At 36.0% G+C, this 144179-nt stretch overlaps 2 protein-coding genes across 3 annotated transcripts; one reads left to right on the top strand and one right to left on the bottom strand.

Annotated features, from left to right (window-relative positions):
• Positions 1–9778: 9778 nt before the first annotated feature.
• On the bottom strand, positions 9779–60142 carry IL23R (interleukin 23 receptor). Its single transcript, XM_037024392.2, has 11 exons — positions 60052–60142; positions 58782–58883; positions 55967–56263; positions 49604–49727; positions 39773–39933; positions 34419–34567; positions 28720–28876; positions 18936–19025; positions 17383–17485; positions 14974–15064; positions 9779–10757 (listed from the first exon to the last, which is right to left on the bottom strand). The coding sequence occupies exons 2-11, from the start codon at positions 58849–58851 to the stop codon at positions 10107–10109; spliced, it is 1893 nt and encodes a 630-aa protein (XP_036880287.1). The 5' UTR covers positions 58852–58883; positions 60052–60142; the 3' UTR covers positions 9779–10106.
• A 29068-nt stretch (positions 60143–89210) lies between these two features.
• Positions 89211–132792, top strand: C4H1orf141 (chromosome 4 C1orf141 homolog). 2 transcript variants are annotated; one of them, XM_037024394.2, is made up of 10 exons: positions 89211–89517; positions 89970–90066; positions 94138–94229; positions 94534–94691; positions 109223–109335; positions 115188–115255; positions 124835–124979; positions 128999–129068; positions 130276–130465; positions 131744–132792. In XM_037024394.2, the coding sequence occupies exons 3-10, from the start codon at positions 94155–94157 to the stop codon at positions 132341–132343; spliced, it is 1419 nt and encodes a 472-aa protein (XP_036880289.1). In that variant the 5' UTR covers positions 89211–89517; positions 89970–90066; positions 94138–94154; the 3' UTR covers positions 132344–132792. The 2 variants fall into 2 exon arrangements, with proteins under 2 accessions (XP_036880289.1, XP_073089028.1); XM_073232927.1 differs by lacking the exon at positions 94138–94229.
• The last annotated feature ends 11387 nt before the right edge of the window (positions 132793–144179 follow it).

Here is a 144179-nt window from a genome sequence, read left to right as displayed (position 1 = left end):
TTAAAACGTCATTCCTATTTTGGTCTTCCAAATAGAATACACAATGAGTGGATAATGCAACCCAGTGTTCTCTCACAGGCTTTAAAAATGTATGGTGTTTTCTTCAGGCTGAATTTCATTTATTGTCAATTCTTCTGTCTGTAATTGCAAAGCTGTTGATGCAGGGAGAAGTTGTCAGGATGGCTTGAGGTTAATGTCAGTAAGTTTACTGAAAACAATATCAAGTTTATCCTTGTGCAGTAGTCCTGTTCAACTTCAGATAAATTATTCAAGATAAAACAAACAGCAAGATAAATAAAACAGACAGCTTCATTGCTAATCATTGTTAAAAGAAAATCATATAGATTCTGGGAGCAAAATGTGAAGATTTTTTCTTTTTCTTTTAAATTCTAAGAGGTTGTATAATTAGGGTTCTCAATTATAAATAATAGAAATATATTTCTAAGTAGCTTATACAAAAAAAGAGTATAACAAAGGTTGTATATACTGTAGTCATTAATGTGGTTGAACCTTATTAACAATTAAAACCAGGGACTCAGAGGCACTTAGGGTTCTTATCCATCTCTCCTCTCTGACCTTTGCTGTTCATCTGTTTATTCTTCTTGCTGTCTGCAGACCACCCTCTTTCTATTTGCCACATGGAGAAAAACATGACTGACAACAACTTCTGAAGTTTATATCTAAAAATTCTGTCCCTGATGAGTCTCTCTTTCTCCAGAACTCCTAGGGAAAACCTTCAACTGGTCCAGCTTATGTCAGGTGTAAACCTATGGCCCAAGTGCTATAACCAGAGGCAAGTCCTGGGGAAGGCCTTTGATTGGTCCAGCTTGGATTTGTATACCTCCCACCGGTCAGCTGCAGCCAGCTGACCAGGATGACACTGAAGAAGCATGTGGATAGGAGGGGAGGGGCACTTCCCAGAAAAGGGGAGTTGGAGAGACAACAGATGACCACTGTACGGTTTACTCCACTCTTTGAAAAATAATTTCCAATTACCTTTTGCATCCAGTAGGATTAATTCAGATACAAATAGCAGGGCCATCAGTAAGAGTGCTTTAAAACATCAATTTCATCTAAAAATAGAGGTAAATGCTCCAGGGCAGCTCCTCAAAATCATCAGAGACATGGGCTCCTTCTATCTGTCTGCCCCACTATCCTCAGTGCATGGCTTCTATCCTACAGGTCACTTTATGTCCCGGATGGCTGCAGGAGCTCTGGCTATCATGATCACTTTCCAGTCCTCAGGAAAGAGGAAGGGAGAAGATGAAGGGAAATGATTTCTCCATTTGCCTGTCTCCCCTTTTAAAAACACTTCCTGGAAATCCCCCTAACAGCTTCTACGTATATCTCATTGGATAGAACTCAGTCACACCTAGTGGCAAGAGAGGCTGGAAATGCATCTTATTAGGGGGGTGTATTGCTGCTTCAATATTACAGGAGTTCTGTTAGTCAGGAATGTGATAATAGATGTTGAATAGACAATTAGAAATCTCTACCACATTTACTATGAGCCAGATGTAAAGTTATTCATTTACAATGAGGCAGAGATAAATGCAAACAAGATGGAATGATATATGAACAGATAACTATAGCCAGTCCCTAAGGAGGCACAAGATGAGGGGGAGAGTCCAGTGCCAAGTAGAGATTTGTGTGACAGGGGAAAGTGTACCTCTTTTGTTCTGTAGAAGTAAGGAGAGGGGATGTGCAAGCAGGTTTGTAGATGGGGGTGGTAGTGAGGTAAAGGAGCTCCTATTGATTGGCATCTGTTGTCTCTGAGAAAAAGAGGTGATGAAGAATTGAGGGGTGCTAAACAGTAATGGAAAAAGACAAAAAGTACCTTTTCACAAAGAGGAACAACTAAGTTGATGGTTCTGAACCCTGGCAGTGAATAAAGTAACCCTGATGAACCTTTAAAGAAGTATCGATGGGGCTGGTGATAGCAATCAGACGTCAGTGGTTCGAGTTTTTCTTTCTTTTTTATTTTTTTAAAGTTCTCTAGGTGATCCTAATGTTGAGGCAAGTGAGAACTACTGGTCCATTTCTAAACAGTTAACTTGGTGTAGATTGTAAAAAAAGCCCTCAACTAGAAGTTAGGAAAGTGGAATCTGTCCCCAGCTCTGCCACTCTGCACAAATCACCAAGCCAACCGCAGCTTCATTTAGAAAGTTAACAGATTAGATTGAAACAAAACAAAATTTGATGGCATTTAAAATAACAATTAAAAAAATCAGCCCATTATATAGATTATCTGTACTTGACTGTTTCAGGTAGAATTTAATGACATTTCTTTATGCCAAAGTTCTTACCAACTACAAGAATGCCTGATCTTTTAGAATTTAGCTGTTGTTTTTTTATTAGTCAGCTACTGGTGTTCTGTAAGATGAGTTCACCTGTTTGCTCATTTTCTTTCACACATCGGACCATTTGTCTGTCCCTGATTACTAGCCAGAGAGCTGTCTAATTAATGTAGGGGCTAAAAATATTTCCTCCTGAAGAAATTAAAGACACATTTGCTCACTAACGTGTTATTAACTCTGCCTATATGAGTCTTTTTAAAGAAAAGGTTTCAGTCAAAAGTTAAAAAAGGTGGCTGAAAAAAATAACTGTTATATTGAAGAGATCCAAGGAAATAAAACTTCACAGTTGAAAAGAAAAATGCATATTTTTGCATTTTATCATTGCTCTCAATTATAGAGAGGCAGTTTAGAGAGAAACAATGGTGATAATAAAGTAATAGAGTGTTATAGAAAAGCTCAGAAAACACACTGAGGTCTGAAAATTCTTTAATGCCTTCATGTAATATTGTTTTCCTTCTCAAGGGAAGCAGATGGAATTAACAGACTGGGTCATTGCTTATTATTCATTCATTCTTTTTAACACATATTTATTGAACATCTACTCTATGCCTCACAATATTCTAAACATTAAAGATTTATGGGGAAAAAAAGCAGACAAAATTCCTGCCCTCCTGGATTTTATATTGTAGTGTTGACAGAGAACAAGATTAATGTATAAAATATGTAGTATGCTTGATTTTAGATGGTGGTTAGTTCTATGAAGAAAGGAAGAACAGAGGAGGAGAGAAGGAAGTATGGAGGAAGGGTTGCAATTTTTAGATAGAATGACCTGGGAATGCCTAAAGGTAGTGTCTAGTGAGCAATGCAACGGTCTTGGGGAGGAGCATTCCAGGAAGAGGGAAAAGCAAGAACAAAAGCCCTGAGGTACTTACTCACAGGCCAGTGGCACAGAGAACCGTTAACCAGGCAGGGCCTCAGAGGTTGTTGCACTGGCTTGGACTGCCATTGTTTGTGGGATGGGAAGCCATTGGCACATTTTGAACAGATGAGTGTTGTTTAGTGGATCATTTAGTTACATCTAGTTACTCTATTGAAGACGGACCTTAGGAGACTTCTGCAATAACCCAGGCAAGGATGATGGCAGGTTGAACTAGGGTGGTCTCTGTGAGGTGGTAAGAAATGATTTCATTTCTGGATATATTTTGATGGGGAGGTGGATAGGATTTCCTGATAGAGTAGAAGTGAAGAATAAGAGAAAGAAAAAAAAAAGCCAAGAATGACACCTAAATTTGTGAGCAATTGTTAAAATGGCAATACTACTTGCTGAGATGGGGATGTCTCTGAGAAGAGGAGCCTTTCAAAATCATCTAATATTGGGTCTTACAGTCCATGAGAATGTGCAAATGGATATGTCAGATAGTTGAATGTATGAGTCTGGAGTTCAGGATAGATGTTGGGCTAATGTGTTTTCATGATAAGTGGATTGTGCTTAAAGTTATAAGAATGGATGAATCACCAAAAGAGAAAGTAAGGCCTGAGCTGTGGGGCTTCCAATGTTTATGTGACAGAGAGGCTAGGAAAAACTAGAAAAGGAGGAAATCAAGAAACGCTGATTGTTAATCCAAGCTCTTAGAGGGAAAATAAAGAAGAAAGTAATTTAGTCCACCTATTTGCAACAGCCATTCTATTTGTAATTCTACATGTTTTTCTGAACATTTTTGCTAAATGAGGATTTCTATTACTTAGTAAAACAAGAGAAACAAAATGGAAAACAACATAAGAATTTGTTCTTTTAAAAATCATTACTTCATGAAGTGATGAGGTTAGTTTGAATTTATCATCTATCATGTTTCCAAAGTGTTTCTGAGTTCAGTTATTTTTTGCACTAAAATTGCCTTTCTGCATTACTCTAGGCTTTAACAAGCTCCATCCCATCCCTTACAACATTTTGCATATGCTGTCTCTATTCAATCAAATGGAATCTCCAAAGTAGAACATTGAAAGGAACGTGCAATGAATGCTAAAATAGGAAAAATGAACCTGTGAATACTTGGCAGCTGGCAGCTTCTTAAAATCCAGATCACATTTAATCAGACGCAAGTGATTTTCAATTTCAGCAACTAAGATAAAATAAATCTACATTGAATACTGAAGTAAAATGAATGCTGAACTTTGCTTTAAGGCAGATAAGAAGAGGCTTGGAGTAAGTATCACATTAACCAATATCCAGTGAATATCAGATTTTGCACATTTACTATGAAATCCTGAACACAAAAACACAGGAACAGAAAGAAGTATGATTGGAATTTAGGGTTGGTGCTGTTTACTAGGTGGACAAGAATAGTCCTGCACTGCCTAAAAGTACGTGCTTTTCAACTTTTCCAGTCCTGTTTCCTCACCTCTTCACTCCACAAGTCTGTTGACATTCCCTGCCTCTCCTTCCAGGTACTTCATATTCCCATTCTCACTATGTGAATTTAGGCATCTATTCCATCCCCCAAATTCTCATATGTATGTAAAGATGTGCATAAAAGGATTTGTTACAGGAATGGGTATAAGAGTGAAAAATTGTAAATAACCTGTCCATTAATGGTAGAATATATAAAAATATTAAAACACACTTACTCTATGGAATACGATGTGATTGTTTAAAAGAGTACAATAAAGCCATAAAAAAATGACATGTGCAGATTTCCAAAATATAGTGATAGGTGGAAACAGCAAGTCACAGCAAAACTGTCCTAAATCTCTGATAAGGAGTATTTCTTCCTATATAAACAGGGAGATCTGCCTAGTGGACACCATTAAAAGTCATTTTTAAAAAATCTTTACTGAAAAAAAAAATCTTTACTATTATATGTTTTTCCTCTCTCACTCACTTTTAATCAAATTATCAGGCAGGATGTGAACAGAAAGAAAACAGTCAGGTTTTATTGACTTCCTTATCTCACACTTGGGTTCTAGTGTTTGACTCTTTATGATTTCCTTCCTGTGCTCTGACAGAGTCACTAATTTTAGGTGTACCTTTCTGGTTAGAAACAGCATTTTGTATTGCTTGATTTTTTGAACCAATGATCTCAGGAAAAACTGTTTCTACAATACTTTCTTAGTACAGTATTTTCTTTCTTTTCATAAAGCTAGGTTAAATTGTCTTGCTACCCCAAATAAAGATGGACCATTTAAAAATAAGTTCTTAATTTGTAGCTAGATGCTAATTATAAGAATTAGATAATGAGCTGCTTTCCTGAACATAAACATAAAGGAAATACATCTTCAGAAAATTGATGGAAATTTGGGATATAAACAATGTAGAGTATTTATCCTAAATTAAGTTGAAAAGTGAAATCTGCAAAATGGCTAAGAGACTCCTAACATGAAACCATTAACTGGGATTTAATGGTGTAATCCTAGCAGTAGGAAAGAGACCTAATAACATTCTATCATACCTTCGTTAAGAGTTCTTTGTAATATTGCCTTAACTGTAGCATCAATGGAAGTTGAACACAATCTACTCCATGAATCAGAATCCAATTATTTTATAATAGCTTCATGCTTTTACCCAAGAAAGATCCATAAATTGTTTTTAATCACTTCTTTTATTTTAAATCAATAGTGTCTGCCAAGTGGGTAACATTTCCTATTAAAACATTACCTCGTATAATTGGTATAATTACTTTATAAGGAGATAAACTTCAGCACAATTGGACAATCTTTGGGTTTATAAATCTAATTATGTTCACAACACAATATTTTATTCTTAGTGATTGCAAGAACATAAACTTGGAGAAAACCCAGACATTTATAATGAAGTAACTGGGAAAAAAACCAAGTTAATTATTATGTATAGTACTGCCTCTATTAAATCTCTGAGAGAAAAATCCTTTTTATAAAGTCATTCAGAGTGTAGGGAGTTTTTTGGGGAGTTCTGGTCCCCTTCACTTGGGCTGGCAGCCTTGTGGCTGAGATGGAGTTGAGGTATAGGTTTCTCAAGCTGGGCCAGGACATAGCTCACCCAGATGTGGAAGACAGAACCCCCCACCCCCAGCCTTTGATTTTCATATTGCACGTCTAGGCTGCTTCAGTGACAGCTGCACAGGATGGTGGTAGATGGACAGGCATGCCCTTCAACCTTTGTTTCAAAAGGAGATTTGCTTTCACCTTATGCATTTTGGGCATCTGCAACAGATTTCATTTGGAGAAAGGGGATCCATTGCTAAAATTTATTTTCAAAAACCTCTTCCCTATTCCATAGCTCTGTGTCACCTTTACATGCTGAAACTCATAAGCCTTATATTTACATGATCAGTACTTTCCAACTCTGGTAAAAACAAATTCCCAATTTAAAAAGGGATAGCACACACACACACACACACACACACATGTAAATCAAGAAAACACTCCCAAACTGTACTTCAGTTGTGTCTCCCCCTATTGCTTCTATGTAAGAAGAGGGAAGTAGGGAACGAAGAAGATACCGGCTTAGGTATTGTCCATTGTCCAGAACTGCTGCGTTCCAGTTTGCTTCAGCATTACTATTAATCTGCTGTTCTTTGTATTTCTCACCTCTTCTGCCCTCTCAGGGGTATCTTAAGGGCTTTTCCTCCCTCCCTTTCCTTTATGCATATCCACTTAGGAAGCAACAACTCACAAAGATTTTGAGACTCAGAGAAAAAAAGTTAATTCTAAGCCCAAGGGCAGGATGAAAAGATGAAAAGATTTGCCCTTGTCCCCCAAATCTACAGAAGATTCTGGCTGAGGAAGGGAGAAATGGTAAGGGAGTAGTGTTAGGGACAACTTGTATAGGAGGGTAAGAAGCAGAAACATTAGGAACCAGAGTTTCTCTCTAGAAGGGACTGATCAGTGGCAAACTGATTCTTACATGCTGTTTCCTATCTGTGATTCTGACCACATCCATGTCCCCTCCTGGGAGAGGTCTTCCCTGTCCACCTAGTGTAAAGTGGCCACCTAGTCACTTTCCACCACATTATCCCATTTTACCTCTCTCCATAGCACTTACTATTATCTGGCACTTTTTCTCTTTCCATTCCCTATCCTTACCCTCTTCTCCATTAAAATGTAAGTTCCATGGAGAGCAATAGTATTGTCTTGGCCCCATGAATTGTCTGTTTCTTGTCACTAGAATATAAGCCCCAGTGCTGCAGGAACTTGCCTGGTTTTGTTAACATCTGTATCACTCAAAGAGCCACTTCCATGAGTACTTACTGAATAAAAGAATTAAAGAAAGAAAACCCTTGCCTGTTTGCCAAGGTTGCATTACGATGAAGCAATCAAAATTTTCCCTGAGTTGGGGCAATGGTAGGCACATTGCCTCCATATTACATAGCCTCAATTTTTAGTCTATTGAGACCAAAAAAGGCTGACAGCAAAGATGGAACTAGAAGTGTCTCTTCTGTGCTGAAGAGTGATGTGTGTGTCTAGAAGACGCCATAAGAAAAGAAAGCAGCCTCCTGCCCACTCCAGGGGTCAAGAAAGAGAAGTCCTAAAGGAAGTGCTCACTGCAGTGGAAGTGTATATAGAGGATCAAATAATGCTGCAATCCTTTTAGCTTGACAAAAGGTTTGGTAGATGTGCAGCAGATAACAATTATACTGAAATACACTATGAAAACATTTTTCACATGTTAACAGATGTCTTCATCAGGGTGGTAAACATCAAAGATTTATCTCAGTCTTCTGTTATTTCTATCTCAAATACCACATGCCTCTTTGCTTTATTGTATTCTCCCTCTGGAGAAAAATAAAGCAAAGGTGTACAATCACTTACAAGTCAAGACATTTAATATTAGCATTTCATTAGTGATTTAAATATACTCCTTTCAGAATATGTACAGTATAGCAAATATATACATATTTTAGGATAAAGAGAATAGAATTTCACTGGACACAATATTTCTTTTTTACACTGTGAATAGTAATATTCCATTTTGGAGCAAAATGGCTTTAGTAAATATAAAATAAAGTGAAAAGGATTGCCAATGCAAAAAATAGAGATGAATTGTGATAAATTACTTACATGCTAGATACAAAACGCTTCATAAAGAGAGTGACCATAAGATTTGCCATCCAGTGGGAGTTTCTGAGAGTGAAAGGACAGACTGGTCATAATTATCACTGGGGCAACAAACAAACAAACAAAAAATAGGATAAACTAGGATGTATGGTCATCCTCTTCATGGGGACACCTAATGACAATAAATCTGCTTTTAACTTGTTTTTTTCTAATTTTAGAAAAAAGCCAAAACAAACAATAGCTTGCTCATGTACTAAACACATGGTAGACAACTGGTCCTTTTTGATTAAGAAGTATAGTAAAATTAAACTTCTTAATTTGAACATAGATTATTATTGTTGACAAGTGTTAGGAGAGAAAGGGAAACTTAGGCAACCTACTCTATTTTCAGAATGTTCTGATTATCAAAAAATGTTTCCCCTTGATAATATAAGTTAATCAGAATATAGAGGTCTGATGAGTATCATTTCTCAGCCTAAAATATGTGTTTCATATTTTTAAGATCACCCACCTTTCAATGCAGACCTGATTGACAGATAGAGTTCATCTCTGGTCCCAGCCTACATTCACTGTGGCCATGAGGAGCACTATGCTGGGAGAACTCTGAGGCTACCTTACAGCTCAGCAGAAAGGCAGGTGGTGAATCAGTTACTGCGGGACATGGGACATGGGGCAATGGCAGGTGTGGCCAGTATTGCCAATATGGCTTTGGACAAATATCTGTTGTAATAATATTTTTCTGACATATATATAATACATAGTTGATTACAAAAGAAATAATTTTATACCTTGCTGACCCTGCACCCATTACCTCATTAATTCTACTATAGTGTAACTAATACATGAACTACACTACTGGAGAATAATGCCATCAGTCTTAACTTGAATGAAGACAGCAATCTCATGATTTCCACACATCACTGTTTTATAACTTAGTCCAAAATTGAAATAAGGAAAGATCGAATTCTTAAGACTTGAATAGAAAATAATAGGAAAAAAAATACAACAAACATACTAATTAATTGCTTCTCTGTTTCTATCCTGTACTTATTTGTGATTGGGGCCTGTATTTTTATATATTCAAGAGAATTTTAAGTAACAAAATGAAAATTAAACTTGCTGTGGGGAAAATGGAAGTTCCTTTGGCCAGGAGCCTCAGCTGACCCTAAACTACTTGATGACATAATCATCCTACTGCTAGGCTACTGCTTCCACACCTGTAGGCAATAAGCTATTATTGACTGAGTCTCTGGATGGAGGCAGAGATGGAGGAGGATTGTGGATCTGCTGAATGCAAACATGATTCCAGTGCTTGACCTACTGCTGGGAGAATAAAGCCAGGTTTAAACCCTTTTACCCCAAGAACATTCCATTGTCATTTTTGGTCTCACTGAATCCACAGTGAACTTGCCTGGTGCTGAAACCCTCAGGTGAGACACTTGCCTTTCCCCTTGCAAGCATATATTGATGTCTTGACTTTAAAGACTACTTTCAGCATTTATTTCACTGCAACATATTTTGCATTATTTATCCTTCATACAACAGAGAGATCTGTTCTGTGCCTGGCAATGAGGAAAAATAAAAAGAATATAGTTGACACTTCTAAAAAATAAAGGTGTCCCTAGTATTGATGCTTCTTTTGTAATGATGAAGTAGGTTCCATCTTTGGATCTTAATTATCTGATTTAAAAAACAGGACAGAATCAAATTTATGTTGAGGGGGAGATCCAACTTGAGCTTTCAAGGCAGATTTCCCATATTAATTTTGACTACACAGCTTTACTTTTCCAAGAGAGAAATTCTACTAAAGTGGCTTTCCAAAATATTTTGTGGAAAATAAGAATTAATAGATGGCAACTCCTCATTAATGATTCCCAAACAGGAGACGAATTCATCAGGTAGCAGGGTCTGTTCTGGCGTAGTTTCTTTGGGTGAAGTATTTTCCAAAGGCATGGTGGTTTCCCTCTCTCTTGAGTTTGGCATGTCTGGGGGACTGCATTCTCCTTGATTTAAAATGTGGCTTAATTCTTCAAGGAATAATGTGTTGCTTAGCGAATTCATACTTGAGACAGAAAAAGCAAAATTAGGATATTTTTTAAACATAGTATTCTTTCCTAGGTCTAAGGAATCAATTGGTGGCTTAAGAGTTAAGGAATCTGTTTCCTCATTACCAAGATGGTTTCCACTAATGAGAAAATTTGAAATCTGTGGTTTATACCCAGTGTTGAGATCAGGAATATACACAACTGTAGTACTGGTGAGTAGTGACTTCTGCAGGCAGTCTCTTGTCTCCAGGGGTCCTGTATTCCTTTCCTTTTTGTAGTCTGTGCACTTGTGTTCTTCTGGGAGAAAGATTTCTACCTCTGTAATCACTGGATCAACATATAGGACCTGTTTGCTGGAATTATTATTCAAAAGTTCACTTTTTTCCTAGGAAGAAAAGACATTGTTTTATTTTACAAAAAAAATTTAAAGACACCAACTGGATAGTTGAATAAGGACTGAAATTTTGCCTTCCTTCCTTTCCTTTCCTCCCTCACTTTTCTCAGATTGTGTCTCTTCCCATACAAGTTCCTCCTTTTGTCTTTTGTTATGCTGCTCAATTCAAGATCTTTATTAGATTCTCCCATGAAGAGATGGAATGAAAAGAATAATGAAAATAATCCATGTTTTGAGCACATGATTTGGTTTAAAAATTCTAAAGAGAAAGAAGCATCTTGCATATTTCAGCATCTTTTAAAATCTGGATTTTAGAATATGTTGGGGGTGTTTCTTAATATTATGGACACTTACTACAGGAAAATATTTTGTTCTCAACATCATTTATCATCAAGGAAATGCAAAAGAAAACCACAATGAGAGGTCATCTCACACCAGCCAGGTTGGCTAATATCAACAAGACAAGAAGTAATAAGTATTGGTGAAGATGTGGAGAAAGGGGAACCCTTGTATATAGTTGTGGGATTGAAAATTGGTGCAGCCACTATGGAAAACAGTATGGAGGTTTCTCAAAAAACTAAAAATAGAAATGCCACATTACCCAAAAATTCCACTTCTGGGAATTTAGCAGAAGAAAACAAAATCACTAATCTGAAAAGATTTATGCACCCTTATGTTTATCACAGTATTATTTACAATAACCAAACTATGGGAAAAAACTAAATGTCCATTGATAGATGAATAGGTAAAAAAACAATGGAATATATTCATAAAAAAGAATGAAATTCTGCTGTCTGTGACATGGATGGATGTAGAGGTTATTATACTTAGTGAAACAAGTCAGAGAAAGACAAATACCATATGATTCACATATGTAGAATTTAAAAAACAAAACAAATGAACAAACAAATGAAAGTGAAAAAGACTAGTAAACAGAGAGAACAGACTGGAAGTTGACATAGGGAAGGAGAGTTGGGAATAGGATGGGTGAAAGAAAATTAGAGTATTTGATACCTTAGAAAAGAAAAAAGCATTTTGTTGCTTAAATGAAAGAGAATGTGAGAATCCTATTTTGCCTTCATTTGAGAATAAGATTATAACAAGTGCTTTGTGCTTAAATTTTTTAAGGAGTGCAGCTACTTACAATTCAGATATGTCAGTGATGAGCAGGAAGGTGTGTGAAGAAGATATTTATTTGCATAAAAGCCTGATGACTCTTCTGGGTTAGAAAAGGTCTCAAGGCCTTCCAGCTGATGGCTGGCTTCCCAGAGCAGGTAACTCCCACCCAACCCAGTTATAACATTATAGATCCCTGCTATGGACTGAATGTTTGTGTCCCTCCAAATTCATATGTTGAGGCCCTAATCCCCAGTGTGATGATATTAGGAGGTAGGGACTTCAGGAGTAATTAGGTTATAAGGATAGAGCCCTCATGAATGGGATTAGTGCCCTTAGAAGAGGAGACATAAGAGAGATGATCTTTCCCTTTGCCATGTGAGGATACAGCAAGAGGGAAACTATCTGTTGGAGAGCTTGTCACTAGGAACCAAGTCTGCCAGTGTCTTAATTTTGGACTTCCCAGACTCCAGGACTGTGAGAAATAAATATTTGTTGTTTAAACAACCCAGTCTGTGGTCACACCTTAGTCCTTGAGCAGAAAACAAAACACCATCTGAAGGAAACTCTTAAGGTCCAGGAGCCCAGAATGGGAAGGAAGTTTGGCAAAAAGAAATACCTTGAATAAAACAAGATGAAGTGTCCTTTAAATCTGCTTCAGGCTTAGCCTTCCCAGGAACTTGCCAGATTTGGGCTGGGATGGGCAGACATATAGCCAAAGGTCAGATGAAGTCAGAGGAGCTGGACATGCTCTAGGGAACTAAGAACCCAAGGTAGCTATGGTCTGAGGAAGGAGGCGTTTTCCCCACATCAGGCTGGCAACTGAGTGGAGGAGTAGGTGGGAGTCAAACCACAGTGAAGGACACAGAGGAGAAACAGGGACAATTCCTAAGTGAGGATAATAAAGGAAAAGAGGATCTGATCAAAGAGATATCAAGGACAATTCTCTGAGTCATAGAAAGTCCCTAGTTCCCTTGGGTAATTAGTGGGGAAGCAAGATAGAACTATTAAATAGAAAGAATGTCAAAACTGCAGTATTTTTTATCTGTAGTCTGTGATTATCTGCTTGTCCTTCCATTGTGAACTATGCACTCCCTTACATATATGAGTTCAGTTGTTCTAGATCATCCTTCCACTGTTAGTAGGCAACATTGCCTCCTTTAAAATCAGCCACCTACAAACCCTATCTCTCCTTCAAGCATCCGGAGACAAGGATCCCTCCTTCTCCTCAAGGTGAAGCTTTCTACCTCATCACTTTAGACCATCCCCTCCCCTATTCTTCACAGTCTTGTTCGATCGATTTTCCCTTTCTCTGTAATAGTCCTTTGATTTTCCCTTTCTCTGTAATAGTCCTTCTCAAGCCTGCCCAATTAGCATGAACACACTTCTGACCTCATATCCTCTGGAGCTACTATTGTTCATTCACCTCATGAGACTTTGATTGCTGGCCACATGTCAGTATAGACCCTTTATTCACTTCCCTTCTAAACTTCACTCATCAAAAGATGCTTCCACTCAGTCTCTACTTCCTCACTTTCCATTCACTTCCCAACTGAACCTCTGGGCCAGGGTTACCAATGACTTCCCCTTGTCATAGTCCCACAAGCTCACTTCACTCCTTGTGTTATAATTCCTCTGCAAAGTGGTCAGCTCCATGGATCCTTGCTTCTTGATACTTTCCCCACACCTCACCACATTCCCTGACCTTCCTTTTCTGCATCTTTCCTAGAACCATGTCAGTTCCACTGAAAACTGCTCAAAGACTCTTCATTGTCTTTAGTAGTAGTTTTCAACCCATTAACAGAGTCCTCAACCTCAGCTGCACTCTGGAACCACTTGGGAAGCTTTGGACAATACTGATGCCTGGTCTCCCCACGCCCTCCCTCCCCCAGAGATCCTGGGGTGTGGCCTGGGCATTGGGCTTGGCTTATGCAACCAAGGTTGAAAACTGTTGCCTCTGAGTTTGGGAAAGCAGTTGACTAATGGGCTCACTGGAACTCCAAAGAGAGTCACTTTTATTTGTTTTACAAATATTTGTCTTCCTCTCATCAGTTGAATAAAGAGTTTCTAGGCTAAAAAAAACCTTTTTTTCTTTTAAAGGTTAAACACTATTGGTCAACATAACAAAGTCTTGAGTTCCTTGATGCCATGACAACAAGACCTGTAATCTGATCCCACTCGCCATTCCAGCAATATTCCAGCTACTCCTCATGTCAAATTTTTTAGTAAAGCAAAACCCAACACTCTCTTCTCAGCTCTGTGCCTTTGCTCATGTTGTCCTCTCTTTTTTTGAATGTCCTGTGTTTCTCCTGAGCAACTCCTTCTCATCTGTCAGTATGTTTACTCTGTACTCCCATCCTATCTGGTCTCATTTCTGTCTCTGCACTTATATTGCTGCAATGCTTTGATGATATGTCTGTCTCATTGACCGGGTTTTGAGCCCCTTGACATCAGAGCCAGAGTGCCATAAAGTGAGAGAGCACACATAGCAGATTCCTTCTCCTCCATAATCAGTAGCAGTTCCTCCATAACTGGCTTAGTTCCCTATATCCTCAGGGTTTTCCTGGTGAACCCTTCTCTCCTTTGTTGAAATGGAAACCTGGCCCACCCCTGATGACACCATCTTCCACAGTCCTCTCCCATTTATTTTCTCACATCCATTGGGTCTCAGAAGTGAAGTGGTATCCTCCTTGGGCATCACCTGCTTCTTCAATCTCATGTAAGGCAGAAGCTCTTCTCTGTCTTTGAGGCTCATTCTATCGAGGTTTTCTGCTCTCCTCCTTTTGTCCCTGAAGCCACCAACAATTGCTTGGCCACTAGGTAACTCTGGCACAAAGTCCACAATCCTCCACTTCACATTTCTCTTTTGAATAGCATTGTTTCTTCCTTCCTTCTCTTTTTCCTTGCCCTAACTCTGTTCTCTCGTTGCTCCTAAGTATTATTTGAAGTATGTATAATTTTGTTTCTAAATCTGTTTATAAAATTATTCTAATGTTACACACATTTATTGAGCAGAAATTCTACCCTAATTATTGAATTGTACTTTTGGTCTCAGCTGCCAATTAGTTTTTATTTGATTGTGTTTGGTTACCTGCAGCATTTTTACAACATTGCTGTTTTCTATATTAGGAATATCTTCATGAAGCCACTTTGGTATTAGCAATAAGATTCTTCTTTTAATTCTAGAAAACAAAAGTGACACATTAGAAGGAGCATTTTACCTTAGGATTAGTGCAGACCATCATACAGGAGATTAGGAAATGAACTAGAATGGATAGAATAATAAAAATCAAACTTCCTGAAGTAGGACCTAAGATTTCTATTTTGTATTTTAAAAAGGTCAGTGGGAAGTTGGTTCAATATCTTTTCAGATTCTCCTATTCTATTGCTCTGCTTCTCTCTAATGAGCAGGAACATTTCAAAACGCACACACTAAATTCAGGATAAGTGGGAGAACCACCCTGGAAGTGAAACTGTCCACATGTTAATTTAAGTACGGCAAACCATTTTAAGCAGATGTCAGTGTGAAAAAATTTGGAACACGTAAGAGAGATTTTGTAGAACTTTCCAAGGTGACCATAGCCACAGAAAAATATTTTAAAAGAGAATGTTAGAAAATAAAAGCATGTAATTTGAGCTCCTTTAATTCTGAATTTGTAATGATTCCAAATAGGATTGAGAAGATAGTGGTGGCGCCAAACTTTGTTTATGTGGATGGAGTGGGAAGCTGAAGTTGTCTTGCAGTTGTGGACGCAGTGAGAATAGAGGTTTTTACTTAGACTGTGTGCTTATTAAGGATCACTGCAGTGGGGTGATGGAAAGAAAGGGGAAAGTTGCAAACGCCCACTTCTTTCTCAAGGCTACCCCTTGGCATGGCCACTGTGTCAAAAACACTTCCTGAATTTACAGTACAAATTGATTTGAGCAAAGACTGTTGTACCAGGAATTTAGAAGAGACTAAACTGATCTTTGGCACATTTTTACCTGTAAACAATACATCTGTTAACAACAGATCAAACTGGTTTATCTGTTTAAATAAGTTTTCTAAGGACTTTTATTAAGTAACAAGCAAAATGGCTGAATGAACTTTGCTAGCCAACTTTGACTATGTACTCTTGAGTAAACATAATTTCTTTACACATATGTATACAATGTTTCTTGGTTTCATTTTAAAATGTTTTGCATGGAAAACACCCCCATTTTCCAGTTTTGTTTCTGAAGTAAGGCTTTTATAAATTATGTATAGTTATAACAAAACAATATCTGCTCATAGGTGAAATAGTTATATTGGAATTATCTCATTTCATTCATCTTTTTAAAAAGAATATTTATTTAAATAATCAAATTAGCAAAGAATTCTCCTATTTTCTTATTGGTCTTTACCAAGTGGAAGTTAATTTTGGGGTTATTAACTTTGGGGTTATTCTTATTAACAAACTTAATGTTATTTAAAATTTCAAACTAATTAGGACATCTTTGGACAGTATCATAAATATTAGTATTTTTATGTAGTACAAGTTTGAACATTAAGATATGTCAAGGGGTTTTAAAATAAAGTATATTTGTAAAACAACCTAAAGTAAAATTCCATGTTAGTTCCCCCACCTCACAAGAGTATCAGGGATATGTTTATTAATGTACAATTTAAATTTTGACATTATTTTCTGAGGAAAAAACCTACATAAAAAAAATTACTAATAAACCACATTTAGAATAAATAGTTCATTTTAAATCTTTCTAATGCATTTGGTTATATATTTGCAAAAAAGAAAGATTATCTCACAAAGCAAGTAGTGGCAAGAAAGAGAAACTCTGCCAATATGAGCTAAAATCTGTGAGTCATTAGATATACCGGGAGACCGCCACATCAAACAACTTTAGTCTCTTAACAGATTAGAAATAGCGCAGCTAGCAAAATTTGGGAAATCAAAGACCTTGCTTTCATTAGAGTCTCATTTTTCAACAACCAGGCATAGATCTTTACTAATACCATTCTGGGAAAAAAAAGAAAATGGGCTGAAGGAGGCCAAGGAGAATGGACATTGGGACTTGAAACTAAAACACCAGCACAGTTGGTATCGAAGTGATTAATTCAGATGATGCCACATATCTCTTCACACCATTCCAAGGGATTTGCTTGTATACAATTTGTGGCAGGTTCAGACTTACCCACTCTAAAGAATTCAGGCACTGTAGATAAACTTGAGGGTTGTGAACATGGGCTGCGGTATCAGTTGGGGCTGGACTTCTGACTTAAAGCTTAGTTAAGCTTGGGCTGGTCACTTAACCTCTAAGCCTCAAGTAAGCCATCAGTAAAAGAGGCCTTTGAGCTTTTTCTGGCAGGGTTATTTTGAGGATTAAGTGAATGACATTTATGAAGAGTTTGGTATTTTCTTTCTCTGAGTAAAAATGCTGATAGATTTTTCTAGTAAATAACTTAATTGAATGAGCTTTGATAATATGGTCAAAATCAGAAAACAGGTATTTCACCAAAACCTACCCAGTTCGGAGCGATCTGTTAAATATCCCAATCAAAGAAAGAATTGACAGCGTAACAGCAAAGGAGACCATTCCCAATAAAAGTCCAATGTCTTGTTGGTTGTCTGAAAGGGAAAAAAAATTAGCTAAGCACTAGTGTGCATGGGATGCCAGAATCATTCTCCCTACTCTGCTCAAAGCTAAAGTCATTAATAGTAAAAGAAAAGAGGAAGGGGAGAATAAAATTAATCTTTACTTTGGGTTGTATATAAAGAGACTGCCTTTCAAAACTGTACAGTTATACCTTTTGTTTGAGAAACTTTGGCACATGTATCTGATCTCAGTGGTCTTCTAAAAGTGCATCTCTGGTAAATGTGATCAGCATTTGACATTTTTCTGAGTTTGTGTATGCATATTTTATATAAAAATGTTTATTGATGAACAATATTTGGTTTGTCTGACATAGGTGAGAATTCCCAATGGCCTGTAACACAATTTAAAGTTGGCCATGATAAAAACTGAGGTGTTATTTTAAACCTTTTGTGCAAGACAGAAGTTATATACAGCTTGTCATCATTCTTCAAAATTGATTGTTCATAAATTTTTTCCTGCTTAGAAAGGACATCTACTCTATTAGAACAATATGTTATAAGAAATAAATACAAATTACTATCTCTCTTTCACTCACATTTTACTTTAAAAACAATGCTTTTGTTGAATTTTGAAGTTGAATGAATCACCTGACATCTTTAAATAATTAATATATTCAACATGTAGTACCTACCAGGCTCATCACATTTTCTCCCTAGTACATAAAAAACTCTATTTTCTATTTTCATATATAAACTATAATTGAAACATGACTTATCACACTGCAATTTTTCTGAGCCATGCTGGCTACCCGTGGTCAGTGATGAAATAGTCATGTCTAAAGTTTTTCAATTTGAAATTTCTATTTAGAGTTGTATTTGCCCATTATACCACCTGATCTAATATCTTTTTATGCCTAAGACATTTAAGTATGTTCATCAGTAGAAAACACTGACTCATACTAACACAAATAAAATGGGATCTGGTTTGTCTAAGACAAAGAACACAGACTTCAGAATTTGAAAAATAGGGTTTGAGTTTTAGTCTGAGACTTAGTGTGACCTTGGACAAGTTCATTAGCCTTTCTAAGCTCCAGTTTTCGCCTCTATAAAATAGATACATGATACTTATCTCACTGGATTATTTTGAAGATTGAAAAAGATGATCTTTATAAAGCTCCCAGTACATGGTAGACACTCAAATAATGTTTATTTTAATTTTTTTAGAAAGCAGTAGTTCTGGGGTCTTGAGCCGCAGCATCTATTGAAATGAGAATGTATCTAACCCATAGCAAAATCTGGCAAAGTCCACCTAATCAACTTGTAAATTCAGTTTTAAGCAGACCTTTGTTGATTATTGTTCTATAGAAAACACATGGCATGTTTAATGACCAAGAAATTTATGCCTGACACATTATTTTTCAGTTGGAGGCTTCAAATAGGTTAATAAAGACTTCTCAAAAAAACCCAAGTAGGATTTTCTTACCAGAAATAAGGTGTCCTTTATGGATGGAAGCAATTAGAAGCCCAGAATTCTGAGTATCATGTTGGAATGATTTCAGTCTGACCAGGGGAACTTCAACAAAAAGAAAATAGGGTGAACTTCCTATATTTTGTATGCAAGTTATCCAGTTTCTTACAAGAGTTTCTTCAGTTTTGGGAGATAATTAAAGTAAAGCAGTAGCTTTAAAAGGCTTGAAAGATAGGATAACGGCAAAGGCCTTTGAGTATGTGTGTCTTCTCCTCCTATTTTTTTTTATTTAGCTGGGTAAACTTCAAAGGAAGAAACACTGAAAGGACAATAAAAACTACTTAGCATTTGTAAACCTTGAAGGTGTGTCCACTAATTTCGTGAGGCTTTTAGGTAACAAATACCACGAAGCCTTGTTTCATTCACTGAGCCAGAAAAATGCACCATAATTGGTCTCTATTTGATTCCTTCCAATAGATGATGCAATAGGTTTACATGTCCTTAAAAGCCTCTAAGATGTGTCACTTTTACTTTTCCACACAATCTTTGAGATGCTGTTCATGAACAGCATCTTGGCTCCATATAAGAAGTCCAAATCTGATTAGCAGGCACTTTGAGTTGTAACAGGGGTGGAATGCCATTAATGACTTTCCTCTGTTCCTTTCCCAATGGCAAGAATCCTGGCCAGTGGCCAGCCCTGTCTAGTCATAAAGGCTGTCAGGACACTGCTAATGAAAGCTTCTGACCAGGCTGGGATGAGCAGCCATGGCAGCTAACTCACTTTAAGTCTGAACTCAAAGGTGTCCTGGAACTTCCTTACCCATCTCTTCTCTCCTGATAATTAAAAGCTGCCAGAGGTGATTTCAAGGACATGATTCTTCCAGCTGACAGAAGACATTCTAAGCTCTAGATCACCAAGAGTGCCTCAAGCCCTATTTATTCAGTCATTCTGACTTAAGTGTTCAAATTCTTCTTGTTAAAGAATTACTTTTGGGGCCAGGGAGAAATCAGAACTTGACATGTCCTTAACAGCCACCAAAATATCACAGGATTGTATAACAAGCTGTGTGGCCCAGGCAACTCTCTTTGAGAAAAATATAGAATTTCAATAAAAAGGTTCCTATGGGTCTTTGGAAATTTTTGTAAAAGGCTGATCTTGGTGCAGGCACAAGCTTAACCGAACAGTAGTTTTCTAAGAATAATGGGTAGGGGATTTTAGAAGATGAAAACATCAGAAAAGCCACAAGTTCTGTCCTGTGTTTTTATTCTGTCTTCTCTACAGCAAGAGAAAAATGTTCCACTGTGAATTGTGACAGATCAGAAGTTTTTTTTGGCTTCTCAGTGCTTCACTAAGTCTTCTTTTGTTCCCAAGTATGTGGTTCCACCAAACTTTGAGGGAACAAGGTCATACCCCAGAGGCTGATAGCTGGGTTTATTCATCTAAACTAGTAGTTCATAAACTTATGTTCATTCTTAGGGAGCCCCAGCAGAAGTCTCCATCTGCATTATTTTGAAATTTAAAAAATAGAAATAGTACATTAAAATGTAACACAATTTTCAATTTGGCAAAATCAAGGTTTATAGCATATATTTCTGGGTTATTTTTGTTTTCATTTTCATTGTTTTAAAGTTAATGCTTTTATTTATAAGTAATATATGGTGTTGTTGGCTTTTAATACAAGTTAATGTAATTCTATCATATAAATTACAGGTGGTTATTCAGTAGTGAAACTTGTTATTAATTTGCATCATATAAAAATAATTTTCATATCTAATCAGGGCTTTATTAACCCTAATAGAGAATAAACACCATTTACCTTTAGGGTTTTTTGGTATCATAGTTACAAATCAACCAGGTGTATTAATTTTAATTAGATTAAAATTATTTACAAGACATGCTTAATTACCTACCAGAGGGCAATTTCACAAAGAATTGTGTACTTCAAGTAAGATAATTTATAAACAATGTTATGAGAAGAAATCAAGCCAAACCAAATTTTTAAGCATGGGACTGAGATGAAGCCATCTAATTATATTCTTCATGGCATACTGCCACCACGTGGCTAGGTCATTTTTTAAAAATCATACTTAACTTTTTAATTATAAAAGCAGTAATTACAATAAAGAAAGTAATTTTAACAGGAAAAATAAATGAGAAAAAGAATTATCCCTAATCCCATCCTCTTAATCCACTTGCTAATACTATTTTATGGTATTTCCAAGTATTTTAATGCACAAAAGTATTCACAAGCACAGAATGATGGGCAGAACCTTTATATTTGAAAAAGATTATTTATATCCACTCTAATCATCAGTGTAGAGCCTAATGTACTAGGAAAATCTCAAAATATTGTCATTATTTGGTGTCTTTGGTGTTATTATGTCCATAATGAGGCAATTCTGTCCTTCCAACAGAATATTAAATTATGTTTAATACTCTTACAGCACATACATGAGTATACTCAGAAAACACAAATCATCTCTAATTAGGTAGAATTTTTATATAACTTATACACACTGACAGCGGGCCTTAGAGTTAGTTTTATAGAAGATAGTGTGTTAATAGGAAATTTAGAGTAGTTTCAAACAAAAAATAATGTTCTGAAAATCATTTTCCTCAATTATACAACCACTACATGCTAATTGTAGGATGCTTGAAAAGTATAGATGAATATGAAGAAGAAAGTACAATTTTATACCTCTAGTTCACAAACTAGAAGCAATCATTTAAAAATATTTATTAATAGCCTTTTGTGTATGTCTGTACCCTGGTAGAAATCTTGCTCTTCAGTAAGTGTGCTGTGTTTTTTGCTTTCTTTCAGTATTATATCATGAACATTCCATTTTATTAAACATTATTCAAAACCATTATACTACTGGGAATTAAATATTTCATTATACTTGTACTGTATTTATTCAATCATCTCCTTTTAAGAAACTCTATAGCTTGGTGGTTTCAAATCAGCTTTGGACTCAGATAAAACTCAGTTTAAGTCCTGGCTTCACCACTTCACTTCACCATGGAGTTATACAGCTGGGGTAAGTTGCTTAACCTCTTTGTGACTCAGTTTCTTCATTTATAAAATTCAGTAATTACAGCAGTTTACTCCTGAGTTCTAATGGGATAGTTCATAGCAGGTACTTCATACCATGCCATACACAAATTAAAAGCTGAATAAGCATTAGCTCTTGCTATTATTGGACTTTTAGATTGTTTCCAAATTCTTACTGTTATAATTAACTTTTGAATAAATGTCATTATAGATAAAAATCTCCTTTCCATATCTCTGCTTATTTCCTAAGGCTAGATTTCTATAAGTGGAATTATTGGGCCAAAGTGTATAGACAGTTATAAGGCTTCTTTATTTATGTTTTCCTTTGCCTATCTTGGTGTCAAAGCCACACTGACCAAGGTCTGCATCTTAAAGGCTTTGACCAGAGCTGCCACAGGGACCTTTCTAGATCTTTCTCTTAGAGGGTTCTAGATATTCAAGAAGAGTCATATTAAAAGAGACAAAGGGGGTGTTTTTGAAATTAGTGAAGGGTTTTTTCCATCCTATTTTTCTTAAAACATAAACATCTCCCTTTGTCTTCTTTCTAATCTTCTAATAATATCAGCTGCTTCACAGCATTTAAGTGTAGTTTTACTCTATGGTTGGAATTCAATATTATCAGGCTAAGGGTAAAGATTGACATTAGTCCACATCAGCTGGCAAAGCAGAATACAATGCCCAGACCTATCAACTAGGCACCAGACGTCCAGGGCAACGATACCTCAGAACAAACTCATTACCACACCTTGAGAAACAAGTCAAATGATGAATCATTTCATGAGTTATAGTATCATCTTAAGGATAGGAGGATGTGCCTAGACATATCTAAGGGATTATTTTTATGCTTATGCTTCTATGCCCAGGATATAAGTACTTGGTACATATAGGAAGAGGAAGGTAAGAAATATATTTACGGCAACCATTCTGTTAAAGAGAAAGGAGGAGGAAAACGTAAAAAAGCAATTGCCACCCAGGAAATTTTCCTAAGGGCACTGACCACAAAAAATTGTGGGTCTGATGTCAAAGTGTAGCAAAACTCTGTATTTAAGAATAAGTAGTTCCAAGTTTTATCCAGCGGTTGGAGGACGCAACCTCAAAAGGGCATCCTTGCTCTCAAGCATAGCACGTGCCTGTTCCTGAGTCTAGGGGGCATATTTTTCAGTTGCCCAACTCCAGGACACACTTCTCTGTGGACATTCTAAAATAGGTAAGAGGCAGGTAGGACTTGGAACAGAGACTCCGTCCCTGCAGAGCCAGGAAGTAGCTCCAAGCAGACGACCTAAGCCTAGCCAATCAGATGCTCTCCTGCCTGACTCGCACGGGACACACAGCTCTAGGAAATCACCTTCGCAGTAGCTGTGGCCAGGGTATATCCTGCTAAAGCAGCACCAGGGCACAGGACAGGCAGTGGCAGTGACTACAGGGCCAGCAGCAGGCTCCTCACCAATTCTTCCTACGCTATGATTTTGGCTGTGGTTCTGGCTCCTGCTGTATTCTGTCCCTTCTATTCTACTTCTGACCATTTCACCAGCCTTCCTCCTGATTTCCAGGTTCCTTTCCAATAATTCCTTTTCTGTGTACAAGAGCTAGATTTTATTTCTTTTGCTGGCACCTAATCACAATGACTAGTAAAACTGCAATAACAGGTGGTGGGTGGATAGGTGGTGAGGAGATGTGGTAAAACAAATAGTGACCCTCCTCCCCCACCATCACCATGAAAGATGTCCATTGCCTAACCCCCAGAACCGTTGAATAAAGGTTACCTTATATGGCAAAATGAATTTCAGATTGGGGAGGTTATCTTAAATTATAGGGGAAGGTCCCAATGAAATCACAAGGGTACTTATAAGAAAAATGCAAGAGGGTCAGAGTCAGAGAAAGAGATTGGTAGATGCCATATTTCAGGCTTTGGAAGATAGAAGACTATGAGCCAAAAAATGAAGGCAGGCAGCCTCTGGAATCTGGAAAAGGCAATAACTGATTCTCTCCTAGAGCCTCCAGAAGGAACATAGCCCTGCTATTTCCTTGGTTTTAGACCAGTGGTACTGATTTTGAATTTCTCACCTCCAGAATTGTAAGATAACAAATTTGTGTTGTTTTAGGCCATTAAGTTTGTGATAACTTGTTATAGCAGCAAAAGGAAACTAAGACAGGAGATAATTACTTACTTCCTCAGGGAAAAGCATAATCTTTATTCTTAGAGGATATTGCAAACGTCAGAGAGATTATGAAACTCTCATGATTTGTTTTTAATTTTACAGAACCCTTGTGGTTTATTACAGATAGGACATGAAGATGATTAAATAAATCCACATGAAGAGTCCACAATGCTTGGTATTTCAAGGAACTCTGTCTGTGTAATGCAATTTAGTAATCACGAATCTACAAATTTATAACCTATCTCAATACAAATGAATCAGAAACCCCTAAATATAAATAATGGGATTTTGAAAAGTGCATTCTCTTTGCCACCTTCTAATCTGCATTATATTTAATATCACCTATATTTAGTTCCTTTAACATAACATTTGTTTTTTCCTCTTTTAGACACTTAAAGTCTTGAAAAAATTAATGAGAATCTTTAAGGAGTCATTGGTAATGTGACCACCAATAGTGTTTTGTGAGAACAGAATACAGTGTGATTTAAAATACTGCTCATACTTGCCTTCCTCTGGAGAATTGTCAAAAAAAGAACATTGTGATTTCTCTGGGAAACTTTTCTACTGAAAGTAGTAATTCAAGCAAGTTAATTAATCATTATGAAATGTGACTGCCCTTCCCTGAGGCCTCTGACTTGTCACTCAAGAGATTATAGAGCTTGTGCCTTTTCTTTCTTAAAAGGGATCTGTATGAGAGTGCAGAATTGAACAACACCTCTGTCTAGAAGTGAGCTTTTCAACTTTTTTCATAGGTAGTAGTAAATTTAGGAAATTGACATTCACATTTTCAGTTTTGGTTTTCTACACTGACAAATTATCCTCTGCCCTTTCGGGTTATTTCTGTACTGCTTAAAGGCCTCAGGAATTTTACAGTGGTCTAGAAAAGCTCCATCCGCAGCCCTTGGTGTTTCTCAGAGCCTCAGATGAAACTCACATCCAGAGGCAGGGCTGGGTCTAGGCAGAGGGGTAATGTAGCCCATGATGTCTCACTGGGGCCCCAGTTCTGCATCCCCTGCTTCTGGGAATTGTGGGCTACCAAAGTGGGTGGTTAGTGACTCAGAAAGTGAGGGGAAGGAAGAAGAAGGAAAGAGTGACCAGAGAGTACTAGAGATAATGGCCTGAGATTCTCACATGCCCACCCTTTTCTGTCCCCCAGAGCTGCTATTACTAAGGCAGTGGCTTGGGCAATCAGGTCTCCTGCTTTCTGTCCTCATTTCCTGCCACACCCTATCATCCTTCATGAGCCTTCTCCCTCTTAAAGTGTGTGTCTAACCTCTGGAGCAGTGCTTCTTACACTTCACTGTGGAAGTGTCACTTGGCAAGAGGCTCAGGAACCTGAATCTTAAACTGGTGCCCAAGCATTTCTAATGCAGATGGTCCACACACCCCACTCTGAGAAGCACTGCTTTCTGGACTTTTTTACTGGACCAGGAACAGCTGGAAAAGTACATTATGAATTGCCTGTCAGTGGCCCTTCCTTGGACAATGCTGCCTTTTCCATGCATTCTTTGTCCTCATCTCAGTCTGTCCTATCCTGTCCCCAGGTTCCTGGTTCATTCTTGGCACCCTCTCCCAAGTCGGCTTCCATATCTTGTATACATGCCAAAGTAGAATTGATAGAATTTTGTGGTTCCCTCTCTTCTCATGTGCTTGCATTTTCATAACAAACATTGCATTAAAGATGAAGTTCTGTTAGCATATTTTTATTATTAGCTAATGTTTAGAGGAGAATTTTTTGGGTGGTTGAAGGGTGGCAGACACAGGACTCTCCTAGGTCTCAGAAAGGAGACCAACAGAGGTGCAGTACAGGTACTGGAATGCCACAGCCTGAGTTACTCCCCAGCTCTGCTTTACAACAGATGACAAAGCAGCTTAATTTCCCTGGACCTTATCTTTTCTATCTGCACAATTGAAATAATAATTTTACAGAGCTGCAGTGAGGAATAAAGGACAATTCATATGTAAAATGCTTATTACAGTGCCTAACACATAATAAGATCCAACAAATGTTTGCTATTATTATTATCCTGTTGTCACCCCAGATTCACTCTATTAGCCTCTTGCTATTATACCAAGATAGAAAACTATGAATCTGCAATCCAGAGAAACTTTTGTGTGTTTGCAAAAGCCTGATATTACACTTTGACCTTGATTTTTTCTTTTCTTAGCATAAGGCTTGATTTTTCCATTAAAGTCTAAATACCCTAAGGAAGGAAAAGAGAACAAATCCTGTAGGACATTTAACCCTTACTGTAAATGGGTTAGTTTGGTTTCTTTTGGAGACCAGGTTTTTAAAGGCCAAGGAAAGCTACTATCCAAAGGGAAAATGATATAGAAGAATTTTGGGTACCTGCAGGTCAATCATTTCATGATTTGCCCTGCAATGGTATCTGGGCACAATTTTGAAAACACATCACTTTGTGATGAATCAATTCAGTGACATACATATCAGAATTTTAGAGAATAAAAGAAACTCCTGCTTAGATGGAACATTATTGCCTGGACTGTGTTTTTTCATAAATAAATAAACCTTTAATTACTGGGAAAGTATGGATGGTGAAAAGGCCCTATTATTAAACAAGTTGGTTAACTAAAGTATAATAGAAATTGTATCTTTCTACTTTTTTTTAACTATGAAACAATTCAAACTTCAGTTGTCAGGTTTAATTCTTATTGCTTTTATTTATATCTTTATTTATAAAGGTATGTAATTTACTTCTTTATTATGTTCTTTTATTAACTATGTACTGTAGAATTAAGGAATCTTTGTCTCCTTTGCTCACTGAGTTTCTCCAAGTACCTAGCAAGTGCTTGGTACATGGTAAAGGCTAAATGGATATTTCATGAATGACTCTTTTCATGGCTACCTTGTTAAAAAGCAATTAATATCAAAGATTTACTAAAAATTTGGGAACTTGAAGCAAGAATCTTAAAATATGTCCAACTCTTGATCCAGTAAGATCTTAAGAAATAGGGAGAGTTTATATACAAAGCTATTCAAAGAAGTTTATTGTTAATGGAAAAAATGAGATAACTTAAAAATGGTTTAAATAGGGAAATGATTAAATATGTAATAATATATACAAAAACTGGAAGCTGTGAAGCCATTAAATAGGTTTTTAAACTCTGCAAGGTAGACTAAGAAATCAGGATACAAAACAGTATATATACCATAGCACTCATTAAAAAAAAAAGTGCATAGAAAAAATACTATTGTTAGAGCCTTTAAAATGTAAGCTTACTTTAGTAAGCTGCTTTTCCATTTTGATGTAGTTGATAATAGAAAAAATTGATGAGATTGCTGAAGGCTGGTGATAAGGAAAATTAAGCACTCGTTCAGGTGCTATAACCCACTTGCAACATGCTGTTAAGCAAGCCATGCCTCAGTTTCCTCACTTGCAAAATGGTGCCAGTTACACTTCCAAATATGGCTGTTGTAAAGATCAAACAAGCCTATATATGGCTGTACTTGGTAAGTGGTTAAGTAAATGTTACCGCTTTGAATAATCTTGCTAGACAATTCTAGATATCGTTAAAAGTAACTGGGTTAACAACTAAATTCTGACTATTATGAGATGGTATCTAAAGTCCTAAGAAATTTTAACATTATCAACTGAAGGAAGAATGATTTAAATTAAAAACTAACTTTTAAAAAAGAACCGATACTTGGCATTGCAAATGATTCCTTAATAATGTGTTTCTAAGATTAGGGCATTAGGGGGCGCCAAAAGAACTTTTTAGCTTGTTGGCCACTCTGTTACCTCTACTTATTTGGTGCCAGCAATATTTATAATAAACATAATTCCAACACATTATAATACAGATGATATTAACAATACTGTGATTATAATTAAGCTCGTTAGTTCTGAAAAGAAAAATTTTAATCTAATGTATAAACAATTTGCAATAAGGAGACATCTGCAGGTTAATGGGACTGTTAGGGAGTATTGACAATTACCTAGATTCATTTTATTGTGTGCTTATCATCGAAGTCTATTTGGCTAAGATTTCATTGACTGGCATATGTAAATGGATAGAATTAAGCTAATAATATTAAGAATAGGGAAATATCTCAAACAAAAAGTCAGAAGCGAAGAGAATTAAATAATCCCATGTTTAAGTGTTTTAATTCTTTCTGATTGGTTTGCATATAGTAGGTAATCAACATTTATTGATAGGATTTAATTTGTATCTCTCTTTGGATAATATGTTTTATCAGAGTAGCCTAAAGAGTTTAATATAGCTCTTTTTTAATGTTTTTCTAACAAGGTCTTAGATTATACCCCTCACATTCACCCAGGATGTTTGTAAGGAATGCTGACTCGTGAGCACCCCATGCAGCTCCCACTACTTTAGTCCCTCTGGAGCAGGGACAATAAACATGCATACCAAGTGGTTGTCATCAGTTTCTATGCCCAGGAATGTTGGAGAACCATTACATAAATTGTAGTGAGCCTTAACAATATCAAAGAAAATGACAATTTAAATGTATGTACTTGCCCTAGGATAGTTTTGTCCATTTTGATAGAAGTCAAGATAGAAGTATAAATATTTAATTTTTTTTTAATTCTTAAGATAAATACTCACCTATTTCAGATGTTTTATGAAAAAAGGATGAACTCCAGGGCTGCCAATACCTTTTACCTGTTTCTCGACACCTCACTTGAAATACATACTCAGTGTTTGGCTTCAAGTAGAATTCTGACTGTTGCATGTATGTAAAATTGGTGTCAAATTCTTTAACCTAAAATGGATGAATAACAATCATGAAATGCTACAATGTGCTTTTAAAACAAAAAATTACTCCATTCACCAGAAATGTATGGAGCCCCTATTGTGTTCCAGGCACTCTCCTAGAATCTTGAAAAACAAAGAGGAATAAGGGACTTTATATAAATCATGGCCATAAATAATCAAATGTGTTATTTAACATTAAAAGTGAATACACATTGCTTTGTGTTTAACAACTCTCTCAAGCTTTTAAATCTCAAGAAAGTCCAAATATAACATACTCTTAATTTTGGAATAGCTGATTTTTAACAGGTGGGAAAAGTGGAGAACCTAATAGCAATTGTTTGAGTCCAGTCTCACTCTCCCTCTGTCTCTGTCTCTCTCTGTAGTTGGTTAATTATATCAGTAATTCTTCATGAATGGTGAAATAATTTCATCAGCTAATGATGACTTTTAGAAAAAAATACTCACAAGCTAAGCTGTTAAATTGGTCCTAAATGCTGCAGATTTATGCAGATTCTACAAGGCCTATTATATATATGTATGTGTAAGAGAGAAATAAAACATTTAAGAATGTTGAGCTGTGAAAATATAATGGAAGGTAAACATGAATAGAGGTGAGGTATAAACTTACAAATCATTTTCTGGGGTACTACGACCTGCTATAAAACCTAATGATAAATGGCCCCCTAACAAGCTGGTTCAGATGGAAAGAGAGAAAGAGAGAAAGATTTACATAGCACATTCAGTATGTTGTGATAAGTAGATTTATTGAAAAAAAGAAAGCATGATGAAAAGGTAAACATGAAATGCATTTAGGCAGCAACTGGGAGGAAACAGCTACCAGACACTCATGAAAGAAGTTGCAACTATCAAGATTTAAAAAATTAAAATGAAAAAAAGAACAGGTTATCTACGTCAATTAGGGATTCTTCTGTTAAACTCCAATATTAAAATAAATTGTTAAAACTTGCAATCCATCACAAACATAAAATTCATGAAAGTATCTGCTTGGAGGACATCATATCCCCTATAAGATATTATTCAGAATTTCTATAAGCCATGTCTCTATCTATGGCCCTTGGAATTTTCTGTTATGTAAATATAACTGGTGGACATCTGGGGTCTCCTAGGGTACAGGAAAGATTTTACTTGTGTCAAAACTTTGACTTTCAAATACACTCTGCTTCATATTAGCTTCTCTTAGAAGGGAGTGTTTTTCTCCAATACTCTTGTCATTACATTTATAGATAAGTCCTCTTGAAAAAAAAGGCTCTAAACTACAGCTGGAATTCTAAAAGAGAAAAATTTTACAGAACTATTAACAGAGCTGTCTCTATCATGAGGCAAGCCAGGTGACTGCTTAGGGCCTTGTTAGCACAAGATGATACCTCAAGATGATACTTTCAGAGACTAAAATGAACATTGAGAGAGGTAGACTTGGGTGCCTATGTAGAGGGTATGATCTCAAGTGCAAGAAATCTGACCTTATTTTTTATAGCAGTTATTTTCTTCTTAGAGTCTCAATTCCAAAGGTGGGGGACATGGAAACAATCTCCATCAGTCTGAGGTACCTCTTTTCTTAGGGTTACAGCTAAGCTTCTGGGAACATCCTTGCATGGAGGGAAGGAGAATCTCCCGAGTTCTTTAATTCCCACTTTCTCCAACTCCCAGCCTGGGGCATGGCCCAGGGTGAGGGACCTTCTTAGCTACCCGCCAGTGTCTAAACTCTTTTGGTTGCTCCTCCTCACCAGCCCTGCCTCCTCTTGAAACTTCCCCATCTGCCTGCCCAGGAAATCTTTACCTAGTGTTTGGTAGGGGAGAGAGTGAGGTGGTGATTGAGAAACTTAGTTGTGACTAATCACATGTTCTTCCAAGTCTACTTCTATTTTATACCAGCATTTACAGTTTTGAAATGCAAAGGCCAAGGATTTGACCCTTTGCTATCTATGTATTACTCTTCTAATAGCCTTTCCAGGAAAAGAATGAATTCTTGATTTGTGCAGCTCATGAGCAAGGAATGGTTTTTACATTCTTAAATAGTTGAAAGAAAATCAAAAGAAGAATATTTCATGATGCATGGAAATTATAAGAAATTCAACTTTCAGTGTCCAAAATACAAATTTGATCATGACAATTATTTTGCATATTATCTATGGCTGCTTTCACACTGCAAATGCAAAGTTGAATAGTTGGGACAGAGACCTATGGCCTGCAAAGGTTAAAATATTTACTGTCTAGCCATTGAATAAAAAGTTTGCCACTACCCTGGTTTAGCTTAATTAGAAAAGTCATCCTTAATCCATTTTCTTGAGCTTACAGCCAAGATTTCCCTTCCTTACTGTAACTGCTGAAGGACACCATCAAAGGCAAATAGTAATACTAATAGCTAGTGTTTTAAAATGTTATCTACATGAATACACATTATAAAAAAATCACTAGAGATGAAAAAATGATTATGGAACAGCCCTGCCTTCCAGGGACTCATAATTAATGGATGGGTTAACAGATGTATAAGCAGGTAAGTGTAGACAATGTGGCAAATACTCCTGAGACAGGACATGCAGAAAAGGGCAAGGATTGCTACAGAAGACCGTGAGCTCAGGTTTTGATACAGGTTTGAGGTGCCAAGGAGATAGTCCATGAAGATAACCAACAAGTAGATAAATATTCTCCCTGTGGTGTCAGCCTTACAGGATCACCTGAAGGACTGGCTGGCCCCCTCAGGTACCTTTAAATGTGGTTTAACTAAACGGGCTGAAAAGCAACCTCAATCCACTGGGTTTTGTTTTCAGGATAGCTTCCTTTGCTCTACTGCACTTGCTGTGTGACTCCCCTGGAGGTTAAGAAGAAGAGTAACAATAATAACAGCCAGCATGTACTGAATTTGAACTCTAGTCCAGGCTCTCAGCTAACTTCTTACATCATTTGATCGTTCCCAGAGCCATATGAGGTAGGTGGTTATCTTATTACTATTTTAGGTATGGGAATAATGAGGCACAGAGAAAATCAGGAACTTGCCCAAGGTTGCTTAACTAAAAAGTAGAGAGATTTGAACTCTAGAGTCTGTGCTGTTAGCCATAGGCTTTCCTGTGTTAGTTGCCTGCTATTTTGAAGTAAAGAACCTCTCTCAGGTGGTATCGGATGGAGGCAGAGCTGAGGTGGAAAAGTGAATCTATAGTCCTTAGCATCCCCTCACTCTTCTTGACTCTGACTTCCTGTTACCCACCCTACAAGAAGGCAAAGATAACACTTTATGCATGACCCAGATGAAACTGACAGGGTGGCAAGTGTAAAATATAAAGTTCATTCTGGCTTTTACAACTGGGTCATCTGGATAGAAATGGTAATTCACCTTTTATTGTGCAAGTGGCTAAATTTGGAGGAAGCATGTTGCAGGGGATAGAATGCAGCTTTTGGTACGAAACCTGTTCTTTAATTTTCCAAATATTTTTTGGGGTTCCCAAAATGATATAGCCTGAGAGCCACTAATTACTAACACTGTAGGTTTAGAAAACCTGGCTTGAGCTCTTTGAGCTCTCTGTCCTTATTTCTACAATGGAGCTGATATTATTCATCCCAAAGGATTGTTATGAAGATTAGGTATAATAAATATTCTTTCAGGTCCTTCATTTGCCTGCTACTGATAAAGAGGTTTTGAAAAGCAAGCTCAAACTTACCCTTAAGTTACCAAGTCTCATAACAGCATACACAGCACCACCAGCGGAAGCAGAGAACAAGAGTTTCAAAACCTATTCAGTTTCCAAAATCCTATTCAGAGATACTGGTAATCTAATTACTTTCTATTTTCTAAACATTCTGACATTCCATAGCCTCTTCCTTCTTGTGCCAATACGGAAGTTTCCTATTATCAGTATCATCCTATGACTATGACACTAACAAATGATCCAGGTATCCTATTAGAATAAAACTCCTTTAATTCAAAATCAAAAACTCAGAGAATTTCATTTGGGCTCTTTCAAAATTTACCTGAATTCTGCATTTGCAAAGGATTGGCGGTGCTGTTGTTTAGCTTTCATCCTGCTTGTCCCCAGGCCTGGGACTGCTGGGCACACAGATGCCACAATTCTTGAGGCCAGGAGTCCAGCAGAATCCTCACTGGGCTATTGACCAAATGGTGCAGAACATGGACTCACATCTAAGTGTAATCTAAACAACTATGCAGCTCACATTTCTAATGTAAGTGAGCAAAGGTAAATGAACAAGTAACATGAGGGATTTATTTTTAAAGGGTAATTTTCAGAATATGTCTTCAATCTAGTTTCACCGTCATCTTCTCACACTCTTTAAACATGTTGCTCTACAGCAAAACTGATGTTCAGAATGATAAGCCTGAACCTGCTCATCACCAAAGATTAATGTTAAGTACAGGTGAACCTTGAACAGTGCAGGGGTTAGGGGCGATGGCCCCTTGTGCAGTAGAAAATCTACATATAAAATCTACATACATTTGGCTCCCCAAAAATTTAACTACTAATAGTTTGCTGTTAACCAGAAGCCTTACTGATAACATAAACAATTAACATATATTTTGTATGGCATAAGTATTATATACTGTATTCTTACAATAAAGTAAGCTTGAGGAAAAAAATGGTTTTTCAAATTGTCACAAATCTGCAAATAATTTTCTAATATATTTATTGGGGGAAAAAATCTGCATGTAAGTGGACTCATGCAGTTCAAACCCCGTTTGCTCAAGGGTCAAACTGTACATAGTATTTTAGTAAGTCCCTGAAAACTGATAAATTAATTCAGGTATATAACTCCTAATTAAGCAAAGCCAGACACTCTATTCCTTTATTATTTTGACTAAGTGGCAGTTTATTGTACTTGAAAATAATGAAATGGCATTTCTCTTCAAATACACCAAAATTGGAACTTTTTCCTTAGTTAGATCAGTGTTTATTTGTATTTCAAATTACTGAGTTTCTATGATAAAGTTCACAGGTGCTGTCATGTAATGTGATTATAATAAATGAGCCTCATACCTGTGCCTCTCCTAAGTCACTGGGTAACTTACCATTGGCATGTAAGGATGATTATTTACCTAGACATTCACTTTTTACCTTATGCTCATATAAAACTGGGGTCAATGCTAGTAACAAATCTTACATTTTAAATTACACATTTTTCATTTAAAAAAATATACCCATAAATTTTAAGTTCTTTTTAAACAGATTTGATTCCCCTAGATGCCTGTTGAGTTTCAGCATAGAATCCTTAAATTTTATGTCCATAATCACTGATGTAAATTTCACCGTAGGAGATACTAAATTATAAAAAGCTAAATAGATAGATCCCTTTAGTTGGACATTTGTTTATTTAGCAACTTATAAAAGGCAAGACCTATACAGGAAACATCTCCCTGTTTGGAAGCATATGGTAATCATTATTAAAACTAGAGTGGTTTGAATATCACACAAACAATCCGATAAAAACATGTAAAACCAATCTTTGCAAGTCCACTGTGGTCACTGTTGGTTGGCTTTTCTTTAATTCATTTAGATGCTAAGACATAGTGAAAGTTAGCTTACATTCCAAGAAGTTTGATTTGTTGTAGCCTTGTATCTCATTTCACAGGAAACCTTTTCAATTGTTGTTTGACTGTTCCAGTGAATTATGGTCTTGGGCACTGTAGTATTTATATCCTCAGCCCTGGAAATGATGGATGCAGAAGGTATCACTAGAAAACACAAATACCCATCAGTTTAAAACTTACCCAGTAGGAAATAAATAAATTTGTATCAATACATAGACATGTGAAAACTCAAAGCACTAAAAAGAATGTTATGATCTAATTAATACTTAATGAATTTTTCATTCTTTTCCAATCTAGTATGTAGGAGAAAACTGCTGTAGTTAAGTAAAATTCTACTCAGCCCCTTCTCCATTTCTTTTAATGGAACTCTAATTGTCCTATCTTTCCCCCATCTACAGCACCTTTATAATCCTAAATAATGAAATTCCAAAGTCTAGCCTTATTTACAAAAGAGTATAAAGAAGAGAAAAGTCAATATCTCTTTTTCCCTACCTCTGTTTAGGGAGAAATTATGTTTTGCATCCTAATTTAGTTCAGAGAATCTGAATTGATAAAATGTTAAATTGAGATCTTTCACAATAATATTTTTATTCTCTTATGTCATTGGGAACATGAATATTTAAATCTATTCCTAATTTGTTTTGCTAATTATTAAAATAAATCCATGCTTGAAAGTATGATTTTAACAAAGCAAGTCTCAAAATTTCTAAGACTTTATAAATTATTGCCATGTTCTGTAATAACTTTCAAAAGGGAACTGAAATTATTAATGATTATCTTACTAGTTTTTTTGTTTTATTAGAAGTAATGGTATAACTGGAATCTCTTTATTTTGAAACTGTATATATTCTTATAAGTTTTTTCTGTCCAAAAAAAAATAAAACCACCAGCACTTCCCATTTCTCCTGTAGGCATAATATATCAATGAAAATTTATTACTTTGTTAGATGTATTATTTAACAAAGAATTTGAGCCTGTATGTGTTTTTAGGGACCATTATTAAAGTTTAATATCTGTATGAATTAGTTTTCTTTTCATTTATTCTAAGTTTATAAAGAAAAATTATTATTTCTTAGGGGGTGAAATTGTTTATTATCAATTTGTCATTATTATTTATTTATTGCTTATTTTCAAAACTATTATTGCCTAAAATTGTGCACACAGCTATATGATTTATAGACAAATATACAATTTTTAAAAATAAACAAGTAAAATTACATCAAACTAAAAAAGTCTGCACAGCAAAGGGAACCATCAACAAAATGAAAAGATGACCTACTGAATGGGAGAAGATATTTGAAACCCAATAAGGGGTGAATATCCAAGATATGTCTCATACAACTCAACACCAAAAAAACAAACGATCTGCTTAAAAAATTGAGATGATCTGAATAGACATTCTTTCAAAGAAGGCATAGATGGCCAACGGACACATGAAAAGATGCTCATCATCATTAATCATCATGGAAATACAAATCAAAACCATGATATATCACCTCACACCAGTCAGAATGGTTAATACCAAAAAAACAAGAAATAACAAGTATTGGCAAGGATGCGGAGCAAAGGGAACCCTTGTACACTGCTGGTGGGATTGCAAATTGGTGCAGCCACTATGTAAAGCAGTATGGAGATTTCCCAAAAAACTAAAAATGGAAATACCATATGACCCAGTAATTCCACTTCCAGAACTTACCTGAAGAAACAAAATTGCTAATATACATCCCATGTTTATCACAGCATTATTTGTAATAGTCAAGATTTGGAAGCAACCAAAGTGGCCATCAAAAGATGAATGTGGTACATATACACAATGGAATATTACTTAGCCATAAAAAAGAATGCAACTGTGCCATTTGCAACAATATGAATGGACCTAGACAGGCTAAGTGAAATAAATCAGAGAAATAAAATACCATGATTTCACTTACATGTTGGATCCAAAAAAATAAAGCAAACTACAGAAATAGACTCATAAACACAGAAAACAGACTGGTGGTTGCCATAGGAGAAGGGAATGGGGGGATGGGTGAAATAGTTGAAAGGGCTAAGAGGTACAAACTTCTGATTGTGAAATAAATTAATCACAGGGAGGAAAGTACCAGCACAGGGGATTAGTCGATAATGTTGTAATAACTTTGTGCAGTGAGAGATGGTAGCTGCATTTATCATGTTGAGCATTTCATAATGTATACAATGATCAAATCAGTATGTTGTATACCTGAAACCAATATAATATTGTTTATCAACTATACTTCAATTTAAGAAAGTAAAAAAATAAATATACGAAATAAAAATTAAAGATTTGTTCTCTAGTAGCACAGTCCTATAATTAAATTATTGGGCTAAACCTAACAGGATAGAAGTGATAGTAGCAGAATTAGTCTAATGAAAGTACTTACTCTACTGAACTTTTATCATCTGAATTCCTTTTGCTAGTGTAAGCTTCTTGTACTAAGAATCAGTATTCAGGGATGTCTAGAATCAGGGAAGTAAATCTGCAGGATCTGAGACCACTTAGGACCAGTTAAGCATCCTTAATGCTATATATACCCACCCTTCCTCTCTCTCATCTTTGAGTTTGGTCTGCCACTGGTTTAGCAGCACAAGCATTGTGAGACTCCTTTGCAGAAATAAATATTGTACAGAGGAAGCAAAAGTCTGTTTAGTCCTGTGAGAAATGCAGATAGAACAGTAAATCATGTTTAGGAAAAAAGTCTTAGCACAGAGCAGGTCAATGCATTACAGATCTAAACCTTTAGGTTTGAATGACCTCATACTTTTTCAAATAAATAAATATTATATAATATGTACTTGAATCTGTAGGTTGTTACATGATTCAGATGTTGAATTTTTCTTGTTGCTTAAGTTTCAACATTCCCATTGTATCCTACAATTTAAAAAAACTCAAATCCATCATCAATGCCATTTTTTTAGTTTCCATTTGTATTGAAATAACCAGATTATAGTTGTTTGGTATCTTTCCAACGGCATATATTTACCTATAATTATTCAATGAGAAGAATTAATGTTCAAAATGGCAGCCAGGTGGCACTGCACGTTCTGTATTGAATTTTTTATCTACAAAAGAAGTTTAAGCATTCCTCTCACATGTCGTGTTGGCACAGTGTTACCCGTTATTAACGCCACTCTGCCTTTCAGCCCAGCCTCTCTAACTTAATCAAAGCCCAATCTGGTAGTTGTTATGTGGAAATTGCCCCCAAGAGAGTCCTCTATCCTCCATTTCATTGAACAGTTCATTCATCTAACTTGAAATGTCTCATTCTTAAACTGCCACAAATGAATATAACTGATCCATTAATAATCTGGTGATTTTGTTGGGTGGGACCTCCTATAGGTCAATCTGAATTTCTAAGAATCCATTTTGGGCTAATAAAAAAGGAAGAGAAGTTGGAGGAGGAAGAGGAGAAGGAAGAGACAGAGGCATAACTCCAAACAAGTGGCTCCCTGGTTCACAGTGTGAGAAGTCAGATTTGGAGGTGGCAGCCAGATGAGATTTTCCCTTTAGGACAAGTGCAACAGTGGTTAACAACAGCAAGTCAGCAAATTTGTGCTGAAATATGTCTTTCCTCCTTATAAGCTGTGTGACCTTGAAAAATTTATCTCTTTCTTCACCTGTAAAATGGGCACAGTAAATCATTTATGACTGTTTCTAGAATTAAATGTGATTTGCATGTTGATTGTCTAGAATACAGTAGGTGTTCAATAAATGGCTGTGATGATGTTAATTAAGATCATAAGATCACAATGATAATAATAACAGTAATACTATGGATTTCATTTCTAAAATGATACTGCCAAGATGGTACTAGACATGATAGCCTGTAAATATCATTAATCCATTGAGGGACTCTTGTTTTAAGAAAAGGGCATATGATAGGATCCTACCTCAAACTGTAAATTTACAAAAATGTATAAGTAATAGTCAAGAGAAGTAAAAGTCCAATAAGATACAATACAATAGAATTGTTGTTCATCACCATAGTCAGCAGTATTCATTTTCAAATCTAATATTTCGAGCCTAAAGCCAGATTTTGAGACAAATCCCATTAGTTGAGATTAGTTGAGAAAGAAGTTAAGAAGTTGAGATATTAGTTCCAATAGAAGACCCCAGTGGTCCTCAAAGGATACCCGTGTTGTACACCAAGAGGTGTCATATCCCTGAGGTTATTAACCAGCAGGAAAGTTGTCAGACACAGTGCAATGTGCTTTTGAATAAAGAGGGAGGATAGGAGTTGAGGATATTGTAACTGGAATCTCCCTAGCTCTGCTATGGCAAATTTCTTAATGCCACCTAGCATTTGTTCCCTCAGGTATAAATTATAATCTCTTCTACAAAATAGGGTTGTTGTGTAAATAAAATAATGTATGTAAAATCAGTTAGCAATGAAGAAAGTGTTATATAAAATGTTAGCTTACTGATATCACCCTTAGTAATAAAAACAGGAATAATTGGCACTAGGATCTCCAAATAGAGGGTGATTCACACTTAGTGCTCTTGGACTGACCTCTGCCTTTAGCACTGGGATGTAGTTGTATAAGTCACAAGGGCAATTACTTTTTAGAATTATCTTAAGGAAATACCAACTACAATGCAAAAATTTAGCTGAAAGGCTGTTCATGGCAGTACAGTTTATAATGATAAAAATTTGAAAACAGCCGAAATCTCCAACAATAAGGGTCTAATTAAAGACATTCATTAAAAAATAGTATTGTAGATTAAACTAATAAAATATTTATTTTATACTGTAAGTTTAAATAGGCAAAGTCTAAAATATCTGAAGCAAAAGTGCTAACATTTGTTAAATCTGGCTGGTGAACATAGAGATGTCTACATAATTCTCCACAATTTTCTGTTTTTTGTAAAAGTTTTCAAAATGAAAACAAACAACAACGTAACTTCCAAAACAGTGTATACAATAGAATTCCTTACTGTGTTATACTTCTCACAACACAAAACTCATCACACATTATTATAATCCTTGTTTCTGTCTATTTTCCTAGTAATTTGCATGCAAAATATATTTAGGGCAGCAGGTCCTTATCTTATTCTCTCTAGCCCTTAGAACAATGCTTGAATATAAAAAGTTCTCACTAAATATTTATACATATCTCCATGTAGAAAAAAGACTGGAAGGATATACAACAAAATGGTAGCAGTACTTATGTTTGGTTTGTTTCGGGCAGATTATGGTTAATTCTTGTTTTCTTTGTCATGATCTGCAGGAACTTCAGGGGAACTCGTTTCAGATCTGGATGTCATTTGACTAGGTTGGCCCAAATTATTGGTTTATTTATAAAGATATTATATAATTTCTTATTCCTTACCTATATCATCCAAGTGAATTTGCAGTTGTTTTGACTTCTCCATGCCTAGTACGTTTGCAGCTTGGACCCAAACCAAATATTTCTTGCCACCTTGCAATGAATCAGTGGAGATGTTAGCATAACTTGAAGTGAGATATTGTTGCTCTTCTTCTGTCTCTAAACTTAAAAAAAAAGAACGATTATGATCACCTGTTATGTTTGGTTTGAATTTATTATTCCTCAATTTTTTTGATGCTACCTTTCTAGCCTGCTTTCAGAATGCAACCTTTTACTTAAAAATGAATCAAAATTTGTTTCATTTTGAAAAATTTTAAGAAGATATTCAAATATCCAGGGCCACTGTATGACTTTTATGGGCCCTAAGCATTTTTGCCATCATAGACCCCTTCTTCCATTAAGGAAATATATATGGATAGATAGATAGATAGATAGATAGATAGATAGATAGATAGATAGATAGATAGATAGATAGATAGATAGATAGTGTTTATGTTTATATACACACATCTGTTCATATAGATTATGTTTCCAACTGATTATATAAAAGAAAATATATTAATATTAGAGCATTTTCTCTCATCTAACAGTTCATTTTTCTTCAGATTTTAAATGAAATGCATTTTCGTGGACTCCTAAAAGTATCACAGGCCCTGAGTGTTATGCTGACTGTGCCTGTTGGATAAGTCGGCTCTGGACACAATTTGAAACAAATAAGCACCCTCTGGGAAGAAAGCATTATATAGGGGTTCAGTGCAAGTGCTTTGAGTCAGACATTTCTACTGATGTAAGGTGAGGGGTAAGAATGGAATGAGGGTCATGATGGAGTGAGAGATCTGGATGAGGTAGAGGAAAAGAAACGTTCCAGGCAGAAAAAACCAGCATGTTCTAAAACAAGTGAAAGGGCATGCCACCTTTGTGAAAGTTCAAGTTTGATACCCTGCAGCATGAAAGTGCAAAAAGTAATTGAGGTAGAGCAGACCAGGACAAAAAGACCTTCTGTGTATTTGAAAGTAAAACTGACTGTACCTAGTGGCTAATTAGATGAAGGGAAAGGAATTCATTTCCTGTGGAAGAGAATGGAGAAGATAGAGGGGACAGACCGGTTTAGAATGAGAGATAGAGAGGGCTATAGATATTAAATTATCCCTTAAAACTATGTTTATCTAAGGTTTAATAATTGAATGACAGAGGATCTTGAGAGGATCTCTAACCAGCCAGTTAAACATGGTAACATTTCAGATGTTATTTGTTAAGGCTAAAATTTTAAATTGTATTCATCAATGTTGGCTTAGGACAGAACATCTGAGACTCTCTTTGAAATATTTTAAGAATTTCTACTCCACAATATTTTTAGGTGGTAGGGGTTAGGGGTAGTGGTGAGTACTGGGGAATATGCCTTCCCACCTTTTCTTGTTTCCATGAGAGAATGTCCTTAAACCTCCCCACCCCTCTCTGGTCCCTTGCTCACTCTTCCCTCTTGAATTCTATTTCCCTCTTGATTCTTATGAAGAACTTGGCATGTATACCTCATTCACTTCTTTCTCCCTTCTTCCCTTGGGAGTCAGAAGACCACAGAGGCAACCTGTTCTGGTCTGTTCCTCCAAAATGCTGTATAATTAAGGGGAGTGAGTCCCCCATATGGAACCTGCTGCTGCCCAATGCTGGCTGTAATTGGGGATGAGGACAGTAAATCTGTTTATGCTGGGAGGCTCAATATGAGGAAATTTAGTGTTGTCATATACCAAAGCCACACCCTCCATTAGCAAGCTTCATCAGTAATAAATATTATAAAAAATTTAAGTATTTAAATTGTTTAAATATTTAGATTAATTAAAATATAAATATTTTTATATTTTTATTCTTTACCAGCTAACTCTGGTTTCTCTCACTTGGTTTCAAATTCATGAGGGAAATTTGCACAGATGAATAAATATTGGGTGCCCTCAGACTCTTAAACACCATTATCATAATCAGATCCATTCATAATATAAAAGCGTTTTCATTAAACTTCCCAAAGTTTGTATTTCATGATCTACCAATTCCTATTTCCTCTTCTTAAGCTTCTCAGTCAGATTTTCTATATTCTTGGTAACTACATCCAAGTTATCAATTTTACTTGTTCTTTAAGTCTTCTGCTGTGATTTCTGCCTCCACTTTTCCCATGAAGCAACTCTTTTAAATGGCATCTTTTCCAAGGGAAGTCCTCTGAATCCTCATTTTAGCCTCTTTAATTCCTTTTAAGTTACTTAAAGTTCTTACCTCCCTGGCTACCCAGAATCTGTCTTCCGGGTGAGAGCTCATCTCTTTTTCACCCCCGTTTAGTGACATCCTCTGACCCTCCACCTGGTTCTTCTCCTGATTCTTCTTACCCCATTACGTTGAGGTCAACCCTTGGTGGTACTTGTCTTTTTCCTCAGCTATTTCTCTCAGCTCTCTCACCTTCCTGGCTTCAGTCACTATTCCACAAGTACAGCTCCCACATATCTGCACTCCCTGGGAGCTGCATCTAAATATCCTCCTGACAATGGAATCATAGCATATTTATAAGTAAACTACCCTTCCACGCAGTTCAGCACTTCTTGCCAGTTTCCCATTATTGTCAACAGCATGCTGCCTTTTTGGTATCCTCAGTTTGACATTTTTAACAATTTTCTATCACCCTTAAGCGCCAGTCAAAGTAGGTGAAGTATTTGAAAACTAGTATGTTCTTATTTTATCTTTCCCCCTTGTTTTGATAGCTGGGGACATAGTCTAGGCTCTATTTCTATATTATCTGTTTGGTATGTGACTTGTAGGTTCTTCAGTTAATTGTATTAAATTATAAAACCTAACTTGGGATAGATATATCAATTTAGAAGGGAAATAACCTTGTAATTTGAACAATGGTTAAAAGACAAGTACTCTACATTCTTACATTTAACTAATGGAAATGCTCCACAAACTTGCATAACATCCTCAATCAGGGGTCATGTCCACCTTCTCTGCACCATGCCAGCTGTAGTATTTGTGCTGTTGAGGCAAGCAACAGCCTGATTTCTTTATCTAATACCATCTAATATTTAATTTCTGCTCTCTGTCCCATGGGGCTGACTCCATAGGATATGTGGGTAAGAAAGAGTTTAAAAATCACTAACATTTCATCCCTAGAGCGCTACTTTACTGTGTGTCTAATAAGCAACTCCTGAATTTCTCCAGCCCTACAGTATTCCAGCCAGGATTGTAACTTGCCAGCCACTTAGATCTGTTGGAGTCCAGAGTGACATTCTTGCTAGAACACTAAATTCCAGGGAGAAAAAGAGGTACCATCCAGTCTTACACAACTAAGCAATAAATGCATTTATGAATCAAAATACTACAGAAATTATTTATATTTTAAACATATTGCCACTACCAGAGCAGGATAACCTCAGCAGGCAATCGAGGAATCTCTCTAAGGCTAGGAGGTGTGTGTGTGTTTGGGGAGTTGGGGCTGGGGGGCATGAGGTGATACACAGCATGAAGGCAGCTGTAGCTACTCTAGCACAGCTCAGGTTTTTGACTCTCAGCATGGAGATCAGTATGAACACCATGAGAGGACAAGGAGGACCTATCATGGTGACCAAAAGCACAGCACTAGGGTTTTAGAGGCAGACCTAGGTTCAAATCCCAGCTTTGCCCCTTGACAAATTGTAGGACTTGGAGCCAGTTACTTAACTTCTATGTATTTCAGTTTACTCATCTGTAAAACAGAAATAACATGTTATCAGGAGTAAATGAAAAATGAGTAAATGAGATAAGAAAGCATAGAACAGGTGGCTTCACACATAATAAAGGGCTCATTAAACAAATTATTATTATTATGAATTAAAAGATATTTATAACATGTGAGTTTTACAGTCTAAAGAATACAAATGAAGCTTTTAAAAGTGTTCTATTTCAACATGGGAAATTTCTTTTATATTGCTTGTATCTGAAGTCAAATCATGTCATTCAATTCAGTTGCTTACATAGTTGTCTTATATTTTTTCTGAAATAAGGTGGATCATAAATCAATTAACAGATAATTTGTTTTAAGATATCCTAAATTCATACTAAGTAAGAATTCAAATGTGAAAATAAGAAAATGGCAAGTATGTATAAGTAGTAAGTAGGACATCTTTGAATATTTTCCAGTTAGAGAAAACCACATGCATGTTCTTAATCGGTTTGTGGCTAATTCCTTTCCCACACATATTGAGACCACAGTCAAAATGGAAATGTATTCTCAAACTGACTTTAATCATAGTAAGTAGGTAATGTTATTTTGCTTTTAAAGTCCATCCTCATATTAGTACCTACACCAAAAAGCACTATTTTAGATGAAGTCAGTAATAATGACTGACTCTACTTTGGGACTATTTTTAAATAAAACTATATTACAAAGTTTTAAAATTTATTTCTATTTATTTTTTTGATGTGCTAATTAATACACAACAGGTTATTTGTTGAAAGGAGTCAGCATGATTCATATTTCACTGAAGTTTCCTGTGCACCCGGCCCTAGTTGTAGTCAATAGATTTTCAACAAACACTGCCACTGTATGGTGATAATGGTGAATAATGTCTTCCATTTATTTCATTATTCATTCAACAAATATTTCTTCAATCCCCATTATGCTCCAAACACTACTTTGGATGCTGGGGCTATAACAATGAACAAAACAGATAAAGTCCCAACCTTCATGGAGCACTCATTTTGGTGGAAACAAATAAATATATATGTCTAGATAAATGTTTAGAAGAAAATTAAAGCAAAAAATGGGTTACAAAGTCCTAGAACTAGGGATGAGGGGGCTTTTCTTAGGAAGATAAGGAGAATCTTATCTGAGCAGGTAACATTAGAGCAGTAAAGGATCAAGTCTTGTGGCTCTCTGGAGGAAAAGCCCTGAGGCAGAACATTGCTTGTCCCATTGAAAGAACAGCACGAAGGTGAATGTGGCTTTTAGTGTGGAAGGATGAGAAGAAATCAGAGAGTCTGGAGGAAGGAGAGATTTAGAAGGCTTCATAAGGTCACATCAGGCCATCGAACAACTCTGGCTTTGATTTCTGAGTGAAATGGGAGGTTCTGAGCAGAAGAGTGACATAATCTGAGGTATATGTGAAAAAGACTACCCTGGGTGTGTGGTTAATGGATTGTAGGAGGGCAAAGGTGGAGGCCAGGGCACCAGTGAGGTAGTTCCTGTCCTAACCCAGGTAAGAGATGATGAGGCTTGGACCAGGATTGCTATGTAGGTAGTGAGAAGAGGTCAGACTTTTAAAGATGGATCCAATAGGTTTTGCCGACTGATTGTGTGAGGGGCATGACAGAGAGGAATCCAGGAGGACTCCAGTGATTTTAATCTGAATAATGTGAAAGATGGAGTTGCCGTTAACTGAGAAAGGGAATACAAATCTGGAGAGAGGAAACTGGGTGTTAGCTTTGAGGTATCTTTTGGATGTCTAAAAGGAAGTGTTGGATAAGATGTTAGATATATGGTAGCTGCTTTAGGGGACATGTCTGGACTGGAGATAAAAAAAATTAGGGAGTTTTATATTGATTTGGATGAGATTTTGTAGGTAAGGAGTGTAGATGAAAATAATGAGAGATCCTAGGACAGAACTCTTCCTAATACAGAAACATAAGGACTGAGAATAATCAGTAGGATTTGGCAATGAGGAAGTTGTTAGTGACATTGATAAGATCTGTTTCAGTGGGGGCAAAAATTTGACTGAACTAGTTTAAAGAGGATGTGAAGAAAGGAAGTAGAGAGAAAGTACAGACAACTTTTTTGAGGAGTTTTGCTAGTTGAAATGTTGAAAACATTTCCTAGTAAAATAGCTGGAAAACTAGTCTTATTACAGCACTTTAACTTCTCTTTCTAGATAGTCATCTATCCAAAATATTGTTACTTGAAAATAATGTAAATAAAACTATTGTTTATAATATCCTGTAAATGGTCATTTTTTATGACTTTACATTAATCTTCTCCTTTCCCAAATTAGTCAGGTTTATGATGTAAAAACAAATCAAGCAAACCTAGGGAGTCAACTTTGAGTGTCACATACTACTCTGACAACCGATTTGTCATTGTTTCCACGTATTTCCTATTTGCAAGCCATTTCCGATAATTTTCTTTCTTATAAGTTTTGTAACATCCAGTATGGTATTGCTTATCCTCCTTTCACAAGAGGCTAAGGCTAAGCAAACCTAAATAACTTTTCCAGGCTCACAAAACTAGCAACTGTGCAGCTACTGTGTTAGATGATAGACCTCAACTGCATTACAACACCCTTCTCCCAAGCTTACATCCAGGTAGAGTAGACACGTAACTCAGTGCTGGCCAGTGAGATGCAAGTGGAAGTCTATGGGGAATGTCCTTTTCCCTTCAACACCTTTCCTGCCTAGAACTTGGATGTGAAGCCAGGAGGTGCAGCTTTTGAGGATTAAGGTCAACACACTGAATATTGCAAAGGATAAAGGTGGAAAGAGCCTGGGTCTTTGGGGTATCACCGAAATTATCATGCCTCTGTACTACCTACCATGACGGCCTAATGTAAGTAAAGCTCCATCTGTTTAAGTCACTGCAACTTGGGTTTTCTGATGTTTGCATCATAACTGATATGTCTCAGAACTAGAAATCAAGCATAAACCTTTAAAGCCACTGCTCTTTTTGATGGATATCTCTGAAAGCATACCTCAAAAACCATGTGTAAATAATTTAAGCATATATATTTTGAAGCATTAATGGAATTCAAAAGAAATCTATAATAAATAATCTTATAATTGGAGACTATTTTTATCAGACTAAATAGGAAATTAGGTAGTGGTTGGTAAGTTTTTATCTAACAAATACATCTTCTCAAATTGTGATGTATCTGTTCCAGATATACAACACAATTTTATTGTCAGGAACCTGAGAGGGCAGGTTAGTGGGATTTGAAAGAACTAACCTACATCCACTAGGTTGTTGATAACCAAAAAAATAATAGTAAGTGTTGGCAAGAATGTAGACAAATTGAAACCCTACACACTCCTGGTAGGAATGGAAAATGGTGCAGCTGCTTTTGGAAAACAATGTGGCAGCTCCCCCAAAAGTTAAATAGAGTTACCATGTGATCCAGCAATTCTATTCATAAGTATATGCCTGAAAGAAATGAGAACATGTCTAAACAAAGTCTTGTACATGAATGTTAATAGAAGTATTATTCATAATAGTCAAAAAGTAGAAACAACTCAAATGTTTATCAACTAATGAATGGATAAATTAAATGTGATATAACCACATATTGAGACATTATTCAGTCATAGAAAGGAATGAAGTCTTGATTTATGAAAGAATTTGAAAATGTTACGCTAGGTAAAAAAAAGCCAGTCACAAAAGACCACACATTGTATGATGCCTTTTATATGAAGTATCCAGAGTAGTAAAATCCACAAAGGATGCTGGGAGAGTTGAGAGGAAATGCAGAGTGACTGCTAGTGGATATGGAGTTCTTTTCCATGAAATATTGAAAAGTTGCAGAAAATAGCAAAAACCATCAAGGCACTAAACTTTCTCTGTCAATTTGGCACAATCTAGCTTCTCTGTGAACTTGAACTGTGGGGTTTGCTCCCTTACTGCCCGTATTTTCACATTCTTAAAGTTGACTTTGCAATGCAATTCTAGTTTTCTTGTCCTCATGACCTCTTTTCATTTCAAGGGGACTACTTGACCCCAGAGGCAAGGGGCAGAGATTAAGTCTCAAGTCTATGTTAGAATCCTGCTTCCTTCATTAAGTCTTAGCCAAGTGAATTTGGAGAGATAATATAAGCTCTGTAAAATGGGGGCAGTAATAACAGTTAATCTCACAGGGTGAGCCAAGGATTGAAGATGTAATATTTGAGCACAGTGCTTAGCTTCGTGTGTTCTCTGACAACACAACCTACCCCTGATCTCAGTATTTCCATCATCTTTCTGGTACCTCATTGCATCTCTGTTCAACTGCTGCTTAGAATGAAAGTGTGAGCTTCCTGCTCATGCCATGTAGCTGGTAACTTCAGGCTTAGAAATGTATTCATAAAATCTGTCTAGTTTTTACCCAGAGTTTCTTGAATGAAAAGGTGTTACTTTTTGTTTCACTTAATGAAAATCATTCTGAGTATCTCACAGGTGGACAGAGAGAGAAAGATGGAAGGTAATTCTCTTTCATATTGATGAGACCTTGATAGTATCTCTCAAATATGCCTTGTGATCTGGTTGCTCACACCACTTTAGCAGAAAAGAAGACAGGCAGGCCAGCCCCTGATCAAAGCCCATCTCTCCTTCCCTGTAGCTGCACAGTGTTGGGAGATGCATTACCTAACCTCACCAAGCCTCGGTCACCTTGTCTACAAAAATCAGAAGAACAACCATAGGTACTGCACAAGGCTGCATAGGAGATTAAATGAGGTGGCACATAATAAAGCTTTGGGCCCAGTGCTTGGCAAACAGTAAGGGTCCAATAAATGCTTTTTAAAAAATAAGTAGGTTGTGAAATTTTTTAGAATTATTAACAGAAAAAAAGTACACTTCAAATATACTACTGAAGGCATTCTTTTAAAAAAAAAAGTTAACAAAAAAAGATACATGGATAGAATGACCAACTTAGCCCAGTTTGCCCATTCTTTTTTTTTCAAATTAAATGGTTTTATTTCCATCTTTAACACTAGCAGAGGAGTCCAAAGCTAATGGACATACATGGATATAGTTTAAATGTAACAAAGAGAGATTTGAACTCCTTACGTCGAGGGAGGGAAAGGGATTTTTCTCATATCAACCTTTTTCTATTTTGCAGTTTCTAAATAATAGAAACTAAACATACATTTCCCCCAATTTAGTTTAGTAAGAAAAACTACAACTTTATGATCAACAATTTGTGTTTAAGCATAAAACTCAAGAGATTTTGGCCCCATGGTTTCCTTGGCTCCTGAAGTTCTGGTTATTGTTAGAATATAACAAAGAAGTGTTTCCTTAACTCCAAATAGAAAATTATTACTTTAACTCAATTATTACTTTCAGTTTTAAAACTGAAAGTCCTGTGTTCCAGGAACTCCCTTAGTTTCAGGCAAGCCAGGAAAGATGGTCAGCCTACATAGAAATCAAATTTGACATTTGGGGGCCATTATTAATAATGAATGGAGGCGCTCCTCTCTCTGAGGTTGCCCGCACTTTCTAAGTGTGTAAACACTTAATCTTAAAATTTCTCTGTCCAAACTTCCAAGGCACCTGTCCTTGCTGAGGTTGCCTGCTGCACTTCTTCTCTCTTTAAGTAACTTTTAATAAAACTTTTACTCTGCTTCAAAAAAAAAAAACAATGAATGGCTTCCATGAATTTATTGCTAACTCTGGACCTGACACTGTGATAAACACTTTAAAGCCAAATTCCACTTAAATAGTTAGAATAAACTTGTTCATTACATTTTATTTTTAGACCCACTGTAAAAGATAAAAAGAAATAGCAATTTGGAGAGACACAGTAAGTTGCTTAAACCCTAGAAGGTGGATAGAGCTGGGACTTAGGCAAAGGTCCTTTTAAACCTGGACCATTCTGTATCACTGTTAGGTGCTTGTCCCCCATTAACTACCAATGAATAAAAAGGGAAGAAAGATTATAAAACACATTGCCCCATAAAGTGAAAATACTAATGGGCCAAAAAGGATTCTGGTGATCTGGCTTCACTGATCATAATTAGGGAGTTGGGGATAACCAGGATACATTTAATGTTTGAGATGAATTGCTTAGATCCTTGGTGGGGCAGAGCACTGGCCACGCTGTAGTGGAATTCTCGTGTTAAACTGTTGCGGAAGGAACCTACCTCTTCACATGCACCACATACTTTGTGTCTATGTAGGTGGTCTTCCCTGTATTCCAGGTACAAGTCATGGTGTCTGAATATTCATGAATGACACAGGTGACCTTGTCAGGGACATCTGGTGGATCTGCAACAAAATGTACCGCTTAGGAGCCACCATAGAAACATAAAGGTCTTTATCAAGTAGTTGATAAACTTTCCATCTTATCTGGGAAACCAGGCCAATCAGCACTCATCACCTCCCTCATCCCATCCCTACCATCTCACCTCCCTCATCCCATCCCTACCATCTCTCCTTGCAACCCACTTTGGTGTCAGACATTGCTAGTTTCCTCAGTATACTTTACTATAGTCTCCATTCCTGTGCAGCTGCTAACACAATCACATTACTTCCATCAAAAAATACCCAAAAGTCCCTCCCCAAGTTTTCTCCCATCAGCTACTACTGTATATTTCTCCTTTTCTTAACAGCTAAACTTTTTTAAAAGAGTCCGTTTTACTGGGCGTTCTCCTCAGCTCCCATTTGTTCTTGAACCCCAAGCAGTCAAGGTTCAGGCCCACAATTTTACCAAGATCACTGCTGCTAAAGTCATTAATGACTTTCTGATCAACAGATCCCATGACCTCACTGCGACCCTCCCTGAGCCTGCGCTCCGCAGCATCGCGCTTCTGCTTGACCCCTCGAAGTCTCTATGCCTTTTGGCTTTTGTGAAAGGCCTTCTCCAAAGGGTTTTTCTTCTACTCTGGCATCTACTCCACTACTCACTTTTAAAAGTTTGGTGTTTACACAGGAAATGGAATATCACTTGACCTTAAAAAGGAAAGGGAATTCTGACACATGCTACAACATGGAGGAACCCTGAAGATGGGTTAAGTAAAATAAGCCAGACACAAAAGGACAAATATGGTATGATTCCACTTTCTTTAAGCATCTGGAACAGTGAGACTCATAGAGACTGAATGTAGAATGATGGTGCCGGGGGCTGGGAGGATGGCGAGAATGGAAAGTAGTTTAATAGGCATTGAGTTTCAGTTTTGGACAATGAAAAGAAGTTCTGGATATGGTAGTGATGGTTGCACAATGTGAATGTACTTAATGCCAGAGAATTGCATGCTTAAGGATAGAGTGATATGTTTGATTTCATATCTATTTTACCACAATAAAAAAAGATTTAAAAATATCGGTATTCATGGAATTCTATTTCAAGGTTCTTTGTCTTTCCCCTTTCCTGTACCCCTTGGGTCTTTCTCTGAGTGGCCATATTATGAAGAATATCAGTTTTGTCTGCTAGTATCTTTCCCTTTTGAGAATTGACATCTCCCTTACCCCCAGCCTCATCCCTACACCATCCCCAAGAGCTTTCAATCACTAGGCGCCATACAGAAGTGTGCCCTTGACCTAGGTTGACTAACTGGAGCATATCCCTTGGGAATGAACACATGACTCAAGATGAGTCAATCAGAATTCTCCAAGGGGCTTTTTTTGGAGCCATTGTGAAAGAGCCACTTTTCCCTCCTGAAATTGCTGTCTATGAGTAAATGTGACCTGTGAGTTGCTGGGGGGTCATCTTGCTGTCATAATGAAACAGTCTATTTAGGAGTGAAGCCAACACATGGGGAAGTAAAACCCTAGAGGTGAGAAAAGATGAGAGAGTTCTGATAACATTATTTGAGCCTCTGGGGGTCTCTGATGCCTATGAAATCCCAACAATTTGAGAATGGCATCTGGAATTTTCAGTTGCATCACCCAATAATAAATTACCAAGATCAAGATTAAAAAAAGAAGTACGGAAATATTAAGTGTTTATCATATATCCATATTTCAAGGGAGGCTCTCTTAGCTTGTTCCTACATGTGCAATAGTGCCTGGGAAATATGACTACTCGGAGAATGAGAAGAAAAATGGAAGAATGGGGGCCCAGAAAGAACAAAAATACAGACATTATGCATGTGAAGTTATACCCAAAGACTTATCTTAAGTACAAATGTATTCCTGCACTTCACCTGCAAATCATCTACCAAGAATATTACTTGTAAAATAAGAAAAAATACATGAAAAAATTTATCCTCATTGCAAAATGAAACAATAGTATCCTATAGCCCTATCAAATTGGCAAGAATTTTGAAAAATGGTAATCCACAGTGTTGGAATGGACTCAGGGAAATCCTCCAATGCATTGCTAATGGGAATGCAAATTGGTACACCCTTTAGGGAGAGCACTTAATCACGGTGTTTAAAAATAGGAGTAATATCTTGCAACCAACAATTTTCCACCTAGGAATGCATCCGTAATGAAATGTTCGCAGATAACAAAAAATATTTGGCTAAAAGGATGTGCCTCTTAAAGTATTGTTCATAATAATGAAAAAAATAATTGGAAACTGCCTTACTACCTCAGACTAGAGTTAAGCAAACTATAATACACTCCTAAAATGCATCCAAAAACAAAGCTGTAGAAGACAGTTTAAGCATCTTTTGCCTTTGGGAGGCGCTAGAATATGTTTAAGTAAGTAAGTATTGGCCATATGATACAGTGAAAAAAAGCAAGTTGCAAAATAGCATAGTATAGTGCTACCATTTGAGAGACAGACAGACAAAGACAGAGTGGGGGGGGCGACAGAGAAGGGGCAGGGAGAGAGAGAGATTTGAAAGACGTATTCCAAATTATTAAGAGGGATTCTGTTATTGGTGAGATTATGGGATTATAGAGATTCCACTATCTCTTTATCTTCAGGTCTAACTTTTAAGAAACTTTGCATATTGAGTACATTTTGATTTTATAATTAGAAAACGAATTTCAAGCAGTAAGAATGCGCACTAACATACTTTAAGACATGTTGGTGAGTTGTAGCATTGTGTTAGAGTGGGAAGGAACTGGACTCCAAGTAGGGTAAGAGTGATCTTTAAAATTTATTGGAGCTTTAAAGGAAGTAGGTGAGAAAACATAAATTTAAGTCATTTTATATATTGATTGATTTGTGGCCCCTTAGTGATTACAGTGATTTGTGCTCAAGTTTTTTTTTTCCCTCTGGTTTCAGACAGACTATCAGTGATTTGGTCACCATACAAGGTAACTGTCAATCTTTTGAGCATGCTATTCCACAGCATTCCAAATGAAGTGAATGCTCAGGGTTATAAATGTCTGGTGGTTAATTCATTTCACAAAAGATCAAATAGATTATATATACAAGATGCAAGTAAACACAATATTTGTTAATGTGAAGCTATGTAAAGATGAGACTGTGACTATGGTTATAAAAGTAAGACCAGATTGTTGTTATATCTCACTGCCAGATTTTTCAATGCCCATGGATAAAAACCTGTTATATAGCCAGAAACCAGAGAATGCTCTGGAATATACAAGAATGAGTCTTAAATTTCTGCACCCTTATTAATGAAGTCCTCACTAATAATCACAGGCCAAGTTTCTTGTTAATTCATAGTCTAGCCAAGGGTCATTTTCTACTAAAAGCCTCTTTAAGGCAGCGTCTGTGATTCCCTCTTTGAATTTCTAGCATTAACACATTTTTGGTGTATAGCAACTACTCAGTAAAGTTTATTTCATGAATAGATTGGCTTGAGAAATGAAATAATAATGAGAAGAATTTAAAATGAAGAGAGCTGCAATGCTTCTGGCAAAGATCACTGCAATTCCCCCCACAAAGAGGACACAGGCCCACCTAACAGTGCCAGTCATGATACTTGATAGCAATGTTAAAGATGAATATTCAGGGGCTTCTATTGGTAAGAAGCCTACTTTTATCACAGTAAGTAGAGATGAAAAGTAGTCAAAATTTAAGGCGAAGGTAACTTAAGCTTTTAAGTAAATGGTTAAGTGGAAACACAACTTCTGTGTGTGGTTTATTTTAATGTGGTATTTTTAAATGAATAGACACGTTACAATGTTTCAACTCATGACTGGTGTGACTCTGAAAGAACAAACTTCCCTTAATATGTATGCATTTAATCGCAGATAAGAATCTAAAATGTGCTTAAGATTATGGCTAAACATGAAAATTGTGATAATAATAGTTTGTAGTTCACAAATTACATGTGAAAGAACAGAACATTTTAAATATATTTGGGTATCTTTTCAGGGAAAGCAATGACTTGTTTATCTTCTGCCTGTCTTTTATGATTTGTCTCCACTCGAAAAAGATACACAATCATTTTGTTCACAGCAGTGGTGCTAAATTAGCAAAATTAGCATAGTAAAGCTCCCAGGACAAATATCCTGCAATCAAAGTGATCCAGTGAAAGCAATGTGATTTCTAGGGTACCACAAAAAAACTCAAAAACCTATTGTTGACCTACTTAAATAGGAAGTTTTCTTTGCTAAGAATTCAGAGCCTAAGAACACAGGGGTTCTTAAATCCAGGGGTCTGAGTAAACTCTTGCCTGGCAGTCACAATTTCACACTCATAACCAGAGGTCTGTGCAAGAAGTTACAACTCACAATGTAAACAAATGGAAAGAGTGCCGTTCTTTCTAAGCAACGGTCAGTAGAGTAGATGCGTGCTTCTGTTATGTTGTCCTAGAAGGGGAGCAGAGGCCATTCCCTGTCCCTAAACATCACTGGTGCTCGTGTTTGGGTGCAGAAGCCATCCCCTCACTGGGGCAGCTGTAGGGAGTAATCTGTCACCTGAAGGGCAACACGGGGAATGACACCCTACTTCTTTCGCCCCCTTGAGTCCTCCGGCTTAAATTAAAAACTACCCTTCCCCATAGCTGTGGAAGTTGCTTATTTGCACTCCCAGGAAATTGTATATACTCTCAACACCCTCTCCTCCACCCCCAAAGGATAAATAGTAAAGTATTTCAGCATTAAGGGTTGTTTGTTTCCTGAGGATGTGGGCAAGCCAAGAGTCCTCATACATCAGATAAGATGTCTGTCTGTGGTTTCAATTCCTGAAAGTTTAGCAGGTTACCACCAATTTAAGGCATGCGTTTGCCAACTTTATTCTTTGACTCTCAAACTTACTATTTTTATTCCTCAATTTATTTGTATCACCTCTCCTAGCTCTTCTCTCTTTTGAAAATCATGCATGCCCAGAGTTAAGTAGGACAATGGCTTTATTTTAGAACAAGGAAGCCACCTGCTTCTAAGGCATCCACTCTAGGGGCAGGTGGTGGTGGTTCAGGTGGTCTTGCTCTTCCTAGTAGCTAAGGTCTGGAGGTGAGGAAGAAGTGAGAACTCAGATTTGATTCTCCAGAGCATGGAGTCAGGGAACATGCAAAGACCCAAAGCCCTTTGTTTTTCACTGAAAATGGGCCCTGAGGCTGTAGAGAAGAAATCTCTGGGTTAAAACAACTGAATTTATTGACTTACCCTTCATAATAGTAGAAATAAGAATTAAGTATATAATTATACAAGTTAGCGCATATTACTATAATAAATGTCTTCCAAATATTATGAACAGAAATGCAACTTAGCAAATATTTTTAAGATTAACTTGATAATTTTTTTCTCAACTACAGTAACAAACACAATAATTCACATTTTGTGGCAGTGGGATTAGGAGGCAGAAATTGCATCAGTATCTCCCGATGTTTTATCAAAATGATGCATTTTTAAGGTTTAGGCACATTGGTGTTATACCCTAAAGTAATATGCTTTCAAATTATTTAAATTCAATATGTACCACAGCAGGTATAATTGGCCTCATTTTACAATAATTAGAGAACAATGATATAGTCCTCCTCATTTATGGAATTGAAGCTCAGATTGGTTGAGCAAGTTGCCCAAGGTCACAAAGCTAGAAAGAAGTATAGCAGGAACACAAAGCTAGTTTGGCAATTGTTTTTTTCTCCCTAAATCTTAGCCTCAGAATTTCTCAATGGGATCTCCTTCAAGGTTGATTTAGTTTGGAATATAAACAAACAAACAAAAAACGTAAGTGAAAAACAGGTGAAAAGAGCAACACTTAACATCTAAGGGTGCTGCCCTTTCCATATGCCGTGCTTGGTATGCCGTGCTTGGCCAATCTAGAGTTGAAAGATTGTTTTTTCATGTATTGGCAACATTTAAAGGTTTGTAGAGTTCACATTCAAAATTGATACTTCTGTCTTCTTTTGGAGAGTCAACAGACCTGGGAATACTGAGCCCTCAAAAATGCTAAAACTGGGCAGTGGCTGTCCCCAGTAGACTGTCTGTGTGTTTTCTCCTTGCGCAGATCCCACCAGTCTCCTTAACTCATATGTTTCACCAACCTGGCCCCTGAAGACATTTGAGTTTGCAGCTTCTACATTAAACTAACTTAAGAAGTGAACGATATTACATTCTCTACTTTTTTATGAGACTAGTAATTACCAGTTAGTTGTTAGACTAGCTTTAATTTGGATTTTGAATATACTCCAACACTTACATCCAGAAGATATGTCTTTTCCACATATCAGTGTCTCTTGAAAATATCCAGAACATTCAGCAGTGCAATATATAGAAGCGTGTGGCTCTACAAAGTTGTTATACCAAAGCCGAGCTGTTGTTTTATTAATTCTTGTGATTTGAAGTCTTTCTTTGATGCCATTTTTATAAAAATAAAATTTCCTTGGTTGGCAGTTCTTACTTGCTGCTTGGCAATATATGGAGATATTCATACCCATCTTAAAAATGGTGGCTGGTTCTACCCAGATGTGGCCAGAGCAGTTTATATTTGTTATTCCTGGAAACAAATAGATAAAACAAAACATTCCATGTAAAATATCAAAACAAGAAATTCAGGAGAATATGCTATTATATTTAAAGTTCATTATTTTCTATTAATTGCTTCCATTGGAAAAAAGTTTTAAGACCAAGTGTATCTTTTAATTGATTCATTTACTATAATGTGTTTTTGCCATGCTTGCATTGATATTCAGCAGCATGACACAAGACTAGAGTCAGCCTTTAAGCTTCCCTAACTGTCCAAAGGGCAAATATAATTAGCTTTCCTGTTTTAAAGCAGAAAATTGAGGCATTATAAGGCTATACCATTTTTCAAAGATAAGATTAAAAATAACACCTGGCACTGCAGAATCCAAGCCCCATTCTCCAGCTACTCAATCTTTCATTCTTTTTTAGATAAATGTTACTTTTATTATAAAATATGAGTTTAATGAATAAAACCCTACTCTTACCAATGAAAAATAATCTACTGGATAACCACTTAAAATCCATCATCAATTTAATATCTGAGAAAATGTTGCAAATATATTTTTATGTTAAGTAATGTTAGAAACAAATAGATGGATGAATTAGACATACACTAAGATATTAACAATGAAAATCTCTGTATGTTTGAGTAATTTTTCATTGTATATTTTAAGGTTTTAAATATTACATGTATTACCTTTATAATCAAAAAACAATAATTTGAAATCATTACCATAACTCAAATAACAATGCAGTGCAATATCAATTCAAATAAATTCACATCAAGGAAAATTTACTATAGGCTTTTTTTGTAAATAGAGGTATTAACATATCTTAAAATTTTAGTGATAATTAAAGGTTGATATTTGATTTTATAAAGTCCCTACTTTTGGAATACAAACCTTAAAGAGTTAACTTGTGTAATATAAATGTAATTGAATATTTCCATCTATGTAATGAACATTTACATATAAATTATAAATATTTAAATGTTGAAGTAGTAATAAAAATAATTTCATTATTATCAGTTGGGAATTGAAGCCAAAGATGTGAAAAGGAAGTTTTAAGAAACCATTTGACTGTGTTATGTAAGTTCAGTGATTGAAGTTTGAACAATCTGTATCTCCAGCACCTTAAAAAAAATGTGAATACTATCATGGAACCATTGTGAATAGTGTTTGAAAATATATGGAAAATATCAAAAATGTCAGAAGCTTCAGATTTGGACAAATGTCTGTTTTAAAAAATGGAATAAATAAGAAAACCAGGATCTCAGGGCCACTGAACTTCATGACATTCCAGAATGAATTCATAAGTCATTTAATTTTCAGTACATAGAAAACATCAGCAATCAGTAGGAGTCAACATGGATTATATAAAAATAATTCATACAAAAATGTTACTTATTTTTATATGGTGATTAGATTGGTCAGAGGAATGTTGAACATATTTTTAATTTCAGCAAAGCTATTGGGCAGGGGTAACGTAACATTCTGGTAGAAGACCTGGAAAAATGTAGTTTGCATGATATTAAAAATATTTATAGCATATGGAACAATAATATATAAAATAGTTTCTAATGGATAGCTGACAGGTCTCTAGTGCCACATCACTGGGGCTTGTCTTCTTTCTCTCTGCCTTATATTAATCACATGAATGTATAAACAGAAATCGTACTTCTCATTTGCATATTTCAGGGAGCTAGAAAAAGGAGCTAGTGCCTTATTTCTCCTAAATCTTCTTATACAGCTATTGGTCTGACTGTGGGAGTTTACCATATCCTGCTGGAGGGATTCTAGTTCTGGTGATGAAACTTCCTCTGTATCTCTAGTACAATTAATCTCAAACTACAGAAAATGGTTTTGTTTTTGTCACTCTTCTGAGTAATTTTTGTGATTTGCAAAGTTTCCATCCAGGTCTAGAACCCTACCTCTGTGTTACTTGTCTCCCAGTGAATGAATCCCTGCCACCTGCTCAGGACGCAGTGCTGCCAATAGAAACAAAATCCCAAATGCCAATGTTGCCCTGCATGAACTGATGATTCCTTTCCTGGATTCCTCAAAGCTGCTTATGCCTGTGTCTATCATAGTGCCAGATGTTTGTGTGAATTATAAGGTGGGAATAATAATAGCACATAATACTACTGCACAAAGTTGTTGTGAGGAATAAAAGGTTTAGCATAGTGCATGACACATAGTAACCATCAATACATGATTTGTGGGATTGAATTAAGTTCAAATGTTTGATGGGTTATCATACAACAGTTGTAATAGTTCAGAGGTAGAAAATGCCAACTCAAAGTAATAAGCTCCTTCTGGAAATGCTCATATATGTTAGAAATATGCCCATAAGAATTGCTTGAGAAAGTAATCCTTCATTAGGAGGGAGATTGGGCTTTTATATTTTCATTTCATTTAATTTTTGTGTGCATGTAATTTTTCCAGATCTAATGATTTTTGATTCTTAATAGTTCCTAGCATAATACCTCATAAACATAAACATTCAACATTTTACTTAAATAAAAGCAATGGGTACTCAAAATACTATACCTCCATGACACCAGTTGAAGAATATGTAAAGAGCTATTACCACATCCCATTGAATTGTGACCTGATTCATGCCTGAAGGCAGGAAAAATTCTTTGTTCTGATCTAGGAAAAAATATGAGAAAATTTAAATTTTAATATTAATAATTAATAATTAATAATTAATGTTAATAATTAATATATTTTAATAATTAAAATATAAAAGAATCAGCAGCATTCCATTTTTGCCTAATGGTTATTATTGTCTTTGATGAGAACTTTTGATTAGGAAGAGAAGAAGGATGGGAGGAAAGGAAGGAAGGAAGGAGGGAAAGGAGGAACGAAATAAGGCCAAGAAAAGTACTGGTGTGAGCGGAGGTATAATACAGATGGGGGAGAAAGCAAAAGAATGGACTTTTATACCCTTCAAAAATCACTGTGAATTACCACAGTAGGACAGTTTGACCTTTGATAAAATAAAATTCCTCCTAATCTAGTCTCTCTCATCAGAAACGTTTTTCTGCTCTAACTGCTGCTGATGAATTCTTCCCCTGACCAGACTTATGTGCCTATCAAGCTCCAGAAATATCAGTCTTTGGTGAGTAAAACTTGAGAAAAGTAAAAAATTTCAGAACTTCCAGAGAAAAAGCATTCCAAATAAAGAAAGATAAAATGAGACACAAGCATAGGTGCTATCACCAGTTAAACTTACAGAAAGCCCTTTTATCTCTAGATACCTCAAAAGAAACACATTATATAAATCCCAAACAATATTGCCATTATTTTACAACTGGAGCTACATTATTTAGTTAACCTGTTTCTTACATTATTAAATAATTCAATTACTTAATAATCTACATTACTCACTTTTAATGTTATCATCTTTATCTGTTTAATAAAACCTGAGTCTTTCATATAACACAACAAAATAAAATCATGACTCATCAAATAGTATAAAATAACTCATTGCATTTTTACAACTCAGGTCCTCATGACTTATGAATATAGGGATCACTTTCCTAACTTGCAAACAACAGTAGGTCTCCTCTTTATAAATAACAGGCAAGACAGACCTATGTTTCTAGTTAGAAGTTAACTACCCACCCAGTAACATATATGCAATATTCATTACTTATAGTGATATGATGTCAAGCAATATTATAGATTCAACTTTCATCAGTAACTACTGTATGAAACATCGCAAGAACTTATAAAAGAAAACAACTTGGTTCATACATTTTCAAGAGGAAGGTATAGCTGTTCTTGAGTATTTGGATGATTATTATCTCCTTACCTTTCAACTTGTCTGAAGCACATGTTTCCACTTCAGAGCCAGGCTGCTACTCTTGCCGCCTGCCTCATGTCTTTCTTTACTCACTGCCTGCCTGTCAGTGATGCTTCAGATTTTCAGCTATGAGACAAATGGAAATGTCAGCAGAACCCTGACCTACATTTCAGATTCTTGAAGAGGAACTCAAACTGTCCAATTCAAAAGGACTTTCATGTCACTGTTAGGGAAAACCCAGATTACTGAAACTGAACTGTTTTGTCAGTGCTTTTGTTTCCTTAATTTAGAATTACCTGTTCCATCCAAGAAGTAGTACATGCACATGCCTTATCCGTCGAAATCTTTGACATGAAAAATATGATGCTTAGTTTTAATTTGCAACCAACATTGATATTCATTATAAATCTGTTTCTTAAAGTTTACTACTGTTGACCACTCATTTATTTAATAAGCATTTTTGAGCATTTCTAATATGTGCCATTTAATATGGCATTAAAGATATAATGTGACTAATTACAGAACAGCTTTTTTGTTGTATTGTTTATAGTGATTGAATTACAGATCAATTGCTTTGAACAATGTTCATGGTTTAGCATAATTCTATAAACAAAAAAAAGATTATCAGATATTTGGTTGGTTTATAGCAGGCCCCACAAGGGACTTATCCTGGGATATCTTTTCTTCCTGCTTCCTTTATTTGCTCTGCATTAAGTATCTTTTCACTCTGTGTATTTTTTTCTATTGTAAATGACAGTTAATTTACTTGTTTCCTCTACACTGAACTTCAGAAACTCCATACTGTCTTTTTGATTTTTATATCTTCAATACCTAGGACATTAGAAGATGCTGGAGGAACATTTAAAACATTCCTATGCTCAGATTCATTCTAGACAATGAAATCAGAATTTATGTGGCTGGAGGCTGGGCATTGATATTTTTTAATGGCCCCCACATGATTACAATGAGCAGACTGGGTTGAGAACCACTGGAATATACAAATAAGTGTCTTTGAAGAACACACAAAAGAAAGGACTGTTCATTGAGTTTTGATAATTAGTAGCAATTTTCCAAGCTGTGAAAACATTTCACATACAGTGAACAGAATGTGCAATATAGATGTCTTAGGACTAATTAGTTGTTTCTCCAGTTTGAGGGGAATGGAATTTGGGCTGGAAAATTAGGTCAGTGGCAGAATGGGCTTTGTATTTCCGCTAAGTAGTTTAACCTTTATCTTGAAGTCAGTCAGAAATAGCAAAGATTGCTAAAAAGAAAATATTATTCATTTCAGAAAACTTTTTATCAAAAATATTGAACTTGCTTTTCTAACTTCATGGCCTTGAATTTTAATTATCTGTGGATGCGTTCACCTGAAAAAACTCATTCTTCATATATGCCAGATAAATGAAGGTTATCTTATTTTATTAATTTTCTCAACCACTGAATTAATAACTCCATACTCATGAAGAGTTATGTAGACTCCTTGAAGAGAAATAAGTACCATAAATCTTATGAGTCACCCAAAGGATGGTACCTTCATACAGCTGCTCAGTTCTTCCCAGCATCTGACACCTTACGGCTCATTCAGCTCTCTTGGAGGAGTGGGTGTTACAGGCTGAATCATCACCATTTCCTGTAAGGTGTGCATTAAAGGTCAACTTTACCTTATTTCCTATGAGCTTGTTAGAGACTTAAGAATGCTTAGAAGTGAAGGTAAATTCAAAACCTACAGTGTATACCTACAGTGTACAACTCTAGCTCTTGGAGTCTGCCTACATACTTGTAAGGAGGTCAGTTTCCACATTGTCAGCTTCCATATGTGCCCTTTCCAAATCTGATTTCTCTTGAGAATCATGAGCCTGGGTTCACAGTAGTCATTCTCTTCCTTCATAAAGAATAATATCCCTCCATCCTGAATCTCAATATTGTGTATTACCCTGGATATCAATACCTCCATGGTACCAAACAAACCAATAAATGGAAATATTGGTTACAGGGATGCCTCCTTGGAAAATTAATCAGGGTGCTTTAAAACCATAAAGCTTTGAGTTTTTCACTAAATATATTAGTTTTATAAAAATGAAACTTACTAAAATACTTGCATTTCACCCATGTTGAGATACTCTGAATTTTAGCCATTTTAGGGATATTTGGGCCCATTTTAGAAAGTCTGAATGTCAGACTTTGGAAGCAATATGGGAGACTTATGTTTATCCTCTTAAATGTAAATGAGATTTTTGATGGACCATCACATTTTTTCTAGACACATTGGTAAAATTCATGTGTAAAATTAATTTCTTTCAGATTTGCTGCCCCTTATTCAATAAAGGTTATATTATCAAATCATATCCTATGGTTCCTATTATAGCCTTAGTCTCACTTATTTCATCTTATAAAATGTTCAATAATTTTTACTGTCTATTTAAAAGGAAGTAAATTTATTTAGGCTTATGTTTAATATTTCAGATGTCAAGTTAGAAATATGCAAGTGGGTACATGATTTTAAAAGTTTCTTTTAACGTTTTTTAAGGAAAATATTTGGAAGACTACTGCACCAGAGCTTAATTATACAAGCCAAGCCAAAATCACATGTGGAAAAAATACACCAAAATATCAAGAGTTGTTCCTTTGGTTTATGGGATCATGGTTATTTTTCTTCCTTTTGCTTTTCTATAACTTCCTATTTTTTAGGATGAGTATTTTATATATGATAATCTTAAAACAGTTAAAAAATACTAAACACATTAAGGACAAGGAAAACTTTAAAGGAAAGGATATAAAGAGGAGATTGCTTCCTGGTTGATTCTAAAATATGAGAGAGCTAGAGGGAATTATTGATATGTCTGCTGATATACACATTTCATTTATGAAAATTCAAGTGCAAGTGGAGGGGAAACAATTTTTATCCTTAAACTCTTCTTCCTTCTTCTTCTATCCCCTTCAAAACAGACCTTGGGCCTTTAGTGACTCAAATGAAAAAAGCTGTATTAGAAATGCAACATTTTTTTAACTGAAGTATAATTGATAAATAAAATTGTGTATATTTAAAGTATAAGTGATGATTTGGAATATGTATACATATGTGAAAGGATTGATTACACAATCAAGTTAATCAACACATGTATCACCTCACATAGTTATTTGTTATTTGGGGGGGTGAGAACAATTTTGATCTATTCTCTTAGCAAATTTCAAGTGTACAATATAGTATTATTAACTATATTTACCATGTTGTACATTAGATCCTAAGAATTTATTCATCCTATAATTAAAAGTTTGCACTCTTTGACCAACATCTCCCCATTTCCCCCACCCTGCAGCCCCTGGCAACTTCCATTCTATTCTTTGTTTCTATGAATTTGAATTTTTTTTTAGATTCCCCATATATGTGATACCATTAAATATTTGTCTTTCTCTGTCTGACTTATTTCACTTAGCATAATGCCCACCAGATTCATCCATGTTGCTGCAAATAGCAAGATTTCCTTCTATGTCATGGCTGAATACACACACACACACACACACACACACACACACACACACACACACCACATCTTCTATATCTATCAATCTCACTGATGGACACTTAGGTTGATTCCAGTTGTTTTCATAGCTTAGCTATTGTGTGTAATGTTGCAGTGAGCTTGGGTGTGAATATATCTCTTCAAGATACTGATTTAAGTTCCTTCAGATATATACCCAGGAGTGTGATTTCTGTCTCATATAGTAATTCAATTTTTAATTTTTTGAGGAACCTCCATACTGTTCTCCACAATGGTTATACCATTTTACACTCCCACTAACAGTGTATAAGAGTGCACTTTTCTCCACATCATTGCCAACATTTATCTCTTTATCTTTTTGACAAAAGCCATTATAACAGCTATGTGATGATATCTCATTGTGATTTTGATTTGCATTCACTTGGTTAGTGATGTTGGATACTGCTTCATGTATCTATTGGCCATTGGCATATCTTTTTTGCAAAAATGTCTATTCAGTTCCTTTGCCCATGTTTTAATCAGATTATTTGTTTTTCTGCTATTGAGTTGTATGAGTTCCTTATAAGTCTTAGATATGAACCTCTTGTCCAATATATGGTTTGCAAATATCTTCTCCCCTTCCATAGGATGTCTTTCCATTTTGTTGTTTTCTTTGTTGTGCAGAAACTTCTCAGTTTGATATAGTCACACTTGTTTATTTTTACTTTTGTTGCCTGTGCTTTTAGTCATCTTCAAAAAAATCATTGCCAAGAACAATATCAAAGAGCTTTTTCCCTAGGTCTTTTCCCAGAAGCTTTAGTGTTTCAGGTCTTACAGTATTTTACACTTGCTATTTACAGGTCTTATACTTACTATACAGTGAGTGGTATAAGATAGGGGTCCAATTATTAATTCTTTCAGTCCAGGAACACAGAATATCTTTCCATTTATTTGCATCTTCAATTTCTTTCATCAATGTCTCATATTTTTTAGTGTACAGATTTTTCACCTCACTGGTTAAATGTATTCCTAAGTATTTGATTTTTCTTGATGTTATGGTAAATGGAATTATTTTCTTAATTTCTCTTTCAGATAGTTTGTTTTCTGCATGTAGAAACACAATATTTTTATATATTGACTTTGTATCCTGAAACTGTACTGAATTCATTTGTTAGTTCTAATTGTTTTTTTGGTAGAGTCTTTAAGGTTTTCTATTTATAATATCATGTCATCTACAAACAGAGACAGTTTTACTTCTTCTTCTCCAATTTAGATACTTTAGATTTCTTTGTATTGCCTAAATGCTCTGGCTTGGACTTCTAGTACTATGTTGAATAGAAGTGGTGAGAGTGGGAATCCTTGTCTTGTTCCTGATTTTAGAGGAAAAGCTTTTAGCTTCTCACTATTGAGGATGATGTTACCTGTAAGACTGTCATATGTGGCTTTTATTGTGTTGAGGTACATTCCTACCATACCTAATATGTTGAGAGTTTTTATCATGAAAGGATGAATTTTGTTAGTGCTTTTTTTCATCTACTGAGATGATCATATGACTTTCATCCTTCATTCTGTTATTCTTGTATATCAGTTTATTAATTTGCATATATCTTGCATCTCAGGGATAAACTACACTTGATAATGATATATGATCTTTTTAATGTGCTTTTGAATTCAGTTTCTTATATTTTGTTGATGATTTGTGCATCCATGTTCATCATTTTCTTTTCTTATATACTTGTCTGACTTTGTTATGATGGTAATGCTAGCCTCTTAAAATGAATTTGGAAATATTTCTCTCCAATGTTTTTGGAAGAGTTTAAGAAAGATTGACACTTAATTCTTCTTAAGTGTTTGGTAGAAATCACAAGTGAAGCCAACTAGCCTGGGATTTTCTTTCTTAGTATACTTTAGAATACTGATTAAATCTCATTACTAGTAATAAGTCTATTCATATTCTCTGTTTCTTCATGATTTAGTCTTGGTAGATGGTATGTTTCTAGGAACTTACTCTTTTCTTCTGGGTTATCCAATTTGTTGGTATATTGTTATTCATAGTAGTCTGTCATGATCTTATATTTCTGTAGTATCAGTTGTAATGCCTCCTTTCATCTCTTATTTCACTTATTTGAATTTCTTTTTTTCTTAGTCTAGCTAAAAGTTTGTCAGTTTCACCTTTCCAAAAAAACAAGCTCTTAGTTTTGTTGATCTTTCCTGTTGTTTTTCTAGTCTGCTTCATTTATTTCTATTCTGATCTTTGTTATTTTCTTCCTTCTGCTAACTATGGAGTTAATTTGTTCTTCTTTTTCTAGTTTCTTGAGATGTAAAGTTAGGTTGTTTGTCATTTTTCTTTTTTTATGTGAGTGTTTATAATTTTTATTTACAATGAAACAGTATCATGAATTATTATTAATATGGCTTTGAAAATCTTTATCATTTGATAAAAATGGTAGTAGTTAATAGAAAAAAGTTTTCTTTACTCATTTATTGCTGCCAATTGGTGGGAAAAAATTATGAAGTCTTTCATTTTGTTGAGAATTTTTCAGATAAAGAGCAATAGAATTCAGCATGATCAAGACACATGTTCATCATTTTGTTTGGCAGGCCCTTCATTCAGTTAGCCTTCACATATAATTCTAATGGAAACTTGCATTGTAAACGTCACTTTAGGCTGTTCAAATTAGCAAAGATATCAGTAAGGTATTCTAATTTTCAAATCTATTCATAAAAACAATTTTCAAGGTTATAGGTTCCTTCCAGAAAGATTTAGAGTTCTATCAGCTCAGGTGGAAGAGTGAGGGCCCTCCTACATGGAAGCTAGTGATCTTTAGTGGTTTTCATTGCCTCCACTCATTGCCTTTACTTGAAAAGTAAAAATCTGAGACTTGGGAGCACTTTGAATGATGTGATTGAAATTTGAAAGGCATCATTTAAATGCTCCTTTTCAGTTTCCAAGTGTGTGCTCAGAGTTTTATTGCTGATGCATCTAAACAGTGACTAGATTATGCTTTCAGGGCAACCATCTTAATATTATATAGTACTCAACAATTGTCAGCTCCTTGAAGTAATATTTCAATTTAGCACTGAAAAAAGATGCAAGAATGGACTTGAAAATTGAGTATGTAAGAAAACATATTAGTGAACAGCATCATCCAACTTACATATCAGTGAACAGTTCCAGAGGACATTCAGTCATGGAGCTTCACAACAGTCATGGGCAGGCCTGAATCTTCTCCTGTGATTCATACGGTGTGCAGATTACTACAGCTCTGCCTGCTTTAGCCTCATCCTAAAAAGTCACATCCAGAAAATCCCAGTTGTGATATGCTAGTTTTATTTTTCCTGGTACACATTAAAATAAAATAAGTGCATGGCTATTAAATAAAAATGTTTTTGTACCACTTATCTAAAATTACTCATTTATCACCAGAAGTACATATACTACACTAAGGAAACTTGCCTGCAGTATCCCTTGTAGCAAACTAAATTTTTAGAGAACCAAAAAAACCTTTTCAAGCTTAACCTTGGCATATTTTCTCTGCCATTCTCCCCAGGTATTTTTAAATAACTGAATGAAAGTGGATTTTATTAACAGTGTAAAATATACCTTAAAATCATCCTTGCTTTCTAGAAACATGCATTGAGAGTATAATTCAAGTGAAAGGAAAATTAGTCTTCATCATTTTCTTCTGTTCATATTTGTTCTGAACTTATGTACTTATCTATTTTAGCATTTGCATTTATTTAAGAGATTTATTGAGTGTTTGATATATTCTAGTAATTAGTACAGCACTGAGAATAAAGGGTAAACAAAACAAAAAAATCCAGTCCTTATGAAGCTCACATTCTAGTGTGAGGAGATAGACTGTAAGTAAAATAATAAGTAAAATATAGTTTTAGATGGTGATGACATTTGAAGAGAAATAAAGTGAGAAAGGCAGATGGAGTTCAGTGTGCTCAGAGAAGGTCTTGCTGGGATATAATATTTGAGCAAAGATCTGCTAGAAGTGAAGGAAGGAATGTGGAGTTAATTTGAAGAAGTGTACTTCAGGTAGACAAAACAGTACAGGGCAGGGAAGGGGGAGAAAAAAGAAACAGTAAGGAGGCCAGTGTGGGAGGAGCAAGGCAAACAAGGGGAGAATAGTGGGACATGAAATCAGAAGGGCACGAGGTCAGAGAAGTAACTGCAGTAAGGGATGGTGGACAATTGTGCAAGATTCCATACAGCTTTTAGCTCTTCTAATGACTGAGATAAGAAGCCACTGGAGAGTTTTAAGTAGAGGAGTGACAATGATTTGACTCCATGGATTCTGGCCTAAGCAACTAGAAAGGTTGGGTAAAGTGCCCATAAGTTAAGGTGGTATAAACTTGAAGAAGAAAATACTTTTCAAAGGAATTAGTAATTTGTTTGGGAACATGTTAAGTTCAGAATATCTACTAGGCATCCAGACAGAGATGCTGAATAGATGTTGGTCATATCAGTCTGAAATTCAGGAGAGAGATACAGGTAGGATATAAAAATTTGAGTGTCACTTGCAAATAGATGGAACTTAAAGCCACATGTGTGGGTGAGATAACCAAGCAAGTACATATAGCTTAGAGGTAGAAAAGGGAAGAAGTGCTAGGACTGAGTCCAGAGCTTTCCAATATGGAGATATCAGGAAAAATAAACCTGTCCTTTAGAAGGCTACCAGGAAATTAATTTATTTATGATTAAAAAAATAATTAACTGTATATATTACAAAGCTAAAGAATCTTGAAGCTCAAATAGACTTTAACCTAAAAGATGATTGTTGTTCCAGAGGGAAGGTTATTCCTGGTCTGATATGAATCCCCTAGGAAATCGGTGAAACTGAAATGAATCAAGGGAAAGAGTTGGTTGGGAGAAAGGCTTTTTATTGCTCACAGCTTGCTTGAATCTGCTAGCTCGGACCAGCCCTGTCCATCTCCTCCAGCTGCAGCTCATGCTTTGCCCACATGGCATGCTCTCTACTTCCTGCCTACCCCTTCTGGGAGGAACCCTGTGCATGGGTCCCTGGTGACTGACTGGCTGGTGCCAGACCAATTATGCACTAGAGGGGAGGAGAGAATGACCATCTTCTCTCAGCCCCTTGACCTGGATGCTGCAGGAGGCTGCAGCAGTAAACACCTATTGGTATGTGAATGGACTAAGGCTAGGCAGGAAATTCTGGAAATTCTGCAATTTACCCCACAATAATCAAATTCAACTTGTTTGCCTTTTAGTAAAAAATACTTTGACCTTTAAAAACTTAGTTGACTGAGTCATTCGTCCAATTTTGATTTACAGGTTTAATTTCAGTAAATGATAGGCAATGATTGAAATATGAACCTCCAGTATAAAGTAGGTAGATTAAGTAGAGCTTGCTTGGACAAAAGGTGGGATCTAGTTTTAACTCAGGTTGGGATAGTGGACCACTCAATTCCACAAATAACTATTGAGTGCCCATTATATGTAATATACTTGAAAGGAAATAGAAGTTTGAATAAGACACTGTCTTTTTCTTAAGAAAGGTTTCAACAGAAAAAATGATGAGATAAGTAAAATGTGTTTAGAGCCACAGAGAGGCAGAAACACCTCATGGAAGTTCAAGCTAAAGAAAGTAATTCTCCATTGGTAACATCTTAGAGGCTTCATAGAGGTCATGGCATTTAAAATAGCCCCTAAAATATAGGGATGGGATTTTGACAGAGAGAAAGTATAGTGTGGGCAAAGGCTCTGGGGAAAGAAATCTCAGGAGAATCTTTCACTTGTGGGTGTTCATGTCCCAAAAACATTGTTATTGTCATACATAAATGTGTTTCATTTTTTTTCTCCTGAAGTAAAGAAGCAGAGACTGCATAAATAATCATTAGTTTGAGTCTATTAAGAAAATATGTGATTTGTACACCCAGATTCATTGCAACATTATTCACAGTAACCAAGAGGTAAAAGCAATCTAAATATCAACTGATGGATGAATGGATAAAGAAAGTGTAGTATACACATATACGGATTATTGTGCAGCCCTAAAAAGAAAGAAATTCTGTTGTATGTTATAAATGGAAAAACTTAAACACTTTATGCTAAGTAAAATAAGCTTATCACAAAATGGCAGATAGCACATTATTCTACTTGTAGGTGTTAACTAAGTAGTTAAACTCATAGAAACAGAAGTGGAATGGCGTTTGTCAGGTGTAGGAAGGGAGTAGAAAAGAGCACTAGCTGTTCAACACATATACCGTTTCAGTTTTGCACATGATAAATATCTAGAGATCTGACAACAATGTGCACACAGTTAACACTACTGTACTGTACACTTAAAAATGGTTAAGATGGTAAATTTTATGTTATATATTTTTTTACCATAGTAAAAAAAAAAGAAGAAATGTGTATGTGCCAATACTCGTTCAATTGTAAGTAACTAAAGGCAACCCAAATAGCTTAGTCAATAAAAGGAGACTTTATTGGTTCAGGGAACCTAAGAAAGGGTAAAGATGCAGTGGGACCTTAACAAAAACTGCAACCAGAGACTCTAAAAAGCCCCCAGGTGTTGCTCACTGCCTCCTGACTCATTTTTCTTTCTTACTGCAAATCTGCTTTCGCCACAGGGTGATCACCATGGCTGATGATAATATCCAGGTTTTATACCTGAGACTTTCTGCCACAGAGAGTGCCTGCCAATGTTCTCCTTCCAAGTTCAGAATATTGAGAAGGGACAGCATCTGGATCAAATGATGACAGGATCTTACAAGAAGATATTTCAAGGGGCTAGATCTTGGTAAGTCCTGTAGGAACCATATAACTGGGAGTGGGTGGTGTGGGAGATACATCAGTTAGCCATTACCACTTTAATGCTGTGTAATAAAGCACCCCAAACTAGTGGTTTAAAACAACTGTGTAATAAACCCCAAACTGATGGTTTAAAACAACTATCATTTATTTCCATGGACCTGCAGATTGATTGTGGCAGCTGTCCCCCAGGCTGTGGTGACTGGGGTGGCTTTATTCCACACACTGGTCATCCTCCTCTTAAGGCCAAGAAGCTAGCCAGGGCACATGAAAGGCCTCTGAGATTTAGGTTCAGAACCATCCTGACCCTGCCCACTCCTAACCACATGCAAGTCACCTGGATAAACACTAAGTCCAGGGGCAGAGAAATACTTTCTACCCACAGTAAAGCCATGGTCAGAGTGGGATACAGATGAGGAGGAAGATTGGGGCTAAATCATTTAATCTACCACAGTGGGTGAATGTGAGAAATAGTTCCCAGAGGAAGACTGGATGTTGAGCAATTAATACAATAAATATCCACTCTAGTATAGTTCCATAGATACAAATGATAAAATTAAGTATTAGATTTTATTAATCCCAAAACACTGAAGTAAAGAGCAGTTGGAAGATAACTAGTTAGTCCTTACAATGCAGCAAGCACTGCACTAAGATTTTTGTAGATACCATCTCAAAGGAGAAGCAATAAAAGCTATTATTAATCAAAAATAATGTCACTTTGCCCATAAATTCTCAGGTTTTAAAGAAAGTGTCATTGAGGATTCCAAATTAATCTCTCTTTTTTCAGTTGCTGCTTCTTTAAGAGTAGATCATGCCATTGACTTTCTAATCTTTATGTCTGTGAAATAAAGGAACCAGGGTGAACAGTGGGAAAGAGAAATATTCTAGGGCCAAGGAGACTTGAGTTTAAATTCTAGCTGGGTCCTGTACCAGTTGAATGGCCTTAGACAAATCACAAACCCATTTTACCATCAATTTTCTCTACGCATTTGTGTATAAAAATACATACCATACGAGACTTGGGGGAGAAATGAATGACAGTATGTCTACAAAATGTAAATCACAGTGTCTGGCACATAATTATTCAACAAATGTTAGTTTCTTGGTTAGGGGAGTAACAAATGGAATAAGGCAAAATTCTTATATTGAGTTTAATGCTTTGACCCTCTCCACACTAAAATCTAATAGCATTACAGAATGGAAAAATTCTCAAATAAATGGAGTACAAGTTTACATAGAAAAACAAAGTAAAACATTGAAGTCATTAACATTGTACTTGAAGCCAAAATTTTATTGAAAAAAAGAGTTGTTGTTTGTTTTGTCAACTCTTTCTCTCAGGAAAATCTTCTGTCAACCTAACTGTGAGAGTTTCCATTTCATGTTTCAGTTATTGTGGAGCTCACATAGTTTATTGTTAAATTCTGTTAGAGTACAGTGGCTTAAACACTGAGGAACTTAACATATCTTTCCCATTCACAAGTTGCAAAAACATGATTCAATTATTTTAATCCAGGAGAGATGTTAACTTTATAGTCAGTAGCCAACTGACTTTCTCTATTAAGGTATTTCTTCTATATGCCTCCTTTTCTTCAGTATTGGGAAATCAAAGTATTCATACTTATAAGCATATTTTAAAAGGCAATTTATAGTATAAATTAGGTGGTCAAATTTCTACTTTTTCATTTGATAAAGTAAATCTTAGATGATGAATTTAATTAATTTGTGTTCTTTAGACACCGTTACACTTTGCACATTTCATAAATGGTTCTTGTTATGGCTTCGTTTATAAGAACCTTTATATTTTGCTGAGATTTCCTTCTTAAGCTAATACTACTTAGTTGCATGCTTTGTTTATGTTTCACTCTAAAACCAATAGAAAACTTCATTAAATCCAGAACATAGTAGCTTCAGTACTAAAGAACTCTCAGAGTTTCATTACTTCAGAATATATCACATATCTTTTTTATATCATGTGTGGCAAGATTATAAATATATTCATTTTTAAACCAAAATTTCAAACTGAAGTTTCAAGAGAAATAGTATAAAGGTGAGCAACTTTTAAAATTGTCATTTTACTCCTACAAAACTCATGTTTTCTATACATTTGTCCCATTACAAAATCTCTGAAAATCTGATTTCCTTTTCTTGAGTAATTTGTTAACCTCATTAGATCATGATAACCACAAGTTATATATAGCACATTGGTTTCTTATTAGATACTCTTTAAATTTACTGCAACTTTAGCTCTTTTTATTTCAAGTCATTTTTTCCCATTATGAATATAAGGTAGTAACTTAGAAACAAGAAAAAATATTTTTATCATTTTGACCTACTTGTATTTGCAATAGTCAGAATTTTTTTTACTGTAAATGATAGAAATTCAAACTCAAACTATCTAACTAAAAAAATGAAAATTAATGGGAAAAATGGGTTCTGTTAGAGAACTGATAGAATTTTTATAGTAAGCACGTAACTTTAGTTTATCTCAGAGGAGAAACTTTCAACTTGATATGATCAGAACTTACTCTCCTACACACCATTCTTCTTCATCGGCTTAATTATTGTAGGCTTCATGCTCGGCAAATATTTTCCACATAGAAGCCTAGATTGCAACCTTATTCTATGCTTTGAGAAAGGAGTCTTTTCCTAAAAAAATCTCAGAGGATCCTGATTGCCCTATCTTGGGACCTGTACTCATCCTTTAGAACAATCCTTATTTCTAGAGAGATGAGGTACTGTGATCGACCAGAACAGGGTTGTGCTCCCATCTCTATGGGCCATGGTGACGGCTGTATTATAATCGACAGTCCAACTACAGCTAATTGGAAAGGAGGAAAGGCAATTTCCCCAAGGAGAAGGATAGCTATTAGCAAATGGAGGTGGGGAAAGGAGAGGTATTCTGCACTGATTAAAAATAAATACAAAAATAAATGTATTTAGTCTTAATTCACTAGGCATATTGAACCTCTTGGTTTCAGGCTTCTCAGGACATGTCTGAAGGTCAGGTGGGGTTTGTTTCCTGGAGGATCAGGTTTCATAAAGGATCTTACACCTCTCTGGAAAGATTTCAGTCTGGGAAGGGAATGTCATGGCACAGAAGTATAGCATAAAGACAATGAGCCAGGATAAAGGAAGAGAAGTGATTATGAATGTAGCACTGTTTCTGTCTATCACTCAGATTACTTATTGGCCCAGCCCCCTGGATTTGTGCCTGAGACCCAGAGTGAAAGGGGGTGAAATAAAAATGTGAGTAAACCTGAAGGGCTGTTTCACAGTGGTATCTATGTGACACTGAAGTGCAAGTGATCAGCAGCATTCATGACAACAACTTCCTTAGTGACCTGAGACCACACCCCAGTGTAGACAGCTGCACTCTCAACGTTAAGTACCAGCATCATTAGCATAGACATTGGCAGGCACTGGTACCGGTGACAAAGACTTGGAAGGCAGCAGAATTGTCACTTTGTCATTGCATGCATAGGGAACATGATCACATAAGCCAGAATAGGAGAAAAGATGTTGACTGGGCTAAGCTAAGAGGTGCTTCTGTCCCACATATTGATGGGGGTTATAGTCATCTGTGGCTCAATGGGTCTGGAATCCCCAAGATAATTCATTCACATGGCTCACCGCTTGTTCTGGCTGGAATCTGGGAAATCAGCTAGGACTGTTAACCAGAGACCACAGTTTTCTTCCCCGTATCTTCCCTATTGCTTGGGATGCTCATAACATGTTGGCTGGTTTGTAAGAGGCAATCAACGAAGCAGGGAAATTGGAAACAGCAAATATCTTTTTTTAATTAAGGTATTATTGATATACACTCTTACGAAGTTTTCACATGAAAAAACAATGTGTTACTACATTTACCCATATTATCAAGTCCCCACCCATACCCCATTGCAGTCACTGTCTGTCAGTGTAGTAAGATGCCATAGATTCACTATTTGCCTTCTCTGCTACACTGTTTTCCCCACACCATGTGTACTAAACATAATAACCTTCAATCCCCTTTTTCCTCCGCCCTCTCCCTCCCCACTCACCTTCCCACATCCCTCCCCTTTGGTAACCACTGTTCCTTCTTGGAGTCTGTGAATCTGCTGCTGTTTCAGTTTTGCTTCGTTGTTACACTCCACAAATGAGAGAAACCATTTCACACTTGTCTTTCTCTGTCTGGCTTATTTCACTGAGCATAACACCCTCCAGCTCCATCCATGTTGTTGCAAATGGTAGGATTTGTTTCTTTCTTATGGCTGAATAGTATTCCATTGTGTATATGTGCCACATCTTTATCCATTCATCTACTGATGGACACTTAGGTTTCTTCCGTTTCTTGGCTATTGTAAATAGTGCTGCAATAAACATAGGGGTGCACATGTCTTTTTAATCTGAGAAGTTGTATTCTTTGGGTAAATTCCAAGGAGTGGGATTCCCAGGTCAAATGGTATTTCTATTCTTAGTTTTTTGAGGAATTTGCATATTGCTTTCCACAATTGTTGAACATTCCCACCAGCAGTGTTGGAGGGTTCCCCTTTCTCCGCATCCTTGCCAGCATTTGTTGATCTTAGTCTTTTCGATGCTGGCCATCCTTACTGGTGTGAGGTGATATCTCACTGTGGTTTTAATTTGCATTTCTCTGATGATTAGTAATGTGGAGCATCTTTTCATGTGTCTCTTGGCCATCTGAATTTCCTCTGTGGAGAATTGTCTCTTCAAATCCTCCACCCATTTTTTAATGAGGTTATTTGCTTTTTGGGTTTTGAGACATGTGAGCTCTTTATATATTTTGGATGGTAACCCATTGCCAGATATGTCATTTACAAATATATTCTCCCATACTGTAGGATGCCTTTTTGTTCTGCTAATGGTGTCCTTTGCCATACAGAAACTTTTTAGTTTGATGTGGTCCCATGTGTTCATTTTTGCTTTTGTTTCCCTTGCTCGAGGAGATGCGTTCAGAAGGAAGTTGCTCATGCTTACATTCAGTAGATTTTTGCCTATGTTGTCTTCTAAGAGTTTTATGGTTTCATGACTTACATTAAGGTTTTTGATCCATTTCGAGTTTACTTTTGTGTATGGGGTTAAACAATAATCCAGTTTCATTCTCTCGCATGTAGCTGTCCAGTTTTGCCAACACCAGCTGTTGAAGAGGCTGTCATTCCCCATTGTATGTCCGTGGCTCCTTTATCATACATTAATTGACCACATATGGTTTTGTTTATATCAGCACTCTCTAGTCTGTTCCATTGGTCTATGAGTCTGTTCTTGTGCCAGTACCAAATTGTCTTGATTACTGTGGCTTTGTAGTAGAGCTTGAAGTTTTGAAGTGAATCCCCCCAGCTTTATTCTTCCTTCTCAGGATTGCTTTGGCTATTCGGGGTCTTTTATGGTTCCATATGAATTTTAGAACAATTTGCTCTAGTTCGTTGAAGAATGCTGTTGGTATTTTGATAGGGATTGCATTTAATCTGTAGACTGCTTAGGCAGGATGGCCATTTTGACAATATTAATTCTTCCTATCCATGAGCACAGCAAGTGTTTCCATTTATTGGTATCTTCTGTAATTTCTGTCATGAGTGTCTTGTAGTTTTCAAAGTATAGGTCTTTCACTTCCTTGGTTAGGTTTATTCCCAGGTATTTTATTCTTTTTGATGCAATTTTGAATGGAATTATTTTTCTGATTTCTCTTTCTGCTAATTCATTGTTAGTTTATAGGAGTGCAACAGATTTCTGTGTATTAATTTTGTGTCCTGCAACTTTACTAAATTCATATATTAGATCTAGCAGTTTTGGAGTGGATTCTTTAGGGTTTTTTAACTACAATATCATGTCATCTGCAAACAGTGACAGTTTAACTTCTTCCTGACCAATCTGGATGCCCTTTATTTCTTTGTGTTGTCTAATTGCTGTGGCGAGGACTTCCAGAACTATATTGAATAAAAGTGGAGAGAGTGGGCATCCTTGGCTTGTTCCCGATCTTAAAGGAAAGGCTTTCAGCTTCTTGCTGTTCAGTATGATGTTCTCTATGGGTTTATCATATATGGCCTTCATTATATTGAAGTACTTGCCCTCTATACACATTTTGTTGAGAGTTTTTATCATGAATGGACGTTGAATTTTGTCGAATGCTTTTTCGGCATCTATGGAGATGATCAGCTGGTTTTTGTCCTTTCTGTTGATGTGGTGGATGATGTTGATGGATTTTCTAATATTGTACCATCCTTGCATCCCTGGAGTAAATCCTACTTGATCATGGTGGATGATTTTTTGGTTATATTTTTGAATTTGGTTTGCTAGTATTTTGTTGAATATTTTTGCATCTAATTTCATCTGGGATATTGGTCTGTAATTTTCTTCTTTTGTGGTGCCTTTGCCTGGTTTTGGTATGACGGATGCTGGCCTCATAGAATGAGTTTGGAAGTATACCCTCTTCTGCTTTTGGAAAACTTTAAGGAGGATGGATATTAGGTCTTCACTAAATGTTTGATAAAATTCAGCAATAAAGCCATGTGATCAAGGGGTTTGTACTTAGGTAGATTTTTGAATACCAATTCATTTTTATTGCTGGTAATTGGCCTGATCAGATTTTCTGTTTGTTTCTGGGTCACCTTTGGAAGGTTGTATTTTTCTAGAAAGTTGTCCATTTCTTCTAGGTTATCCAGTTTGTTAGCATATAATTTTTCATTATATTCTCTAATAATTCTTTGTATTTTTGTGGTGTCTGTAGTGACTTTTCCTTTCTCATTTCTGATTCTGTTTATGTGTGTAGACTGTTTTTTTCTTGATAAGTCTGGCTAGAGGTTTATCTATTTTGTTTATTTTCTTGAAGAACCAGCTCTTGCTTTCATTGATTCTTTTTATTGTTTTATTCTTCTCAATTTTATTTATTTCTGCTCTAATCTTTATTATGCCCTCCTTTTACTGACTTTGGGCCTCATTCATTCTTCTTTTTCTAGTTTTGTTAATTGTGAGTTTAGACTGTTCATATGGGATTGTTCTGTCATGAGGTAGGCCTATATTGCAATATACTTCCCTTTTAGCACAGCCTTTGCTGTGTCCCACAGATTTTGCGGTGTTGAATTATTGTTGTCATTTGTCTCCATATACTGCTTGATCTCTGTTTTTATTTGGTCATTCATCCATTGGTTATTTAGGAACATGTTGTGAAGCCACCATGTGTTTGTGGGATTTTTTATTTTCTTGTGTAATTTATTTATAAAATTTCATACATTTGTGGTCTGAGAAACTTGTTGGTATAATTTCAATCCTTTTGAATTTACCGAGGCTCTTTTTGTGGCCTAGTATATGATCTATTCTTTAAAATGTTCCATGTGCACTTGAGAAGAATGTGTATTTTTCTGCATTTGGGTATAGAGTTCTGTAGATGTCTGTTAGTTCCATCTGTTCTAATGTGTTGTTCAGTGCCTCTGTCTCCTTACTTATTTTCTTTCTGGTTGATTTGTCCTCTGTAGTGAGTGGAGTGTTGAAGTCTCCTAGAATGAATGCATTGCATTATAGTTCCCCTTTTAATTCTGTTAGTATTTGTTTCACATATGCAGGTGCTCCTGTGTTGGCTGCATAGATATTTATAATGGTTTTATCTTCTTGTTGGATTAACCCCTTTATCGTTATGTAATGTCCATCTTTGTCTCTTGTGACTTTCTTGGTTTTGAAGTCTATTTTGTCTGATACAAGTACTGCAACTCCTGTTTTTTTCCCTATTAGTTGCATGAAATATCTTTTTCCATCCCTTCACTTTTAGTCTGTGTATGTCTTTGGGTTTATAGTGAGTCTCTTGTAGGCAGCATGTAGATGGGTCTTGTTTTTTTATCCATTCAGTGACTCTTTGTCTTTTTTTTTTTTTTGGTATCATTAATCTACAATTACATGAGCAACATTATGTTTACTAGACTCCCCCCCACAAACCCCATTACAGTCATTGTCCATCAGCATAGTAAGATGCTGTAGAATCACTACTTGTCTTCTCTGTGTTGTACAGCCCTCCCCGTGCCCCCACCCACCCACATTATACATGCTAATCATAATGTCCCCTTTCTTTTTCCCCACCCTTATCCCTCCCTTCCCACCCATCATCCCCAGACCCTTTCCCTTTGGTAACTGTTAGTCCATTCTTGGGTTCTGTGATTCTGCTGCTGTTTTGCTCCTTCAGTTTTTTTCTTTGTTCTTATACTGCACATATGAGTGAAATCATTTAGTACTTGTCTTACTCTGCCTGGCTTATTTCACTGAGCATAATACTCTCTGGCTCCATCCATGTTGTTGCAAATGGTAGGATTTGTTTCTTTCTTATGGCTGAATAGTATTCCATTGTATATATGTACACATCTTCTATATCTATTCACCTACAGATGGACACTTAGGTTGCTTCCATATCTTAGCTATTGTAAAAAGTGCTGCGATGAACATAGGGGTGCATATGTCTTTTTGAATCTGAGAAGTTGTATTCTTTGGGTAAGTTCCAAGGAGTGGGATTCTAGGGTCAAATGGTATTTCTATTTTTAGTTTTTTGAGGAACCTCCATATTGCTCTCCACAATGGTTGAACTAGCTTACATTCCCACCAGCAGTGTAGGAGGGTTCCACTTTCTCCACATCCTCACCAGCATTTGTTGTTCTTAGTCTTCTCAAAGCTGGCCATCCTTACTGGTGTGAGGTGATATCTCATTGTAGTTTTGATTTGCATTTCCCTGATGATTAGTGATCATTGTGGTTTTAATTTGCATTTCTCTGATGATTAACAATGTGGCACATCCTTTCATGTGCCTGTTGGCCATCTGAATTTTTTCTTTGGAGAAGTGTATGTTCAGATCTTCTGCCCATTTTTTAATTGGATTATTTCTTCATTTTTGTTGAGGTGCATGAGCTCTTTGTATATTTTGGATGTCAACCCTTTATCAGATCTGTCATTTATGAATATATTCTCCCATACTGTAGGATGCCTTTTTGTTCTATTGTTGGTGTCCTTTGCTGTAGAGAAGATTTTCATTTTTGCTTTTGTTTCCCTTGCTGGGGGAGATATGTTCATGAAGAAGTTGCTCATGTTTATGTCCACGGGATTTTTGCCTATTATTTTTCTAAAAGTTTTATGGTTTCATGACTTACATTCAGGTCTTTGAGTCATTTCGAGTTTACTTTTGTGTGTGGGGTTAGACAATGATCCAGTTTTATTCTCTTACATGTAGCTGTCCAGTTTTGCCAACACCAGCTGTTGAAGAGGCTGTCATTTCCCCATTGTATATCCATGGCTCCTTTATTGTGTATTAATTGACCATATATCCTTCAGTTAATATCTGGACTCTCTATTCTGTTCCACTGGTCTGTGGCTCTGTTCTTGTGCCAGTTCTTGATTACTGTGGCTTTGTAGTAGAGCTTGAAGTTGGGAAGTGAGATCCCCCCTACTTTATTCTTCCTTCTCAGAATTGCTTTGGCTATTCGGGGTCTTTTGTGGTTCCATATGAATTTTAAAACTATTTGTTCCAGTTCATTGAAGAATGCTGTTGGTATTTTGATAGGGATTACATTGAATCTGTAGATTGCTTGAGGCAGGATGGCCATTTTGACAATATTAATTCTTCCTAGCCAAGAGCATGGGATGAGTTTCCATTTGTTAGTGTCCTCTTTAATTTCTCTTAGGAGTGTCTTGTAATTTTCAGGGTATAGGTCTTTCACTTCCTTGGTTAGGTTTATTCCAAGGTACTTTATTCTTTTGATGCAATTGTGAATGGAATTGTTTTCCTGATTTCTCTTTCTGCTACTTTATCATTAGTATATAAGAAAGAAACAGATTTCTGTGTATTAGTTTTGTATCCCGCAACTTTACTGAATTCAGACATTAGTTCTAGTAGTTTTGGAGTGGAGTCTTTAGGGTTTTTATGTACAATATCATGTCATCTGCAAATAGTGACAGTTTGACTTCTTCTTTACCAGTCTGGATGCCTTGTATTCCTTTGTGTTGTCTGATTGCCATGTCTAGGACCTCTAGTACTATGTTGAATAAAAGTGGGGAGAGTGGGCATCCCTGTCTTGTTCCCAATCTTAGGTGAAAGGCTTTCAGCTTTTCACTGTTCAGTATGATGTTGGCTGTGGGTTTATCATATATGGCCTTTATTATGTTGTGGTAGTTGCCCTCTATATCCATTTTGTTGAGAGTTTTTATCATGAATGGATGTTGAATTTTGTTGAATGCATTTTCAGCATCTATGGAGATGATCATGTGGTTTTTGTCCTTTTTGTTGATATGGTGTATGATGTTGATGGATTTGCAAATGTTGTACCATCCTTGCATCCTTGAGATAAATCCCATGTGATCATGGTGTATGATCTTCTTGATGTATTTTTGAGTTGGGTTTGCTAATATTTTGTTGAGTATTTGTTCATCAGGGATATTGGTCTGTAATTTTCTTTCTTTTTGATATTAGAGTGATGCTAGCTTCATAGAATGACTTTGGAAGTATTCCCCCCTCTTCTATTTTTTGGAAAACTTTAAGGAGAATGGGTATTTTGTCCTCTCTATATGTCTGATGAAATTCAGCTTTGAATCCAACTGGCCTGGGGGCTGTGTTCTTGGGTAGGTTTTTGATTACCAATTCAATTTTTTTGCTGGTAATTGGTCTGTTTAGATTTTCTGTTTCTTCTTTGGTCAGTCTTGGAAGGTTGTATTTTTCTAGAAAGTTGTTAATTTCTTCTAGGTTATCCAGCTTGTTAGCATATAATTTTTCATAGTATTCTCTAATAAGTCTTTGTATTTCTGTGGTGTCCATCTTGATTTTTCTTTCTCATTTCTGATTCTGTTTATTCTCTTTTTCTCTTAATAAGCCTGGCAAGAGGTTTATCTATTTTGTTTATTTTCTCAAAGAAACACCTCTTGGTTTCATTGATTTTTTTCTACTGTTTTGTTCTTCTCAATTTTATATATTTCTTCTCTGATCTTTATTATGTCCGTCCTTCTGCTGACTTTGGGCCTCATTTGTTCTTCTTTTTCCAGTTTCAATAATCGTGACTTTAGACTATTCATTTGGGATTGTTCTTCCTTCTTTAAATATGCCTGGATTGCTGTATACTTTCCTCAGAACTGCCTTCGCTGTGTCCCACAGAAGTTGAGGCATTGTACTGTTGTTGTCATTTGTCTCCATATATATTGCTTGATCTTTGTTTTAATTTGGTCATTGATCCATTGATTATTTAGGAGCATGTTGTTAAGCCTCCATGTGTTTATGAGCCTTTTTGTTTTCTTTGTACAGTTTATTTCTAGTTTTATACCTTTATGATCTGAGAAGTTGGTTGGTGGAATTTCAATCTTTTTGAATTTACTGAGGCTCTTTTTGTCACCTAATGTGTGGTCTATTCTGGAGAATGTTCCATGTGCACTTGAGAAGAATGTGTATCCTGCTGCTTTTGGCTGTAGAGTTCTGTAGATGTCTGTTAGGTCTGTCTGTTCTAATGTGTTGTTCAGTGCCTCTGTGGCCTTACTTATTTTCTGTCTGGTGGATCTGTCCTTTGGAATGAGTGGTGTGTTGAAGTCTCCTAGAATGAATACATTGCATTCTATTTCCTCCTTTAATTTTGTTAGTGTTTGCTTCACGTATGTCAGTGCTCCTGTGTTGGCTGCATAGGTATTTAGAATAATTATATCCTCTTATTGGACTGAACCCTTTATCATTATGTAATGTCCTTCTTTATCTCTTGTTACTTTCTTTATTTTGAAGTCTATTTTGTCTGATACAAGTGCTGAAACATCTGCTCTTTTCTCCCTATTGTTGGCATGAAATATCTTTTCCATCCCTTCACTTTTAGTCTGTGTATGACTGAGTTTGAGATGAGTCTCTTGTAAGTGCATATAGATGGGTCTTGCATTTTTATCCATTCAATTACTCTGTGTCTTTTGATTGGTGCATTCAGTCCATTTACATTTAGGGTGATTATTGAAAGATATGTACTTATTGCCATTGCAGGCTTTGGATTCGTGGTTGCCAAAGGTTCAAGGGTAGCTTCTTTACTATCTAACCATCTAACTTTAACTCTTTTATTATGCTATTATAAAGACACTCTGATGATTCTTTATTTCTCTCTCTTCTTATTCTTCATCCTCCATTCTTTATAGGTTAGGTGTTTTATTCTGTACTCTTTTCTGTTTCCTGTGACTGCTTTTGTGGATAGTTTATTTTACTTTTTGCCTTTAGTTAATATTTGATTGGTCTTCTTTCTTTGCTGTGATTTTATTTTCTCTGGTGACATCTATTTAGCCTTAGGAGTACTTCCATCTAGAGCAGTCCCTTTAAAATATCCTGTAGAGATACTTTATGGGAGGAAAAGTCCCTCAACTTTTGCTTCTCTGGAAACTATTTAATACCTCTTTCAAATTTAAAGTATAATCGTGCTGGATACAGCATTCTTGGTTCAAGGCCCTTCTGTTTCATTGTGTTAATATGTCATGCCATTCTCTTACCCAACAAGGGGTTAACATCTGAAAGATATAAAGAACTTACATGCCTCAACACCCAAAAAGCAAATAAGCCAATTAAAAAATGGGCAGAGGATATGAAGAGCCAGTTTTCCAAAGAAGAAATTCAGATTGCCAACAGACTCATGAAAACATGTTCCACATCACTAATTATCAGGGAAATGCAAATTAATAGCACAATGTGATATGAGCTCAAACAGTAAGGATAGCCAGCATTGAAAAGACTAAGAACAACAGATGCTGGCAAGGATGCAGGGAAAGGGGTACCCTCCTACACTGCTGGTGGGAATGCAAGCTAGTTGAACCATTTTGGAAAGCAATATGGAGGTTCCTCAAAAAACTAAAAGTAGAAATACCATTTGACCAGGAATTCCACTCTTAGGAATTTACCCAAAGAGTACAACTTCTCAGATTCAAAAAGACATATGCACCCCTATGTTTATTGCAGCACTTTTTACAATAGCCAAGATATGGAAGCAACCTAATTGTCCATCAGTAGATGAATGGATAAAGAAGAGCTGGTACATATGCACAATGGAATACTATTCAGCCATAAGAAAGAAACAAATCCTACCATTTGCAACAACATGGATGAAGCTGGAGGACATTATGCTCAGTGAAATAAGCGAGGTGAAGAAAGACAAATGCCAAATGATTTCCCTCATTTGTGGATTATAACAATGAAGCAAAACTGAAGGAACAAAATAGCTGCAGACTCAGAGACTCCAAGAATGAACTAGTGGTTACCAAAGGGGAGGGGTGTCGAAGGGCTTGTGGGGAGGGAGGGAGAAGGGGATTGAGGGGTATTATGTTTAGTACACATGGTGTGGGGGATCACGGGGAGAACAGTGTAGCACAGAGAACGCACATAATGAATCTGTGGCATCTTACTACACTGATGGACAGTGAATACATTGGGGTATGGGTGGGGACTTGATGATATGGGTGAACATAGTAGCCACATTGTTTTTTCATGTGAAACCTTCATAAGAGTGTATATCAGTCATACCTTAATAAAAAAAATATATATATATCATGCCATTCTCTTCTGCCCTGTAAGGTTTCTGTTGAGAAGTCTGATGATAGCCTGATGGGTTTGCCTTTGTAGGGGATCTTTTCTCTCTCTCTGGCTGCCTTTAATACCTTGTCCTTGTCTTTGATCTTTGCCATTTTAATTATTATGTATCTTGGTGTTGTCCACCTTGGGTCCTTGTGTTGGGAGATTTGTGGGCTTCCATGGTCTGAGAGACTATTTCTTTCCCCAGCTTGGGGAAATTTTCAGCAATTATTTCTTCAAAGACACTTTCTATCCCTTTTTCTTTCTCTTCTTCTTCTGGTACCCCTATAATATGAATATTGTTCCGTTTGGATTGGTCACACGGTTCTCTTAATATTTTTTCATTCCTAGAGATCCTTTTCTTTCTCTCTCTGCCTCAGCTTCTCTGTATTCCTGCCTATTCCATTAATAGTCTCTTGCACCTCATACAGTCTCCTTTTAAGTCCTTCTATTGATTGTTTCATTTCTGTTGTTTCCCTCTGGACTTAATCCCTTAGCTCTTGCATATTTCTCTGCAGATCCATCACATGGTTATGACTTTTATTTTGAATTCTTTTTCAGGAAGATTGGTTGTATCTATCATGCCTGGTCCCCTCTCTGGGGTTGTCTGAGTAATTTTGGACTGGATCAGATTCTTCTGCCTTTTCATGGTGATAGAAGTGATCACTGGCAAGTGGTGTGTGTGTCAGCTGGGAGAACAAAATCCCTTCCTGCTTGTTGGTCACTTTGCCCTTCTCTGCTCTCTGTGCCAGTTACCTGCACACAGGGAGCAGTCTCTGGGAATCTCCTGAGCTGCTATGGGTGGGGTGGCCCTTGGGATAGCCTAGGGCACTGCAGGGGGTTGCAGATGGCCGGGTGTGTTCTCCTGCAAGAATGGTGCCCCTTGGTGCCTTCTGGACCTTGTCTGGCTTCCTCTGTCTGTGCCAGGCAGCTGTGCATTGGCAGCAGCCTCTGGGTCTGTTCCAGTTAACTACGTGCTGGGAGAAGACTCTGTGTGGTTGCTGTGGGTAGAGATGTTCACTGGCTCCTCTGGGGCTGTTCACTGGCTGCTCTGCAGCTGTGGCAGGTCAGCCCATTTGCTTGCAGCTCTGGCGGGGTGGGGAATGAATGGCAGGCTGCTTATCATTTCCTTAAGATTCCCATCCTGATGGGCTGAGTGCACTGGGATGATTTTGTACAGCTGTTAAGCCCTTGTCCCTTTAAGACTTTTAAAAAGTGCCCACTTTTCTTTTATCCCAGGGTTGCCAGCTGTGGGGACCCACTCACAGTCTTTATCTCGGATTTTACTTTTCCATTTCTCTAATATCCAGTATACCATGCAATGTGTGTCTATGTTCCCAGTGCAGATTACTAGGGCTGTTTATTTAGCAGTCCTGGGCTTCCACTCCCTCCCCACTCTAATTCTTTTCCTCTCGCTGGTGAGCTGGGGTGGGGGGAGAGCTCGGGTCCTACTGGGTCATGGCTTTGTATCTTACCCTTTTCATGAGATGCTGAGTTCTCACAGATGTAGATGTAGCCTGGCTGTTGTACTGTATCTCTGGTCTCTCTTTTAGGAATAGTTGTATTTTCAAAATATATATGGTTTTGGGAGGAGATTTCTGCCGTCCTACTCATGCCACCATCTTGGGCCGTCTCCTTATTCCATGTTTTCATGCACTGTCTAAGAATAACAATTTCTAGCCAAATTTTGATTTCTAGAAGCTACAAGCACATTTCCCACAATATTTCTGTCATTGTCTCTAGCATGGGCTTGTGATGTAAATGCTATTTTGAAAACTTTTATTTTGATTTTAACTTGCATGATAAGGTACCTTCCTGAAATGCTTACCAACCTTAACTCTTAACTAACAATTTATCAATGTTGTAGAAATGTTTCACCACTCTTGATCAAATCAAGAATGCTTTCAAGTCAGTTATTTTTAGATTATAATTCTGTGGTGTGTATATGGATGGTGTGAGGGGTGTGTGTGTTTGTGTGTGTCCAAATCTGATATACAATTTATAAAATACAAGAGTGATTTTACTAATCACATGGGAGGTTTTTGGGCCTCAGGAGTAAGAATGGGTATTTTAAAAAAGTTTTTTATGTCATAAGTGATGAAAGCAGTCTTTCATCAAATATTCAAATACAGGCTGTCTACTTCCATTAAGACCTGCAATCTGAATAGAAGGAGTTTCAAGCTTCTTCTTGAAATTCTGCTTTTCCAGGAAGGTAATAAAGGAAGACAGAAATGAAGAGAAGCAAAGCCAGTGAGTGTTCCTCAGTCCTTTTCACTTGATGTTTTTCTTGCCTTAACTTCTTTTAACTTTCACTCTCTCAGCATAAGGTTTTTATATTCCTAAGTATTTGTTGAGTCACCGGCTTTTAATGACAGAATTATGTGGGTGAAACCCCTCCTAGGAGGGAGAAAGCTGCTGCTCTCAAGACCTATTCAAAGTAGGGAAAGTTCCTGGAAACTGTTTGTAAGGAAACAGGAGGCGTTGAACCAGGGCTAAAGGCGGGGTGGTGGTGGGGGCGCATAACTACCAGAGCCAGAAAAGATAGAAGTAGATGCAGTTTGGAAGAGGCAGAGGTGTTGGAAGCGTGGAAATTAAAAATTTGTACATGAACTAGAAAGCACATAGTTTTATTGAAACTTAGGCCTTTTTCATCCCCCCAGTTGGTGAAACTTTCTCCAGCGGGATCCACTTTGAGAGGGAGATTGGGCACGATGGGAAAGGCACCGTGTATAAAGCTGGCCACTGGCTCACTCCAACCAGGGTGTCTCAGGTGAGTGTGGGAACGAGGTGGGAGGGAGGTCTCAGGGGCTCTGCTAAGTTCCTTGAAAAAACTGCCTCTTTATAATTGGTATGAAGGAGCTTCCTCAATTTTGCCCCCAAGTTTGGCTTCCCATTTAAGGACCACAGGGCCTAGAGTGTTTGAGCTGGGCTCCCTATTTTCCAAGTGTCCTGGGGGTTCTGGCCAGAGGCACCAAAAGGAGGCTAGGGGGGCCGTGCATGAGGTGGGAGCCAGTGAAGGATGCATAATCCGTGCATTTCGGAATGAACCTGGATGATTCCTGCAATGACTGCTGTGCGATTTTGAGGTTGTCAACAGTCTTCCAATTGTCTGCCCACAAAAATATTCCCCAGAGCATGTACATCATACTTTTAAAATATCCTTGATATTTATCCTTAGAAATTTCCCATCCAACCTCAAATTGGTGATGGGTAAATTTTAGTAAACTTTCAAAACAGAATAAATTTTCAGTCTCTCATAACAAAAAGGAGACAAGAAAATTTATAGAGTAGATCAAAGCATAAGGGTCAGGTTTAATAGTTAAATCTTCCAATAATGAGTTTTCAAATTAGTTCTCATGATTTGGGACTGTATTAGTTCATAAGGGCTGCCATAACAGAATACCACAGATGTGGTGGCTTAAACAGAAATTTACTTCTCACAATTCTGGAGGCCAGAAGTTCAAGGTCAAGGTGTCTGCAGGGTTGGTTTCCCCTCAGGGAAACCTGGCTTGCAGATGAACCCCTTCTTGCTGCATCTTCACATTGTGTTTCCTCTGTGCATGTTGACTGTGTCTTAATCTTCTTTTCTCATATGCTACCAGCCATATTGGATTAAGGCCCACTCTAGTGGATCCCATTTTCACTTAATTATCTTTTTAGAATAAAGGCTCTATCTCCAAATATAACACATTCTGAAATACTGAGGTTTAGAGCTTCGACATAAGATTTGTGGGGGAGGGGGACATAATTCAGTCAATTTTTTAGGCTTAAAAAAAGGATTCCCTTGTGTCTGTACTTGGAATGTGAGGTGGAGAAACTCAGCCAGTTACCTTCATTGACTAAAAAGGAATCATTTAACAGTGAGTGCTGATTATGTGCTCAATACAGTGTTTAGTGGACTGTGTAAGATAAAAGTGTAAGACAGGCCTTCAAGCAGTAGAGTTTGAACTGATAAAGCCAGATAATAGAAATAAACTTTTATTTACTTTTCTAGTAATTTTTCTAGATAATTGCTCAGTCCTACTCTTTTGTTTGTAAGTTTAGAGCCTCTCTTAGTTTTCCTGAGTTCTTACTTTAAAAGATGTTTGAATTTGTTCTAAGAAGCCTTCTTAGAAGGGCTAAAGTTGGCAACACTGGCTTTTTTTTCCCTATATTTTGAATCTTTTCAGTCCCAAAGGAGCTGTTAAAATTAAATAGTGTGCTTAAAAGTAATTTCGTAGTTTGATGTTCTTATAACTAATGACTCAGCCTCTGATGTGCTTATAATGTTGGCTTTGCAACCTTGAAATTGTTCCTTGATGTAGCCAAGTCTTTGCAGTGATGCTTGGGATGATTCAGTGAGTGTACTGGGAATTATATTCTGCCCTACTTGGCAGGTTCTCTATTTCATTGTGTTCTTTTTCAAAAAACTGTCATTACTGAGCCAGTAATTTAGAGCATAAATTCAAATTTCCTTTGAAAGTTTATTTTACTGAATTTAGATTTGGCAAGAGCCACATTTTATAATTCACTCAACTTCATATTTTCATCCCCCAGTAAATCATTGTGAATTAATGCCAGCTGTTACAGATAAACTGGGGTTACTCAGTGGACTGGACCATCCTTCTTGAAACATCTTACATGTCGCCTGATGAGTGTGCATTGTTATTCTGCAGGTAAGGGAGCAAGGCGAAATGTGTGGCGGAGAACTGAACTCGATCAGTGCCCTGTTTAAGGAAGATAGTGTTGATGAAATTTTGAAAGATCAGTATTTGAGGAATGAGGAGAAAGTTTAGGAGCAAGCAAATTAGGCGGAGTAAAGTGCAGTAACCCAAGGAAGGGAAACTGAAACCTTAAAGTCTGAAGAAAGACAATGGCAATAGAAATAAAAGTAAGGATCAGACTGTTCTTGTCCAACTCATGTAAGTGTTGCTTCACTGTTCGTGGAATTATGTGAGAAACTATTGACCCATTCTACCCTCAAGATTCCATGAGCTCAGATTCTGTGACCACGTAATAACCCTACATTCTAGAGACCATTTCCCTGTAAGTGTAAGTACATATAAGAATGCTTCAGATATATCTTTAAATATTTAAGAAATGAGATCATCTCTCCCACCCCAAGTTAATATATCACTTGAAAGGAGAGGAGTAGATCTGTTTACTTAAACACAAACTAATTTTGTTTTTTTTTTGTTTTTTTTGATGAGTCTCCGGTATGGAGGCATAGTAATGCTTATCAGGGTAGTCTCTTAAATGGTTACTACATATTCAAGGCCTACACTTGTGCTCTGCAGGACAATGAGTTTTAGTTTCTGTTAACTGAGCTCAGAATGAGAATGACATAGAAAATTTAGAAGTAAAATTATGAGAAAATCAGAGGACAGGAAACAAAATAAGATGACGTGGTACTAAAGATACTGAATTACTGAATTAAAATAGAAGATATTGAATTTCTTGATTGAGATAGAAGATACTGAATTGCTGAATAAATTCTCAGTTTCCCAAATTCAAAGGATTTAGTGTAGGTATAATTGAAGAAATATGAAAGAAGTAAGTAGGCAGTTAGACATATGGAGACCATTGATGATTCAATGGTGGCAGGTATGGGAGAAAAAATGAAATGATATGCAGATGGAGAACACATATTTTGCAGCATTCATCGGTAATCACATATAGCTTATCCCTAACAGGTAAGTGTATCATTACTTATATTTACGTATTTTATTTACCAAACACTTATATGTCACTTATACTCACTCAATTAAACCTTATAATAACCCCATGAAGTAGGTACTTTTATTATTCCCATTTTACTGAAAGGGAAACAGAGAAGTTAACCAAAACAGTTAGGCCACAGCCAAACAGCTGGTAAGTAGCAAAGCCAAGGATTCAAGCCCAGGCAGTCTGACTGAGTCCATGTTCTTAACCAAGACACTATGTTGCCTATCTTAATCTGAAGGTGGGAGAGAAAGTAATGTTTCTTAATACTATAACTTGATCTAGGGGAACCTCAACAAGACGGTCAAATATTTGTGCATACTCATAAATGTAAATGCCAGCCTAAAGCTGTCATAGGATTTACAGTTGTCTGTTTCCTCTATGGCTGATGATTAATTTGCTCATTCCTGTTGTTATGTATTAGGGATGCAAAGATGTATTAGACATGGTTCCTGCTTTCAAGAAGTGCATGGTCTAGAAGGGGGATTAAAAAAGTACACCAAATGCTTTACTAGAGTATGGTAAGTACTAGGATATTAGTATACATAGGCTCTCATGTGAGCATAGACCCTAGACATCTAAATCATAGTGCATCAGGGAAAGCTTCCCAACAGAAATGTTATTTGTGTTGGGTCTTGAAGGATGAGTAAGACTTAGAAATATAGGGAATGGAAGAGCATTGTAGGCAGAGGGAGCAGTAAAGGCAAAGCAACAAGTAAAGGAAAATACCATATACTTGAAGAACTGCAAGTAGTTCATTAGGATTAGGGTATCAAATGAGGAAGAGGCAGGTGAGGTAAAGACTTAGATGCCAATCATGAGCCTTGCATGATAAATTAAGGAGCTTGAACTTTGTCCTGAAAGCTGTAGGGAGGGTTGAAGCTTTAATCAGGGAGGCATGTAATTGTTTTTTTCTTGAAACACTAATTCAGGCAAATATGAAGGATAGAATGGATCAAATACATAGACATATTTTGAAACTATTGCAATCATCCAAGCAACTAGCTATGGAATTTTCAATGAGGGCAATGGCAAAGTGAATGGATAAGAGGAGAAAAACTAAAAAGATATGTTGGATGTAGCATATACAAGATAAAATGATTGTGTATAATTAGGGAGGCTTGGAACTCATAAGAGAGATTTTGTTTGGATGTAGAGGACAGTAGATGAAGCTGTGAGTTTGGGAGGTCATCCTGGAATACTATATGGAATGATGAAAAAGATGGCCTAGCACATAGGAACACCAGTATTTAGGGGGTGATCTGAGGAAGAAGAGCAAACTGAAGACACTGACAAGAAATCTTCAGAGAAAGTAGGAAGATATGATATTGTCATAGAAACTGAGAGAGAGGAGAGTTTCCATAGAATGGAGTTTGGTAAACCTTAGCAAAAGTTGTAAACATTCAAATAAAGTAAATAAGAGCAGAAAAGTGCCCATTAATTTATAAGATGGTGACCCTGGTGAACTATGAGAAAAAACTTAGTACAGTAATTGGAAGAAAGCCAAATGGTGGTAGATTGAGAAGGAAGAAAGATGTGACAAATTAGAAACCCTAAGTATAGACAACGATTTCAAGAAATTTGGCAAAAAAAGAGTTGGAGAGGGGAAGATGTGAAAGAATAATAGCTAGTATAATCAGGGAAAGAACTTCTTTCTTTCTTAGAACTACAAGAGTCTTGAGCAGGATGAGAAGAAATTGTTGAAGGAAAGAAATGAAAGATACAGAAAAGAGGAGATAACCAATGAAAGAATTCTCTTGGGAGTCCAGGGGTAATAGAGTCTAGTGTAAACTGGAAGGATTAGCTTTAGATGGGAGAGACAATACTTCCATTAAAATTAAAATACAGGTAAGAAGGGAATGGATGCAGATACGACTTTGGTGTGAGAGGGAGAAGTTGAAGAAGTGCTTACTTGATGGTCTCAGTTAGCTTAGTGATTAGGAGAGGCTATCTGCCTTGCCTAGGAAGACGAGGGTCACACAGGAAAATGTCTGCCAGGTGCCAACTTCCTCAGTAAGTCTGATAGAATACCTAGCACAATGTCTTTCCTGTAATACATTTAGGTAGTCAGTGGCCAAATGAACAAATAGTTTATCATCAAATGATAACATACACTCACAGAAATAGAATAATGATGTAGAATATTATCCATAGAAATGGGAATATGAAGTGAAAGTATGAAACCAATATGCTAGTTTGAAGTAGACATTAAAAAGATTGAATATGGAAAGGACTAAAACACAGAAGGTCCTAAGAGAAGCATATAATACAGTCTTGAAGTATTTTGCATTAAAACATTAGTTTTTACTTTATGCAAAGCAGCTGGGATGCACTATCATATTAGATCTGATGTTCCTTTGCTCCCAGCATTTATTTAAAGAGACACAAGCTAGGTAGGCTCTTGGTATCCTTGGTGTAATGGTAAAAGCAAACAAGTTAGTCTTACCTCTACTTTGTTGTAGGGCCATTGAGTCATTAGGGACCATTGGCACATAGCCAAAAACATATGAAAACATTTACAAACTGAAAAATACATTTTTTGGCTTCAATGTTTGAAAATAAAGCTATAATACTAAAACTAATAACATTCTGTCAATTTCATTAACTGTCAAATTTAGTATTCATAAAACTGTCATTGATAGTTGAAAATTATTTGTTGGCTAGCTTTTCTCACTTCAAAACTGCTCATGATATGTGCAGTGATTTGCCAGAAATCATAGCTAAATAATTTACTATAGGAAAATCATGTATTTTTGCAAAACAAGTTAAAATCAAAACATGAAAATTCAACTTACAGCTAAGTGTGTGTGTGTATAAAAAATGGGATGATATGGTATAGGTTAAAAGTCTGATGTGATGTTGAAGAGGTGTAAAACATAAGCGGTGTAGGACCTCTGACTCTTTAAAAAGGCCTGCTTTCTATTCCCTCTCACTACTAAGCAGCATGTCTCTGTTGTCCCTGAGACAAACTGGGAAACTCATTCACTTCAATAATCTGGTTCTTCCAGTTATTTTCCTTTCTATTTCTTATTGAGAAATAGAAATATTTGTTCCCAAGAAAAGAAATTTTGGTGAGAAATATGGAAGTCTTGTCCACCACCTTGAACTCATACTATGCTTAAGGGAAGCACAGAAACTAAAATTCCTTTAGTTGTTTTTTGGGATATATGAGAGGGCTGGTTCCTAGAACTGAAAAGATAATATATAGTATCCAGATCATCTATATTCTCTTCCAAAATCTGTTCCCTATTCTGTGGTAGAAAACCCAGAGAGTCTGAGGCACTCACATTGTGCTAATGCCCTTGCCTGCATCTCCCTTTTCCAACCTGCAAAGTAAGGCTATGGTTTGTAACAAGGAAGCCTATCTTCTATCAGCTCTATGGCCCTGAATAGTTCTTTTGTCACATTAGACTGCATCACAGGATGGAAGTGGAGTATCTGGATGTAATATAATGACAGAGGGCGTGCTGGAATGAGAAGGCACTATCAGAGTGCAGGAATTCACAACCAGGGCAAGATAAGCTGAAGGAAAGGAAATAGAGAGAATGCTAAAAGACACCAAGTAATAATGTAAGCTTTGGGCATAGGATCCTTAATCCTTATCTTTTCATACATTATTGTCTATGCATGGTATTGATTGAATAATATGCAGTATGAGAGAAATAGCATAGATTATTTTGAGCTAGAAAGAACCTTAGTGTTGACACTGAAGTTCATTAGAAGCATTTTTGAATTCAGTACTCTCTGTGAACCATATAACTTTTACACTTATATGCCCCCTGAAACCCATCCAATTCACTGAGCAAAAATATGTTGACTACATAATCATCTCTTTGAAATTTTACAATAAATAAAATAGAGGGAGCTTTGGGTTTATATTCTGATCCTTGACTGAATTCTGCCCCTAGCTTTTTGTATTGCATCCAAAAGATACTTAGTGGCTTTCAATTTTCTCATTTGAAAATGGAAATTAAATTAGACCAGGTTCTGATGTCTAACATTCAGGTCCCCAAGCCTAATATGGACAGAGTGATCCCAGATGAAATTTTCAGCAATATTAATGTGTTAGGAAATATGAACTATTATGGCAATAGAGCCTAACCAGCTTGGCTGCTGCCCCTTCTATGTGACTGATTGCCTTCATAGTGCCAGATTAACAGTCTTGGATCATTGACCAATTTAATTTGAATGCAATTAATTATATAAATGTGAGCTCTTCACATTTACTTTCATTAAAATCATATCACAACAAAAAGGAAAAATATATAACTCAAGCCACATGCCCTTGCTCCAGGCACTAGTCACATCTAGTTCTCCTATGGTAGGCTTGAACTTTTTTTCAGCGCACCTTTATCATACACTTAAAAATTCCTACGGCCTACATACATTCAGGAATTCTGATTATGTAAGCTTCCATCTAAAAAACCTGGGTACCTCTACAATTCTATTAGTTATTCCATGATTTAGGCAGTTCTGTTTTTTACCTAAACCAGTAATATAAAGGTGGATCTCCTTATTTACTCCCAAATAATCAAGTACATGTTTAGTTTAAATTGTTTTGGAGGTATCTTCTCTTTTTTCCTTTCAAATAGGAATTTACCAACTGACAATGGCAGAAAATATCTTAGGGAAATTAGATATTCTGGATGAGCAAGCAAAAATACTCTTGGCCAGAAGAACAAAGGTTTGTAAAATAAAAGCTAAAATTCAATTTAATTATTAAAAGTTTATCTTTTCAAATGGAATTATTAATTTAATTTTTAGTTAATGATGCATTGATGTGAAGGTATAAACTAACATAAAAAGCAAACAATTATATTAGTTGAGTCTTCTATGTAAGTGAATACTATGAAGAATTATTTTGGTATAAAGTGTGGGTGTTTGTATGTGTATAAAGTGATGTTTATTTTGTCCTTTCCACAAGGACTTTTCCTATATGAAAAGTACTCATTTTTTCACAGTGTTATTATACTTTAACCTTGCTGCAGAAAAACAGGCTTCAGAATCTAGCGAAGAAAAAGACTTTGGTTACACCCCTGACATTTGATTTTCAATTGGAATTTGAAGAGGCTATTGGTACATCCACATCTAAGACAGTATCGAAGATCACAGAAGACAAGTCATATGGTATTAAGAAAACAAAAAGGTAACAACCATCATAACTACTTCAAACTTTCGGCATTACTTTGGAATTTGTCTTAGTTTATGCAATCTATATTAAATGTAAGTTTTGTCGAACATAGGTATATTTCATACTGGTTATTAGGTGCAACATACTAGATTAGCGTTCTGAATAGTCCTCATGTATTAAATATTTATTATAATATTTCACCATTGCACATATAATTGCAGATAGTAATTACAATTCTGAATTTTTAAAGAAAGATTTTTCTCAAGCTCTATTATATTGCCCCAAATCAATGTCAGGATTTGTTTCAAACTTTAACCAATATACTGCAAAAAAAAAAAATCTGCCTAGAAAACTAAGTAAGGCAGTTTCTCTGTGTACTTACAAGGGGTAGCCTGAATATGTCATATTTGGTCCTTTGCTGGCATGGTGTATATGTGTAATGCTCTGTGATTTTTCTAAGCTCAGAAATGTAGAGAAGAGCCCAGATAAAAGAAATACTAAGATGCAGTATCAATAGAACTTCACATCAGTTGGATATTGGTGGTAGGGGGATACTGTTCTTACTTCATTTATTCTGTGCAGCAATTTAATGTGTTAAGTACAGTTTTACACATGAAAAATGTGTAATTTTTCCTGATGAGGTTAAATAATTTCCCAGTGTCACACAGTTAAGTGGCAGAAGGTGTATTTAAACTCTTAACAGTTCAATTTCAGGGCCTGTGGCATTGGTCATTACCCCAATCAATAGAATGACTTCCAGCTTTGGGGTTTGGTGACTAGGTGCCCTAGGGCATGTTGCACTTAGGTAGAGAATATGATGAAAAGCACATTGGGGTGGATGAGAAGAAATGAGTTTCATTTTGGATATGTTAAGTTTTAGATACATATGGGGCATTCAGGTGGCAGTGTCTGGAAGACAGTTGGACAAATACGTCCAAATATAATGTCATTTGGATGTGAAATACATGTCAGTCAGATTTTTGTTATTTATGATATCAGAACATGTTTCCATTGTGAAACTATACATTAAGGAGTTTGTCTCTAGCACAAATCAATATTAATGGTTTACAAAACTTAGCATTATCACAAACTTCCTACATTACTACTTTGTTTTCATGTGGATATAGCCAACAGCTTTAGTTCAAAATCATTTCTAGAATTATCCAGGTCAAATGGAATATTTTAACCATATATAGAAAAATTTGTATAAACCATAGTTGGGAATGTGGGGAAGAAATAATATATATATTATTATTTGTATTATATATATTATAAAAATTTTATGTTTTTGTTCATTTTTAATATGTGTGTGTATATATATAAATATGTATATTTTCATTGTGGCAATGTGTATAAGATATGGCAAGTGAGCCATTAGACATATTTAAGGGTAATGGGTAATCTGGGTAAGACAGTATTTTGTAGGATGACACTATGTCTGCCCCTTTCCTGTCTGATATGACCATTTCTAAGTAGTTTGTAAAGGTATCATTGATTCCATATCAATGATAATATAAACTCATCAGTAGCTGAGTAATGTTGCTTTTGAGTCAAGTGTAGTCTGGCCAATTTTAAATTTTTAATCAGAGTCTAAACTATAAAGACAAGCACATTTTTTCATGATTCAAAGGCCAAGTGAATTTGATTTGATCAGTGCCCAGAGGACCAAAAGCAGAAAAAAGAAGTACAGTTCAGGAAAAGTTAAAGAGTTTACACAAGGAGCTGGGCATAACCTAGCCAAAGGAAATAAAATTTGGTTGAAGAAATTGTGAGGAGGATCTAGTACATATAGATAACTCCAAGTAGCAGCATATGTAGGCTATGATTTTTGCTTCTAAGACCATTCTGTCTCCAATCTGCCTCTCTTCAAATAGCTTTCCTGATGTAGCAGTTTTGTGCTGTTTCCAGTGTGAATTAAAGTCCTTTAGAGATGGGCGATTTCATCCAAAAGATAGAGCTCCTGGTTACACTCATATTTTTAACATACTCTATATAATTTTTCTATAAAATAGAACTATTTAAAATAGCAAAACATGTGTTAATTTCCTGCTATATTTAAAAAGATAATAATCCAATTAATTTAAGCAAACACAAAATGAAACATTATAAGTTACTGTTTAATTCTCTGAAAAAATTAAGCATAGCCATTCATGGATCCTTTGTGAGCCTCTTTCTATTGTCTATATATTTCCTCGGTTTTGAGGGTGCACTGTTTTATCTTATACATGCCTCATTATTTTTTACTGAGAACCAGGCATTTGAAAAGTGGAGATACAATCTAAAGCTCTAGCTGATGTTCTCTTCTCCAGGGAGAACTGTGCTGGCTTTTGACAGGTAGTGAGGCTAGGGGTGTTAGGAATCTTAGATCAGAATAGAGATGATTCAGAACTGGACTTTAGTTCCTGAGAGGGCTTATCTATTCATGACTCAACCTTACTTATTGGTGAAAACCTTTGGCGTTCCAACACAAGCCTGAAGCGTATACGAGGACCCTTCCTCTTCCATGTGCCCTGAATTCCAGTTTTGATTCAGTTGGTCAGAAGCACCACACGGATTTTTGCTTCTCTACAACTAATGATGGAATGAACAAAAACACAGCCCCAAATGCCAGACCTGCCTCCCTGAGTGTCCCACTTCTAGCTTTTCAATTTCTTACTGCTGTGGGAGCTCTCAGGTGTCTTTAAAGGTGTTTTTAACATTTTGTCTAGATTCTCTAGCTGTTCTCAGGAGGATAGGTGATCCCAACCACCTAGTCCTCTATTCCTAGAAGTGGAACCTAAAATTTTCTATTTAATGTAATACTAAATTTCACTCATACTTGAATAATTCTCATTCTGACACAACATACTCTTTTTTCTAAAGCCCTAAATCAAGTTCAAATGAAAAATCCTTGCAAATAAATTTTATCTTTGTTAACAATAGCTCTGCTACCACATACTACTGTAATTTTCATTTATTGATTTTATTCCATAAAGTATTTATTGAGAGACTACTGTACTTTGGGGATATGATAGCAATGGTGAAATACACCTGTGCATGAAAGTTTAATTGAGGGGTTCAGATCAGTGAACAGACAAACACCACTTGCTACGGAGAGATTTCTGAAGTGAGGATTAGCAGAAGTTTCCTAGAGGAAGTGACACCTCAGGTGAGACCCAGAGAATTAGAAGAGCAAAAAGATTTAAAAAAGGAAAATATGTTCCTTGCCAAAGCAATACTGTGAACAAAGGGTCAACCAACAATAAAGGAAAGTTCAGTTCATTTGAGGAACCCTAGGTAGTTCAGTGTTGCTAGACTTGAGCAGGATATGGGGTATAGAGACTGGGGAGTGATGGATAAAGAAGCTGGATAGATAAGTGAGGGCCAGCTCACCAAGGGCCTTATGCACCAGAAGAAGCACTCTGGGAAATCTCCTAAAGCAGGGAGGAGCCACTGGAGGGCTTAGACAGGGCAGTGTATATTCAGATTTGGATTTTAGAAATATCATTTTTAATTGAGGTACATACAGTAAAATGCACAAATGTTACTGTACAGCTGACTGAATTTTGACAAGTGTATTCACTCATGTAACCGTCACCCAAATTAAGATACTGTGGGGAAGTTGGGGTTCCTATGGCCAGAATCCTTACTGAACTTAAACCACTTGATGATGTAACTGGCCTGTTGCTAGGCTACTGCTTCCACACCTTTAGGCAATAAGCTATTATTGCACCATTTAGAGAGCTCTCAGCCTGGTGCTCTGGGCAGAGGCAGAGATGCTAGTGCTCCACCTACCGCGGGGATAACAAGCCGGGTAATAAACCCTTTCACCCCAAAGAACGTTTTGCTGTCAATTTCTTTGGTCACATTGAATCCATAGCGAACTTGCCGGGGACTGAAACGCATTGGCAAGACATTATGTTAATTATAACTTAGGACACTAGTCTCCCCCAGTGCTCACAAACCTACCTCCTACACTGAACCCAGATGTTAGATCCAATTCACACAACTTTCAACTTAGCCTAAACTTTATGTCATAACCACCACTACTGGGATGAGAGAGTTTCTGTAACTGCATGATTCTTTCTTTTTGACCTGTAAGCTCTTGTATTCAAAGTGCAGTCTTCCGTCCAGCATCACTGATATTACCTCGGAGCTTGTTTGAAATGCACAATCTCTGACATCATCTCAGACAAAAGCTGCAATTAGCAAGATACCCCACATGATTCCTATGAGAAGCCCAGCGGTTTTCAAAAGTGGAGGGCTCATTAAAATACAGATTGCTGAGCCCCCCTTGCAGAGTTTTTGAGTCAGTAGGCCTGGCCTGGGGCTTGATAATTTGCATGGCTAATAAGTTTCCAGGTGATGCTGAGCTGTTGGTCTAGGAACCACCGTGTAAGTCACTGCTCTAGCTTATGTCCCACTCTAACCACCCTGCCCAACATCAACAGCTGTTTCATTTTTTCCTTTGCTTGTTGAAAATCATAGCAACCCTCAACCTGGTACTGTGATCACCTGATTGATGAAACCCCAGGCACGTTCACTATGGATTCAGTAAGAACAAGAAATGAAAACAGAATATTCTTGGGGTAAAAGAGTTAATACCTGGTGTGGATAAAGTGAAGGTTTCTATGGCCAGGGTTCTCATTGGCCCTGGTCAGCTTGCTCACTACACACATGTGGGCAATACATTGTTACTGAGTCTATATAAGAGCTCTGCCCAGTGGTCTGGGCTGCAAGGCTGCAAGGCTGCACAGCTGCAGGATAGCAGAAACTAGAGTGGTGGAAACACCGAGGACAGAGACTGAGATGGCTTTGGGGGCAGAGAGGCCCAGAGACAGCGACTAGCTTACTGCATGCAGACTTACTCTGAATGGATGGGATTCTAATAATTGACCTACCACTGTGGGATAAAGTTGGATATATACCCTTCACCCCAAGAACATTCCACTGTCATTTTTTCAGTCTCACTGAATCCATAGTGAACTTCTCTGGTGCTGAAACTCGTTGGCAAGACACAAATTAGGAGCAAGTAGATACAGTAAGAATATTTTTCCTTTAGATTAATAGATGTTTCTCAATAGAAGAATTATTTTCCTAAAAATAAAATCCTCACTAAGACTTTTAAAAGAAATATTCCTTTTAGAAATATTTTCATGACACAAGGATAAACTTGCATACAGAAGAGGTAATTAAATATGAATAGGGAATACAGTTACAGCTTATAGGGAAATTTAATTGGAGTGAGGAAAATGGAAGTTCCTATGGCCAGGATCATCACCTGACCCTAAATTACTTGATGATGTAATTGGCCTACTGCTAAGCTACTGCTTCCACACCTGTAGGCATTGAGCTATTATTGACTGAGTCACTATATAAAGAGCTCTGCCCAGATCTCTGGGTAGAGGCAGAGGTGGACGTGGATTACAGACCTGTGGACTGCTGGATGCAGATGTGATTCTAGTGCTCAACATACTTCTGTGAGAATAAAGCCAGGTATGAATCCTTTTATCCCAAGAATGTTCCATTGTCATTTTTCAGTCTCACTGACTCTATAGTGAACTTGCCCAGGGCTGAAACCCTCAGGCAAGATAATTGGCCAAATTCCTTTTTCTTAGTTCAATATGGATGTCTTAAACTCTCTGTGACATTAGCCTGGCAAAGAGATTAAGAGGATGAGGTTTATAGACCAGTTTCCAGGTTTGTATTCCAGCTTTGTTTCCCACTGATTGTGAACTTGGGCAAATTATAGACCCTCTTTGTGCCCCAGTCTCCTCATTTTTACAGTGAGGATAATTGTAGTATATATCCATAGGATTGTTGTGAGAGTTAAATGGATTAATATATGTGGAGAGTTTAAAATTCTCCCAAATAGAGAAGGCACTCATAAAACCCAGCAAAAACCAATCAAAATTTAACCTGCATTTTTGCAATATACAATTATATATTCTGATCATTATAAATAAGATCAGAAATCTATCTTGTAAGTTATAAACTTATATAAAAATTATATAAATTTATTGTAACATTTTAAAATTAGAAGTTAAAATATGTATATATATTATATATTTTAAATACGTATGAATTATAAATAAGATTATAAATGAGATACACTTCAGCCATGTTTATATATGGAAATCATTTCTAAAATCTTAGGTAATTTGTGACATGATAGGTGAGTAGGGTGGGGCAGGAACAGGAACAGGAATAGAGAAGAGGAAGACATTTGTGTGAGTGGAAACAGAGATTCATGCCTTGCTTGTCATCACCCACACAATTTCTCAGTTACATGAGCGCAGGCCTCACGAAGATACTAGGAAGGTAAATGCCTCATGTCCTCCAACTCACTGTGGGGAGAGCGCCACTATTGGTTGCTTTACTTATTGCTCATACCTAGAGAAATATGAGACCCTGGAGTAGGGCTTCTCAACAGTGGCTACCCACTTGAGAGATTCTGAAAAATATGCTGAGCCCCACCTGGGATTTAAACCCCACTTGATTTAACTAGTGAGAAAAAGTCTGGACATAGGATTTTTTTCAAAGCACCCCAAATGATTCTAATATATGGCTGGAAGTTTGAGAACCATTTCTAGAGGCCTCTTCATTCTATGCCCTAATTCAAGAGACCCTCATATTACAGCTTGTTTGCCATTAACACAGTGCAGAAGAATTTCTCACTCAACTGCCTGATATTACCTGAGTCTCAAATAGCCTGACATTTATAGGTGCTGAAGGAACCCACACTCACTGAAATGAGCTGTCAAAGAGAAATCACAGGTCATTTAAGGGGATTCTTATATGAAGGAGGGAGATGAAGACAATCAGAACAGGTGACTCCTAATGAGGCAGATTTATGGGAGAAATCAAAACTTTAGAAATGTTTCTTAAGGACAGAAATAATCAGGGAAGAAAGAGATTTAAAAAAATAAACACTTCTGAATCAGCAACTGAGTAGTAAAATAAAAAACAGAATACAGTTGGAAACTGGGTTGATAATCTAGAAGATCAAATAGAGGCACAGTCTTACAAATACAGAAAAAATGAAAAGAATCAGACTGAAGAGACATGTAGTAAGATTTTGGTATGTTCAATATGTAAACATACACTTAATACATGAATTAGGAGAGCAAGAACCAGATGGTGAGGAAATAATCAAGGAAATATTTTTAAATGCTCTTTTTTTGAAGACAGATGTGAATTTTCAGGTCAAAAGGGTACCAAATGATAGATTTATGGTGAAATTACTTAATTCCAAAGGCAGAAAAGAAGAATCAGTTAATCGCAAAGGAAAGGGAAGGAAATGAGTTTTATGTCTTATCTGTATCTCTGAAGCTAGAAAACAGTAAACCATTTTCAACTTTTGAATAGAATGGCAATCCAGGAATCCTCTATTTAGATGAAATACTATTTACATATGAGGACAAAAACTATTTACATTGGGGATGGGAAAGATTACATTAGCATATAATCTGCCCATGTAGTCTTTCTGAGGCATTTATCGAGAAATATTTTATCCAAATTAAAATTAAATGAGAATAAAATAAAGATCCAAACCGGGTATTTTTGTTACACCAAAATATATTTGAAATTATCCCATGGTGTGAGAATGGAAGCTCTGGACTCTATCTCACAGTGGCTGTCCTATTAAAACAAAACATTCCAAAGAATTACCAGAGAAGTAATTCATAAGAAATTTCCAGTTGGAAAGAGGCAGCTTTTTGAGCAACCCCCATGCTTTGTATGAGTTGTACCCTTCTCTTTGGTTTAATCCCTTTTGGTGCCAGCGCCTCTTGAGTGATTCATCCCAGGGATGTGCAGCAGCCTTCCTTTAATTCCAGCCCATACAATATAAAAGCAAGGCCTTTATCTGTATTCCCTTTAACTCAACTACAAAAGGATGTAATTTCACAGGGAATTTTTCTGACTACAAGACCAAAAAATGAGGGAGTGGAGGGAGATGAACTTTTAAAAAATTATAAGCAGCCCCCAAACCAATACAACTTACAAAAAATAGATTTGTGATTTTATGCTAGTGAATTAAGCCATCAAATTTATAATTCTAAGTTCCATTCCTCATATTATATGAGAACTCAGTGCTAGGAACACTGGGACAATGAGGCAGAAAAGACTTTTCTGTAAAGATGGAAATCTGATCAGAGACTAATAAAATAAAATACATCTCTTATGACGTAAGGGTGTAAAGCTTGGCAATACTCAGGCAAATAATATTATAGGCAGAGGGAAGAGCAAGTGCCAAAGTCCTTAAGAGGGAGTTTAAGTTCCTTAATCCATACAGCCAGAAAATTCAATCTGCTTCCCCTTGGAGAACAGGGGTGAAGGAGGGTACAGAGAGGCTGGGAGGCTCAGTCAGTGCATGTTCCTTAGAAACATGAGAACTGGGGAGAAAGTTTGTGTTTTGCAGTGAGAATTTGAGCTTATTTTAGTTATAGGAAAAATTGGAAATAAAAATCTCACATTTTAAAGGTGTCACCATGGATGAATTGAGAATAAACTGTTGGGGATAAGAGTGATAGACAAAGAGGTCTTAGACTAACATAGAAGTAATGGAATAAATAGTTGGATTTGGAATATATTTTGAAGGAAGATCCAGTGAGATTTGCTGACACATTGGGAATGGGAATGAAAGAGAAGTCAAAGATGACTGAAGAGTTTTTGGCCTGAGCCTCTGGTTGAATGGAGACTGGGAACTCTCAGTGAAAACAGATTGGAAAAGAGGTGGAAGCAAGAATTTAGTTTTGAATATGTTAAGTTTGAGATGTCTGTAATACATCTAACTTCAGAAGTCATGTAGCAACTGGATATATATATATTTGGAGCCCAGGGAGGAGATTGGGAGTCTGGACTATAAATCTGGGGGACATCAGCCTGTAGATAATATTTGAAGGTGTTATTGTATGGTATTAACTAAGGGTGAGCATCTAAGGTCTGAAGACTGAGTCATGGGTTACTCCAGCATTTAGAGGTCAGAAATATGATGAATTATGTAATACCATTAACTTTCTTTCATACCATCAAAAGTCAGTTAAAGAATTTCATAGAGGAAAATTAAATTTACAATAAACAGCAGTTTATCTGTTCTACTCTTCTGGTATCTGAATTGACCCTTGCTCCATGAATCAAATTGACTCAAGTCTGACAATGCACCCAATATCTCATTTAACAAACTTCCAGTATGTTTTTCTAAAAAGGTGAGTCAGCTTTTGAAGTCTAGTTTCCTGGAGTACCCTCAATTCTATGGCAACAGCAATTACCTGTATCTACTTCAAGTGATTATCACTACTATTTTCCATTCCTGCTTTATTAGTCCCAGTCGTTTATACTTTGTATTATAATAGTATTAATACAACATCTAAATCTATGAAACTGGGACTTTGCCATATTTCCCTAATTTTATTTATTTTGCTTTTTATTAAAGTATCATTGCTAATACAATCTTATGAAGGTTTCACATGAACAACATTGTGGCTTCAACATTCACACATATTATCAAGTCCTCACCCCCCACCCCATTGCAGTCACCGTCCATCAACATAGTAGGATGCTGTAGAGTCATTACTTGTCTTCTCTGTGCTATACTGCCTTCCCCTTAATACCCTTCTCCCACACATCCACCCTCCCCACCCCCTCCCCTTTGGTAACCACTAGACCCTTCTCCAAGTCTGTGAGTCTGTTGCCATTTTGTTCCTTCAGTTTTCTTTTACTGTTATACTCCACAAATAATTGAAGTCATTTGGTGCTTGTCTTTCTCCACGTGGCTTATTTCCGTCTATCAGTCTCTCAGTGTCTTCTTTAATTTCTTTCATGAATGTCTTGTAGTTTTCAGAGTATAGGTCTTTCACCTCCTTGCTTAGGTTTATTCTTAGGTATTTTATTCTTTTTGGTGCAATTGTAAATGGAGTTGATTTCCTGATTTCTCTTTCTGCTAATACATTCTTAGTATATAGGAATGCAACAGATTTCTGTGTATTCATTTTGTATCCAGGAACTTGCTGGATTCAGTTATTAGTTCTAATAGTTTTTTGGTAGAATCTTTAGGGTTTTTCTATGTATAATATCATGTCCTCTGCAAATAGTGACAGTTTAACTTCTTCCTTACCAATTTGATTACCTATTATTTCTTTGTATTGCCTGATTGCTATGGCTAGGACCTCCAAAACTATGACGAATAAAAGTGGTGAGTGTGGACATCCTAGTCTTGTTCCTAATCTTAGAGGAAATGCTTTAAGCTTTTCACTGTTAACTATGATGTTGGCTGTGGGGTCATCATATATGGCCTTTGTTATGGTGAGGTATGTTCCCTCGATACCCATTTTGCTAACCATTTTTATCATGAATGGATGTTGAATGCTGTTTTTTACCATATATTGAGATGATCGTGTGATTTTTGTCCTTTTGTTAATGTGGTGTATGATATTGATGGATTTACAAATATTTTACCATCCTTGCATCCCTGGAATAAATCCCACTTGGTCATGATGGATGATCTTTTTGATGTATTTTTGAATTTGGTTTGCTAATATTCTGTTTAGTATTTTTGCATCTATGTTCATCAGGGATATTGGTCTGTAATTTTTTTGTGTGTGGTGTCTTTGTCTGGTTTTGGTATTAGAGTGATGCTGGCCTCATAGAATGAGTTTGGAAGTATTCCCTCTTCTACTTTTTGGAATACTTTAAGGAGGATGAGTATTAGCTCTTCTTTAAATGTTTGATGAAATTCAGCAGTGAAGCCATCAGGTACAGGAATTTTATTCTTAGGTAATTTTTTGATTACCAGTTCAATTTCATTGCTGGTGATTGGTCTGTTCAGATTTTCTCTTTCTTCCTGGGTCAGTCTTGGAAGGTTGTATTTTTCTAGAAAGTTGTCAATTTCTTCTATGTTGTCCAATTTGCTGACATAATTTTTCATAGTATTCTCTAATAATTCTTTGTATTTTCATGGTGTACATTGTGATTTTTCCTTTTTCATTTCTGATTCTATTCATGTGTGTAGATTCTCTTTTTTTCTTGGTATTATCTGGCTTGGGTTTATCTATTTTGTTTATTTTCTCAGAGAATAAGCTCATGGCTTCATCGATTCTATTGTTTTATTCTCAATTTTATTTATTTCTGCTCTGATCTTTATTATGTTCCTCCTTCTACTGACTTTGGGCCTCATTTGTTGTTCTTTTTTAAATTTAATTAATTGTGAGTTTATACTGTTCATTCATGATTGTTCTTGTTCCTTGAGGTAAGCCTGTATTTGCTATATACTGTCCTCAATAACTGCCTTCTCTGTATCTCACAGGTTTTGGGCTGTTTTTTGTTTTTGTCTTTTTGTCTCCATTTTTTTTTTATCTCTGTATTAATTTGATCATTGATCCATTGGTTATTTAGAACCATGTTGTTATGCCTCCATGTGTTTGTGGGCTTCTTTGTTTTCTTAATTTATTTCTAGTTTCATACCTTTGTGGTCTAAGAAGCTGGTTGGTACAATTTCAATCTTTATTAATTTATTGAGTCTCTTTTTATGGCCTAGTATGTGATCTATTTTGGAAAATATTCCATGTGCATTTGAGAACAATGTGTATCCTGCTGTTTTTGTGTAGAGTGTTCTGTAGATGTCTGTTAGGTGCATCTGGTCAAATGTATTGTTCATGCCTTTGTCTTCTTACTTATTATCTGTCTGGCTGATCTGTCTTTTGGTGTGAGTGGTGTGTTGAAGTCTCCTAAAATGAATGCATTGCATTCTATTTCCCCCTTTAGTTCTGTTAGTATTGTTTCACATATTTAGGTGCTCCTCTATTGGGTGCATAGATATTTATAATGGTAATACCTTCTGTTGGACTGACCTCTTTATCATTATGTCCTTTGTCTCTTGTTACTTTCATTGTTTTGAAATCTATTTTGTCTGATATAAGTACTGCTACTCCTCCTTTTTCCTCCCATTATTTACATGACATATCTTTTTCCATCTCTTCACTTTTACTCTGTGTATGTCTTTGGGTTTGACATGGCCATTCTGCCACTCTATGTCTTCTGAGTAGTGCATTCAGTCCATTTACATTTAAGGTGATTCTTGAAAGATGTGTACTTATTGTGATTATAGGCTTTAGATCTGTGGTTACTAAAGGTTCAAGGATAGCTTCCTTACTATCTAACAGTCTATCTTAAATTGCTTATTAGTCTATTTCAAACACAATCTAAAGGTTCCTTTTTTTCTCTCCCATTCTTCTTCTTCCTCCTCCACTCTTTGTATATTAGAAGTCATATTCTGTGCTCTTTTTATATCCCTTAACTAATTTTGTGAGCAGTTGATTTAATTTTGTATTTGTTTAATAATTAATTGGTCTACTACATTTACTGTGGGTTCATTTTCTCTGGTGACAGCTATATAGCCTTAGGAGCATTTCCATCTAGAGCAGTCCCTTTAAGAGAGCTTGTAGAAATGGTTTGGTGGTGATGAATTCCCTCAACTTTTGCTATCTGGAAATTGTTTAATCCCTGGCTCAAATTTGTATGATAATCTTGCTGGGTAGGGTCTTCTTGGTTAGAGACCCTTCTGTTTCATTACTTTAAATATATCATGCCACTCCCTTCTGGCTTATGTTTCTGCTGAGAAGTCTGCTACTAGCCTGATGGGATTTCCCTTATAAGTGATTTTTTCTCTCTGGCTGGCTGCTTTCAATACTCTCTCCTTATTCTTGACTTTGCCATATTAATTATTATATGTCTTGGTGTTGTCTTCCTAGGGTTCCTTTTGTTGGGTGATCTTTGTGTTTTCATGACCTGAATGTCTATTTCCTTCTCCAGACTGGGGAATTTTTCAATAATTATTGCCTCAGAGACTGTCTATCCCTTTGTCTCTCTCTTCTTCTTGTGCCCCTATAATGCGAATGCTGCTCTATTTGGATTGGTCACACAGTTGTCTTATTATTCTTTCTTTCCTAGAGATCATTTTATCTCTCTGTTTCTCAGCTTCTTTTTTTTCTGTTCTCTAATTTGAATTTCACTTACCATCTCCTCTACATCATCTATTTTTAAATCCCTCCATTGTATGTTTCATTTCAGATACTGTATTCTTCAGCTCTGAGTGGCTTTTTTTGAGGATTTCTATCTCTTTATTGAAGTCCTCACTGAGATCTTGAATGTTTTTCTGTGGATCTATGAGCATGTTTATGACTTTTATTTTTAAATCTTTATCAGGAATATTGGTGATTTCAGTTTCACTAAGCCCTCTTACTGTTGTTTTTTCTTGACATTTTGTTTGGACTAAATTGCTCTGTCTCATTTTTTTTTTCTTTTTTAGTGTTTCTTATGTATTAATAGATTTATGTAGTAGGTGCCTTTTAGTGCCCAGAAGTTCAATTTCCTCTGCAGGAGCCCCAGCTGATGGCATGCAATGGGTATGGTACCTGTCTGCCTTGCTCGTAGTGTTCTGATGATAGATGGGCTCTGTCGGCCATCAGCTGATCACAGGAGTGGGGAGAATACTCTCTGGAGCTCTCATGGGAAGAGCTGCCATGGGAAGAGCTGCCCTTCCTCTGGCCTGCTACAATTGTGGGGGCCACAGACAACTTGGACTGGCACCTGCCAGGAGGAAAGAACCCCTGGGGCTAGGCTGAGCATGCATGCCAAGCTGTAGGGCTGGAACTGTGGTGGGTGGAGCTGCCCTTTGTCCAGCCTGGTACAATGGTGGGGGCTGCTGGTGAGCAGGGCCCACACCTGCTGGGAGGAAAGAGCTCCTAGGGCTGGCTCTTGCATTCAGCTCCCCAGCTGGCCAAAAATAGGGCTGAGCAGGCTAGAGGTTCTTCCCTTCCCTATCTGGGGGTAAAGTTTGCCTTCACTACTAGCCAGCAGCCACACAGCACTGTGAGGAGTCTCTGGGCTGTGTTGCCAGTGAGGGGGATGGAGTGTCTGAAGCTCCTGAAGGCTCCCAACTGGTTGGTCTGAGGGCAGGCTGGGGAGGTTGTGTCCACCTGAGCTTTCTCCTAAACAGAGCACTGTGCAATGCTTTCTTCTCTGGTGCCCCTCTCACTGCTGGGAAGTCTTTTAAACTGCCTACTCTGCTTTCTTTCTCAGAGGGGCCAGTAGAGCGTGCCTGTTCTCCACAGCCCGCTGGGATCTCAGCCTCCCTGACTGTTCTGCCTGTCTCTGTTATCCAGCCCCACCAATCACCAGGGCACTGTGCAATATGGGTTCATGTTCCTGGAGCAGATCTCCAGCACCAGGTGTTTAGGGTCCTGGGCTTCTAGTCCCTCCCTGCTCCATTCCTCTTCCTCTCACCTATGGGTTGGGATTAGAGGGAGAGGGCTTGGATCCCATGAGATCACATCTTTGTCACTTTACACTTTTCTGTAGGGCCTTCTCTTCTTCCCCAGATGTAGGTAGTCAGTTCTGCAGTCTTCAGGGTGATTTCGGACTTCGTTGTATTTTCATGTTGTGTGTGATTTTGAGAGGAGGTTTTTGCCTTGCCTTTCTACACTGCTACTTTTTTTCCATCCACTCTTATTTTTTATTTTTTTAAATTTGCTGACTATTTTAATTTAGATTAATTTTATTTCTTCTAGGTATGTCTCCTATAAAAAAAAGTCTGAACCTAGAAAGAGTAATTTTCAAAAGTCAAATGGAAGTCCACAGTTTATACCAACAAATACGAAGAATCCAGAAAGCAAATCAATAGGTAATGCTCTGTGTAACATACTTACTTCTTCTTTGGTTTATTACTGGTTGCTTTTATTATATACTTTATTATTTATTAATATTTGTATTAAAGATTCTTGATAACTTAATGTCTCTGCTAAAAGCATGTCTTATAACTATAGTGTGAAAAGATTTCAGTGAGCTATAAAGGATTTCCTAAGAGGAAAAGACATTAAATATCAGAATGGACAATTCATATGATTCACAAATTAAAAATATATTTTTATGTTTATTTTTCCAGAAAGAAAATCTCTTAGCTTCCTTTCAGCTCAACCTTAAGAGTTTCCTTGTAATTGTAAAAAAAAAAAAAAAAAAAAAATCAACCAAATATGGGCATCTTGCTTAATAGAAACTTTATAGAAGCTATAAATCTAGAAATCTAAGGAATCTTTCTTAGAAATCTAAGGAATCTTTGAGCTAGGAACCAGCATTATAGATCCTCAGAGAATTTGAGTGTTTTGTGTTGCCTTTGTTTTTCTTTCTGGCACTATCAAAAACCATTCAGTTGCATCATTCTCATTCAACCTCCTTGACTGAAGCTTCTTGACTCCACATGTCCCATATTGCCTCATTTCTGTTACCATTCATAATCTAACTTCTCAGAAGATTTACGTACACTGTCTCTATTTACTCAACTTTTGTTCAGTTTTCAAAGTACTCCAATCTGTTTTCTCCCTCCATTGTTATGCACAGGCTACACTGATCAAGAGTGCCAATGATCTCCATGTTGCTAAATCCAAAGGATATTTCCCTGTTTCCACTTTCTTCCACCTCTCAATACTAGTATAGTTAATTGATCACTCCCTCCTTCTTAATACTCTCCTCTTTGTGATTTTAGAAACTGTATCTCCTGTTTTCCTGCAATCTCACTCCTTAGACTCTTCTTAATTTAACTTCTCTATCCTTAAAATACCATATTTGCTCAGACCTCAATCCTGAGTCTGCTTCTGTTTCTACACTCTCTCCTTGGGTGATCTTATCCACTCTTATGGTTTAAAATGCCATGGAGGTGCTATTAAATCCTTCATTTGTATCTCTATGCCTATACTAAACTACCTATTTGATATCTACACTTAAACTCTCACAGACATCTTAAATCTAACATGCAGAACTGGATTCATGACTCCCAACCATCCTTTCAAATTTTCTTTTGCACTCCCTCACCCCCAGCATCCCATTCTTAGTACATTTGACCACTTTGAGCCAAGTGGCAAACCTGAAACCTAGAAGACATCCTTGATTTCCCCTTTCTCTCATCCCCAAAGTTTAGTTCACCAACAAGTTCTATCCATTCTAGTTTGTCCTGAATTACTCAGTTTTCACCATTTCTGCTGTTTCCATGCTAATCTAAAGAATCATCATAATCTTTTGAGTGTACAACTATAGTGGCTTACCAACAGGCATTTCTTCTTTCATTCTTGTCTTCTTTCTAATCAATTTCTTTCTTTCTTGTGCAACCACTTTAAATTATGAAATAATATATGTAACAAAATGAATATAGCATTAAATTGTACATTATAATAACCAATTAAAAAAATAAATACATACAGAACTATATTCTGGTCAACTAATAGAACATTGACAGCATTCTATAAACCTGTCCCTTGACCTTTTCCCAAACACCTTCTCCTTTTTTTGTTCCTAGAGGTTACTACTCTCCTGACCTCTATGGTAATCATTTTCTTACTTTTCTTTAAAATTTTACCATCTATTTTATTCATCTCTAAAGAATATAGTTTTCTTATTTTTTTATTTTACATCAATGTAATCATGCCACATGTATTCATTATTCATTTGTATTTCTTTCTTAGCACTGTTGGAAGACTTACTCATATTGTTATATAGAGGTCTTTCATTTTCATTGCTTTAAAATATTCCACTGCATGAATATATATCACAATCTATCCATCCTACTGTTGAAATTTGGGGTTTTCAGTTTATCAGCCATTCTAATGTTGAAATGAAAATTCTTGTTTATGCTGCATAGTGTAAAAGTATATACCCAAGGTGCTTATTTTCAACTATAATAGCTAATGGCAAAATTTCCAAAGTGTTTGTAGCAATTTATGTTCCCATCAGATTTGTGACAATCCTTTTTGTTCTGCTTTCTTGCTGACACTTGGAATTTCCATTTTTTATTTTAGCAATGTACTGGTGTATAATTGTATATATCATTATCATAGGTAAATCTTTGTCTTTGAAATGGAGCATTTAGTCAATTTACATTTAAAGTAATTTGCATTTCTGTAATTACTAGTAAGTTTGAGAACTTTTTCATAAGATAATTAATTGAGTTTATACTTCTGGAAATCATCCAAGTTTTAGCTCATTTTAAAAATTACATTTTTGTCCTTTTGCCATTAATTTCTTTAAATATTCTGGTTACTAGTTCTTGTTGGTTTTATATGTTGTGAATATCTCTTTTCTCTGGATTTTCTTTTCACTCTCTTTATGATGTCTTTTTGGTGAACACAAATTCTTTTCACTATAATGAAGTCAAGTATCAAATCTTTCCCCAGTTGATCAGTATTTTTTGTACCATAATTAAGAAGTCTTTCCCTTTTCTGTGGTCATGAAAACCTTCTATTTTTGTTTTATAAAAGACTTCAGCTCTCCTTTTTTCATTTAGGTCTAAAGTCTATCTGGAATTAGTTAACACTTGGCATTATCACCCACTGTACAGTCAATTGTTGTGAATATTCTATATGTGCTTAAAAATAATATAAGTTCTGCAGTTGTTGGGTGAAGTGTTTTACATATATTTTTTAAGTAAAATTTGTTCATTGTGTTTTTCAACTCTTCTATATTCTTACTGGTTTTTCTGCTTGCTTGTTCTGTTGATTACTAAGGAATTTCAGACTTTTGTTTGTCCTGGTGGTATTGTCAAATTTTGCTTCACAGAGTTTTAATATAGTTTAGGCCACATTATTAATTACATAAAAATTTAGAATTATTACATATTTCTAGTGAATTGAACCCTTTTTCATTATGAAATAATTCTTATTATCCAATATTACTATAGTTGCCCCAGCTTTCTTTTGACTATTATTCACATGACATGACTTTTTCCATCATTTTATTACCTTGCTGTGACATTATAACCTAGACTTATCTTTTCTAAACATATTGTTAAAGATTATCAAAGTAGATTTTAAATTTATCTTTGAAATGGAGCACTTAGTCCACTTACACATAATGTAATTACTGATATCTTCGGATTTAAATCTGCCATCTTATTTTGTTCTTTCAATTTGCTCTGTTGATTCTGTGCTTCTTCTTCAGGATTGAGTTTATAAAATTTCACTCTTCTCCTTAGTTAATTTACAAGTATGATTCATCCTGAGGCTAAATTCCTTTCCAGCTATAAACCAAACAAGTTATATGCTTCTAAAATGCAAAGGCATAGGTTTAATATTCCTATTACAAAAAGGAAAAATAAGAAAGAAGGAAGAGGCAATGCGTCCCAAGTAAGTTTAAAACCATCAAGGCAAAGTTTATGAGATCTTAAGACTCAAGAATAGTCCTTGCTTGATGGTCTACCTTCCAGACCTACTGGGGTAGAGGTACTGCTCCCAAAGCTCATCCAGGTGGGTGTTGTGCTCCCAAGACTTGGGGATGCCCCACTCCCAAGGCTGTCTGGCCTATTGAAATTGAGGCAATGGCCTCCCCCTTTGAAACTGGGGAGGCAGCTCTGATGATCTCTGAATCGTCTTGAGAGTCATTCTTCCCTTGTCTTGAAGTAGCACATGTTTGCAGTTAATGTTCATGGTTCCATCCTCTAAAGCCTAAGAAGTCCAACACACTTGGCTTCATTTTGTTCCATCTCCATCCCCTTCGGTTCAAACTGGCTGTGTCTCTGCTGGGGTGGCTGTTTAAATCCATGGTTCACACCCATACCAATCTCCTTATCAAATGGTCACACACCCTTAAGTGTTCTCTTTTGAACATGCTTTCTCATTTTTTATAGTGGGGACAGGCTGAGAATTCCCAACTCTTAAGTTCTGATTCCTTTTTTGCTTAATAATTCTATCTTCAGTTCATCTCCCTCTTCTTGCATTTTGCTGCAAGCAGTTAGGGGGAACCAACCTGCTCCTTTAATACTTTGCTTAGAAATCTCAGTTAAATATCCAACTTCATTGCTTGGAAGTTCCACCTTCCACAAAACATTAGAACACAAACAAAATTCAGCCAAGTTCTTTGCCACTTTATAACAAGAATAGCCTTTTCTCCATTGTTTGATAAAATGTTCCTCATTTCTGTGTGAGACCCCATTAGAATGGCCTTTGCCAGCCACGTTTCTACCAACATTTCTGTAAGGATTATTTATGTATTCTCTAAAAGGATGGAAGCGTTTTATACAGCTCTCCTTTTTTTGAATTCTTACCAAAATCACTGTAAAAATATCTTCATGGCAATACTGGCTTTTTCTAGTATGCACCTCAAAACTCTTCAAGCCTCTTCCCATTACATTGTCCCAAAATACTTCATATTTTTAGGTATTTGTTACAGCAGCACCCCACTTCTTGGTAGCAATTTGTTGCTTAGTTCAAGCTGCTATAACAAACTACTGTAGATTGGGTGGCTTAAACAATAAATATTTATTTCTCACAGTTCTAGTAGCTGGAAGTCTGAGACCATAGTGCCAATATAGACAGGTTCTGGTGAGCCCCTCGTCCTGGTTTGCAGACATCATCAGTGTTTTTGCTACATCCTCACATGGTGGAGAGGGGGCTCACCTCTCTCATGTCTTTTCTTATAAGGGCATTAATCCTGTCACGGGAGTTCTACCCTCATTACTTCATCTAAACCAAATTACTTCTCAAAAGACCCCAACTCCAAATACCATCTCATTGAGAATTAGAGCTTCAACATTTGAATTTTAGGAGGGATACAAATCTTCAGTCCATACCAACTACCCTATCTAAATTATACCTCCATATATTGTTCTCCCTCACAAAATCTGTTTATTTCTATTGTAACATGTATCTCAGTTTATAATTACTCACCTCTTTATTTTTTTAGTTGTTTACTTTCTGTATTACCCATTTGAATGTATGCATCATTGGGCAGGAATCACAATTGCAGAGTCCAATAGAGTGCCTTGTATATCATAGGTGATCAACAAATAACTGTTGATTGAATGAATACCAGATGCTCTTTTAAGTTTGTTACATCTATCATCTCATTTAATCTTCACAGCATCTCTATAAGTACTGTTATTTCCACTTAACAGATGAGGGAACTATGGCTCAGAGTAGTTAAATAACTTCCCTAAGGCCATATAACTCACATACAAAAAGGTAGGCTTTTGTCCCAGGCTACCTAAATCCCAACTCAGTACACTTGAGTCAACAACCTACCTACCTTAAGAAAAATCCATTAATTAATAATCCAGAGTAATGAAACTCATAATTGGGGGTGGGAAGAGGATTCAAGTTTAGGGGAATATTTTTCTTTTCAAAAGAATTAATAAAAAGACTCCTTTGACTATCCAGTAAGATTCTATTTTATTTAGAAATCCTGTATTTTCCGAGAAGATAATACCTTTATTATATAATTCTGAAGCCATAGTTCTGAGCTTCATAGTTTCTGATGAGAAGTCAAGGGTAAATAATCAAAAATTATATTCTGTTAGTAGAAATTCACTTTTAAAGCAAATTATTCTAGAATATATTTAGCTCTGAAAATCTAAATGCAATGCTTATGTAAGCAAATAAGATTCTCATACTACATTTCTAAAAAATACTACTAAAAATAAAGAAAATGGTTTGTTAAGTTAGAAGTAGTCTAATAATATGGAAATATCATTTATGTTTGGATTTATTTCTTTAGAGCCAGTGGGAAAAAATCTGAGACCAAGATCTGTTAGATCTTTTTATTACCTTAAGGATACAGCTGAGGTAGGTTTGATTTGATAGAAATTAAATAGAAATTATTTAATAGAAATTCAGATTAGCTCTAATAATTTTATATATGCTTCTACAAATCCCAAATTCAAATGGATTTTAGGATTCAAAAGTGTAAAATTTTTAAGTTATTTCATCTTTGATGTTATGTAAAACTTTATATCTGGGAATAATAGAGAAAATAATATATTATTTGTTGGACAGTCCATACAGGAGAAATCACTTATTGAATATGATAAGAACTAGAAGTTATCATAAAGTCAATTAAGAAAAGACATCTTTAGAAGAACTGTAAATGCATAACCAAAAAGTTTTATTTGAAATATGAAAATATACATAAATTGGCTAATCTTTTGATATGTAACCAAGACAACTTTTTGAGCATGCTATAGTTATTTAAATCATACAATTACAAATAACAACTACAATAAACATGTTTGGGAGCAATGCTATTGACTCTTGATAACTATTTGAGCAGAAGTTCATGGGCATAATGAAAAGTATTTGACCAGCCTTGACCACTGAGCACACCTTAGATATCATTCAATAGGTTTTGTCTAGGAAACTAGAGAGAGAAATTAATCCAGATGATCAACAAAGAAAAATAATTTAAGAGAGTCTCTTAGGTATTAATTATTATTAACCCTAATTATTGATAATACAAAGAATGAAACATGAAGAAATACATACTTTGGGCCATAATATAATTTTTGTTACATATTCCCACCTTTTATAATTTTCAAAGATTATTGGCATGATCTACTGTTTGGGTTATTAGTTTTATCCCCATCTACATGGTTTATATAGGCTCATGTTTAATAAAAATCTCCCAAGAAATTATTCACAATAAGTTTAATCATAATAATAATAAAGGTGCTAGCATCTTATATAAAACATGAGACATTTTAATTTTTTAAAAATATAATATGCATATGGATTTTAAAAAATTAAATAATACAGAAAGACTAAGAAGAACACAAAGCCTTTCCATCCCATACTTCCTATTCTAATTTCTTCTTTTCAGAGGTAACCATATTTAGCATTTTGGGGTTTTAATTCCTCTTGTGATTAACTCCATAATTATAAACAGCTTCTTTTTAAAATTTATTAATCAACTTTAAGCATTATCTCCTGAATAATTAATTTAAAAATCCTTGATTTAGCATATTTAACTGCTCAACATCTCACTTCCTCCCTCTTTTCACTTCTGGATCTCTTAGGCAGAAAGACAGATATGAGTGGGATGAATGAGGGTAAGGGCCACCAAGAACTCAGGGAGTTAATCAGATAAAGCCAGAGAGTCAGAAAAGACTCACAGTCAACACCCTTTGCAATTTCCACATGCTCTGAATCTGGGCTGACCTTGAGACTTGCCCTAGCTAATGCAGGTGAAATAGGGCAGAGACACAGGACAAGTATTATGATTAATTTTCTTAAAGATGCTGAGATGTGAATAGCACAGTGGGAACAAGAAGGATTTATCTTGAGGCTAAAAGTAGAGAACTGGGGGGTTAGATTCCTAACATATTCTTTGGTAATCAGCCAATGACTTATCTTAAGGCAAGGCAAGCAGTCTTAGCTGATGTGTTCCCAGTACTTGGGGGTGACCACTATCTTCAAGAGGAACAAAAGTTTGTCCTACAGAATTACCTAGAGGACTGACTATAGACAATGACATATTGTCTCTCACTGGAGATACACATCATGAGACCCCCTGACAAGCCTTCCCCCCACCCCAGCCTTTACCTTTATCCCATTCTTGAAACTCCTTACAAGACAGAATCCCAGCTTTTGGGTACGCATTAGGTTGCTTGCACTCCCCTTTCTTGGAGTGTGTATTTTTAAGACCCCTTACTGCTCAACTTACTATATTTTGTCTCTGTGCTCTTCAAGTGGTGTCTATCACTTTGTTTTTCCATTCAATTTTCCAGACTTTAAGCACAAGTCTTCATTCTCTGTCCTACTCAGATAAGCAGGGAGGGGCTTTCTGAGAGCTCTGATTTGGGCTTGTAAATTCCTGTTGCCTGGGTGACCTGGACAGAACTGTGGGTATATGATTATGCTCCTTAGTAGCCTGTCTGAAAATCTTTTCTTTGCCTTAAGGAAGTCCTCAGAACAAAATCTCACTCCATTCAGTGCTCTGTGGCTTCCCCAAATCCTGGGGTGGTAGGGACTTAGTTTTCATACCATGCAGATTCAAGCAGACACTGGATGACAGGTGACACTGGGTTTAGGAGGTGTCAAGGGATTATGCCTTATGCTGAGGAACAGTTCAATAAGCTTCCTTTTCCTCCCTCTGTTTTTCCTTCCTCTCTGCTTTATTCAAGTAAACCTGCTTTTTTCTACCTTGACTCTAGCCGGCTACTCTTTTGGAGTGTATTCAAATAAAACTTTCATTCTGCTTTACTACTGTGTCACTGCCCTTCAGTTCTTTGTTGCCGCAGGGACAAGAATTGAGAACAAATTCAATGCCCCCAACAGATCTTTAAGAGTTATTTTTTGCTTCCTTAATTGTTATATTTTGTACCTTGAAATAATATATCCAAATATTTTTTGCTTTTCTATCAACTTTAATGACTAACTCCTAATCTCTTGTGTATTTTTGTGTTTTATTCTGGAGTTTCTAGTTGCCTTTTGTGGACAATGATAATAATAGCAAACATCTATATAGCACTTATGTGTGCCAAATGCTATTCAAATATTTGAATATGTTTAGGATATATTCAATATAAAATCTATACCCTCAACAACTCATTTAAGTAATATTATTATTCCTATTTTGTAGTGAGAAAAAATAGCCACAAAGAAGATAAGCAACTTGGCTAGGATCAAGTTATAAGTGACAGAATCAGGAAGAACAGAGCAGTCTTACAGTCATTCTTTTTATCTTTGAGATATGCAGCCTGCCAAAAAGAAGCATGTAACTTTCCCATTATATGTGAATATGGTCAAACTTCCTTACTCATTCCCTCTATTGAGTAGAATCCATTCCATTCTTCTTGGAGAAATTATTCATGGAGCCCAGTAACTTCTTGTTGTATATTTGACCCATTGCTTTTAAGCATGCTCTGCAGCTGTCACTGGTTCATTCTGTTATGGACTGAGTTTGTTCTCCTTGGTTCTTGTCCCTACTACAACAAAGAATTGAAAGGTTAGAGACACAATAGTGAAACAGTGAATACACTCCAAGGGAAGAGGGAGCCAGAGTCAAGGTAGACAAAGGCTCCAACCTTTTAAGGGAGGGTCTCTTTATCATAGCCTAGCTGGGAGGCATTTCTCTGATTGACAGGGTAAGGTTATTTGATTGACAACTCTAGTTATACACCCATTCCTCTTGATGAGCAGGTCTTTTCCCAAAATGCACACATGGTTGGGAGCAAAACCACAATTTCACTTTAATGAGATTAAAATGAGATGTGATATCAGTGGTTCTTAGTTTTGTTTGATTGTTCCTGTGTTGGGACCTGGTTAGAACCAGTCTGTCCTGGTTCTGATAGGCAAGAAGTTATCTCCCTGCAAAGCCTTTGTTGTCTTCAGGTGGACTTCCTACCTGGGCAATTTGGGTACTTTTGTCCCTTGAACCTTATCTTTCCCTTCTCTGGCTACTCAGGTCTATCTTTCTACCTCACATTCCTAACAATTCCATTCCTAGTTTTGTTGCCAGATTCTAGTATCCCAGTATCCCGTATCTGCTTATTTCTGCTTGGATTTCATCTTTACTTTCCTAGAATATATCTTCAAGAAACTTCCTTACAAATGGTACATGGATGTCTGGGAGTATATTATTTTTCCCATGTCCTTGATTAATATAATAATTTGGCTGAGTAGAATTATAGGTTCAAATCATTTTTCCCTAAACTTTGAAGACATTGCTCTTCTATCCTTTGCCGTTCCATGTTGTTAATGAAAAGTTCTCAGTCTTTTTTAAGTGACCTTATGTTTTCTCTGGGTAGTTTTAGGATCTTCTCTTTATTGAGAGTGTTTTGAAATGTCTTAAGGATATGCCTAAATGTGGTAATTTTATTTCGATATATTCAGTTCAGTGCTCAGCAGACCCTACCCTAAAGCCAAATGTCTTTCTTTAGGTCTTAAAAATGTATTTCTATTATTTCTTTTCCATTTTCCTTTGTACTATTTGCTCTATTTTCTAATAGTCAGATATTAGACTACTTGGACTGATTCTCTGTATTGCTTTTCTCTACTTTTTATCTCTTGGCAATTTTGCTCTTTATTGTGGGAAATCTCCTTGACTTTTTCTTCTGGTCCTTTTACTGCATTTTCTTTTTTTAGTCATTTTAAATTTCTAATGTTTCTTTCTTGTTCTTGTTTTTTTCTTTTCACAGACTACTATTACATTTGTTCTGAAAATTTTCTGAGGATATTAGAGTTCATTTTCTTAAGTTGTTTTCTGTTTCTTGAACTATCTCTTCTGGTGTCAGTGTTTCTTTTGCTTATCATGATAGGTGTCTCTGAAGTTACTGATTTTTATCATACCTGGATAATTCTCATTTGTTCATATTTAAGAATAAAGATATGGGTTGATTTTTCTGTGAACATGCCATTATTTCACAAATAAGTCTCTGTCCAGAATTGAAATCTCTGTTTTGTGAATATGGCAGGGTTCCCAACCAGCTAGCTTTACATTAGCATAAGAAGGCAGAGAATAGGCAGTTTGCCTGGTAGCCTTCCTTCCATATGCTAACATGAAAAGAGTTTCACTCTGGGGAGCCAAACTCACACTAGCAGGAAGTTTATTGAGAGAAGGGCACTTACTTCAGCATGGAATCGGTTAGAACTATTTCCTTTAACTATGTATGTAGGATAGGGTAACTGGGAGATGGGGGAAATGGCAACTGGTTCAGAAATTCTGCACACAGAATTTCACTTAACCTGTCTCTTTACAACTTTTGTTATTCTCACCCTCAATACCTGTCAACTCTAAGCCTGGAGTTTCATCAAAAAGAAAGATAGCATGATATTGTTTCAGTGACTCCACTACTGTAATTAAACCTTTAACTAACGTTCCATCTTTCAGAAATCTGTTTAAAACCCCTCCTGTACTGCCTTTCTCTCTCTCTCTCTCTCTCTCTCTCTCTCTCTCTCTCTCTCTCTCTCACACACACACACACACACACACACACACACACACACACACACACACACATCTCTGTTCTCTTTCTATTACAAGTTGATTCTCTTTTGTATTCTTTGACCATAATTGTAGAGAATCTCAATGAAGCATGGCTCTCAAGAGCATGGTCCATCATGTATGAGACAGACCCCTTTCCCTTGAAAACTAACATCTCTACCATTTCCCCTAATCTACATTTACACTGACTCCTGAAAGGCCTTGCTCCTTCAATGATTTCTTGTTCAACTTTTATTGAAAAACTTTCTAGTCAAATATACCTCTCTTTCCATCTTCTCCATAAATTTTCAAGGTAAGATGGTAAGGAATTGAACAAAAGAAGCAATGGTAATATAGTAGAGGACACTGTTTGGAGAGAAATTAAGTAGTAGATGTAACAGATTTTTTAAGTGGCTAAATGTGGTGTTAGAATGATAACCCCCAAGTTTCTTGTTTGGAAAACTGAATAAATGATGGTAACATTAACTGAAATTCCATTAATTTTGATATGTTATATTTTCAACATCATTCAGTTTGAAAAATTACCTAATTTCTCCTATGATTTCTTCCTTGAGATATGGATGCTTCAGAGGTGTGTTGCAAAATTTCCAAATATTTGGAGTTTTTCTAGATATCTTGCTGTTATTGATATCTAATTGAATTCTACTGTGGTTAGAGAACATTCTATATTTTTCCATCAATTTACTTTCAACTTATATTTAAAGTTTATTTCTTATAGACAACAGATAATTGGATCTTGCTTTATTTTCTATTCTGAGAATTTCTTTTAATTGTAATGTTTAGCCCATTAATATTTAATGTAATTATTGATATGGCTTCTATAGGGGTTAAAATATTTGTCATCAGCTTTTCACAGTCTACTTAGAGTAAATTATACTACCACACATAAAGATTTAGAAATCTTTAAATAGTATAAATCCATTTTCTACCTATATCCTTCATACTATATTTTCCATATGTATTACTATTAATCCCTCAGAATATTATAATTTTTGTTTTCAGCAGTCCTATATATTTTAAAGAAAGTAATGGGATAAAAAGTAACTAAATGTTTACCAGGTCTGATGCTTGTCAGTAATTCCTGAAGATATGTTTCCCTCTAGTATCATTTCCCTTTAGTCTGAAGAACTTCCTTAGGCACATCTTGTAGTGGAGGTCTTCTGGCAACAAACTTAGTTTTCTTGTACCTGAAAATGTCTTAAGGGTATTCTTGAAGGAAATTATTGCATGATACAAAGTTTTGGCAGTTTTTTTTTTCCTTCAGTATATTAATGATCTTACAATGTCTACTGACCTTCATAGTTCTAACCTTCATCATTTCTGATAAGATGTCAAGAGATATTCTGAATTTTCCCCATGTATGTGACTTTTCTCTGGCTGCTTTCAATAAGTTCTCATCTTTGGTTTTCAGCAGTTTGACTTTGTGCCTAAACATGGTTTTCTTCATATTTATCCAGCTTAGTATTTGATAAGCTCTGGAATTTATAAATTTGTCTTTTATCAAAGTAAGTAAATATCTGAACACTATTTCTTCAAATATTTGGTGAAAACTTTCTTGAAATATTATTCTACCCACTCTACCTCTCCTTTCCTTATTGGACTCTGATAATACATGTATTATACCCTTCATTATTAGTCTCCCAATTTCCTAAATTCCTTCTTTTTTAAATATTTTTCCTCTTTTTTTTTCATATTGGATAACTTCTACTGATCTATCTTAAATTTCCCTGACTCTTTTCACTGATTTCTTCATTCTGTTTTAAGCTCAACCAGTGTGTGTTTTGTTCTGGGTAGTTTTAGAATTTCCATTTTTTAAAATAGTATCTATTTCTCCAATAAGATTTCCTTTGTTTTTTTAATTCATTGTAAATATATTTTATTTTTTGCATTGAGTATAGTTATGATAGCTGCTTTAAAGTCTGTTAATTCCAAAATCTGGTCATTTCAAGGTTAGTCTCAATTGTTTATCTTTAGACTAAGTTTAATTTCCCTGGTTCTTTGTATGTCTGCTTGGATTTATCCTGGACCATATGACTGTTATAAGGTGGAGAGTCTAGAGTTTGTTATACTCCTGCAGAGTATTGGTGGGTTTGTTTTAGCAGTCATTTAACTTGGTTGGGCTCAAAATAGAAATTCTGTCTCTAGAGCAGGAGCTCAAATTTCAGGTCAGTTGTTTTATTCTTAACTGGGCTGCTTACAGTTTTCTCTAAACATGCATAGTTCTAGGACCAGCAAGAGGCTTGGACAAGGTTTACACATATAAGACAGGATAACATCTTTGGCTCTCCTCTACCATTTCCTCCTCACTTTCCAGAGGCTTTGGTTTCCCTGAACTGTGTTCTTGGGTTCTTATGACCAGAAAAAAACATCAGTTTTCTATCATAGTTTTAGGTGCCATGTAGTGCCAACTTCAGCCAGTCTTTAAGCTAAATGCCATAAAAATAGCAACTTTACCCCCAGGCGAGTCAGTTATTCCAAATTTCAATGTTTTTTCCTTGATCACCTGCTTTTGTTTACTCTTAGGGCCTTTGGGTAATGTGTATTTGTGTGCGTATGTGTGTGTGTATTTTTGGCTAGAGTTTATAGTTATCTGAGAAAGGATGGATTTAACAGGGGCTTCCTCAGCCCTACTAAATCAGAATTCCCAGGGCTATTACTGCTTCCATTATCTTTTCCTTTTGCATTGCTGAATACTTCCTAAACATTCATAAATAGTACTAGTGATAAGTGTCACTCTTCTCACACAATAGACTACTGTATAATCTTTAACTTGATGTTGGCTGTTGTTTTCATATAAGTATAATTTTTTAAATTATGCTGATATTCTTTATCATATTAAGAAAATATTCTCTCTTCATAGTTTGATTACAGCTCTTATTGACAGTTGTTGATTTTATCAATTATATTTTAAATACTGCAGCTATTAAAATTATTTTTTTTCCTTTGACCTATAAGGTGATAAATGATAATAACCAATCTATTAGAAACCTTTAATTTTTTATTATTTTATTTTAGCCATCATGAACAGCTCTACTAGTATAGGGTTGAATAATATTTTATTTCAAATTTGTGAAAAATCCTGAAGTCATGTGAGATTAGCTTATAGGCTTCTTCTAGTGCATTAACTTTACAAATTTTAGTGTTAAGACTATGCCAGCCTATAAAAAGAACTGAAAAGCCTTTTCATTGTTTCCTTTTTAATTTAATTGATACTATATTGCATGAGAATTTTTGTTGCATAAAAGTTTGAAAGAACTTATTCAAAAATCCATTTGGTTACTCTTTTAAAGGTACTTATTTGAAAACTCCTTTATATTTATTTTAAGAATTATTAGTATGCTCAAATTTTCTACTTCTCAAGTCATTTTTTTGTTATGTTAATGTTTCTCTGACTTTCAAGACATCCATAGTCTTTCCCTCTCACAGCTCTCCTACTTACCTATTAAAACGTATATACACAATAAATGATAAATGACCCCCCCACTGCTCTAAATATGCTGTTTTCTTGACTGTCATATGAATACTCAAGGCATATGTTGTTGGCCTCTCCTGAAATGCTCTCATTCCAAATCCTAGCATTAAATTCTTCCTCACTGATGAAATCTTTCCGATCCCAGCCTCACTGATATCCCTCTCTACTAAACTCCTCCTTATTTATAGATTGTATTGATTGGTTTGGTTCTTAGTGATATTACTCTATTATATTATTTACTAATGTTTTATGTATGTTAATCATATCTATCCAATAAGATGTGTGAGCTCTTTATGGCCTAGATTTCTGTTACATGCTATATTTTTATTTTACATTATTCAGAATGAAATTAAACAAATATTTGTTTGGCTTGTTGATGGTGAAACACAAGTTATGCAATTTATGTTTATGTATGTATGTATATTTTGATACATATTTCAATATCCAGATATTTGTATCTAGACAAAAATATGTGAAACGAATTGGAGACCCTAACCTAGGAAAATCTAGATCTTTTGTTCTGGTTTCTTCCCATGTATTCAGAACTTTCTGCTGTACATACTCTATATGTGAGAGACTAAAGTTTGTGTTTAAACTGGAAGGGTTTTTTTTTCTCAGTATTTGAACTTTACACATTGTACTTGGATAAATAAATTTTATATGAACATAATAGCTGTTTTAGAGGCAAATTTAGAGATACTTAGACACAAAAGTGGGAGCTTAGGTAGATTTCTTAAATTTATATAGATTTGTTTCTTCGTCTATATAGTGGTAATAACATCCATCTCACAGGGCATTTTTTTTCAAATTATGTTTAAAAGAATTTCAAGGACTAGATAGCTGTTATCATAATTAGATATTCCAAATGTGAATAATAAAGTACACACTATTCATCAATATACAGGGAAATAAATAGTTTCCATGATAGTTTTTCATTTTTTCTGATGTTCAGGTGGAAAATACCAAGCCTTTGTATGATCTATATTCACAAAATAGACAAGCATGTAGAAGAATACTGGACTCTGCAATCTTTTCTCCTGAACCCAGCATTCAATCTAATGCCTATAAGAAGGAAAAAGACTCTGCTTTGTTTAGAGGTATACACATTGTATGATTATATTGAAATAACTGAAAATTAACTACATTTAATGTTAAGATATAAGAATTAAGAAAATTTTTAACCAAGAAATGTCAGTATCTGATCATATTACATTATTTCACTACTTAGAACAACTGAAGATTTCATTACAAAAATGGTAAAGTCTAGATTCCTTAGTATGGTACATAAGATCTTTTCAGCTTTCTATTCTGTTTCTTTATCCATTCTGTTTCTAACCAGTGAACAGTTCAAACTACTGTGAGATTTGCTATTCTGTTCTCTATGCTCAGGATACATTTCTCCACCTGATAGATTCCTATCTACCTTTAATACTTACAGCTGCAATTAAAAGGAAATCTGACCACATGTGGCTTAAACAACAAAGATTCTTATAATCTCAAAAACAAAAAGTTCATTAGTAAGGCAGTTGCAGTAAGTTCAGGTGCTTAAAGATGCCACCAAATATCCAGTTCCTCCATCCTTCCTTAATGTCTTGGCCTCCTAGCCTTGCTGCACAATATGGTGAGTACTATTCAAAATAACTTGTATTGGTAACCAGATCCACTAAAAAAGAGAAAAGCTCTTTGGTTCCTTTGTAAAAATGAGGAAAACACTCCTCAAAGCCCTTCAGCACACCTTCCCTGGCGTCTCTTAGCTAGAATAAGTTAATGCACCCGTATCTAAACCAATAAATCATTATTAGCTTAGATCAGTTTTCCAACTTTTAACATGATAATAGTAGGAAATATTATTTATATCACATTCTAATATGTATATTATTATAAAATAAAAATAAATATTATAAAATGGATATAAATATTTACATTACATAAATATAAATTATACACACACACATACACACAGTATCAGAAGATTCAGATCCCTAATTGTCTTTTTCTCTTTTAGTTAAACTTGAATTCAGTATTTTAGTGTTTTGTGTAGTTGCCACTGAGAATCTATGTGATACACTTTATTCTGTTTCATTTTTTAAAATATTGGTCAGGAAATGCTAAGTTGATGTCATGCCTAAATTGATGGGTTGTAGCTCACATTTTGAAAAGTACAGGCTTAGGTGATTCAAGACTTATTCCCTGGAGTTAAGAAGAAGCCCAGCCTCCCTAAAAGAACATGATTGTTTGGAGAAGGATTGATAAGATCAGAGTTCTGTTAGCAAGAATGGGGTGGAAAGAACTGTTAAGTTAAAGGCAACCCTCTGTTGACCACATTATTCTTTAAGATTCTACTCAGATATGACATAGTCTGTGAGGTGCTCCGATAGCAGTGGTAGGCTGTTCTATCCCTTCAGCAAAACAAATTTCCCTTTATAAAATTTATTGAGTCTCTATGCAGAAGAAGCATTATAGTTCTTTCATCCAAATACCAAATTAGGACTTGTGGGAAAATTGGCAACATAAATACAAGTTTATCTTGGCCAAAATGAGTAACAAAAAGAAAAAAACAAGGAAGAAAAATTCATGAAAATTGAAATTGGGATAAAATGTCCTAAACTCAAAGAAAATCTGCTGCATATTACAATATGAAGTAGTTTGAAAGAAATTCAAGACATCTATGTACAAATCCACCTTCTAGGAAAAAGGAAGAATATTGAAACAACCAATAGAAGATATTCTGAAAATACTCCTGTTAACCACAGCTCTCTCCCCTCCACCCACACACACTCAAAGATAAAAGGGGTTTGTTATCAATGACGGGCTACAGAAAGATGGAACATCCTCTCCTTTGGGATCCCTTTCCTCACTGCAAGTCAACAGCATTCCAAGTGGGTATTAAGAGTGTTTTGAGAGAAATGCAATTACCATATGCAGCCATTTCTTTCCCTGGTGTCCTAGTATTGCTTCTAATGTACTCTTTAGGGGAAAACCTCCTGGAAAAGCAAGGTCTTGAAAGGCAGGTCGACAACAGAAAAGACAAGCTACAATTTCCTAGGAACTGTCTTTGCAAGTGTGAATAATAGCCACAAACATAACTGGGTAAAGAAAAAATATATGACCCTACCAAACAGCCCAAGAGCCATTCCTTTGACTAAATTCCTCTCCAAATGGAATTGCTTACCCCAAGAAAGAGGTAAAAACTGGAACCCAAGTGGCACCTCACACATACATGAAAACAGTAGCCACCACCACCACCACATTAGTGTCATGAAGAGGTATCACAAACATGCAGTGTGCAGAAATACATTTCCCCATGATTTTCCAGGGCCCCAGCTTACCGAGCAGCTAAATGCCTGAGTTTATAACATTAGGTAACAATACTCAGATTTACCTGTTAATATCAAAGAAGAGAATTTAATAGTGTCCAGGTAAACAGAGAGAGCATCCAAAGAAAATTTATTTCTATTATTTTTGGACCAGTAAGTCTAGATTTAAATATCCTGATTCAAAGATGAGTAGATGGAATAACAAGAACAAAACATGCGACCTATTAAAAATTCTGTAGCAAATAAAGAAAATATATTAAAAAATAGCTGACTTTGACATGTTGACAGAATTTGTACCCCATGAAACAAGAGAAAATTAAGACAACAATTGTTTTAACTTGCTCGAGAAATTAAAGGAAATAAGGATTCTATGAAATAAGATTTGAAAATACTAAAGGTAATTGTCAAGGATGAAACAGTGCTATCAGAGCTAAAAATATTTTTAAAGAAACAGATAATAGTAATGCAGAACTTGAAATTATAATAAAAGTAGTGCAGAGTAGATATAAACATTGGAGTGAACCAAATCATAGTTCTAAAGAGCAGGTTTAGGAAAATCACATAGAATGTAATGTAAAGGGATGCAAGTATGGCTGGATTAGACAAGATAGTATATTGAGGAAAGAAAATGAATATCCAACACTGAGATAACCAGAGTGTTTGCAGGAGAGAAAAGAATGAATTGAATGAAATGTCTGAAAGGGCATGAGAAATGAAGGGGTATGGGAAAACTGTCTTGGAATAATGGAAATACTTGATATTTTGATTTGGTTGATGCTTACATGAGTACATATATTTATCAAAATTCATCAAACTGTATATTTAAAAGTGCATTTTTGTATGTAAATTATACCTCAACAAATTAAGTTAAAAAGAAAACAAAAAACTAATAAAACTATAAAACACCAAAAATATAATAAATTAAAATTACATTAAAATGATCTAAGAAAATTAGTTAATATTTAATAATCTAAAATAGTCTGAGAAAACTTTGTATAAATGCAGCACATATTGAACTATTTCATTTGAAACTACAAAATTAGTTTTTTAGTCGATGATAATTATATAACATAACTTATCAAATTCTGTACCCATCATTGTCTCCTGCATCCTGCCATCAGTGTCACTTTTATTTTTCCTGAATGACATCCTTTACTAATTCTTTCAGTGATGATCTATTGCTTGATAAGTCTTTGATCTTTGTATGTCTGGAAGTGTATTTTGCTGTCATTCTTAAATGGCAGTTTAGTTCATGTAGATTTTTAGGTTGAAAATTATTTTCTCTCAGTTGTTTAAATATACAACTTCATTATCTTCTGGAATAATAGCTTAGTATTCTCTTGGTCAATTGTTTTTCTTTGTCCTTTTGTAGAATGACATGTAATGTCATTCCTTTACTTTCTAATAGTTTTAAGATCTTTATATTGAAGTATCATTGATAAATAATCTTATATTAATTTCAAGTATACAACACAGCGGTTCAACAGTTACCCATATTATTAAATCCTCACCCCCTACTAGTACAGTTACTGTCAACACAGGAAGATGTTATAGAATCATTGACTGTATTCTCCATGCTGTACTACTATCCCCATGACCAGCTTATATTAGGATTGAGAATTTTTTCTCACTTAAAAAGTTTTCACCGAGTAACCACCAGATCAATACTATACCAGGTGTTTTCCATGTGTTATTTTTACATTGTAAAATATTTTACACAAGATTTTTTCTAAATGCCAGAGTATATATATATATATATGTATATATATATCTTCTATGAAAATCTTTTATAATTTCAGCTCAAACTGAAATAAGTCCTAGAGAATCATGTGATTTGGTTGGTCACTTAGAAGACGATGTAAATAAAAGGTAATCTATTTAAAAATTTTTAATATTATGTTCAATGATGTTTATAATAGGAAAAATTCTGCCTTTTATTTTCTAGTAGACAAGAATGACTTTATTCTGGCTTATTACCATTTAGGCACATCCTACAATCCAATGGCAGGTCTAAGACTGCTCAGCTAGTCAGCATCTCATTCAGATGTTGAGCACATGCTCTATCTGTTGCACGTTCACAGTCAAATAGAGAGGAGGGCATGGAAAAGTAAATGGAGAGAATACATCGAGTTTTTGTAGTTGAGGCAAATTTAATTATGCTATAACATGGATGTGAAATAAGTAGCTTTTCAATTTTGTAGTAAGTTCTAATCTTTCTCATGCGATCCTCAAACTCTGATAATGAAAAGGAGATCATATTAATCCAGAGTGTTTTAAACTTCATTTGAAGCAATAATGTGCTGCCTCTTTAACTCAGTCTTTCCGTTTCTTTCTAAAATGGCACCTGAGTATGTGAGTGAGGGGTTCACTGTACTTTTACTTGAGTAAGGATGTTGGTTCATCCCTTTATGTTACATGGCTGCTAACATCTGTGGTTCATGAACTTGTAATTTATTCTCTTACTTGGATAGGGTCCACTCTCAGCTCTCATTACTATAGTAGAACTCTCTGAGTCTCTGCTATGACCTTCACCTGCCCTTAGACTGTCCATAACTCGTCCATGCCAAACCTTTGCCACAGGTATCCTCACCCCTGAAACGACAGCCCTTTTAGCATGCTTAAATTCAGGGGCCATGTCACATGTGAACCAAGGAAGATCTGGAAAAAATACTGTATCTTCTCTCTGCCTAACCACACTATTCCATCCTGTTAACAAAGTTGGAGCTTCTCTATGTTGGCAGGAAGCTGCCCTGCAAAGCACTTTGCTCCTGGAATTTCAACAAAGGATGTGGCAAATACTTCTTACCTTTGGTGGTCTCCTCAACCTATGTAATACACTTTTTTCCCACTCAAAACCCAAAGAGGCACACATATTACTGCATTGTTTCTACCCCTGCTTTTGCTATTTCCCCCCACAAAGCAGGCAGAAAGGGATGGTATTGTCAGGTTGAAAGTCTGTGGCAGAGGTTTGGGGGAGATACTAGCCGTGACTTGGAGGGATGGAGGAAGCAGGCAAGAAGCAACATGTTGAAATGAGCCCTCTAAGCATTTATGCTGAACTTGTTTTCATTTTCAGAAGAAAACCTCTTCCACAGATGAATGGTTTTAGTACAAAAGAAAATAAGTCAATCAGAAATTATCAACTAAGTGGATATTGTTCAGTAAGAAAGAAAAGCTTACTCTCCTTGTGCTTTGAGGATGAACTGAAAAAGCCAAATGCCAAAATCATCAACATTAGTCCAGCAAAGACAGTAACTTCCCAAATGGTAATAAGAGCATCTAGTTCTATTCAGTAAAGATGTATATTATCACTACTTGTGGGAATCTTACATTACAATCACTGGGATCTTTGATAAACCCTTCTTACCTTTCAGTTTCACATTCTAAAGTGACAATATCACTTAAATTCCTAATGCTCTTTCTTAGAACCACCATTCCAAACCTGAGGATTCCTTGGCATCAGCTGAAAATTTTGTGTTTTTCTTTAAGAAGAAGGTTTTATCAAATTTTCTTGATTATTAAATTAATACAAAAGTGGCATTTTTAAAAATGACTGGATCATGTCATGTTTTTCTAACAATCTATTTTAGCTATTTGAACCAGAAAATACATTTATTAAAGGGTATATGGTAGGCCACAGAGTCTCTAGACAAGCTGGGTGGACAATCTGGCTTGAAAGCCGTCTCGCCAAGAGCGCCCCAGGCACAGCGCCAGACTGTCGGTTCACGACTCTGATTCCCGGCAGCGGCGCTGTTTCCAAGACCTTTGCCTCTGCTACCCTTCAAAAGCAGACATATCCGCCACCGCTAGAATAGTTTCCACAATGCCTACTTAGAAACAAACTGCATCTCCAAAGTTCACTTGTGGTTCATTTGCTTAAGGATTTTTTTTTCTGACCTTTTAGTACTTTAGGGAAAAGTGGGTTTAGTTAGAAACATTTCAGTGAGCAGAAGGCTTTAGGGATCTTTTGGAAACCTTAAATGAATATGTATTACTTTAGTTATTTTATTCAACAAATTTATATTGAGCACTTCTTATGTGCTAAGTATTATACTAAGTGTTGGGTACAATAATATATATAATAATTTTAAGGTTAATTTTATGTTTCCTGAATTATTTATTAGGATAGCCAGACTGTGTAATTTTGGCTTGTAATCACTTATGTCCCTTATGATCTTTGACTCAATCAATTTTTTGGTGTGCTTCCTATTTCTGGACATGGAAAGCTAAGAAATTCCAGAACAATATTCTATTCCACCAGATACCCAATTTTCCAGTGACAACACCTCAAACATTAAGAAATGTATTTGTTTCTTCATATCCTACTTCATTTTGAAGATTTTAGGAGGCCAAAAGTTCATATTTTATACCTAACATTGATTAAATATTAAGAGAAGTGTTTCAATACCATTATTGTTCACACTAAAAACTTCTATGTAGTCATTTTTAGAATATTTTGCCATATTATTTCCATGCTTAAAAATATATGTAGCCTTCTTGCCTCAATAGACTGATGATTAAGTACTGTTTTCTTTAATCCACAGGAACAAAATGATACAAATCCCGTAATTTTCCATGACACTGGATACGTACAAATGTTATCTTTGACAAAAAATAGGATTCCTCGCCATCCTATAGAAAATGGAAACATTCACCCACATAAAAGAGCAAACTTTGTTTTAGAAAGAAATCATGAAATCCTTAAATCATTAATGAATAATCAACCTATTGCTCCTTTCAAACCCAAAAGAACTATGTCTGCAGCTTGGAAGAGAGAGATACATGCAATACCTTTTGGAGTGGGTGATAGAGTTGTAGAGGATAAACTAAGGATGAAAACTAGTAAGCAGACATTTGAAAACATATCTTGGAATAAACTCTATGATTTCTCACAGACTTTTTCCAACCTAACAAAAAAATGTGTAGGTTTCCTTGATAAAACTCTTATTCAAGAAATGAGTGCTAAAAATGGCAAATTTGAAAGAATGGTTTCTACAGGAAAACCAATGAGTAAATTCAGTGCCTTATCTGTCAAACATTGTTCAAAGCCTTTAAAAAATATACTTGGAGTCCATAAATTAAATAATGTTACACCACTGGATGATTTGTTAAACTTACCAAGTGAAAAATTAAATGCCTCATAAAATACTGTTTATACAGCAATAATTGGGTAACAAGAAGCAAATAACAAAGTTCCAAGATCATAGAAGACATTCTTATCTAAATAGTAATGTTCTAATGGATATTGTAAGAAAAGAAAAGCATAGAAATTGGAGTTACAAACCAATAGCGGTCTGTTCAAGAAAAACTAACATTTTTAGTAAATAAAAAGACAAAATTAGGAAATAATTATCAATGAGAGGTATCGTTTCTGAATTTTTATTGTCTCAATTAGACTCTTCTGTCATCAACATTCCTACAGTAAAGTCTGATTTGGGATCAAGAATGGGGCATAGATTGACTAGAAATTTGCTCCTGGAAGCCAAATATCACTAACATTGCTCTGTAATTGAATATCAAAATAAGACGATTGTAACATTAACTTAATGCTTGTGGACTTAATCATATATCAGCATTTGGGATAATCATTGGAAAATAGTACTACAGTAGTAATTCATGTAATTTAAAAGCCTTTGTAAAATTTCAAATAGTTTTTTGTTAGATGTTGAAGCTTCATTACTATATAATGCCTTTTCCAAGTATAACTTTGATTTTTTTCTGAATTGTTAATTTAAAAGAATAATTTATCCTTAATAGCTAAATAGTTTTGGTAGCAAATCCTATAAAGTAATGAACATTTTAAGTATATTATTACACTGCTATTTTACTGTTTCTCTGTGATCCAGAGAATAATATAAAGACAGAACTCAGAAACAAATTGCATTTCTAAAGTTCATTTGTAATCCATTTGTTTAAGGATTTTTTTTTTTATCTTAACTGTTAGTACTTTGAGGAGAAGTAGGTTTAGTTAGAAGCATTTCAGTGAGCAGAAGGCATTAGGGGTCTTTTGGAAACTTTCAAGGGTGATGAGGTAAACTTGTTCGGGTTCCTCTGTTTCCACTTTAGACTGGAGGTTTTCTATATTTTGTGTCATCAATGCTACTCTGGGACATCTTTTCATGAGCAGAGTCAGGTTTTGGCTCAAATATAATGACAAGGAGATGGGACTGGGGAAGAGGGGTGCGACTGGAGACTGCAAATAAGAGAAGAGCCAGAGAATAAGGCTTCATGATAAGGTGGTGGGCTCAGGCAGGTAGGAGGTAGTGGAGGAGCATATTATCTTTCCTGTTTATCTTCTGGTGACTGGCTGGACAAATGTGAGTGAACTTGAGCAAATAATGTAAACTATTTGGACTTCAGTTTAGTTGCACCCTGCCCTAAGATGAGGACAATAATACCTTAATAATTATTATTATACAGTATCATTTTCAGCATTAAAAAATAATGTAGACTATCTTGAGTATGGCAAACATTCATTAAAAATTCCCTCCCCACTTGCACCCTTTCCCCTGCTCTTAAAAGAAGTATAACTCCTTAAGAGATGTTCCCAAAAGTCTTACTCTAGCCTTTTCTAAATTAAGTGCTAGACATAACTATAGTATTCAAATTTTAGCCCAAAGTGGACTCAAATTAGAACTAACAGTTTTTGTATTAGTTATTTTTGGTAGTTTTTGCTGGAGCTTGTGAGCTTTAGGCTTTAGGAAGGCACTAAATCAGCTTTAAAATTCCATGAAAACAGCTGGCCAACTGGGAGCTGTGGATTCTGGGAAGATAATGCACCTTTCTTTTCTCCTCCCAACTTTAATCTTTAATTTGCAAAGCCAAACACCTAAGATCTTCAAGCAGTTGGGTGCAGTTTAGACATGGTTTCTATTCTGATGCTGAGATCTAAGAATGTCCCTGGAGTCCAGTCTCCAAGCCACAAGGCAGTGATGGGGGTTGTGCTGTGTCCTGGGACAAGCTGGCCAGTTGGCATCTTTGGCTCACCCCAGGGAAGGGTTTGGTTTTGGCCCTGTATAAGTGTTCCTGGTCTCATTAGCCCCCAGGAGGCCATGGAGGAAACCTAAGCCTGTCAGAGAACTGGGAAATCAGAGATCCATGAATTTTCCTGCAAGTGCCTTACCAGGGGATTGTGGTTTACTTGATTCTGTAGCATCAGTCCATAGTGGGAAGACTTTTCCACTACTTCAGCACGGTGGCCACTAGATGCTGCAGTAAGGAGACCTGAGCTGCTCTGAGTCAACTAAGAAAAATGGGAACCTATGTAAAGGGGCCTAAGAGTAGACAGTGGCCAGCCAGGCAGGATTGTAACAGGGAAAAGGGCAAAATTATGAGACTTGCCAGATATCCATCCAGGGATGGGGAAGAATAGGCAAACAGCAATTTTATAGGATTAACAGTGGGAAAAAATAAAGTTGTTTCCTGTTTGCTCACCTTGCCAAGTCCAGCTTTCAGTAACCAGCTCTGAAACCCAAACAAAGAGAGCTGCTAGAGGAGACAGGGACAATTTGATAAGAAAAATAATAAAAGCACTTGAGATTCAAGTGTGACATACAACACACACCCACACAACACTCACCTACTATACTAATTTTCTGTAAGACACTGGTTGGATTTATTATGCTCAAGCATAATTTAATTGATAGAGGAGTTAATTATTAATTGAATAGAAAATATAATGACATCTGAATTAAAAAGGAAATGGGACTCAAAAAAAGATAAGAAAAATGAAAAAGAACAAAGTAAATCATAAAAATATTGAAATTAAGTATCTGTCATTATACTATATTTGAACAGGTTGAATTTTCCCATTAACAGACAGAGACTCTCAGACTGAAGTAAAAAATAACACTTGACTAAATACTGTTAATAAGAAATATAATTAAAGCAATAAAGAAAAGTTAAAAACAAAGGAGTATGGAGGGAGATACCAGACTAATGAAGCAAAAAGAATTGGAGTGGCATTATTAATATCAGATAAGCTAAAAATTAGAGTTTGAAACAATAAATGAGATAAGGATTTTATGCCTTATATAATAATAAAACACAATACAGGTAAAAAGATATCATAGAATTTTTTTTGTACTCAGTATGTGCCTACCAACAAAGTACTAATTATATAAAGCAAAGGGTATTGTAAATCCCAGGAGAATATATTTAAATTAAATTATAGTGGAAAACTTCAGTTTATCTCTTTCAGACTTAAACAGGTAATACAAAACTAAAGTGTCATACAGAATAATTATATAATAAAATTCATAAGATTGATGAATATAGAACCCTGTTTCTTTGAAATTGAGAAAATAAATTTTGGGATTTATATATATAAAATGGTTTATGTTCTGGGCTACACAAAAACACCTAATTAAAAAAATTTTTTTTATTGACCAAATATTACATTAGTTTTAGCTATACAACATATTACATTAGTTGACCAAAATATTACATTAGTTTTAGCTATACAACATAGTGATTTGACAATTATATGCCTTACAAAATTCACCATGATACATGTATTTATCATGTTACTGTATGAAGTTATTATGATATTAATTACTACATTCCCTATGCTGTACTTTTCATCTCTGTGACTTATTTTATAAATGGAAGTTTGTACCTTTTTATTCCATTCACCTATTTTACTTCTCACCCTATGCCTCCACCACTGCAACCACCAGTTTGTTCTCTGTATTTATGCATCTATTTTTGTGTTTTGTTTTTTAGATTCCACATCATATGGTATTTGTCTTTCTCTGTCTGACATTTCACTTAGCATTATACCCTCTAGATACATCCATGTTGTCATAAATGGCAAGTTTTCATTCTTTTTTTTACAGCTGAGTAACATTTCATTTTATATGTGTAGGACGTCTTCTTTATCTATTCACCTATCAGTGGACACGTAGGTTGCTTCCATATCTTGGCTATTGTCAGTAAACATAGTGGTGCATTTATCTTTACAAATTAGGGTTTTTGTTTTATTAGGTAAATCCCCAAAAGTGGAATTACTGAGCCATATGGTATATCATTTTTAATTTTGGGGTGGGACCTTCATCCTGTTTTCCAGAGTGGCTGAACCATTTTACATTCCCATCAGCAGTGAATGAGGGTTCCCTTTTCTCCACATCCTCTCCAATACTTATCTTGTCTTTTTAATAACAGCCATTCTAACTGGTGTGAGGTGATATCTTATTGTGATTTTAATTTGCATTTCTGATGATGAGTGATGTTGAGCATCTTTTCATGGGTCTTTTTTCTATCTGTATGTCTTCTTTGGAAAAATGTCTATTCAGTTCCTCTGCCCATTTTTAAAATAAGATTATTTTACCTAAACTTAAAAAAAAATAGGTGTAGAGACTTTTTAAAAAAATCCAATAAAATTGGGAATAAAAATAAAACAAAATCCAAATATATTTATTATTTGAAAATAAAGAAAGGATGAAGAAGAAATTCAAACTCAAATTATAAAGTAGAAAAAATGCAAAGGAAACCACTTCATTCCAAAAATTATAGTACAACAGCAAAAGCTAGTTCACAAGAGGATGTATAGTTTTCCCTTCTCTCCCTTTCTTCCTCCTCCCCTTTTTTCTTCCTGAAAAGGATCCCAGGGTTCTCATCTAGGAAAAATAAAATATAAACTAAAAAAAATTATGAAGAGGAAATTAATACAGATAAACTAAAAATACACATAAATAAAAATATTGTGTAAAAGGATAAATAAAAGCAAAAGTTTTGTGTGTCTTTTTTTTAAAACTCTAAAATGGGCAAACCTTCCTCTAGCCTTATTTAGGGGAAAGAAACAAAAATGGAGTATAAGATTATGAATGAGAAAAGAACCATCAATATAGGAGAGAGTAAAAGAATCATAAGAAATATTACAGGCAAATTTGTACCAACAAATTTGAAAATCTAGACAAAAGTATATCTAGTAATCAACTTTCTTATTTCTAATATTGGATATATTTTAAAACATTCTCCTCTGCCTGGAAGTCATTCAGATATTTAGAGACATCTCATTTTTCTCTGAGAGTCAGGTGCCCAGGATTAGACACAGGTGTGGTGTGAGCAGGAAGGTGTTTTATTTCAGTTTCTCAAGGATGAATCAAAACCAATCATTGTTAAAGCTGAGAGGATATTATTAAATGTAAATCCTATTTACCGCTTATTTCACACTAAAGAAAATCTTAATTTTATATGTTCTCTGCTCAGGAAAGAGGCAGGACGCTGCATTTATAGTGGTAGCAGTGAGATGACAAGAAGAAAGAGACAAAGAACTAGTCAGACAAGTAGTCACAATGCAGATTACAAGGTGGCTTTCAGTTTGTCAACATGCCGAGTTAATTTTAGTCAATAGTTAATTTGATCCAAACACTATACCTCTGTGTGAACCAGAATCAAAATATGGGCTTTGTTTCTATATGTGTTTAGTGTCAATAATTGGTAATTGATGCCTCTAAAGAAAATTCTATTTTAACCTTTTGCCTTTTTTCCCCCCTTCCCAGTATCCTTACTACCTTATCTTCTTTGATTTGCTTAGGACCTCAGAGGTAAAAATGATCTTGGAAATCTTCCAGACCATAGTTGCCTAGTAGAATGTTCTGCAATGATGGAAATTTCCTATATTTGTGCTGATCAATGTAGTAACTGCTAGCCACATGTATTCATTATACACTTACAATGTTTCTCAGGCTTGGTTTCTTAAACTCAGTACTATTGACATTTTGGGCTGGATTATTCTTTATTCTCTCCAACATTGCTGAGAAGAATTCATCCATCATGCTGAGTAGGTCCCTGAGCAGTCATCTTACTTAATGTCAACCTCATTCTTCTAGCTCCCACCAATCTTCTTATTTGTCAGACCCTGTTGACGTCCCTTCACACATTCCATGGTGACTGATCCAAAGTCTCCCACTCTGCTCAAACTCCTGGTAAGTCGTGAGTTTGACCCTGGCTACCAGTTCCAAGAATAATAGGAGGAAAGCAAAATCAGTCACAGCTGTAATATGAGATTACTTCCTCATGTAATCCTGGAGTTCATGTAAAATTTCTGGTTCCCAGATGGATGACAGTACTGATCATATCTGAATTTCTCCAGGCTTTGGGAATTTCAAAGTGGGGTTTCCTGACTCCTATTTGGATCTAAGAGTTGTAGTTCATCGTAGTGAAAAGAACAATGGATGGAGATGGAAGAGGCCAGGGTGCTACAATCAGTTCTGTTAACTCTTTGAGCAAGGCCTTCAACTTGGCAAGCCTCAGATTCTCCACTTGCATACCAGGGAAAACTTCCAGTAATTTTTCCCCGCATGAGTTTAGATGATCTTTCCAGGTCTAGACCTTCAAGATTCGACCTTCTTCTTTACTTTTCATCCTTTAGTCAAAAAAATTTTCTGAATACTTGCTATATGTCATCACTGAACTAGTTTCTGGAAATGTAAAAGTGACTAGAACTGACTTGGCTTATGCCCTCATAGTTTGCTGGTGAAGCTGACTGACCTATCTAGTTCTCCACCCAGGGAAAGTTCACTCTAGGGAGAACAATTGATCTACACAATATGGTTGTATTGCTCTACTCTTAGGCTAGCTCTCCTGTACCAGGTTACTCCTCAAAATTCATGATTTCTCCCATGCAGCTAATTGTTGACTGCTTTGTAGAACCAGGGATTATATGCAAAAGATTTAATAATGAACACAGTATAGGCATTGGCCAATCAAACTCAGGCCTGAGCAGGATATCTTAGACTTACTTTTCTGGCTGATGGTTTGTGGAGAGGTCTTAGGGAATCCAGAGGGGCTACGGTGATGGTGACAGTAGGTCAAGTCTCGGAGGAAGTGACTGTTTACCAGCATTTATAGAAATAGTCCTATATTTAAACTACAGAGTGACCATACTGGAGTGTGGCTACTGAGTAACAACACCAAGTAGAACTGGCGAGGCAATGTGGACACATAGCTATGTGATCTATCAACATTAGCCTTTCCAGAGTCATAAGGAGAAGCCTGCGGCACCCCAGCATTTCTCAGAGATGTCTGCTTGGAGGTACATATGTATATAAACCCTCAGTGTTAACTTTAGTTTCTTCTTTTGACTCTACTCTGGTTTCCCCCAAGGATCTCCCTCTCCTGGGCCACCTCATAGTTCTACCCACTTCTGAGTCCTGATAAGCCCATTACCTCCTTGTATTGACATGTTATCTGACCACATGGAGTTTAGGATCCTAGACAACCTCACTGGCCCAGTGAATTGTCCTTGGACAATAACTCCAGTGACAATTACATTCTGCCAAGTGTGGGGAAACCATATGTGCTTCCATAATGAAATTATTCAAAGTACTATTCCACTTCTCTTTTCTTTTTCCCTCTTCCCTCCCTCACAACTTTCTTTCCTTCCTTCCTCTCTCTCTAACATGTATTTATTATATGCCTACTTTGTGTAAGGCACTGTTTTAGGTACCAAGAATACAGCTGTGAACAGAAACAGGGACCTTGTTTCTAATAATCAACATGGACCATGAAGTTAATGAAGCTTATGCTCTGTGCCCCTTACCTGTATGAACTTTTTCTAAGGTCCCAAGAGTGGAACACAGTTCTAGAAATATGTTCACCTGGTTTATATATTTTATAAATTTTATAAAATTTGCAGAAGGTGTTTTAGTTATAATTGGTTAAGAATGCTATCTCTACTCCAGTTGTTCTACCACCACACTTCCTCATATCAAATGTCATATGAGTGGCAGAAGATACTCTGGGAATTCTTCTATGGCAATACTGAGTTAGGAATATATCTGGGCTGGGAACAGTAGGATGCACAGGGGTGGTATGCAGTCATTTCTGTATAAAGTTATTGTTTTAATGTAGGAATGGCTTCCAACAATCCTATTGTCTACCATGCTACTTAACAACCATGTGGCATGAAGTTACAGGTCCAAAGGACATAATCATGAAATAAAATTGTCCTACAGTAGTCAGTTCCAAAAGTTTGCCAATGAAGAGAAATGAGATCTGACACATGCAGAGTCTGAAGCTATCTATGAAATCTTCCTCCAGTCTTCACACAAATACAATTATTGGCAGAGAATTTGGATCTCATCAAAACTTAGTCAAGACAGAAGTTGTCTCTTGTTGGAAAATACTCTAACTTATAGTGTATACTGTTTTGAACGCACTATATATGTTTTTCTGTTTTGATGGGAATCATGCAGATAGAATTTCTGTATTTGTAGGGCACATATTTGTAGCAGTAGTACAGTGTGTTTTAGGTGTGGGGATACATGTTTGTAAATCCCATTTATCAACAGTAAAAACAAACTAGGAAAACCATGCTAGAAGAAAAAATGAATTATTTTTCTATTATCTCTATGAAAAATGCATTACAAAATTGTTATCACCTATGGAAGCAGTCATAGGAATATTTAGCCAAAAATAGAAAAAATTATGGAAATGTGAAGGCACTTAAATAATAAAATATTATATAAAATTTCTGTTATTAGATTTTAAAAACTTGTGAGTCTGATTTCTTATATTAAATAGATACTCATTTTGTTCATCATTTTACATTCCTAATTTTGCTTTTTTTTCTTAAAGAGGGCTCACAAAACTTCAGGTCTCATACAACTTCGATCCACTTCTGTTAGTGGAGCTAGTATTTTATGGAGAGAAGACAGTCAAAAACTAATATAACATAGTCAAGACATGGCAAAGCTAAGAGGAAAGATAAGGTAGGGCTAAAAAACAAAGCCTCAGGCAACAGGATATTTTAGACAGACTGATCAAAGAAAACACCTATAACACTAATCTAAAATTATTTGAATTTCATTTTTCTGCAATGCCCTTTTTCTGTTCCAGGGTCCAATTTAGGATACCACATTGTATTTCTTCATCCTGTCTCCTAAGTATCCTCTGATCGGTGACAGTTTTCAGTCTTTCCTTATTTCTTATGACCTTGAGAGTTTTGATGAGTACTGGCCAAGTATTTTGTAGAAGGTTCCCAGCTTAGGCTTGTCTGATGTTTTTAATGTTTTTTGATGTTTTTAGATTAGGGTTATGGGCTTTTGAGAAGGATACCACAGAAGTAAAATGTCCTTCTAACCACATCATATTAGGGAGTACATGTTAGCAACATGACAATAACATCAAAAAGAATAAAATATTTAGTAATAAACTTAACTATGGAGACAGAAGACATTACATTGAAAACTACAAAACATTGCTTAATGAAATTAAGACATATATTAATGGAAAGACATCCCAGTGTTCATTGGGTTGGAAGACTTAATATTGTTAAAATGTCCATACTACCCAAAGAAATCAACAGATTCAATGCAATCCCTAGTAAAATCCCACCACATTTTTTTGCGAAATAGAAAAAAACTGTCCTAAAACTCATATGGAATCACAAAGGACCCTGAAAAGCCAAAGCAATCTTGAGAAAGAGGAACAAGCTGAGGGTCTCACACTTCCTGACTTCAAAACATATTACAAAGCTACAGTAATCAAGGCAACATGATTCTGGCAGAAAAACAGACATCTAGACCAATAGAAAAGAATAGAGAGCCCAGAAATAGATCCATGTAAATAAAATCAAATAATTCAACAAGGATGCCAAGACTACACAATGGGGATAGTCTCCTCAACAAATGGTGTTTAGGACAACTGGATATCCATATGCAAAAGAGTAATATCAGACCCTTATATTACACCATATAGAAAAATCAATTCAAAGTGGATTAAAGACTTCAGTATAAGTCCAGAAACTATAAGATTCTTAGAAGAAAACATAAGAGAAAAGCTCCTTGACATTGGTCTTGCCAGCGATTCCTTGGATATGACACCAAAAACATAGGCAACAAAAGCAAAAATAGACAAATGGGACAACATGAAACTAAAAATCTTCTGCACAGCAAAGAAAACAATCAACAGAGTGGAAAGGCAATGCATGGAATGGGAGAAAATATTTGCAAAGCATATATCTGATAAGAGGTTAATATCCAAAATACATAAGGAACAATAGCAAAAAAACAAATAACCTGATTAAAATATGGGCAAAGCATTTAAATAGACATTTCTCCAAAGAAATACATGTGACCAACAAATAGATGAAGGGATGCTCAACATCAGGGAAAAGCAAGTCAAAACCACAGCGAGATACCACTTCACAGCTTTTAGGATGATCCTTATAAGAACAAAGCAAAACAAAACAAAAAAACTCCAGAAAATAACAAGCATTGGTGAGGCTATAGAGAAATTGGAACTCTGTGCTGTGTTGATGGGAGTATAAAATGGTGCAGCTAGTATGGAAAACAGTATGGAGGCTCCTCAAAAAATTAAAAATAGAACTACATGATCCAGCAATCCCACTTCTGGGTATTTATCCAAAAGAATTGAAAACAGGATCTTGAAGAGATATTTGCACTCCCATGTCTACTGCAGCATTATTCACAATAGCCAAGTTATGGGAACAACCTAAATATCCTTCAGCAGATGAATGGATAAAGAAAATGTGGTATGTACATACAACCTAATATTATTCAGCCTTTTAAAAGAAGGAAATCCTGTCATTTGAAACAACATGGATGAAACTTGGATATTATGCCTAGTGGAATAAGGCAGTCACAGGACAAATACTGCGTGATTCCACATGTATGAGATATAGATAGTAGACAAACTGAGGAATTAGAATAGTGGTTGCCAGGGGCTGGGGAGAAGGGAAAATGAGGAGCTGCTGTTCAGCAGCTATAGATGTTCAGTGTGCAAGAAGAACAAGCTCTAGAGATCTGCTGTACAGCAATGTGTATATAGTTAACAGTGCTGTACCATATACTTAAAAGTTTGTTAAAAGGATAGATTTCATGTCATGTGTTTTTAACTACAATAAAAAAAAGAAAAACCTTATTGCCAAACTCATGCTCACACAGATTTTTTCCAATGTTTTCTTGTAGAAGCTTTATAGTTTTAGGTTTTTTATTTAGATATATGATATATTTCAAGTATTTATTTTTTATATAAGGTGTATGGTAGGGGTTGGAGCCTCTTTTTTTGCCTATGTATGTCCAATTGTCATATCACTGTTTATCAAAAAGACTGTCTTTTCTCCATTGAAATTGTGTACCTTTGCTGAAAATCAGTAGACTATTTGTATGTCTATTTCTGGGCTCTCTATTCTTCTCCACTGATCTAATATCTTTGTCATTATGACAGTCCCACACTGTCTTTGACTACTGTAGTTTTATAGTAAGTCTTGAAATTGGGTACTGTCTATCAAATTTTTGTAATTGTTTTTTTGGCTTATTCTAGTTCTTTTGCCTTTCCAAATACATTTTAGAATCATCTTACTAACATCTGCAAACAAGCTTACTGGAATTTTGATAGGAATTACATTAAACCTATAGATAAATTTGGAGAGAATTAACATCTTAACAATAGTGTATTTGCCAATTTATGAACATGGTATAGCTCTTGATTTATTTAGCTCTTCCTTCATTTCTTTTTTCAGTAATGAGAAAACTACTTTGATAAAATGACCTTTGAGTTAAGACCTGAATTAAGTGATGGCATAATCCATGGGGATATCTAGAGGAGCAGTATTCCGGGCAGAGTTCAATACATGAAGGTCCTGAGGTGCAGTGTGCTTTGAGTCTTCTACGTGCAACAAGGAGGCCAGTGTGCTGAGTAGAGTGATGTGGAGAGGAGAAGGGTAGAGGGCGAAAGCACAAAGGTAATAAGAGGCCAGATCATGCAAAGCTTTTTGGGCCATTGTAAAGTTTTGAATTTTCTTTGGGGTAGGATGAGAAATAATTGAACAGTTTTGAGCAAAGCCATGATATTCAGTGTAATTTTTAGGTCATTTTGGGTGCTTTGGGAAGAAAGGATGAATGGGGAAAGGTGCGTCCAAGGCAGGAGCAGGGAAACTATTGAAGAAAAAATCACAGTATTTCAGCGAGAGCAGACGATGACTTGGTCTAGGATGCCATTAGCAGAAGTAAT

The sequence above is a fragment of the Manis javanica genome, chromosome 4, assembly GCF_040802235.1.
Source record: "Manis javanica isolate MJ-LG chromosome 4, MJ_LKY, whole genome shotgun sequence".
In the NCBI taxonomy this organism is placed as follows: Eukaryota; Metazoa; Chordata; class Mammalia; order Pholidota; family Manidae; genus Manis; species Manis javanica.
This window is presented reverse-complemented; position numbering and strand designations above follow the sequence as displayed.

Coding starts and splice junctions, on each gene's coding strand:
- IL23R (XM_037024392.2), bottom strand. CDS start 58,851: ATGAATCAGGTCACAATTCAATGGGATGTGGTAATAGCTCTTTACATA. Junction 19,026..28,719: donor TCATAAAACATCTGAAATAG/GTGAGTATTTAT, acceptor TTTTTGTTGAAG/TTCCCCTGGTCAGACTGAAA. Junction 15,065..17,382: donor AACAGATCGCTCCGAACTGG/GTAGGTTTTGGT, acceptor TTTGTTTTCTAG/AATTAAAAGAAGAATCTTAT.
- C4H1orf141 (XM_037024394.2), top strand. CDS start 94,155: ATGGCAGAAAATATCTTAGGGAAATTAGATATTCTGGATGAGCAAGCA. Junction 94,230..94,533: donor TCTTGGCCAGAAGAACAAAG/GTTTGTAAAATA, acceptor ACCTTGCTGCAG/AAAAACAGGCTTCAGAATCT. Junction 115,256..124,834: donor ACCTTAAGGATACAGCTGAG/GTAGGTTTGATT, acceptor TCTGATGTTCAG/GTGGAAAATACCAAGCCTTT.